Genomic DNA, 121,409 nt, shown 5'->3' with positions numbered 1-121,409 from the left:
AAGGAGGAGCTCTCAGAACGTTCAGACAGAACTACACTGGGAGAAGGAGGAGCTCTCAGAACGTTCAGACAGAACTACACTGGGAGAAGGAGGAGCTCTCAGAACGTTCAGACAGAACTACACTGGGAGAAGGAGGAGCTCTCAGAACGTTCAGACAGAACTGCACTGGACCAACTCAACAGTACAGTAATACGGCTCTGACACCACCCAGTCCCCCCTTTTTATTTATTCTTATCATTAATGCCCATGACATGTATACATGTACATTACTTATGTTAATAGCACAGTTCTTGTTAAGTTCTCTTGGTAGAGATGTTACCTTAAAAGGTAACAGGCTTATCCTGTTTTAGGTCAGTGAGTTGGCTTTTATGAACCAGCTAAATTGTTTATTTGACACTTTGCCAAATTAAATCTCTTCAAATGCAATAGTGTCCAAATTAAAATAGCCAAAAAAAGGGCGCTAAAACATGATGCAATAGATCTTTGGGCTCCACTGGGTAGAGGTGAGGCTAAATGTAAGATCAGAGCCTTTTTGATAGATCTGGAAGAGAGTGTTACTAGGTCAACGGGGGAATGTCCTCCTGGGGCTTATTCAGATTTTTTGGGTGTGTCCGCTGGGGCAGAAGAAGCGTGCTTTGCGCCTTAAAAAGACATTTGAATGTAATGTTTTGTGCACGGATTTCCAAAGAAGGGAGCCTGTCAAGGAGGTTATCTCTAGGGTGGCATGCAGATTATATATTTTTTATTTAACCTTTATTTAACTAGGCAAGTCAGTTAAGAACAAATTCTTATTTTCAATGACGGCCTAGGAACAGTGGGTTAACTGCCTTGTTCAGGGGCAGAATGACAGATTTTTACCTTGTCAGTTCGGGGATTCGATCTGTTACTAGTTACTAGTCCAAAGCTCTAACCACTAGGCTACCCAGCCGAGGAAGTAGGTGAAGTGATTGGTGCACGTCAACTGACGGGTATGGTGGATGGAGTAAGGAAATTGACTTTATCCATACTACTGTTCTTCGATGAAAAGTCTCTCCCTTCTCATGTAAAGTTAGGATTTGTGAAATATCCTGTAAGAGCTTTTGTGCACAAACCCCTCTAGTGTCATAAATGCAAAAAATATTTGGTCACGTGTCAAGTGTATGCAGGCGGGAAGAATATCATATGCCAGCTGAGGTAATGCTACAACTGTAAGTGGCGAACATGCACCTTCATTTCCCGGATTGTCCAGTTAGGGGGAAGGAGACAGAGGTGGCAAGAGTGAGGGATGTCCAGTGTGTCTCCTATCTGGAGGCGGTGAGAAGAGTGGAAGGGGCGAGTGGCGTTGAAGACGCAATGGTAATAGAGCCTGCACCAGTGAATGTTTCTCGGCAACCAAGGGATCCTGATATTTTGCACGTGAAAAAGTTGGTCTTTGTAGCATTTCGTGCCTCGTCATAAACTACGCAGGACATAACAAAGAAGAAATCAGAGAACATTTTAGTCATTGTTAGTGCATACAGAACGCTCTTCTGAGTTTACAGCCGAGACCTTGCAAGAAATCCTATCACAGAATGTTCTGTCCTCACAGGCCACTGAGCCGTTGTCAGGATGTGACTTGAATTGGACTGTGACAGACGGAGTAGGATAGGTTTTTAATGTTTATTTTACAACAATGGAGTTTTTTTCCTTCTTCTATCGTTTACCACTCGTACAGTAGGTGGCGGCATGCACCTAACACTTGTTTGCGGACCGCCATTATACCGTAGAAGAAGAACAACAATAACAATGCCAGTCAAAGCGGAAGTTGCTACCTTGCAAGAGAGTAGCTGAAACGTTCGTGCTTGTAGCCTACTATAAATATATCCTATTTTCAATCTCCAAAATGCAACAGCCACAGGACAACTTTGTTTGAAAGTCATAAAGGATCATTAGCCCAAACTGACGAGATAAAGCTAGCTAGCTACTTCATTTTCCACGTGGAAAAAAAGGAGGACAGGGACTTGCTAGCTACGTTAGCTTGCTAGCTAGCTGGCTTTTCTACAAGGAATTTGGTGAGTTAAATAGCTAGCTTCTGTTCAACAACAGCTGTAGGTGGATTAATATTTTTGTGCACTTAAGAACGACGAATGTTGACAGTCTGGATATGACGATATCGTCAATAATTCCAGTTTAGTGGTTCGTGAACAAACACGGCAGTGTAGGCCCGGTCCTGGCCATTCTGCCGCCCTAGACGAGACACCAACAAAAAAGCCGCCCTCCGCAAAACTAGAATAGTGTAGTCAATGTCTGCGTGGTACCGTTTGTAAAACATACATTTCCATTGTGTTATTAGTCCTGATTCCTGTGACTAATCATTTTGGCTGTTTAAGCTCTGAATATCAGCTACACAATTTTTATCAGTGAGCCTATTTGCAATGAGTGAATCTATTTACACAGCAGGAAATGCTCAACTATTGTATTTTTTTTGCTATGATCAGTTCGTCAAAAACCATTAAGGAATATAAACTTGTAATCACTGATTATCATGATTTAGCCCGCAGGGTGAAACTCCTGGACAGCAGGTGTGGGTAGCCTGATTTTTAGGATGTAGTATTTGTTAAAATGTCATTCACACTGAATAGCTTTTTTTATTGCCTCAGTTTTGTTTAGGCTATTTGATCGGAGATGCGTGCATGCATGATGTAAAAAGTGTCTTTCACGACATTGTCATAGATTATGTAGATTATTTTTTGACGGAACGTTGATGGAACGCCATAGCGGTGCATCTCTCTAACAGCACCCTGGAGAAGCACGGACCAGCTAAATATTTTGCGAAAATAATTAATTAGTTTGTCTGCCACCAGTAAGAATCATAAATGACTCATTATAAATCTTAAAATGTGTCAGTTTCACAACTAAGCCGCATAAAACAGATCTTCGATGTCCCAATACCATGGCAACGGGTTTGAGCTATTATACAAAACAACAATAGATGCATCATTTCGTTCTTTTAAATATAAGTTATGATGTAAAATTCTCTCCAGAAATAATTCTCAGTGTATATATGGGGTTTTGAACAGACAGACCGGTGCAGAGTCTGCCATGCGGACACAGAATCAATAGCGTGTCTCTTTGGTGTTGTCCTTTAGGGCTGGGTGATATGGCTCAATAGCGTGTCTCTTTGGTACTGTCCTTTAGGGCTGGGCAGTATGGCTCAATAGCGTGTCTCTTTGGTACTGTCCTTTAGGGCTGGGTGATATGGCTCAATGGCGTGTCTCTTTGGTACTGTCCTTTAGGGCTGGGTGATATGCCTCAATAGCGTGTCTCTTTGGTACTGTCCTTTAGGGCTGGGTGATATGGCTCAATAGCATGTCTCTTTGGTACTGTCCTTTAGGGTTGGGTGATATGCCTCAATACTCATATCTCCGTTTATGTTCAAATTTATTGGCGATTTACGATTTATCTTGATATTTTGAAATGTTATTCTCCAAATAAGCTTTGTTGTATAATGTTCAAGGTAAAATACACTGCATTTAAAAACGGTCAGCAATCATCTAATCAATCCCGAGCAAGTGAAATTATACCAAGGCTGAATATATGCCTTCCACAACCATAAGACCCACTAATAATTTAATCAAAATAGTTGTACCTGTTTTTTTGTGTGTTTTTTCTGCTATCACTGATCTGCCTTTCAGGTCTGTCTATACAAATACCCTTTTTGTTACAACTTTAGCCTGAACCATGCATAATGCACATTCACTAATAATGTAGCAGGCATTATAGAACATTAACACTGGTCTCATAAACAATCTCTCCAGCACAAAGCCCACATGCTAGTAGTGAGTAGCCAGCTCATATTTATATTTCAAGTTTTGAATCTATTTGCTAGCTAACAAGGCAGAACAGTTGAATTGTTATGAACACAGCCTTTCTGCCTGTCTCCAGCTGTTTGAACAGCATGCTAGCCTGTCCACTTTGTTCACATGTTGAAATCAAGTGGCCTACCTTATCTCTCAGAATGAGAACGATTTGCCAATTCCTTATATAATTGTTTTATTCTTATTGCACTTTCATAAAACACAGACTAAACAGCCAGTATAACAGTCTTTATTTGACTGAAATGCTGCTAGCGGTACGTGGTACTGTAAAGCGCTCGCGACAAAATGAGCATTTTTGCATCTGTTTTAGTAGTGTCTGATCTGCTTGAAATGTGAGGAGTTGTAACATAAACAGGGTTAGAGAGGTCAACTTCTCCTCTATCACAGTAACATAATGTCTCCATGTGTTTCAGTGTCCATATGACCGAGTGTTGGACCAAACAGCGAGTTGAAACTGCTTTGTCAGCGACGAAGAAGTGATCTCTCATCTTTGTTGTTGTGAGTGGTAGGGACTTGGGAGAAAGAGGCCAAGAGAGAGGTTTCACTCTCGACCAAAATAAGCCCAATGTGTTTCTATTTGCTTATTTTGAACCTAAGCTTGTCGCCTGTCTTCACTTTGGGACAACAACTCCTGTTGTTAGGGAGGAGACGTGAGCATTTCGTCATTATATACAGATATCTGATGTAAATGGGGAAAGTGCACACAGCAGAGAAGGATCAAAAAGACAGGATGAGAACAAGAGGACATAAACTTGATTCTGCAATACAGGCATTTGTAATCTTTCGCAAAAACATACATTAGAATAAATAAAATTTAATGTGATATATCGCCCAGCCCTACTGTCCAGTAGGTGTGTAGTTTCTGGAGTCAGGTTCAGGAATAATATCAGGGTGTGGTTGGACCTGCTCACTGTGTTGCTGGGAGACTTGAAGGACCACTGTCAGTCAACAGGAAATATCATTGTGCTCTTGGGTTAAATGTTTATTTTGGGGACGTTTGGTCAGAAATATTGCAGATGGCGGGGTTCAAGTCCCTAGTAAGACACCATGGGAGAATGGAAGGATATATTGCGAGAGGAAATGGTAGAATGATGATTTACTGGGAAAGATGGGTTGATCTGATGCTGTCTGAAGGGTGGAATTAATGAGTGTTGGAAAAATTATATACGCAAGTGTACAGTATAAATGTTTGAGGTCCTCCAATCGGATGTGAGGGTGGGGCTATTGAGATCCTCCAATCAGGGGAGAGGGTAAGGATGGTATTATGGATGTCCTCCAATCAGGGGTGGGGGTGGGATTATTGAGGTCCTCCAATCAGGGGTGAGGGTAAGGCTGGGATTATGGAGGTCCTCCAATCGGGTGTGAGGGTGGGATTATTGAGGTCCTCCAATCAGGGGTGAGGGTAAGGATGGGATTATGGAGGTCCTCCAATCGGGGTTAGGGTAGGAATGGGATTATTGTATGTTTTACATTTAGCTATTTCTGTTTTCTGTTTTTGTTTCATGTTGTGAGCGGTGTGTCTGCTGGACCTGGTATATTCATGCTGTGAGTGGTGTGACTGCTGGTCCTGGTAGATTCATGCTGTGAGCGGTGTGACTGCTGGTCCTGATAGATTCATGCTGTGAGTGGTGTCTTCTGGTCCTGGTAGATTCATGCTGTGAGTGGTGTCTGCTGGTCCTGGTAGATTCATGCTGTGAGTGGTGTCTGCTGGTCCTGGTAGATTCATGCTGTGAGTGGTGTGTCTGCTGGTCCTGGTAGATTCATGCTGTGAGCGGTGTCTTCTGGTCCTGGTAGATTCATGCTGTGAGTGGTGTCTGCTGGTCCTGGTAGATTCATGCTGTGAGTGGTGTGTCTGCTGGTCCTGGTAGATTCATGCTGTGAGCGGTGTCTGCTGGTCCTGGTAGATTCATGCTGTGAGTGGTGTGTCTGCTGGTCCTGGTAGATTCATGCTGTGAGCGGTGTGTCTGCTGGTCCTGGTAGATTCATGCTGTGACCGGTGTCTTCTGGTCCTGGTAGATTCATGCTGTGAGCGGTGTGTCTGCTGGTCCTGGTAGATTCATGCTGTGAGAGGTGTGTCTGCTGGTCCTGGTAGATTCATGCTGTGAGCGGTGTGACTGCTGGTCCTGGTAGATTCATGCTGTGAGCGGTGTGACTGCTGGTCCTGGTAGATTCATGCTGTGAGAGGTGTGTCTGCTGGTCCTGGTAGTTATGGGTGTGCTCACATCCATGCCCGCCTGGGCGTACCAAGTCCCGCCCTTGAAAAATCCCTTTGGGCCTGGGCGGGACCTTGCCGATGTCTCTGGGCGAGTGGGGGCACGAGCACCCACTGACCAGAACACCCTCTGACCAGAACACCCTCTGACCAGAACACCCTCTGACCAGAACACCCTCTGACCCTCTGATGTGTGCAGCCATTTGTATTGTTGTTTTAAAGAAAATAAGAAAATCTATCTACATACAGTATCAGTCAAAAGTTTAGACACACCTACCCATTCCAGGGTTTTTCTTTATTTTGACTATTTTCTACATTATAGAATAATGGTGAAGTCATCAAAACTATGAAATAACACATATGGAATCATGTAGTAACCAGAAAAGTGTTAAACAAATCAATAGTCAAAATAAAGAAAAACCCTTGCATGAGTAGGTGTTTTTAAACTTTTGACTGGTACTGTGTAACAAAAATGGGCACTGCTTATCATGGGGTGACTTCAGCGCTCACTTAAATAGCCCATATGCCACTTGGGTGACAGAAAATGTCATTGTTTTTGGGCAGAATTATGTGAGCTGTTATGTGTTGTTGGAGGTGCGTCTTGTTCAGTTTAGCTCAGAATATACCGCCTTCATCAATTAGCCACACTTGTCGACCGCCTAATCCTGGCTAATGGGGCTGGGACCGACTATTACCCCCAAAAGTTCCCGCCCAACTTTGTCGGTGAACGTTAGTCTGATAATGACCTGTTTTAAAAAGACGATTAGCTCAAATCAACCATACAGTTCAATTTGCATGTCGCCTTTAAACTACGTTCTGAATAGCTGCAAAAATAGAGTTTTGTAATTGATTTGGTTGCGGCCATGTTGAAATGACGTCATTAGTCGAGATCTGAGTTCCCTTCTTTAGATCAGGAGACTGATAGCCCCAAGACGCTAATGTTAAGCAAGACAAACTCATTTGCACGATTTCACTAAATATCATCAATATCATTTTGGTGGGTAAATTAGAGCTTGTTTTGTGAAAACAAATCGTATTTTGTTGGCCTCTGGTACATTTTAAAGCCAGATTATATTTTCAACTTGCAACTATCAGGGAATAACACTGATCACATTTTTTTCACACGTTTTACAGTGTTAATTTCATCAACTGTTGTATGATATGAGATAAAACACAGGAACATTTTTATTCTGCATGGGCCTTTAAAGGATTTCTGTAAGAGTAGAGCAATGTAGGTATGAATTGAACAATCAAAACACATTTCATTTGTCACATGTGGCAATTACAACTGGTGTAGACTTTACTTTAAAAATAAAATGGTAACATGAGGAATAAAATACAATACACAAGAATTGCGCTATATACAGGGAGTACCAGATCGATGTGGAGCTATATACAGGGAGTACCAGATCAATGTGGAGCTATATACAGGGAGTACCAGATCAATGTGGAGCTATATACAGGGAATACCTGTATCAGATCGATGTGGAGCTATATACAGGGAGTACCAGATCAATGTGCAGCTATATACAGGGAGTACCAGTACCAGATTGATGTGGAGCTATATACAGGGAGTACCAGATCAATGTGGAGCTATATACAGGGAGTACCAGATCAATGTGGAGCTATATACAAGGAGTACCAGATCAATGTGGAGCTATATACAGGGAGTACCAGTATCAGATTGATGTGGAGCTATATACAGGGAGTACCAGATCAATGTGAAGCTATATACAGGGAGTACCAGTATCAGATCTATGTGGAGCTATATACAGGGAGTACTAGATCAATGTGGAGCTATATACAGGGAGTACCAGATCAATGTGGAGCTATATACAGGGAATACCTGTATCAGATCGATGTGGAGCTATATACAGGGAGTACCAGATCAATGTGCAGCTATATACAGGGAGTACCAGTACCAGATTGATGTGGAGCTATATACAGGGAGTACCAGATCAATGTGGAGCTATATACAGGGAGTACCAGTATCAGATCGATGTGGAGCTATATACAGGGAGTACCAGTATCGATGTGGAGCTATATACAAGGAGTACCAGATCAATGTGGAGCTATATACAGGGAGTACCAGTATCAGATTGATGTGGAGCTATATACAGGGAGTACCAGATCAATGTGAAGCTATATACAGGGAGTACCAGTATCAGATCTATGTGGAGCTATATACAGGGAGTACCAGATCGATGTGGAGCTATATACAGGGAGTACCAGATCAATGTGGAGCTATATACAGGGAGTACCAGTACCAGACCAATGAGCAGCTACATACAGGGAGTACCAGATCAATGTGGAGCTATATACAGGGAGTACCAGATCAATGTGGAGCTATATACAGGGAGTACCAGATCAATGTGGAGCTATATACAGGGAGAACCAGATCAATGTGGAGCTATATACAGGGAGTACCAGATCAATGTGGAGCTATATACAGGGAGTACCACATCAATGTGGAGCTATATACAGGGAATACCTGTATCAGATCGATGTGGAGCTATATACAGGGAGTACCAGATCAATGTGCAGCTATATACAGGGAGTACCAGTACCAGATTGATGTGGAGCTATATACAGGGAGTACCAGATCAATGTGGAGCTATATACAGGGAGTACCAGTATCAGATCGATGTGGAGCTATATACAGGGAGTACCAGTATCGATGTGGAGCTATATACAAGGAGTACCAGATCAATGTGGAGCTATATACAGGGAGTACCAGTATCAGATTGATGTGGAGCTATATACAGGGAGTACCAGATCAATGTGAAGCTATATACAGGGAGTACCAGTATCAGATCTATGTGGAGCTATATACAGGGAGTACCAGATCGATGTGGAGCTATATACAGGGAGTACCAGATCAATGTGAAGCTATATACAGGGAGTACCAGTACCAGACCAATGAGCAGCTACATACAGGGAGTACCAGATCAATGTGGAGCTATATACAGGGAGTACCAGATCAATGTGGAGCTATATACAGGGAGTACCAGATCAATGTGGAGCTATATACAGGGAGTACCAGATCAATGTGGAGCTATATACAGGGAGAACCAGATCAATGTGGAGCTATATACAGGGAGTACCAGATCAATGTGGAGCTATATACAGGGAGTACCATATCAATGTGGAGCTATATACAGGAAGTAACAGATCAATGTGGAGCTATATACAGGAAGTAACAGATCAATGTGGAGCTATATACAGGAAGTACCAGATCAATGTGGAGCTATATACAGGGAGTACCAGATCAATGTGGAGCTATATACAGGGAGTACCAGTACCAGATCAATGTGGAGCTATATACAGGGAGTACCAGTACCAGATCAATGTGGAGCTCCAGAAGACAGCTGGCGTGTGCTGTGTGGAGGCATCAACTCGTGTACTCTGCTCCAGAAGTTGTGACTCGTGGGATTATGGTGGTGCTTGAATGAACAGCCAATCATATTGCTCAACTACAAATAGCATGACATTTACGTGTGTAGACTTCAATGGTAGACTGCGTCAGAGCAGGAAAATGTTGAACTGGAATGCAAAAATGCGCGGAGAAGTTACTGGCCCTGTTGTGCGAGTGACTGATGAGATCCACTGGCCTGACTGACACGTTTTTTACGGGCCCAGCGTTCATGTCAGGCCCGGCACGCAAAATAAAATGTATGATTGTGCCATAAAACAACAGGCTAAGTGTTAGCAGGTGGTCTACAGTCATTGGGCCGTATCCCCAACGCTATAGACCACGTCTCGTTAATGAATCATTAATCAGAGGTTTTTAAATGTCCAAATTCATCAATATGCTGAAATTAGTTGTGATTTTGTTGAAGACCAAGACATTCCTCTCTACACACACACACACACACACGACACACACACGTCATACACACACACACACACACACACACACACACACACACACGACACACACACGTCATACACACACACACATCACACTTGTTCAGATTACTTGTATTTTGCTAAAATACTACCTTTTTAAAAACTGCTCACGCACCAATATTTACCAAGCCGTCACTCCAGACTGAAATGGATTAGTTTGTTCTACTGTAATAAATAGCGCGCATATTAATCACTCACGTCGAAATCAATGGAAATGGGACAATAGCCGCGGAAACATCTGCCGTTTGTCCTCTTCTAAAAAGACCGACCACAACGAACTTGGAATACTTCCATACCTGTTGATAGATGACAACCTGTAGGAGCCATTTATCAACTAAAGTGTATGGACTTCCTGCTATCTTCTTCTACAGGTCATCTAAAGTGTATGGACTTCCTGCTATCTTCTTCTACAGGTCATCTAAAGTGTATGGACTTCCTGCTATCTTCTTCTACAGGTCATCTAAAGTGTATGGACTTCCTGCTGTCTTCTTCTTCTACAGGTCATCTAAAGTGTATGGACTTCCTGCTGTCTTCTTCTTCTACAGGTCATCTAAAGTGTATGGACTTCCTGCTGTCTTGCCATTGACTGCATTGTCATTGTTCCCACCAGCAGGACAACATGAGTGGAGAGAAGGAAGCATTGCTGGAAGAAATTGAACAGAGTTTACACCCTCTAACGGAGGATCATTTACGATACCTGTGTGAACGCTGTGGAATAGATGGCTCCCAAGTTAAAGGAAAGAACCATCGCTCATTGCGACGTAAAATCATGGAGGAAATGTGGGAAAATGCAGATTCTGTGAAATCGGAGGAGCAGGGAATGTCTTGGTTACTCCGACTGAAAGATGACATCAGAAAGATACAGGAAGAATCTAGTGTGGCACCCATGAGTCCCAGCCAGTCTGATGATGATGATGATGATGATGATGCTACAGACTGCGATGAAGAATGGAACGTGGAGGACAATGATGAAGAGGGAGATTCAGATTCGATGTCATCATGTAGGAACAATGGTGTGTATTAGACTACAATCTGCTTCTGTAACAGTTCATTGATTGGTAAATATTTATTTATTGAGCCATATTTCCTGAACGTAACTATTCAGTGTTGTATAGCAGCTCATCTGTGTTGGATGGGGAAGATACTTCAACACTAGTTCATTGTAACATACTTTGGTACATGTGAGGAACCTTAACTTCATGTCTTTGTTTCACAGGGGACAACCCTAACGGTCGCTCGCTCAGTGGGAGGGTCTTATCATCTGGGAAGACTCCAGGGTTGAAAGTGATCCAGCGACCTTATAGCTGTGATGTATGTGATAAAAGTTTCCCACATTTAGGAGACCTAAAGAGACACCAGAGAATACACACAGGAGAGAAACCATATGGCTGTGATCAATGTGGGAAGAGTTTTCGTCAGCCAGGGCAACTGACTAAACACAAGGTAATACACACTGGAGAGAAATCTTATCACTGTGATCAATGTGGGAAGAGTTTTGCTCGAGCTGATTCCAGGACTGAACACAAGCGAACACACACAGGAAGGAAATCTTATGTCTGTGATCAATGTGGGAAGAGTTTCACTACCTTAGGAGCACTGACTATACACCAGAGAATTCACACAGGAGAGAAACCTTATGTCTGTGCTGTATGTGAGAAGAGTTTCCGTCAGTCCGGACAACTGACTATACACAAGCGAACACACACAGGAGAGAAACCATATAATTGTGATCAATGTGAGAAGAGTTTTGCTGAAGCTGGTTCCCTGACTGAACACAAAAGAACACATACAGGAGAGAAACCATATGTCTGTGATCAATGTGGGAAGAGTTTCACTACCTTAGGAACACTGACTATACACCAGAGAATTCACACAGGAGAGAAACCATATGTCTGTACTGTATGTGGAAAGGGTTTCCGTCAAACGGTACAACTGACAAGGCACAAGAGAACACACACGGGAGAGAAATCTTATAGAAGCTTTGATCAATGAGGGGATTCGATCATCTCGTCTGGGTTGCCTCGGTGCCAAGTGTTTGCATCTGGTGAAAGGTGGATTGCGTTCGTTTTGGAACCAGGAAAGCCCATGGCAAAGTCGGCTCAAAACAAAAGTGACATAGATTTAAGCTCGTGAAGTAATGACTGTGATTCTTTTTTTTTTTCAAAAGCAAGAAGTGATTGCTTTTGATAAAATCATCTTATCTGCCTTCTCAATGAAAACTCATTTGATGTTTTATGGAGAAGATATGTATGTTTCTGATGCACCGTGGTGGCTTGTTGACAACATGACCGAGCGATGCAGATTACTGTTACATTTCAGAAGGGCGCTCCTCCAACGCTTTCGCCTGTTTTACGTCACGGGCCATAGAGGGGGGGGGGGCGCGCGGCTTAGCATGATCCACTCCGCCCACTGACTTTACACAAGCTAACACACACACTGGAGAGAAGCCTTTCCAATGCTCTGTGTGGATAGAGTTACACCAACATAAGGCTTTTTTGAAATCTCAGGAGAGAAACCATACCTCTGTGCTATATGTGGAAACAGTTTTCCGTCAGGCATTACACAACTGACTAGACACATGCTAACACACAGGGGAGAGGGCTGTGATCAATGAGGGAAGAGTTTTGCTCGAGTGGATTACCTGACTGATACTCACAGTTGAAGATGCATCAGCGAACACACACTGGAGAGAGAGACATTACAGTGAGTTTAGTTTATTAGGATCCCCATTTAGCTACAGGATTTTGGATCCCCATTCTTCACGGTTTTGGTACAGTGAAGAAACTCAGTGGTGTGTCTGCTGGGGTATCTACAGTCTATTTGGAAAGTATTCAGACTCCGGGGGAGAAGGACCTTGGTCAGGGCGGTGACCAAGAACACGATGGTCACTCTGACAGAGCTCCACAGTTCCTCTGTGGAGATGGGAGAACCTTCTAGAAGGACAACCATCTCTGCACTACTCCACCAATCAGGCCTTTATGGTAGAGTGTCCAGATGGAAGCCACTCCTCAGTAAAAGGCACATGACAGCCCGCTTAGAGTTTGCCAAAAGGCACCTAAAGGACTCTTAGACCATGAGAAACAAGCATCATGCTGTGGGGATGTTTTTCAGCAGCAGGGACTGGGAGACTAGTCAGGATCGAGGGAAACATGAACGGAGCAAGGTACAGAGAGATCCTTGATAAAAACCTGCTCCGGACCTCAGACTGGGGCGATGGTTCACCTTCCAACAGGACAATGACCCTAAGCACACAGCCAAGACGACGCAGAAGTGGCTTCGGGACAAGTCTCTGAATGTCCTTGAGTGGCCCAGCCAGAGACCGGACTTGAACCCGATCTAACATCTCTGGAGAGACCTGAAAATAGCTGTGCAGTGACGCTCCCCAGCCAACCTGACAGAGCTTGAGAGGATCTGCAGAGAAGAATGGGGGACACTCTCCAAATACAAGTTGGCGTTACACCCAAGAAAACTCAAGGCTGTAATCGCTGCCAAAAGTGCTTCAAAAAAAGTACTGATTAAAGGGTCTGAATAGTTATGTAAATATGTCATTTTTTAAACTTTATTTGTATACATTTGCAACAACAACAAAAAATTAAATTATCAGGTTTTCTTTGTCATTATGGGGTATTGTGTGTAGATTGATGATAAACAATTTAATCAATTTTAGAATAAGGCCGTAACGTAACAACGTGGAATAAATCAAGGGATCAGAATACTTTCTGTTCTGAAGTGTAATTACAAATACATTATACAAGTGGTGTTTTCAACACACAAATATTTCTGAAGACAAGAAGTAGTCCATTTCTCCTCAACTCTCAACCATACAAGACTATCGTCCATGTTGTTGATGTTAGTTATATATGCGTGTAGTTAAAGGGCAAGGCGTGCTGCTTTGTTTTGAGCCAGGTTTGCTGGGTCTTTTCTGCACCTGATCATATGAGCAGACAGTCATCAAGATGGGACAAGACCAGAGTCTGGACAACTAGTACAGTTGATCTTTGTGTCAGAAACACAGAACATATTTTTATAACAGACACACCTCTCTCCATCTTCACAACAACTTAGTCAATATGACTAGACCATGTTAACTTCTCTCCATCTTCACAACAACTTAGTCAATATGACTAGACCATGTTAACTTCTCTCCATCTTCACAACAACTTAGTCAATATGACTAGACCATGTTAACTTCTCCCCATCTTCACAACAACTTAGTCAATATGACTAGACCATGTTAACTTCTCCCCATCTTCACAACAACTTAGTCAATATGACTAGACCATGTTAACTTCTCCCCATCTTCACAACAACTTAGTCAATATGACTAGACCATGTTAACTTCTCTCCATCTTCACAACAACTCAGTCAATATGACTAGACCATGTTAACTTCTCCCCATCTTCACAACAACTTAGTCAATATGACTCGACCATGTGAACTTCTCTCCATCTTCACAACAACTTAGTCAATATGACTAGACCATGTTAACTTCTCTCCATCTTCACAACAACTCAGTCAATATGACTAGACCATGTTAACTTCTCCCCATCTTCACAACAACTTAGTCAATATGACTTGACCATGTTAACTTCTCCCCATCTTCACAACAACTTAGTCAATATGACTAGACCATGATCACTTCAACTTGTTCAATGGATACACACCCTTCACGCAACAACCCCAGTTGAGGTTTAGGTCTAAGAGAGAAAGGTTTGAGCCAAACACAATGCTTTTAGATGTATTTAAGTCAGTTTATTCTGTAAGTCCTTGCTAAGAGTCTCCGTGAGCTCCCTGGCTGTTGGTGCTGATGTGTAGAGTCTGCAGTCGTCAGCAATACATCGTCATTTTAGCTTCTTGTAAGACAAATGGCAAATCATTTGTAAACATAGAGAAGAGTAAGGTGTGTGTTAGTTTGATGGCATGTTGAGGGTTTCACTCTGTGAGGGGTTATATTTACTTTACGACCTACTGTTAGTGCTTTCATCTTAAGATGGCGGAGAGACAGTCACTTTAAAAACGGGTTCATATTGTGGGCTCATATTGTCAATTAAAATAATGTTATAATGTAGAATGTTTTGCCAATGTTATAAGGTACAGTTTTCATGTTGGAATTCAATGTTATAGGTAGGAGTTTTCATGTTGTAATTCAATCGGTAGAGTTCATGTTTTTAATTCAATGTAATTAAAATTTAACGCATATGTGCTCGTAGTTAATACATGCCACTGTATTTTTGCTTTTAATGAGAATAAATACGAAGCTCCTATGAACTTTGGCATTCTTTTTTCCCACTTATTCCCACTTAACTAAAAATGCAACAAGTTTTACCTGAAGTAAGATTAGCAACACGAAACATCATCCACGTAGACACACAATAGTTTCGTATCTCCTATTGGGGAAAGACTAATGAACGGACTGCACAGTCACTATGGGAGCTCTGTCTACAGCGCCCGGTTAAATTGTGCATACAAGCAATTATTTTTTTTAAACTCTGCAAACGGTTAAACTCGTGAGATATAGATGTTTTCTGTAAAGTGGGTAACATAATACTATCATCCTAAATTGAAAATGTTGATTTATTTGTACATATTAGATTATTTTATATTATAAACTATCACTCAAATACAGTGCCTTCTGAGAGTATTCAGACCTCTTGACTTTTTCCACATTTTGTTATGTTACAGCCTTATTCTAAAAATGGATTACATAGTTTTTTTCCTTATATAATTTCCACACAATGCCCCAATAGACAAAGCAAAGCCTGGTTTTTAGACTTTTGCTACTTTCTTTTTTAAACTGAAATATCACATTTACATAAGTACTCAGTACTTTTGTTGAAGCAGCTTTCGCAGCGATGAAATATCACATTTACATAAGTACTCAGTACTTTTGTTGAAGCCGCTTTCGCAGCGATTACAGCATCGAGGCTTGGGTGTGATGCTACAAGCTTAGCACACCTGTATTTGGGGAGTTTCTCCCATTCTTCTCTGCAGAAAGGCAATTCCTTCGACCTCATGGCTTGGTTTTTGCTCTGAAATGCATTGCCAACTGTGGGACCTTATATAGACAGGTGTGTGCCTTTCCAAATCATGTCCAATCAATTGAATTTACCACAGGTGGACTCCAATCGAGTTGTAGAAACATCTCAAGGATGATCAATGGAAACACGATGCATCTGAGCTCAATTCTCATAGCAGAGGGTCTGAATACTTATGTAAATAAGATATTTCTGTTTGCAAAAATGTCTAAAAACCTGTTTTTGCTTTGTCATTATGGGGTATTGTGTGTAGATTGCTGATTTTTTAAATTTTATTTAATCCATTTTAGAATAAGGCTGTAACGTAATAAAATGTGGAAAAAGTCAATAGGTCTGAATACTTTCCGAAGGCACTGTACTTTCCCAACCCTTGTCGGTTTTGATATCTCATGTCAAATTAAACAAGTTAAATACCAAAGCAACTTATTTGTTTCCTCCCCCCATTTCGGGCAGCCTTCCAGAATCTCCATCCGACATTCTAGAATTTAGATGACTGTCTTCAACTAATTCTCTTCTAACCAGTGATGTAAAAGTTATTCTCAGATTCCGTGTGGCTTTTGAGTAGTGCTAGTTTGATTTCAAGGTGATATTGATAGGAGTGATGAACAAAAAAGTGTAGCGTTACACTTATCGTGATGTGGACCCACTTGAATCAAAATGCAACACATTGAAATGCATCCTGCCTGTCTTCTGCAGGTTGTCCTCTAACCAGTGATGTAAAAAAATATCTCCAGTTTCCATGTGGGTAGGGAGGTGACCGAGAACCCAATGACCACTCTGACAGAACTACAGAATTCCTTTGCTGGGATGGGAGAACCTGACAAAAGGACAACAGTCTCTACAGCACCTCAACCAATCTGGGCTTTATGGGAGAATGGCCAGATTGAAGCCACTCCTGAAGATGGAAGCCACTCCTGAGAAAAATGAAAAAGTCACATGACAGAAGGCCTGGAGTTTGCAAAAAGGCACTTGAAAGAAAGACTCAGAGCATAAGTCAAAATATTCTGTGGTCTGATGAGACAAAAATGTAACTCTTCATGTCTGGAGAAAACCAGGCATAGCTCATCACCCATCTAACACCATCCATACCTTGATGCATGGTGGTGGCAGCGTCATGCTATGGGGATGCTTTTCAGTAGCAGGGACTGGAAAACTGGTAAGGATAGAGGGACAATGAATGGAGCCAAATACAGGCAAATCCTTGATGAGAACTTACTTCAGAGTGCAAACGACCTTAGGCTGGGGCGGAGATTTACGCTCCAACAGGACAATGACCCAAGCATACAGCGAAAGCAATGCTGGAATGGCTTCAGAACAAGAATGTAAAAGTCCTTGAGTAGCCCAGCCAAAGCCCAGACTTGCTGTTCACGCTGTGCACCATCTAACTTAACAGAGCTTGAGAAGATATGCAAGGAAGAATGGGAGAAAATCCCCAAATCCAGATGTGCAAAGCTGATACAGACATACGCAGACGACTCAAAGCTGATATACACATACCCAAGACGGCTCAAAGTTGATACACACATACCCAAGACGACTCAAAGCTGATATACACATACCCAGACGACTCAAAGTTGATACACACATACCCAAGACGACTCAAAGCTGATATACACATACCCAAGATGGCTCAAAGCTGATACACACATACACAAGACGACTTAAAGCTTATACACATGTAACAGTATAACTTTAAACCGTCCCCTCGCCCCGACACGGGCGCGAACCAGGGACCCTCTGCACACATCAACAACAGTCGCCCACGAAGCATCGTTACCCATCGCTCCACAAAAGCCGCGGCCCTTGCAGAGCAAGGGGCAACACTACATCTAGGTTTCAGAGCAAGTGACGTAACTGATTGAAACGCTACTAGCGCGTACCCGCTAACTAGCTAGCCATTTCACATCCGTTACACTCACCCCCCTTTCAACCTCCTCCTTTTCCGCAGCAACCAGTGATCCGGGTCAACAGCATCAATGTAACAGTATAACTTTAGTACGTCCCCTCGCCCCGACCCGAGCGCGAACCAGGGACCCTCTGCACACATCAACAACGGTCGCCCACGAAGCATCGTTACCCATCGCTCCACAAAGGCCGCGGCCCTTGCAGAGCAAGGGGCAACACTACATCTAGGTTTCAGAGCAAGTGACGTAACTGATTGAAACGCTACTAGCGCGTACCCGCTAACTAGCTAGCCATTTCACATCCGTTACACTCACATACACAAGATGACTTAAAGCTTATACACACATACCCAAGATGGCTCAAAGCTGATACACACATACCCAAGACGGCTCAAAGCTGATACACACATACCCAAGACGGCTCAAAGCTGATACACACATACCCAAGACGACTCAAAGCTGATATACACATACCCAAGACGACTCAAAGCTGATATACACATACCCAAGACGACTCAAAGCTGATACACACATACCCAAGACGACTCAAAGCTGATACAGACATACCCAAGACGACTCAAAGCTGATCCAGACATACCTGAGACGACTCAAAAGTGATATACACATACCCAAGATGACTCAAAGCTGATCCAGAAATACCCATAACGACTCAAAGCTGATCCAAACATACCCAAGACGACTTAAAGCTTATACACACATACCCAAGACAACTCAAAGCTGATCCAAACATCCCAAGACGACTCAAAGCTGTAATCACCACCAAAGGTGCTTCTACAAAGCATTGACTCTGGGGTGTGAATACATTTGACATTTCCGTATTTAATTTTCAATAAATTAGCTAAAATTGCTAAAAACATGTTTTCACTTTGTCATGATGGGTTATTGTGTGTAGATGGGTGAGACAAAAATATATTTAATCCATTTTTAATTCAGGCTGCAAGACAACTAAATAAGTCAAGGGGTGTGAATACTTTCTGAAGGCACTGTATAAGTGTAGAATAGATAGTGGATTTTCTAAATCGATACTCGATTGCTCTGGCCTGTGTGACTGAACGCAACAACAGCAGTCAAAGCGGAAGTTGCTACCCTGCTAAATATGGAAGCTGAACGAGTCGTGCAGGTACTAGCCTTTAAGCAAGATATCATCTGATTCTCCGAAATACATCAGCCACAGGACAACTTTGTTTGGAAGTCGTAATGGACCAATAGCCTTAACTGAATAGATATAGCTAGCTAGCTACCTCATTTTCCACGTGGAAAAATACTTTAGAAAGCTAGCTGGGATTTTCTACAAGGAATCTGGTGAGTTGGCCAGTTTATGTGCACTTAAGGACGACTAATGTTTGCAGTCTAGCTATTTATGACGACAATGTTACTAATTCGAGTTTTGTGATTTGCAAACAAACAAAGCAGTGCAACTAGTCGTCGGTGCATGTTAGCCTGAAACTGTTCCCTTTAAAAGATGAATAGCTCAAATCAACCATACGGTTGTATTTTCAAGTCAATGCCTTTAAACGACGTTATGAATTCCTGCCAAAATACCAAAGAGTTTTGTAGTTGATTTGGTTGCGTCCATGTTGAATAGACGTCATTAGTCGAGATCTCAGAGTTCCCTAATTTGGCTAAATATAAGCAAGACAAACCCGTTTCGGAGATATCTGGTTATCATCAAAATATATAAATCACGTTTTTGGACTCATTCAGCAGTTTTTACCTGATTAAAAAGTACGTTACCATTGGCAATGAATGTTGAAAGTTGCATTTATATTTATAAAACTTAAGTTGAAAAGGATGCTGTCATTGCTTCCTGTTCACGAGACATTTTGATAAATAGCCAAATGTCATAACACAGTTTTAATGTCACTTCATAACCAATACGCAGGAACAGTTCGTGATATATTGATAACCTAAACATACAATTTGCTATCTAAAAAAATGATAATGATGGCACCGGAGGGGATGGCTTCCGTTTATGGACTACTAACCATTTGTAGTATTTTCTTCCGGCTTGTTCAACACATTTTGTAAATATAGTTTCTGCCACCAGCTCTTATGACCATAAAGTGCTTATAGTTATCAGAACAGCGATTACTCACCTCGAACTGGAGGTGAGTTGTACGCAAAAGGACTTACTGTTCTGCCCGGACCAGGCACAAATCCCCTTCATTCACATGAAGAGGAGACGCCGATACAGGGGCCACAGATCCGGATGTCTTGTGAGAGTCCTTCGGCGAGTGGGTAAACCGCCTCTACCATTCGTCCTATCGGAGAATAAACTGGATGCACTTCGTTCGAGACTATCCTACGAAACGGGACTGTAATATCTTACGCTTCACTGAGTCGTGGCTGAATGACGACATGGATAATATACAGTTGGCTGGATTTTCCCGTGCATCGGCAAGACAGACCAGCTACCTCCGGTAAGACGAGGGGTGGTGAACTGTGTATTTGTCAATAACAGCTGGTGCGCGATCTCTGATTATTAAGGACGTCTCAAGGTTTTACTCGACTGAGATAGAGTACCTCATGATAAGCTGTAGACGACACTGTTTACCAAGAGTTTTCATTTCTATTTTTTTGTAGCTGTCTATTTACCACCACAAACCGATGCTGGCACTAAGACCGCACTCGATGAGCCGTATAAGGCCATAAGCAAACAAAGAAATCCTCATCCAGAATTGGTGCTCCTAGTGGTCAGGGACTTTAATGCAGGGAAACTCAATTCTGTTATACTTAAAACTATAAAGTTCTCCCTTGCCCTCCATTTGGCAAATCTGACCATAATTCTATCCTACTAAAGCAGGAAGTACCAGTGACTCGCTCAATACGGAAGTGGTCAGATGACGCATATGCAAAGCTACAGGACTGTTTTGCTAACACAGATTGGAATATGTTCCGGGATTCACCCGATGGCATTGAGGAGTATACCACATCAGTCACCGGCTTCATCAATAAGTGCATCGTTGACGTCATCCCCATAGTGACCGTACGTACATATCCCAACCAGAAGCCATGGATTACAGGGAACAACCGCATGAGCTAAAGGCTAGAGCTGCTGCTTTAAAGGAGCTGGACACTAACCCAGACACTTACAAGAAATCTCGCTATGCCCTCCGACGAACCATCAAACAGGCAAAGCGTCTATACAGGACTAAGATTTCATCCTACTACACCGGCTCTGACGCTCGTATTACAAAGGGAAGCCCATCTGCGAGCTGCCCAGTGACACGAGCCTACCAGACGAGCTAAATGACTTCTATGTGTGCTTCGAGGCAAGCAACACTGAAGCATGCATGAGAGCACCAGCTGTTCCGGATGACTGTGTGATCACGCTCTCTGTAGCCAATATCAGTAAGACCTTTTAACAGTTCAACATTCACAAGGCCGCAGGGCCAGACGAATTACCAGGTCGTGTACTCGGAGCATGCGCTGACAAACTGGCAAGTGTCTTCACTGACATTTTCAACCTGTCCCTGACCGAGTCTGTACCTCCACGTTTCAAGCAGACCACTATAGTCCTTGTGTCCAAAAACACCAAAGTAACCTGCCTAAATGACTACCAACCCGTAGCACCCACGTCTGTAGCTTTGAAAGGATTGCCCCAACCGATCCACAGATGACGCAATCTCTATTGCACTCCACACTGCCCTTTCACACCTGGACAAAAGAACACCTACAGCTCAGTGTTGAACACCATAGTGCCCTCAAAGCTCATTGCTAAGGACCCTGGGACTAAACACCTCTGCAACTGGATCCTGAACTTCCTGGCGGGCCGCCCACAGGTGGTAAAGGTAAGCAACGACCTATCTGCCACGCTGATGGTAGACCCTCAGGGTTGCGTGCTTAGTCCCCTCCTGTACTCCTTGTGGCCAAGCACGACTCCAACACCATTAAGTTTGCCGACGGCACAACGGTGGTAGGTCTGATCACCGACAACGATGAGACGGCCGATAGGGATGAGGTCAGAGACCTGCATCCGACCGCAATGCGCTACAGAGGTTAGTGCGTACGGCGCAGCACATCCAGGACCTCTGTACCAGGCCGTATCAGAGGAAGGATCTTAAATATTGTCAAAGACTCCAGCCACCTAAATCATAGACTTTTCTCTGCTGCCGCACGGCAAGCGGTACCGGAGTGCCAAGTCTAGGTCCAAAAGGCTCCTTAACAGCTTCTACCCCCCCCCCCCCCCCCCCCCCCCAAGGCATTAGACTGCTGAACAGCTTCTACCCCCAAGCCATAAGACTCCTGAACAGCTTCCACCTCCAAGCCATAAGACTCCTGAACAGCTTCCACCCCCAAGCCATAAGACTCCTGAACAGCTTCCACCCCCAAGCCATAAGACTCCTGAACAGCTTCCACCCCCAAGCCATAAGACTCCTGAACAGCTTCCACCCCCAAGCCATAAGACTCCTGAACAGCTTCTACCCCCAAGCCATCAAGACTCATGAACAGCTTCTACCCCCAAGCCATCAGACTCATGAACAGCTTCTACCCCCAAGCCATAAGACTCCTGAACAGTTCATCAAATGGCTACCAAGACTATTTGCATTAACCCCCTTTTTTGTGCTGCTGCTACTCACTGTTTATCATCTATGCATTAGTCAATTTACTCCTCCCTACATGTACATATTACCTCGACTAACCCGAGCAGACATTGAATATCCCTTTGAGCATGGTGAAGTTATTAATCACACTTTGGATGGTGTACTTGAATGAAACTCTAACCATTTTTTAGAGAGTTGAGCCATTTTTAACCAGGAGCTCTAGAAAGTTGTCATAGTGGCTACGCAGCAGCCTGGGCGTTCGTCCTCCCTACAACATTTTTTATTTTCTTCTTCTGGAGAAGGTGTCTCAAGATGAACGTTTTCACGATTTCACTAATATCATTAAAGTCAATAAATCATCGCAGTTTTTTTTTTTACCTGATTTAAGTAGAATCCTGTTGAAAAAAAACAAGTTGACATTCATACTGTTGCTGCTTCCTGTAATTATAGCAAAGTGTCAAAACACCGGTTTTATAAATGTCCAAATTCATCGTCAATATGCTGAAATGACTCGTGATGTGTTGAAGACCAAGACATGAAAAATGACTCCCTACAAACACTCTTGTGCTCAGATTACTTGTATTTTAGTTACGACACAATGTAACAAAATACAAGTATCTTAACTACTCCCTGAACTCACTACTCTGTGAAACTGGAAACACTTATCTCCCTCACTAGCTTTAAGCACCAGCTGTCAGAGCAGCTCACAGATCACTGCACCTGTACATAGCCCATCTATAATTTAGCCCAAACAACTACCTCTTCCTCTACTGTATTTCTTTTTATTTTGCTCCTTTGCACCCCATTATTTATTACTGACCATCTTACAGATCCTCGACTTCGGCGATGTAATTTACAAAATAGCCTCCAATACCCTACTCAACAAATTGGATGCAGTCTATCACAGTGCCATCCGTTTTGTCACCAAAGCCCCATATACTACCTACCACTGCGACCTTTACGCTCTCGTTGGCTGGCCTTCGCTTCATACTCGTCGCCAAACCCATTATTTCTATTTCTACTTTCCACATTCTACCACTGCAAATCTATCATTCCAGTGTTTTACTTGCTATATTGTATTTACTTCGCCACCATGGCCTTTTTTTTTGCCTTTACCTCCCTTATCTCACCTCATTTGCTCACATTGTATATAGACTTATTTTTTCTACTGTATTATTGACTGTATGTTTGTTTTACTCCATGTGTAACTCTGTGTTGTTGTATGTGTCGAACTGCTTTGCTTTATCTTGGCCAGGTTGCAATTGTAAATGAGAACTTGTTCTCAACTTGCCTACCTGGTTAAATAAAGGTGAAATAAATAAATAAAACTCACGCACCAACATTTACCAAGTGGTCTGAAATGTATTAGCTTTTTCTAATGTAATCTATAGTGCGCACAAATTAATCACTCGCATCAATATTTTATTGAAATCAATGAAACTGGGACAATAGCTGTGGCAGCACCTACCATTTGCTCTCTTCTAAAAGACAAACCAACACAATCTTGGGTATACTACATATATACCTGTTGATAGATGAGAACCTCATACCCAGCCTTATTGTGTTGTGATGTATCATTCTTCTATTACAGGTGTATGGACTTCTTGCTGTCTTCTTCTACTACAGGTCATCTAAAGTGTATGGACTTCCTGCTGTCTTCTTCTACTACAGGGCATCTAAAGTGTATGGACTTCCTGCTGTCTTCTTTTATTACAGGCCATCTAACGTGTATGGACTTCCTGCTGTCTTCTTCTACTACAGGTCATCTAAAGTGTATGGACTTCCTGCTGTCTTCTTCTACTACAGGTCATCTAACGTGTATGGACTTCCTGCTGTCTTCTTCTACTACAGGTCATCTAAAGTGTATGGACTTCCTGCTGTCTTCTTCTACTACAGGTCATCTAAAGTGTATGGACTTCCTGCTGTCTTCTTCTACTACAGGTCATCTAAAGTGTATGGACTTCCTGCTGTCTTCTTCTACTACAGGTCATCTAAAGTGTATGGACTTCCTGCTGTCTTCTTCTACTACAGGTCATCTAAAGTGTATGGACTTCCTGCTGTCTTCTTCTACTACAGGTCATCTAAAGTGTATGGACTTTCTGCTGTCTTGCCATTGACTGCATTGTCATTGTTCCCACCAGCAGGACAACATGAGTGGAGAGAAAGAAACATTGTTGGAAGAAATCAAACAGAGTTTACACCCTCTAACGGAGGATCATTTACTTTACCTGTGTGAACGCTGTGGAATTGATGGCTCCCAAGTTAAAGGAAAGCACCATCGCTCGTTGCGACGTAAAATCATGGAGGAAATGTGGGAAAATGCAGATTCGGTCAAATCGGAGGAGCAGGGAATGTCTTGGTTACTCCGACTGAAAGATGACATCAGAAAGATACAGGAAGAATCTAGTGTGGCACCCATGAGTCCCAGCCAGTCGGATGATGACGAAACGGGTAAGAAGAATGGGGTTGCGGCAGGGGCCCGTGTGGGTCACAGGATGAAAATAGCAATGATAAAAAATAAAAATACATTTTATAAATAGAATTCTGGGATGTAAGAGCGCTGTCAGTGTAAATGACTGAAACCAAATAAAATATGTAGAAAAAAAGAATGGAGACACATATATATATACTTTTGAATAATAGGCTGTAATCTATGAAGAACTTTGAAAGAGAAAAATCTCCCAGACAATCAGGCCGTTTGATAGGGTTCTAATGTTTGAGCATAAGAATACAGCATTAGCCATGTCACAATGGGTAGAATTGTAGCAAATGATCTTAAACTGCAACATGTTCTTTCAGTTCCATGGCAATGTGTGTGTATATGTTTTCACTGCTCAACCCTTATTGGTTGGTTGTGACTCAATACATCTGTATTGGTGGGTCAAGAAGCAACATTCTTTTTGGCTACAATCTGCTTCTGTAACAGTTCATTGATTGGTAAATATTTATTAATTGAGCCATATTTCCTGAACGTAACTATTCAGTGTTGTATAGCAGCTCATCTGTGTTGGATGGGGAAGATACTTCAACACTAGTTCATTGTGAAATACTTTGGTGCATATGAGGAACCTTAACTTCATGTCTTTGTTTCACAGGGGACAACCCTAACGGTCGCTCGCTCAGTGGGAGGGTCTTATCATCGGTGAAGTCTCCAGGGTTGAAAGGGATCCAGCGACCTTACAGCTGTGATGTATGTGAGAAGAGTTTCACTCAATCAGGAAACCTACGAAGACACCAAACAGTACACACAGGAGAGAAACCTTACAGTTGTGATCATTGTGGGAAAATCTTTTCTAGTTCAGGAGCCCTGACTATTCACAAGCGTCTACACACTGGAGAGAAACCTTACAGCTGTGATCAGTGTGGGAAAAGCTTTTCTAGTTCAGGAGCCCTGATTATTCACAAGTGTCTACACACTGGAGAGAAACCTTACAGCTGTGATCAATGTGGGAGGAGCTGCAAAGATGCCACAGCCCTGAATGAACACATGCGTACACACACAGGAGAGAAACCTTTTAGCTGCGATGTTTGTGGAATTCGTTTTTCTCGACAAAGCAACCTGAATGTACACATGCGCAGACACACAGGAGAGAGGCCTTACATCTGTGATCAATGTGGGAAGAGCTTCACTCGGTCAACGGACCTGACCAAACACAGACGCATTCACACCAGCGAGAAACCATACAGCTGTGACCAGTGTGGGAAGAACTTCACTCGGTCAGGAAACCTGGCGAGTCATCAGAAAACCCACACAGTCAGAGAGAAAAACGAGGCCGGCGGCGGGAGAAGTCGGGCAGGTGGAGAGGGAACCCACACAGGAAAGATACAGGAAGAATCTACTGTGGTACCCGTGAGGCCCAGCCAGTCTGATGATGATGCAGGTAAGAAGAATGGTGTGTATTAGTCTACAATCTGCTTCTGTAACAGTTCATTGATTGGTAAATATTTATTAATTGAGCCATATTTGCTAAACGTAACTATTCAGTGTTGTATAGCAGCTCATCTGTGTTGGATGGGGAAGATACTTCAACACTAGTTCATTGTAACATACTTTGGTACATGTGAGGAACCTTAACTTCATGTCTTTGTTTCACAGGGGACAACCCTAACGGTCGCTCACTCAGTGGGAGGGTCTTATCATCTGGGAAGGCTCCAGGGTTGAAAGTGATCCAGCGACCTTATAGCTGTGATGTATGTGAGAAAAGTTTCCCACATTTAGGAGACCTAAAGAGACACCAGAGAATACACACAGGAGAGAAACCATATGGCTGTGATCAATGTGGGAAGAGTTTCTGTACATCAGGACAATGGATTATACACAAGCGAACACACACAGGAGAGAAACCTTATCGCTGTAATCAATGTGGGAAGAGTTTTGCTCGAACTGATTACCTGACCGAACACAAGCTAACACACACTGGAGAGAAGCCTCATAGCTGTGATAAATGTGGAAAGGGCTTCACTCGGCCTAACTGCTTGGCTGCACACAAGCTAACACACACAGGAGAGAAGCCCTACCTCTGCTCAGACTGTGGGAAGAGCTTCTATACACCAGCAAAGTTGAAAGAGCACGAGCGATCACACACAGAAGAGAACCCTTACGGGTGTGGTCTGTGTGGGAAGATCTTTGCTTGTTCAGGTTCCCTGACTAAACACCAGCGTGTACACACAGGAGAGAAGTTTTACAGGTGTGGTCTGTGTGGGAAGAGCTTTGCTTGTTCGGATTCCCTGACTAAACACAAGCGTGTACACACTGGAGAGAAACCTTACAGCTGTGATCAGTGTGGGGAGAGCTTTGCTCGTTTGGGAGCCCTGACTATTCACAAGCGTCTACACACTGGAGAGAAACCTTACAGCTGTGCTCAATGTGGGAAGAGCTGCAAAGATGCCACGGCCCTGAATGAACACATGCGTACACACACAGGAGAGAAACCTTTCCCCTGCTATGTCTGTGGAATGAGTTTTTCTCGACGAAGCACCCTGAAAGTACACATGCGCAGACACACAGGTGAGAAGCCTTACAGCTGTGATCAATGTGGGAAGAGATACGCTCATCCAGGTGATTTGAAAATACACATTAGAGTACACACCGGAGAGAAACCATACAGCTGTGACCAGTGTGGGAAGAGCTTCACTCAGTCAACAAACCTGACTAAGCACAGACGTGTTCACTCTGTAGAGAAACCCTAAAGCTGTGATCTATGTTGTATGAACTTTACTCAGTCAACAAACCTGACTAAGCACAGACGTGTTCACTCTGGAGAGAAACCATACAGCTGTGATCTATGTTGTATGAACTTAGCTTATTTGTATCTTATTTCATGGGCTCATTGTCAATTAAATCATGTAGAATATTTTATCATTGTTATAGTAAGAGTTCATGTTTTTAATTCTATTTAATTCAAATTGAATCCATATGTGAATACATACCACTTTATTTTACTTTTAATAAAATTAAATACAAAGATCCTTTATAAATAGTTATGAACTTTGGCATTCCTTTTTCTTCACTTTGACCCTGCTGGTCATCTATGAACAGTTGAACATCTTGGCCATGTTCTGTTATAATCTCCACCCGGCACAGCCAGAAGAGGGCTGGCCATCCCTCATAGCCTGGTTCCTCTCTAGGTTTCTTCCTAGGTTCTGGCCTTTTCTAGGGAGTTTTTCCTAGCCACTGTGATTCTACATCTTCATTGCTTACTGTTTGGCTTTTAGGCTGGGTTTCTGTACAGCACTTTGAGACATCAGCTGATGTATGAAGGACTTTATAAATACATTTGATTGATTGACTTGACCTGTTCTTCAGAGAACAAGACGAAATGCAGCAAGTTGTTTCCTGAAGTAAGATTACAGCGACACAAAGCATCATGTGTTTAACTAAAGTGTTATATCTCCTATTGGGGAAGTCTAATGAACGGGCTGCTGCACAGTCACTATGGGACTACTTTCTATACTGATCCTATGTAGAATTAAACAAGTTAAATAACAAAAAGCAACTGATTTGGTTTTCCTTCCCTGTTTCAGCAGCCTTCCAGAATCTCCATCCCATGTTTCAAAAATGTAGGTGACTTGTCTTCAGCAAATTCTCTTCTAACCAGTGAAATAAAAAATTATTCTCATAGTCCGTCTGGCCTTTGAATAGTGTTAGTTTGATTTCAACGTGATGTCGATAGGAGTAATTAACAAAAAAGTGTTGTTACACTTATCGCGCTGGCGACCCACTTGAATCAAAATGCAACACTCAAATGTAACTGGCTGTGTTCTACAGGTTTCGCAGTTTTTGAATCCAAAATAGGTGACCAACGTGATTCATGTAGATCCGATGACAAAGGTTTGGGGCTGGTGGGGGCTTTGGATCACTACTGGCTGGGGGCTTTGGATCACTACTGGCTGTACGCTGGGGGATTTGGATCACTACTGGCTGTAAGCTGGGGGATCACTACTGGCTGTACGCTGGGGGATTTGGATCACTACTGGCTGTAAGCTGGGGGCTTTGGATCACTACTGGCTGTAAGCTGGGGGCTTTGGATCACTACTGGCTGTAAGCTGGGGGCTTTGGATCACTACTGGCTGTAAGCTGGGGGCTTTGGATCACTACTGGCTGTACGCTGGGGGCTTTGGACCACTACTGGCTGTAAGCTGGGGGCTTTGGATCACTACTGGCTGTAAGCTGGGGGCTTTGGATCACTACTGGCTGTACGCTGGGGGACCACTACTGGCTGTAAGCTGGGGGCTTTGGATCACTACTGGCTGTAAGCTGGGGGACCACTACTGGCTGTAAGCTGGGGTCTTCCGATCACTACTGGCTGTAAGCTGGGGGCTTTAGATCACTACTGGCTGTAAGCTGGGGGCTTTGGATCACTACTGGCTGTACGCTGGGGGCTTTGGATCACTACTGGCTGTAAGCTGGGGGCTTTGGATCACTACTGGCTGTAAGCTGGGGGCTTTAGACCACTACTGGCTGTAAGCTGGGGGCTTTGGATCACTACTGGCTGTAAGCTGGGGGATTTGGATCACTACTGGCTGTAAACTGGGGGCTTTGGATCACTACTGGCTGTAAGCTGGGGGCTTTGGATCACTACTGGCTGTAAGCTGGGGGCTTTGGATGACTACTGGCTGTAAGCTGGGGGCTTTGGATCACTACTGGCTGTACGCTGGGGGCTTTGGATCACTACTGGCTGTACGCTGGGGGCTTTGGATCACTACTGGCTGTAAGCTGGGGGATCACTACTGGCTGTACGCTGGGGGATTTGGATCACTACTGGCTGTAAGCTGGGGGACCACTACTGGCTGTAAGCTGGGGTCTTCCGATCACTACTGGCTGTAAGCTGGGGGCTTTGGATCACTACTGGCTGTAAGCTGGGGGCTTTGGATCACTACTGGCTGTACGCTGGGGGCTTTGGATCACTACTGGCTGTACGCTGGGGGATTTGGATCACTACTGGCTGTAAGCTGGGGGATCACTACTGGCTGTACGCTGGGGGATTTGGATCACTACTGGCTGTAAGCTGGGGGCTTTGGATCACTACTGGCTGTAAGCTGGGGGCTTTGGATCACTACTGGCTGTAAGCTGGGGGCTTTGGATCACTACTGGCTGTAAGCTGGGGGCTTTGGATCACTACTGGCTGTACGCTGGGGGACCACTACTGGCTGTAAGCTGGGGGCTTTGGATCACTACTGGCTGTAAGCTGGGGGCTTTGGATCACTACTGGCTGTACGCTGGGGGACCACTACTGGCTGTAAGCTGGGGGCTTTGGATCACTACTGGCTGTAAGCTGGGGGACCACTACTGGCTGTAAGCTGGGGTCTTCCGATCACTACTGGCTGTAAGCTGGGGGCTTTAGATCACTACTGGCTGTAAGCTGGGGGCTTTGGATCACTACTGGCTGTACGCTGGGGGCTTTGGATCACTACTGGCTGTAAGCTGGGGGCTTTGGATCACTACTGGCTGTAAGCTGGGGGCTTTAGACCACTACTGGCTGTAAGCTGGGGGCTTTGGATCACTACTGGCTGTAAGCTGGGGGATTTGGATCACTACTGGCTGTAAACTGGGGGCTTTGGATCACTACTGGCTGTAAGCTGGGGGCTTTGGATCACTACTGGCTGTAAGCTGGGGGCTTTGGATGACTACTGGCTGTAAGCTGGGGGCTTTGGATCACTACTGGCTGTACGCTGGGGGCTTTGGATCACTACTGGCTGTACGCTGGGGGCTTTGGATCACTACTGGCTGTAAGCTGGGGGATCACTACTGGCTGTACGCTGGGGGATTTGGATCACTACTGGCTGTAAGCTGGGGGACCACTACTGGCTGTAAGCTGGGGTCTTCCGATCACTACTGGCTGTAAGCTGGGGGCTTTGGATCACTACTGGCTGTAAGCTGGGGGCTTTGGATCACTACTGGCTGTACGCTGGGGGCTTTGGATCACTACTGGCTGTAAGCTGGGGGATTTGGATCACTACTGGCTGTAAGCTGGGGGCTTTGGACCACTACTGGCTGTATGCTGGGGGCTTTGGATCACTACTGGCTGTAAGCTGGGGGCTTTGGATCACTACTGGCTGTACGCTGGGGGATTTGGATCACTACTGGCTGTAAACTGGGGGCTTTGGATCACTACTGGCTGTAAGCTGGGGGCTTTGGATCACTACTGGCTGTAAGCTGGGGGCTTTGGATCACTACTGGCTGTAAGCTGGGGGCTTTGGATCACTACTGGCTGTACGCTGGGGGCTTTGGATCACTACTGGCTGTAAGCTGGGGGCTTTGGATCACTACTGGCTGTAAACTGGGGGCTTTGGATCACTACTGGCTGTACGCTGGGGGATTTGGATCACTACTGGCTGTAAGCTGGGGGCTTTGGATCACTACTGGCTGTAAGCTGGGGGCTTTGGATCACTACTGGCTGTACGCTGGGGGCTTTGGATCACTACTGGCTGTAAACTGGGGGCTTTGGATCACTACTGGCTGTAAGCTGGGGGCTTTGGATCACTACTGGCTGTAAGCTGGGGGCTTTGGATCACTACTGGCTGTAAGCTGGGGGCTTTGGATCACTACTGGCTGTAAGCTGGGGGACCACTACTGGCTGTAAGCTGGGGGATCACTACTGGCTGTAAGCTGGGGGCTTTGGATCACTACTGGCTGTAAACTGGGGGCTTTGGATCACTACTGGCTGTAAGCTGGGGGCTTTGGATCACTACTGGCTGTACGCTGGGGGACCACTACTGGCTGTAAGCTGGGGGCTTTGGATCACTACTGGCTGTAAGCTGGGGGACCACTACTTGGCTGTAAGCTGGGGTCTTCCGATCACTACTGGCTGTAAGCTGGGGGCTTTGGATCACTACTGGCTGTAAGCTGGGGGCTTTGGATCACTACTGGCTGTAAGCTGGGGGATTTGGATCACTACTGGCTGTAAGCTGGGGGCTTTGGATCACTACTGGCTGTAAGCTGGGGGCTTTGGATCACTACTGGCTGTAAGCTGGGGGCTTTGGATCACTACTGGCTGTAAGCTGGGGGCTTTGGATCACTACTGGCTGTAAGCTGGGGGACCACTACTGGCTGTAAACTGGGGGCTTCCGATCACTACTGGCTGTAAGCTGGGGGCTTTGGATCACTACTGGCTGTAAGCTGGGGGCTTTGGATCACTACTGGCTGTAAGCTGGGGGCTTTGGATCACTACTGGCTGTAAGCTGGGGGCTTTGGACCACTACTGGCTGTAAGCTGGGGGATCACTACTGGCTGTAAGCTGGGGGATCACTACTGGCTGTAAGCTGGGGGATCACTACTGGCTGTAAGCTGGGGGATCACTACTGGCTGTAAGCTGGGGGATCACTACTGGCTGTAAACTGGGGGATCACTACTGGCTGTAAACTGGGGGATCACTACTGGCTGTAAGCTGGGGGACCACTACTGGCTGTAAGCAGGGGGCTTTGGATCACCACTGGCTGTAAGCAGGGGGCTTTGGATCACCACTGGCTGTAAGCTGGGGGATCACTACTGGATGTAAGCTTGGGGGATCACTACTGGCTGTAAGCTGGGGGCTCACTACTGGCTGTAAGCTGGGGGCTCACTACTGGCTGTAAGCTGGGGGCTCACTACTGGCTGTAAACTGGGGGATCACTACTGGCTGTAAGCTGGGTGATCACTACTGGCTGTAAGCTTTGGGTTCACTAATGGCTGTAAGCTGGGGGTTCACTACTGGATGTAAGCGGGGGATCACTAATGGCTGTAAGCGAACGAGTGATGCGTGTTTGGAGCAATACTGTCTGTATCCAAGGCTCAGCCAATCATTCACATAACATAATGCAACACACGACTGAAGAGAGAAGAGACAACCAATGTGCTAGTTATAGCATCATCGGCTCTCTGGAAAGACATCGGGAGAGTAGGAAAGGCATCGGGAGAGTAGAAAGGCAGTTTGTCAGTTACAGCAGTGCGTCCCCTGAATGATAACGAAGAGGTACTGTAGGTGAGAAGCCTGACCACGGGGGTGAGAAGGTGATGAAAGCGTACTTCATGAGCTGTAACCAAAAAACAACTGGCATTTGGAAAGTTTTAGGTGAATGAAAAAGACAGAGGTAAAGACCGTTTCAGGTTGGATATTCAACGGATATTCGCCTGTAGTTTTCCTTACATCCACCAACAGCAGTTAGGGACTGTCAACATAGTGACAAATCAAAATGTTCAAATTCCAATAGCTATTTAACCATTTTTTTAACCATTACCATTTTTATATATATATTTTTCTTCTAAAACTCGACTTCAAAACACTCTCCTGCAAACCCGCCTCACCAATTAAAAAAAAAGAAGTATTATTCACCTCAAATCTGAAATCCACAACAAAAGCTAGCCAGAAGCTAGCCAGCTCACTGGTTAACGTTAGTATTCAGCTAACCACGGTTGGCGGTCATCAGCTATCCTTTAGCTCGAAAAGCTATCGCCAGTTTTGTACAACGCGACTCAGACCAGAGCATACGGACCTATTTTTCTCTCCATATCCCCGGATTTCTACCGCAAGCTCTGGACATTTACACCTGGATCTTGCAGCTAGCTAGCTGCTATCCGAGTGACTATTGGCTTACGTCGGTCCTGGAACAAACATCAATTATTCCGGAGCTAGCCAGCTGAAGAGTTCCATCAGCCACTCCTGGGCTACAATCACATATCCGGACCCGTTTTACTGCCGAAACGGAGCCCCACCGGGCCTTCACGACTGGACTACCAACATTATCTGCCCGAGGGAGTTATCCAACTGGCCTCTCCGTCGCGACGTAACCTGAGCGCCCATCTGCGGCCCGCTAATCGTTAGCTGTCTTATCGGCTGCTTTCTGAATAGGTCTATTGGACAATTTTCTTAGGTCACTAAAACTATCTATTTTGCCAATTGGATTGGTCCCCTCTACCACACGGAACCCCACTAATCTACCGACGGAATCGCACGAGGTGGCTAAAAACAGACCTCCATCCTCTGCCAGCTTGCTACCCATGGCCCGGCTAGCTGTCTGAATCGCCATGACCCCAACCAACCTCACTACTCACTGGACCCTTATGATCACTCGGCTAAGCATGCCTCTCCTTAATGTCAATATGCCTTGTCCATTGCTATTCTGGTTAGTGTTTATTGTCTTATTTCACTGTAGAGCCTCTAGCCCTGCTCATTATACCTTATCCAACCTTTCAGTTCTACCACCCACACATGCGATGACATCATCTGGTTTCAATGATGTTTCTGGAGACAATATCTCTCTCATCATCACTCAATGCCTAGGTTTACCTCCACTGTATTCACATCCTACCATACCTTTGTCTGTACATTATACCTTGAAGCTATTTTATTGCCCCCAGAACCTGCTCCTTTTACTCTCTGTTCCAGAAGTCCTAGACGACCAATTCTCATAGCTTTTAGCCGTACCCTTATCCTACTCCTCCTCTGTTCCTCTGGTGATGTAGAGGTGAATCCAGGCCCTGCAGTGCCTAGCTCCACTCCTATTCCCCAGGCGCTCTCTTTTGATGACTTCTGTAACCGTAATAGCCTTGGTTTCATGCATGTTAACATTAGAAGCCTCCTCCCTAAGTTTGTTTTATTCACTGCTTTAGCACACTCTGCCAACCCGGATGTCCTAGCCGTGTCTGAATCCTGGCTTAGGAAGACCACCAAAAACTCTGAAATCTCCATCCCTAACTACAACATTTTCAGACAAGATAGAACGACCAAAGTGGGCGGTGTTGCAATCTCCTGCAGAGTTCTGTCCTACTATCCAGGTCTGTACCCAAACAATTTTAAATTCTACTTTTAAAAATCCACCTCTCTAAAAACAAGTCTCTCACCGCTGCCGCCTGCTATAGACCACCCTCTTCCCCCAGCTGTGCTCTGGACACCATATGTGAACTGATTGCCCCCCATCTACCTTCAGAGCTCGTGCTGCTAGGTGACCTAAACTGGGACATGCTTAACACCCCAGCCATCCTACAATCTAAACTTGATGCCCTCAATCTCACACAAATTATCAATGAACCTACCAGGTACTACCCCAAAGCCGTCAACACGGGCACCATCATAGATATCATCCTAACAAACTTGCCCTCTAAATACACCTCTGCTGTTTTCAACCAAGATCTCAGCGATCACTGCCTCATTGCCTGCATCCGTAATGGGTCAGCGGTCAAACGACCTCCACTCATCACTGTCAAACGCTCCCTGAAACACTTCAGCGACCAGGCCTTTCTAATCGACCTGGCCCGGGTATTCTGGAAGGATATTGACCTCATCCCGTCAGTAGAGGATGCCTGGTTATTTAAATAAAATGCCTTCCTCACCATCTTAAATAAGCATGCCCCATTCAAGAAATGTAGAACCAGGAACAGATATAGCCCTTGGTTCTCTCCAGACCTGACTGCCCTTAACCAACACCAAAACATCCTATGGCGTTCTGTATTATCATCGAACAGCCCCTCTGATATGCAACTTTTCAGGGAAGTTAGAAATCAATATACACAGGCAGTTAGAAAAGCCAAGGCTAGCTTTTTCAAGCAGAAATTTGCTTCCTGCAACACAAACTCAAAAAAGTTCTGGGACACTGTAAAGTCCTTGGAGAATAAGAACACCTCCTCCCAGCTGCCCACTGCACTGAGGATAGGAAACTCTGTCACCACCGATAAATCCACTATAATTGAGAATTTCAATAAGCATTTTTCTACGGCTGGCCATGCTTTCCACCTGGCCACCCCTACCCCGGTCAACAGCACTGCACCCCACACAGCAACTCGCCCAAGCCTTCCCCATTTCTCCTTCTCCCAAATCCAGTCAGCTGATGTTCTGAAAGAGCTGCAAAATCTGGACCCCTACAAATCAGCCGGGCTAGACAATCTGGACCCTTTCTTTCTAAAACTGTCTGCCGAAATTGTTGCAACCCCTATTACTAGCCTGTTCAACCTCTCTTTCATGTCGTCTGAGATTCCCAAAGATTGGAAAGCAGCTGTGGTCATCCCCCTCTTCAAAGGGGGGGACACTCTTGACCCAAACTGCTACAGACCTATATCTATCCTACCCTGCCTTTCTAAGGTCTTCGAAAGCCAAGTCAACAAACAGATTACCGACCATTTCGATTCCCACCGCACCTTCTCCGCTATGCAGTCTGGTTTCAGAGCTGGTCACGGGTGCACCTCAGCCACACTCAAGGTCCTAAACGATATCTTAACCGCCATCAATAAGAAACATTACTGTGCAGCCGTATTCATTGACCTGGCCAAGGCTTTCGACTTTGTCAATCACCACATCCTCATCGGCAGACTTGATAGCCTTGGTTTCTCAAATGATTGCCTCGCCTGGTTCACCAACTACTTCTCTGATAGAGTTCAGTGTGTCAAATCGGAGGGCCTGTTGTCCGGGCCTCTGGCAGTCTCTATGGGGGTGCCACAGGGTTCAATTCTTGGGCCGACTCTCTTCTCTGTATACATCAATGATGTCGCTCTTGCTGCTGGTGAGTCTCTGATCAACCTCTACGCAGACGACACCATTCTGTATACTCCTGCCCTTCTTTGGACACTTAACAACCATCCAGATGAGCTTCAATGCCATACAACTCTCCTTCCGTGGCCTCCAACTGCTCTTAAATACAAGTAAAACTAAATGCATGCTATTCAACCGATCGCTGCCTGCTCCTGCCCGCGTGTCCAGCATCACTACTCTGGACGGTTCTGACTTAGAATATGTGGACAACTACAAATACCTAGGTGTCTGGTTAGACTGATGTGAGTCTGGAAGGAGAGTTTACAAACATCTCCAATCCAAAGATAAATCTAGAATTGGCTTCCTATTTCGCAACAAAGCATCCTTCACTCATGCTGCCAAACATACCCTCGTAAAACTGACCATCTTACCGATCCTCGACTTCGGCGATGTAATTTACAAAATAGCCTCCAATACCCTACTCAACAAATTGGAGGCAGTCTATCACAGTGCCATCCGTTTTGTCACCAAAGCCCCATATACTACCCACCACTGTGACCTGTACGCTCTCGTTGGCTGCCCCTCGCTTCATACTCGTCGCAAAACCCACTGGCTCCAGGTCATCTACAAGACCCTGCTAGGTAAAGTCCCCCCTTATCTCAGCTCACTGGTCACCATAGCAGCACCCACCTGTAGCACGTGCTCCAGCAGGTACAGTGTGGCAAAAAAGTATTTAGTCAGTATCTCAAATGGTTAGTCATGTTGTTAAGTATCTTGCTAGCCAGAGAAATGTTGAGCAAACTTAACAAATATTTGAGTTTATGGTGTGAAAATTAGCTGGCTAATAAAGTCAGACAGCTAGCTAACGTTACAACATCAGATGAGCTAACGTTAGTAACCTAACCAATCCGCTATAGTAACTGGTATAGACTCCTTGCCGTTCCTCAAGTTATAACGCGTTAGTTGATTACTGGACCCTGGCAATCTGTGAAATGTTAACTAGCTAACGAACTAACTATCTGTGAACTGATGTTTTCCCTCTAAAGTATGTAGTTGATTTTCAGAATGAGAGAATTAGAAATTGAGTTAAGTGTTTACTGAGTATAACATACTTTTACAATCGCCAATATTTTAATATAATTTTTAAGACAAATTAGGCTGGCAGGTTCTCTGGCCCAACCTCCAGTACAGTAGGTGGTGATAATACACTATTAACGTTGGATACCAACTTTCAATAAACCCCACTGAAAAATACGTTTACTTATATAAAATATGGTGGATCGAGTTCACTCAGGCTCTGTTTTCCATTGAAAACCATTGGGGGAAAATGATCAGTAATGATCTACTTAACTCATGGACTTTCATTGAACCAGAAAAAAACGGGACTCCCTAAAAACACCCCACTTCAATTTAAGTGACTTCGTAGCAGGTTAGTAAAGCATTTTCATAACCTGCTACATTAATTATCCTAACCTGCTGCGTAAAGTCGTAGCTGTATAGAAGTGGCGTGTTTAAGAGTCCCAAAAAAACAAACAGCGAATGGGATGTCTCGCTTCCTCTTCTGTCTCTGCTCTGTCGATACTCGATTGCTCTAGCCTGTAACTGAACGCAACAAAACCAGACAAAGCGGAAGTTGCTGCCCTGCTATTAAAGATGGTAGCCAGTTAAGAGTCGAGCTAGTAGCTTTCAAGCAAGATATTCATCTCAATATAAAACAATACAGCGCCGTAGCAAAGGACCATTAGTCGCAACTGACGAGATACAGCCTACCTGCCTTTCCACGTGGAAGAAAACGGGGGACAGAGACTTGCTAACTACGTAGTTGGCTTTTCTACAAGGAATCTGGTCAGTTGGCTAGCTTTTGTTCAACAACAGCTTTAGCCGGATTTATGTTTTTGTACCTTCATGAACGAGGAATGTTTACAGTCTAATTATGACGATAATGTTACAAATTCTAGTTTTGTGAGGTTCAAACAAACCCGGCATTGTGAGGATGACACGGAAGTTTATGCACAACTAGTCGTCGGTTAAGGTATATATTTGTAAAACCTTTAACGTTAGCTGGTCTGATATTGCTCCGTTTTAAAAAATATAAATAGCTCAAATGAACCATAACGTTATTTTTTTCTCAATGTCGATACCTTTAAACGACGTTAGGAATTGCTCCAAAAATAATACCGGAGGAAGTTTTGTAGATGATTAGGTTGCGGCCATGTTGATGGCGTCATTAGTCGGCCTGAGTTCAGTTCTCCTGAGTTCAGTCGGGCGAGTGTATGGAAGCGTTTAGCTGCCAAAACTCAATTGGAATTGCAAATGGACAAATGATAAATCAATATAATGTTTGCAATTCCTTTTCCTACCTGGGTATGCATTTCCTAAATTGGTATTTTCATGGTTGAGTATGTATATTGTCTGTCAATTTACAAAATAAATAGCAAAGTGTGTTTAATATTTAAGTTCCATGGTACTATCCAGTACAACACTGATACATTTAAAATGTAAATGCTTAAATGACAAATCATTTGTCATGTTTGCCATTTAATTTCCTTGTTGTGATAGCATGAATTGTGACAAAAAGAAAAATGATTCTCAATTGACAATGCTTTTCCATACTGTGGTTTAAGACTGATCATTAGAATTTTGACGATCAAATTCGATAAATCAATTGCAATGCTTCATTTTGCTATTTTGTTTCCTCATGAAGTGTTATCGTTTTCGATCTGTGCTGATTGTCAAACACTGAAGATGTGTCAGGAAAAGTGCAGTATTATCATAAGGAGACTTATACTTGGAATATGGAGGGGGAAAAGAGAGGCAGGAGGTTTGAGAGGGAGGGTGAGCTTGAGTTGGTTAAAAATGGTGGGGAAAAGGGAGATGGTTTGTTAAAGAAGAATGATAGAAAGTGTAAGCAGAGTGAGCTGAAGACTGGAGGAGAAATGGAAGTGAATGAGGGCGTAGTATCAGAGGTGGTCGGTGTGGTGAAGTTCTCGGAGCACGAGGCTTGCACCGGGGGTCAGGATAACGATGAGTCTGTGATAGTAGGAGTGAAGTTTTTGGAAGAAGTGGACTCTTGCCTTTTGGCTGATCCATTAGTAGTTTCAGGGTGGGTGCAAACAGAGTTGGGTGCTGTGGAATCGGTGAAGGTAACCAAAAGTGGTCTTGTGATAATTGTTGTTTCTGCTGGTGCTCCGCGTTAAATGAATGGGGGCAAGTGAATGTGAATTGTTTTGCGCTCAAGAAAAGGGCGCCATTCGGCCTCCCGAGTGGCGCAGGGGTCGAAGGCATCGCAGTGCTAGCTGCATCACTATAGGTCCTGGTTCGATACCGGGCTCCGGCTGCGACTGGAAGACCCATGAGGCAGCGCACAATTGACGCAGCGTCGTCCGGGTTAGGAGGAGGGTCGTCCGGGTTAGGGGGAGGGTTTGGCCGTCCGTTTGCTTTATCATCAATCGAGATAGGCAACATCAGTAAACATCAATTGATCATGTAATTTCAGATACTTGAGGGTAGCCTCACGACAACTCAATACAAATGGCACATGTTGTTTACATGGCTAGCTAGCTAGCTACATGCCAAATGGATCTGGCTACCCTCACATATCTGAAAATACATGATCCATTGATGGTTACTGATCATGAAAAGCATGCAGTTACTTGCTGTGTAACTCTGATAGAGATACATGTGGAATAATCAGAAATGTGTAGTTCTGACTAGGCGCTTAAAAGAGGTCATGATATTAAAACCAACATTTATTTAACAATCCCCTGAAAATGGCACGTAGTTGTCAAGGGTTTTAGTGGAGCTGGGGGTCCCCTTGCCCCACAGCAGCCAAATGGAACGTTCTGTACCGTATTCTGATGTTTTATTGATAACAAACTATCCTCAATAGGATCTTCTGACTGGGGGAGTGTTTAAGAGGCCTGACGCTTGCTGTAAACATTAACACGCATCTCTTGCTGTAAACATTAACACTACTTGCTGTAAACATTAACACTACTTGCTGTAAACATTAACACTTCATGTTACATCGCTTGTTGACTGAGGGTTCCCACACGGCTGTGTCTTCATGTTACATCGCTTGTTGACTGAGGGTTCCCACACGGCCGTGTCTTCATGTTACATCGCTTGTTGACTGAGGGTTCCCACACGGCCGTGTCTTCATGTTACATCGCTTGTTGACTGAGGGTTCCCACACGGCCGTGTCTTCATGTTACATCGCTTGTTGACTGAGGGTTCCCACATGGCCGTGTCTTCATGTTACATCGCTTGTTGACTGAGGGTTCCCACACGGCCGTGTCTTCGTGTTACATCGCTTGTTGACTGAGGGTTCCCACACGGCCGTGTCTTCGTGTTACATCGCTTGTTGACTGAGGGTTCCCACACGGCCGTGTCTTCGTGTTACATCGCTTGTTGACTGAGGGTTCCCACACGGCCGTGTCTTCATGTTACATCGCTTGTTGACTGAAGACAGACTGAAGACATAGGTGGCCACCTGTGTTAATTAGCTGTCTAACGTGCTCTGAACACCTGTGTTAATTAGCTGTCTAACGTGCTCTGAACACCTGTGTTAATTAGCTGTCTAACGTGCTCTGAACACCTGTGTTAATTAGCTGGGGAGGAAGTGTAGTTCAGCTGGAGGCACATACAGCGTATGGATCTGTGACAAACTGCTACAGGAAGTGTAGCATTTTTTATTTGAAAGATTCTTTCTCGCTGATTAGAAGTAGTTGAATTAGCTGATGAGAAGAGAACACTGGTAAATAATCATATTACACTGTCAATACTGTGTTGTAATGTATCATTCTTCTATTACAGGTGTATGGACTTCCTGCTGTCTTCTTCTACTACAGGTCATCTAAAGTGTATGGACTTCCTGCTGTCTTCTACTACAGGTCATCTAAAGTGTATGGACTTCCTGCTGTCTTCTTCTACTACAAGTCATCTAAAGTGTATGGACTTCCTGCTGTCTTCTACTACAGGTCATCTAAAGTGTATGGACTTCCTGCTGTCTTCTACTACAGGTCATCTAAAGTGTATGGACTTCCTGCTGTCTTCTTCTACTACAAGTCATCTAAAGTGTATGGACTTCCTGCTGTCTTGCCATTTACTGCATTGTTGTTGTTCCCAACAGCAGGACAACATGAGTGGAGAGAAGGAAACTTTGTTGGATGAAATCGAACATAGTTTAAACTGTCTAACCAAGGACAATTTACTTTACCTGTGTGAACGCTGTGGAATAGATGGCTCCCAAGTTAAAGGAAAGAACCATCGCTCGTTGCGCCGTAAAATCTTGGAGGAAATGTGGGTAAATGCAGATTCGGTCAAATCGGAGGAGCAGGGAATGTCTTGGTTACTCCGACTGAAAGATGACATCAGAAAGATACAGGAAGAATCTACTGTGTCACCCATGAGTCACAGCCAGTCTGATGATGATGCTACAGACTGCGATGAAGAATGGGACATGGAAAACAAGGATTGGTTTCTTAGCAGCGGGCTGGAGGCAGCTCCAGAGAACCACACCCCAGAGCAGTGGCAGAGGGGTGTGAGTATTTCCCAGAAAGTCTCAGCAGTATTTCCTTGATTCCTCTCATTCTCTGGACCTCCTGTTATAAATTCATTGGAGGAGAAAGTCAAAGGAGGAAGCTCAGGTAGTCTCCTTAATGCATTTTATATTTGGAGGTCCAGAGAATGAGAGGAATCACGGAAATACTGCTGAGACTTTTGAGGATTCTAAATTCCTTGACCAGTAGGAGAGTGTTTCCTTCCTGATTTTATACTGGCTCTCTTTTTGTGGTTTTCAGGACACGTCTCTCCCACCCGCCTCCCCTCTCCCCGAGTCCCCAGGTCCTGCCTCTCCCGCTAGCACATTACTACTGGGTTTGAAGAGGGTGTCTGTGCGGCTGGTCGACTGCAGGAAAATACTGGGGCTGAGTGGAACTACGAGAGTAGGAGGAGAAGAGAAGGGCTATGGAGATTCAGATTTGATGTCATCAAGTAGGAACAATGGTGTGTATTAGACTACAATCTGCTTCTGTAACAGTTCATTGATGGATCAATATTTATTTATTGAGCCATATTTGCTAAACGTAACTATTCAGTGTTGTATAGCAGCTCATCTGTGTTGGATGGGGAAGATACTTCAACACTAGGTCATTGTGAAATACTTTGGTACATGTGAGGAACCTTAACTTCATGTCTTTGTTTCACAGGGGACAACCCTAACTGTCGCTCGTTCAGTGGGAAGGACTTATCATCTGGGAAGGCTCCAGGGTTGAAAGAGATCCAGCGACCTTATAGCTGTGATGTATGTGAGAAGAGTTTCACTCAATCAGGAAACCTACGACGGCACCAAAGAGTACACACAGGAGAGAGACCATATGTCTGTCCTATATGTGGAAAGAGTTTCCGTATGTCAGGAACACTGACTAGACACAAGAGAACACACACAGGAGAGAAACCATATGGCTGTCCTATATGTGGAAAGCGTTTCCGTACATCAGGACAATTGACTATACACAAGCGAACACACACTGGAGAGAAACCTTATAGCTGCGATCAATGTGGGAAGAGTTTTACTCAAGCTTGTTCCCTGACTGAACACAAGCGAACACACACTGGCGTGATGTTCCACTGCTCAGACTGTGAGAAGAGCTTCCCTACATCAGTGAAGTTGAAACGGCACCAGCAAACGCACACAGGAGAGAAACCTTATCGCTGTGATCAATGTGGGAAGAGTTTTGCGAGAGCTTATTCCCTGACTGAACACAAGCTAACACACACAGGAGAGAAACCATTTGTCTGTGATCAATGTGGGAAGAGATTTACTAACTCAGGAACACTGACTTTACATAAGCCAACACACACTGGAGAGAAACCTCGTAGCTGTGCTATATACAGCTGTAAGCACTGTGAGTGGAGTTTTGCTCATTCAGAAGACCTAGCAAGACACCACCAGAGAAAACACATGTGGGAGGGTATTCATGTCTGTGATCAATGTGGGAAGAGTTTTGCTAGTTCTGGAGACCTGAATATACACAAGCGTATACACACAGGCGAGAAACAATATGTCTGTGATCAGTGTGGAAAGAGTTTTTCTAGTTCGGGAAACCTGAATATACACAAGCGTATACACACAGGCGAGAAACCATATGTCTGTGATCAATGTGGGAAGAGCTTTGCTTCATCGGGATTCCTGACTAAACACAAGCATATACACACCGGAGAGAAATCTTACAGTTGTGAACAGTGTGAGAAGAGATACATTTCCAAAGGAGAGTTGAGAACCCACCAGCTTGTACACCCCAGAGAGAACTCTCTTTTCCTGTGCGATCGATGTGGGAAGAGCTTCACACACATGGGATCCCTGAATGTACACATGCGTAGGCACACAGGAGAGAAACCCTACCGCTGCGATCAATGTGGGAAGAGCTTTATTCAGCCAGTAGAATTGAAAATGCACCAACGAGTGCACACTGGAGAGAAACCCTACAGCTGTGATCTATGCAGGAAGAGATTCGCTCAGTCAGGACTGCTGACTGTACACAAGAGAACACACACTGGAGAGAAACGTTATAAATGTGACATATGTGGGAAGAGATTTGCTCAGTCAGGAAACCTGAAGAGTCATCAGAAAACCCACACAGGCGGAGAGAGAACCCGCACAGGCGGAGAGAGAACCCGCACAGGCGGAGAGAAAATCCCCACAGGTGGAGAGAGAAGTCATTCAGACAGAGGACTGAATCACCTCCACACCTCCATCCTCTCAGGCATCAGTTCTCAGGATCCCTCTGTCGACTCTGGGCAAACATCACAGGATCCCTCTGTCGACTCTGGGCAAACATCACAGGATCCCTCTGTCGACTCTGGGCAAACATCACAGGATCCCTCTGTCGACTCTGGGCAAACATCACAGGATCCCTCTGTAGACTCTGGGTAAACATCACCGGATCCCTCTGTCGACTCTGGGTAAACATCACAGGATCCCTCTGTCGACTCTGGGTAAACATCACAGGATCCCTCTGTAGACTCTGGGTAAAATAGCCCACTTTGTATTCCATATACAGTGTACATTGCATGGAGGCGGCAGAGGACGAAGTGCTGCTGGATATGTATGACACAGTCCCCCTCAAGTAATATTGGTTAGTATTTTGTTACAATACGAATATCCGTAAGTGATTTTAATATGCGTTTGTGCCTGACCATGTCCACCGGGAATGTTTATTGGTGGCTATGTTTTGTTTTAAAGTGGCCATGTTTTAAATTACTAGCCTAGAATATATTGCCTTATGAGACTTTTGTCCATAGAGGGACACCATTATCAAGTTTCCTGCAGATTCGGTCATTCGGTTGCAGAGGAGTAACGTTTTAAGGGTTTTTCACTCAATTCAAAGTGGCAGAAAATCCATCATGGCGGCCCTTATGGTTCTCTGAGGCACATGTGTTCCTTTTTTTTTACCCCTTTTTCTCCCCAATTTTGTGGTATCCAATTGGTAGTCGTTACAGTCTTGTCTCATTGCTGCAACTCCCGTACGGACTCGGGAGAGGCGAAGATCGAGAGCCATGCGTCCTCCGAAACACAACTCAACCTAGCCGCACTGCTTCTTGACACAACGCACATCCAACCTGGAAGCCACACCAATGTGTCGGAGGAAACACAGTACACCTGGCGACCTGGTCAGCGTGCACTGCGCCCGGCCCGCCACAGGAGTCGCTAGTGCGCGATGAGACTGCATCGGCCAAACCCTCCCTAACCCGGACGACGCTGAGCCAATTGTGCATCGCCCCATGGGCCTCCCGGTCACGGCCGGCTGCGGCAGAGCCTGGGCTCGAACCCAGAATCTCTGGTGGCACAGCTAGCTAGACCACTGCACCACCCGGGAGGCCCGCAAATGTGTTCCTTGTGAGTAGAAGGATCTATATCCTGCATTTCATGACTTTAGGTCAAACGGGGTGAAGGGCGCGATCTTTCAAAGTTTGCATTTTCAATCTCTTGTTATAGCGCCACCGTCTGGTCAATCAGTGTGATCTCTAAAGGGCAGGACGCATCATTCACCCAAGTTTTGTCAAAATCGGGCCAGTGGTGTCGGAGATCGTGTGTGACATACCTGAACATGTACAAACGGATCAACATGGTGCTTTCAAGATAACTGGGAACTCTGTTGGGAGGGGAGGGGCAATATATTCCAGATGAGGTCATGACATCGGTGATCTATAATGGCTGAAACATGCAATAGGGGTGTGTTCCTATGCTTAGACGTTGCTGACTACTGACAGCTCTTACAATGCCTGGATAGGTATTTCACCTATCAGCTCTTACAATGCCTGGATAGGTATTTCACCTATCAGCTCTTACAATGCCTGGATAGGTATTTCACCTATCAGCTCTTACAATGCCTGGATAGGTATTTCACCTATCAGCTCTTACAATGCCTGGATAGGTATTTCACCTATCAGCTCTTACAATGCCTGGATAGGTATTTCACCTATCAGCTAACCACATATTGTTATAGCCTGGCGAGGAGAAGCTCTGCAGACCGTGTCCTGAAGTAATTTAGCCGCACTCTGTAGAGTTGCTATTTTCTCAAGTTTTCTCAATGAACTTGACATTCCTGGATTACTCATTATATTAATGAAGTCTGATTCAATCAACAAATACGATGGTCCATTTTTTTTTTTTTTTTTTTTTTTTTTATAAAAGGTTAAGGGTCCAAGACTGTACATATCTGGTGGCTGTGTTGGCAAAATCACTGCATATCCCATCGTGCCATGTAGGGAGAGGCTGCCCGTTGTCACAGTTCCAAGACCAGTCAGTAACGTCCAGCTAAACCCCTACGTCAATGACGCCGGTGGATCTTTAAACTGATCTTAGGTCTGCTTTAAGTTGCAATAAAACACGACGGATGGTTCGAACCAGTCATGACTATTCAACAAAACAATAAATGCTTTTCAACTTTCTTTGAATCTGCCCCAAGTCGTTATATATATTTTTTTTTTATTGTGCATTTTGCTATTTGCCTCATGACTCCTGCATACTTTGTTGACTACAAACTTTCTTTACCCAACTGTGGGACAGGCTGTTTGTTCCCACACTCAGGACTCTGACTCTCTATTGGTTACACAGACTTTTGGCCTCCCATCCTATTCTAATCACCTCTCACCGGCTTTGTATTCATGTTACCTGATGAAATTTCTGTACAATATGATCTTGTTGCCATCTGATGCACATTCAAATGTTATAAATCAACACTGCAGAGCTCTCCCTGTACTATGTGGTGCCTTGATTGTATTACTGTTGATGATATCTGGAAATGTGCATGTACAGCCTGGCCCCTCTACTGTTGCTAGGCCCAATTCTGACTTGTGCTCTGATATCTGCTTCACTGATTTCTGCTCTCGTAAAAGCCTGGGTTTTCTGCACGTTAACACTAGAAGCGTATTACCTACAATGGATCAATTGAAAGTGCAGTTCCACAGCTCCAATCCAGATGTGTTGGTCATTACTGAGATGTGTTTAAAATATATATATATTTAACCTTTATTTAACCAGGTAGGCTAGTTGAGAACAAGTTCTCATTTACAACTACGACCTGGCCAGGATAAAGCAAAGCAGTGCGACACAAACAACAACACGGAGTTACACATGGAATAAACAAACATACTGTCAATAACACAATAGAAAAAAAAGTTGGAGTGTTTTGAATACTGATGTTAACCTTTCTGGTTATAACCTTTTTTGGCACGACAGATCTTCCAACGATAGGGGAGTGGCAATCTTTACCAAGGATCACCTTCAGTGCTCGGTTGTCTCCATCAAGTCTGTCCCCAAACAATTTGATTTGCTGGTTTTAAGCATTAAACTTTCAAATAGCTCTTTGTTGACTGTTGCTGGGTGTTATCATCCTCCATCAGCACCGGCCTGTACCCTACTTGCCCTAAGGTCTCTCCTGGCCCCTTACACTAAGTCTGATTTGTCCTGCTAGTTGACCTAAACTGGGACATGCTTAAACCACCTGACCAAGTCCTAAAGCAATGGGACTCCCTAAATCTTTCTCAGATTATTACCAATCCCACAAGGTATGACTCCAAACACCCAGAAAATGCTACTCTACTCGACGTTGTCCTCACAAATAATCCTGATAGGTATCAGTCTGGTGTTTTCTGTAATGACCTTAGTGATCACTGTTTTACAGCCTGTGTTTGTAATGGCTGCTCAGTGAAACGACCTGTGTTGAGTTGTCATAGACGCTTGCTAAAAAACTTTTAATGAGCAAGCCTTCCTTCATGAACTGGCCTCTGTGAAATGGTATAGAATCAGCTTGATCCCCTCTCTTGAAGACGCTTGGACATTTTTTATATTTTCAGTGGTATTGTTAACAAACATGTCCCCATAAAGAAAATTAGAATTAAAAACCGGTTCAGCCCCTGGTTCGACCGTGATCTTGCAGAGTTACTCCACCTCAGGATTTGACGAAAGGCTCGGCACACGCATACTTCTTAACTGACTTGCCTAGTTAAATTATACAAAACATTTGCATATCCTTGCTTCAGGTCCTAAGCTACAGGCAGTTACATGTGGGTATGTCATTTTAGGGAAGAAAAAAAAAAGGGTCCGATCCTTAAGAGGTTTTAAACCGATGTTTTAAATGAACCTGAATCTAGAAAATGAATGGTGAAGTCGCTTCTGGACACTGTAGACTCCACTCTACAGCAATCTTCCAGTCGATGACATGCACACAACCATTGGTTGACGCATGCAACATTATGATGAACGTCGGGAACCGAATCGCATAGGTGAAAGATATGTTCATTTGGCTCCCTGGTTTGCATACTGCTGCTACTCCTTTAGGAGCTCAGAACAATTATCTGCAGATAATTTACTAAATATTTATATAAAGAGGGTGAATCCTCAATGCAGAAACAAATAGTGGGGAGAGGGCGACAAGCTGATTTTTGTAGTGCTTTAAAAAGAGATCTAATTAGTCCAGGAACATTTTTTATTTGAAGGCGCATTTCATGATCTGACATAATGGTAGCCTACTTTTTTTGCGCTTTACGTTGGAGATAAAAAAATCTTATGGTTCTAGGTTGATTTTTAAGTATTTTGAGAGAAGAGCTGTTTGCGAGCCAAATGAGCCGGCTCTTTTACTTGAACGGAGCCAGTGTTTTAGCAATGTTATATTAATAGTCCATGTTTTAATTCAAATGGATTACATATGATTATAGTAAATACATACCACTTTATAATAAGATCAAATACAAATCTCTTATGAACTTTGGAATTCCTTTTTACTTTACTTTACTAATTCTTAAGTGAACAAATAAAAATGCATCAAGTTTTACCTGAAGTGTAAGATTACAGTTACACGAAGCGTCATCCATGTATTTATTCAAAATAGAATATAAAAACTATGTCGATACTCGATTGCTGTGGCCTGCGTGACTGAACGTAATAACGTCAGTCAAAGCGGAAGTGGCTGCTAAAGATGGTAGCTGACAGAGTCGTGCTACGCATGTAGCCTTCAAGCGATATATTATTCTCTTAATAAACTAAATACAATATCCACAGGTCAACTTTGTTTTGACGTAAAGGATCATTAGCTGAAACTGAAGAGATATGGGTAGCTAGCTATTTATCTTTTCCATGTTTGAAAAAAACGGTGGGCAGACGCTTGGTAGCTACCTAACGTTAGCTGTTTTCTACAAGGTACCTGGTAAGTTGGTAACTTATGTAATACAAGCGGATGTTTTTGTGCACCTATGAACGACCTAGCTGGGTTTTCAGCGTTCATATGACGATACTAATTCCAGTTTTGTGACGCGCAAATAAACACGGCAGTGTGACTGTCACACAAACATTGTTGTTACTAACTAGTCCTTGGTGAACTTAGCTTTACACGTTAGCTAGCCAGATAATGCGCCGTTGCAAAGACGAGTAGGTCAAATCAACCATACAGTTTTATTTTCATGTCGATGCCTTTAAACGACGTTGTGAAATGCCGAAAGCAGTTGATTTGGTTGCGGCAATATTGACCTGACATGGGTGTTGCCAACTATTTTTAAGTAAGATTAGCTAGAGTACCACCGTATGAGTCACAATACACATAAAACCTAGCGGTCAAACAAGGAAGTTTTTCCACCATTCACTTTTCCCATAAGGGATTTTTAGAAACACTTAAAATAAGGGCTTTGTTTCTTGTAGGCGTACCCTGGCGTGACATTTTGATAACCGTGTAACTCTCTTTAGGACAAGATGACTTATCAATATATTCTGCTCTATTTACTCTTAGTTTCAAATAATAATTTGTATCAAAGTAGATATGCAGGACTACAAGTGCCTGCAAGCTAACTTCATGTCATAGCTAGCTGACTCCTGTGCCAACAGGTATTGTGTCAATTTAAAACCTGCACAAGACAGTTCACAGAATTGTCAATTTAAAGAAATTACAATTTATTAATTACTACATTTAGCTAGCATTAGTTAATCCAAATATTATTACTTTTGCCTCAATTCGGCAGGCTCATCCAGATCATCATGGCATTTATAGTTCCTTATGATAGCCACATTTATCGTTACATTTTTAGGGGGTAAATACAGGCGACTATATTGATAAGAGTCACCTTGTCCTAGAGAGATTTACACTTATCAAAACGTCACGTCAGGGTAAGTCTACACAAACACAACCCTTATTTGAAGTGGTTCTAAAATCCCCTGTGGGGAAAATTAGTGGAACCATTTCCCTGTTTGATAACTAGGTTTTCTGGGTATTATGACTCATACTGTGGCACTCATAGTCATAAAACCCGGAAATGGTTTAATATTTTTTTCACCATGAATTTGTGCATCTGGGATTTTAGAACTACTGTGTGTAGTCTTACCCTTGCGTGACCTTTTATAACCTCACAAATCTCTAATGGACAAAGTCACTTTTATCAATGATTAGCATTGCTACTTTTGGAGAGCAAATTGAGGCAAATATTTTGATAAAATTCACCTTGCCCTAAGATAATTACACGGCTATCAAAGCGTCATGCCAAGTTGAGCCTACACCAAACACACAATTACTTTTTATTTTTTATTCACCATATGGAAACTGAATGGCGGAAAAACTATTGGAGCCATTTCTGTGTTTTTATGGTTATTTTAACGTGTCCACTGTGCCGGACTATTGGCTCTTTGATTAGTCGCTAGATGGCGTTTTAACGTTGCCGCGGTGACGTCACAGAACCAATTTGCCTTATTGCAGCACAACTGCGTTCCCCGACGGAGCGTTTTCTACCCAACCCCATTTGTTATTTTCTGCTTCTCCAGCTCTCGTTTGCGGCAGAATTGAGTGGGAGAACTCGCTAAATGCTATCCCAACCATAGAAATCTTCAAAGTCAGCCTGAACTGTAGTTGAATTTGTCGCTAGCACCGTTTACCAATAAAAGTCAACTGGAGGGTTCTGAACACTCCCTAAATATAGCCACATAGTCGTTAAATTTCGCAACAGTAGGCAAATCATTGCGACATGTAATGGAAACGGCAGATATAGGATTTGACATGCGTGATGGAAACTGCAGATATAGGATTTGTCTTTTGCCTAACTTTATTTGTGACAAATGATGATGAATAATTTATGATTGCCGTATACATTTAAAGGTACGTGATGTCATAAGCTCCACTCCACATTTTTAATTGTAACTAATAAAACATTTTCTTTGCAGGATAAGTATTGTCCTGACTTTCAAGAATATCTGAATTGCTTTACCTTGCTTTTTTTCTGATTGGCTGGATGCAAGTTTCACCATCCAATTATTTCAGATCTATGGGAGTGCATTCTATCCATGCTGGCTTTCGCCGGGGCTACCTGAGACATCGAACAGATGGGTGTGAGTAGGGCTGTTACGGTGATCGTATTACCCCCACACCGGTGGTCACGATGCCAGTTAAATTCCACGTGACCGTTTAGTCACAGTAATTAGGCTTCTCCGAGCTCTGATACTGCTGAGGGTCATTTAGTAGCCTACCAAACTTCTGAACTCCCTGGTACTCAGCACTCTATTGTCCCTCTAATCACTCTGACATCAATGCAAATGTGATCGAAAATCTAATCAAACACTTCATGTTGAGCAACATTTCTATAGGCTATGTAATTGCGTGAGAAAACAGTTTTGATGGACTATTAAAAAGAGGAGGATCCCATCAACGTAGCTGGTGAACGGTTCTTGTGGACTAGGAGACTAACGTTAATAATGAAAACATTACATAAACATACAGACTAAGGAAATACTGCTCTCTCTTATAAAGGGGCCTTGGACACTCACTTACCTTGACATGAAGAATCTAAATGTATTAAACAAGTCCCTTCGTTGTGTAGTCGACAAACCTGGAATTTCTTCTTAATTGTCATTTTGCGACGCCATCAAAAAATTCCAACCAAACATCTGGATCTCACAAATAGTGGAAGCCTCTTGTGGCTGATCTAGGATCAGCCTACACCTAGATCTACAGTAGTTGCATTAGGTGATGAGAAGAGAACACTGGTAAATGCCGTAAATAATCATATTACACTGTCAATACTGTGTTGTAATGTATCATTCTTCTATTACAGGTGTATGGACTTCCTGCTGTCGTCTTCTACTACAGGTCATCTAAAGTGTATGGACTTCCTGCTGTCTTCTTCTACTACAGGTCATCTAAAGTGTATGGACTTCCTACTGTCTTCTTCTACTACAGGTCATCTAAAGTGTATGGACTTCCTGCTATCTTCTTCTACTACAGGTCATCTAAAGTGTATGGACTTCCTGCTGTCTTCTTCTTCTACAGGTCATCTAAAGTGTATGGACTTCCTGCTGTCTTCTTCTACTACAGGTCATCTAAAGTGTATGGACTTCCTGCTATCTTCTTCTTCTACTACAAGTCATCTAAAGTGTATGGACTTCCTGCTGTCTTGCCATTGACTGCATTGTTGTTGTTCCCAACAGCAGGACAACATGAGTGGAGAGAGGGAAACATTGTTGGATGAAATCGAACAGAGTTTATTTACTCTAACTAAGGACAATATACTTTACCTGTGTGAACGTTGTGGAATTGATGGCTCCCAAGTTAAAGGAAAGCACCATCGCTCATTGCGACGTAAAATCATGGAGGAAATGTGGGTAAATGCAGATTCAGTCAATTCGGAGGAGCAGGGAATGTCTTGGTTACTCCAACTGAAAGATGACATCAGAAAGATACATGAAGAATCTACTGTGGCACCCATGATTCCCAGCCAGTCTGATGATGACGATGCTACAACCTGCGGCGAGGAATGGGACATGCAGGACAAGGATTGGTTTCCTAGCAACGGGCTGGAGGCGGAGTCATCTCCAGAGAGCCACACCCCAGAGCAGAGGGAGAGTGGTGTGAGTACATCCCAGTCAGAAAGTGTTTCTGGTTCTCAACAGTCTGTCTTGGATTCTTCTTGATTCAGACTCCTTCTATACTGTACATACATTGGAGGAGAATATCTGAGGTTCCTTCTCTTGGACTTTCTCCTCCAATGCTTTTTGAGGAGGCAGAATAGCCCGATTTGAGGAATCAAGGAAAGACTTGAGATTTCAAAATTCAGTTTGTCAAGATCACGTTCAGTGCTAAAATGCCAGCCGAGAAATAGCGCTCAGATTTTTTTTTAAACATACCCAAGAAAAATGTCCGCCTGTGCAACATGAACCTAGTAAGACCAGTTCTGTAGTCTGTGCAGTAGACTTAATACATTATCACAGCATATTGGCTATGTTTGGCCTGCCAATATTGTTCTTCTCAGACCATATTATATTTCAAAACTTGAGCTATGATAAAATAGATCAGTTGATGTATTACTTACAAGGCACAGCTGAGCATAAATTGAAATAATGTGTTTTTTTTTATTTTACTTGACTGATGGTACCGGCATGGTGACCACTTCTTTAAATAAATAGGAGTGCAAGGCTTTATCGTTGGCATGGTGACCACTGCTTTACAAGTAGGAGTGTTTCCCTCCCTGCTTCATCTAGTCTCTATTTCTGTCTCTATTTTTTGGATTTCCAGGACAAGCCTACTTCGCCACCTTCCTCCCTCCAGTCCTTGGGTTGTACCTCTCCCAGGAGTGCCTTATTTCGGGGTCTGAAGAGGGCGTCTGTGTGGCTGGACGACTGCAGGAAAACACCCGGGCTGAGTGGAACTGTGAGAGGAGGAGATGAAGAGGAAGAGGGAGATTTGACTGATCAAAGTAAGTAGAAGGTTTTAGTGGTGTGTTGATGCGTTGATGCGTTAATGTGGTCTGGAGGGTTAAGGGGTGTGTTAATAATGTGGTCTGGAGGGTTAAGGGGTGTGTTGATGCGTTAATAATGTGGTCTGGGGGGGTTAAGGGGTGTGTTGATGCGTTAATAATGTGGTCTGGAGGGTTAAGGGGTGTGTTGATGCGTTAATAATGTGGTCTGGAGGGTTAAGGGGTGTGTTGATGTGTTAATAATGTGGTCTGGAGGGTTAAGGGGTGTGTTGATGTGTTAATAATGTGGTCTGGAGGGTTAAGGGGTGTGTTGGTGTGTTAATAATGTGGTCTGGAGGGTTAAGGGGTGTGTTGGTGTGTTAATAATGTGGTCTGGAGGGTTAAGGGGTGTGTTGATAATGTGGTCTGGAGGGTTAAGGGGTGTGTTGATGTGTTAATAATGTGGTCTGGAGGGTTAAGGGGTGTGTTGATGCGTTAATAATGTGGTCTGGAGGGTTAAGGGGTGTGTTAATAATGTGGTCTGGAGGGTTAAGGGGTGTGTTAATAATGTGGTCTGGAGGGTTAAGGGGTGTGTTGATGTGTTAATAATGTGGCCTGGAGGGTTAAGGGGTGTGTTAATAATGTGGTCTGGAGGGTTAAGGGGTGTGTTAATAATGTGGTCTGGAGGGTTAAGGGGTGTGTTGGTGTGTTAATAATGTGGTCTGGAGGGTTAAGGGGTGTGTTGATAATGTGGTCTGGAGGGTTAAGGGGTGTGTTGATAATGTGGTCTGGAGGGTTAAGGGGTGTGTTGATGTGTTAATAATGTGGTCTGGAGGGTTAAGGGGTGTGTTGATGCGTTAATAATGTGGTCTGGAGGGTTAAGGGGTGTGTTGATGTGTTCTGGAGGGTTAAGGGGTGTGTTGATGTGTTAATAATGTGGTCTGGAGGGTTAAGGGGTGTGTTGATGTGTTAATAATGTGGTCTGGAGGGTTAAGGGGTGTGTTGATGTGGTCTGGAGGGTTAAGGGGTGTGTTGATGTGGTCTGGAGGGTTAAGGGGTGTGTTGATGTGGTCTGGAGGGTTAAGGGGTGTGTTGATGTGGTCTGGAGGGTTAAGGGGTGTGTTAATAATGTGGTCTGGAGGGTTAAGGGGTGTGTTGATGTGTTAATAATGTGGTCTGGAGGGTTAAGGGGTGTGTTGATGTGTTAATAATGTGGTCTGGAGGGTTAAGGGGTGTGTTGATGTGGTCTGGAGGGTTAAGGGGTGTGTTGATGTGGTCTGGAGGGTTAAGGGGTGTGTTGATGTGGTCTGGAGGGTTAAGGGGTGTGTTGATGTGTTAATAATGTGGTCTGGAGGGTTAAGGGGTGTGTTGATGTGGTCTGGAGGGTTAAGGGGTGTGTTAATGTGTTAATAATGTGGCCTGTAGGGTTAAGGGGTGTGTTAATGTGTTAATAATGTGGCCTGGAGGGTTAAGGGGTGTGTTGGTGCGTTAATAATGTGGTCTGTAGGAGGAAGTAATATTGTTTTGACAACACAGCTGTGCGATTCAACTTCTCTAGGACTGATAGTTTATGATGAAGACTTGCACTGTATTCACTGTTTTATAATTGGTTTTGTTTACACAGGAGAGAGATATGACTATCCTGGATCCTCTGGGGCGCCTCAACAACATCCTGATGCTGATGAGGCAGAGAAAAGTTTCTCCAGATCAGAACACCTTGAGAAACATGAATGGAGACCCACAGGGATGAAACATCACCGCTGCTCTGACTGTGGGAAGAGTTGCAAATCTTCATCAGAACTAAAAAAACACCAGAGAATCCATACAGGAGAGAAACCTTATAGCTGTTCCCAGTGTAGGAAGAGTTTTGCTCAGTTACAAGAACTGAAAGTACACCAGAGAACACACACAGGAGAGAAGCCGTATAACTGTGATCAATGTGGAAAGAGTTTTTGTTATTCAAGCCAGTTTAAAGTACACCTGCAGAGACACACAGGCGAGAAGCCTTATAGCTGTTCAGACTGTGGGATAAGCGTTTGTACCTCAAGTCAGCTGTTATTGCACAAGCGAACCCACACAGAAGAGAAGCCTTACAGCTGCTTACTGTGTGAGAAAAGATTTTCGTCAAAATATAGTCTGAAATTACACCAGCGGGTCCACACTGGAGAAACAAATTATGGCTGCGATCAGTGTGAGGAGAGTTTCACCTCGTCGGCAGACCTCAGAACTCACCAGAGAATCCACACTGGAGGGAAACCTCACCTCTGCTCTCAATGCGGGAAGCGATTCCGCCAACAATCGGGCTTGAAAAGCCACGAGAGGATTCACACAGGAGAGAAACCTTTCCAGTGCTCCCACTGTGGGAAGACATTCAGCCACAGGGCCACGTTTAAAGCACACCAGCGGACTCACACTGGAGAGAAGCCTTACCAATGCTCCCAGTGCAGGAGGAGTTTCTCCCAAATGGGCCACCTGAAAGTACACCAACAGACGCATGCTAAAGTGAGGTCTCACCTCTGCCCGCAGTGTGGTAAGGGCTACTACTCTCTAGACATCTACAATGCACACATGAGAACACACAACGGGGAGAAGACTCACCACTGCGCCGACTGTCCCAAGAACTTCCTCACCCTGACTCAGCTCAAAACACACCAGCGGACACACACAGGAGAGAAACCGTACGTCTGCGACCAGTGTGGGAAGAGCTTTGCCGAATCGGGAAGCCTGACTCTACACCAGCGCTCGCACACCGGGGAAAAACCTTACCACTGCTCTGAGTGCGGGAAGAGCTTTGCTCGCTCCGGGGCACTGAAGAAGCACCAGCTTACACACACTGGGGAGAAGCCTTACAGCTGTGGTCAGTGTGGGAAGAGGTTTCCCAGGTCAGATACTCTGGCTACACACATGAGAACACATACAGGAGAGAAGCCCTATAGGTGTGATCCATGTGGTGAGAGGTTCTCCTATCATAGGTGCCTGGTGAAACACATGAAAACACATGTAGGAGATACACCAGCCCTCGAGCGACCAATCACCCGGGGTTGAATGACCTATCCATCAACCAATCACACCAGGCCTAGGGTAAAATGTGAACAGCATGGTAGTAATTGAAAGAAAAAAGTTGAGGACAAAACAGTTCATCTGACACAAGACTGAATCCAAATATTACTGTTGATTTGATATTTTCTGTACTTTAGGCCACATTGATAACATGTTACTGAACAGCCATTGCGTTCCAATTTCAACCTGTATACGGGTATGAGTGTAAAGGGTTAATGGCATATAATAATATTGTTAGTATTATTATTCTATATTGTTATTATTATGGGTTCGTTGCTGAGTGTTGTATTTGTGCTATATTTCTTGAAATGATTTCAGAATGTGTTGACCCTGATTTGTTAGATACTCCCCCGCTCCCAGCATTTACAAGCTGAATTGTTATGTTGTTGACTTGATTATACATTTAGGATGTTTCTAAATATCTGTTTTATACCAGGTTCTGACATGCATCCTTTTGTCCTGATCTTGTCCACATTCTGATTGTGACCACATTTTAAGACGGGTGTAAACAATCAAAGGACACCATTGCGATCGGATCTTCCTGCCTACCCCCGGAGGTATTCAAGCACACATTGTGCTGTTGGATCTGGACAGTGGAACCATTTTTAAAACATCATAATTATTCCGACCTTCTAAAATCATTGACCGGTGTCAGCATTGACTTATAGCATCAATGTGTCAAATAACTCAAGTAGGCAGCATCGATGTGTTTTAAAATATTATTATGAAAGAGTACCTGTCAAATAACTTGCATTCAGGTAGGGGCCAGGAAATCTGGTCAGAATGTGGACACAGTGGACGGATAAGAGACACATTTTAATACCATGTGTAGACGTATGTCTGAAAATGTGGGCACAATCAGAGTTATATTAGAACCAAGTATAAACAAATCTGTGTCGTAGTCCCAAATGCCACCCTGTTCACTAGGACACACACTACTGTTCAAAAGTTTGTGGTCACTTAGAAATGTCCTTGTTTTTGTCCATTTTTAAAATAACATCAAATTGATCAGAAATACACTGTAGACATAGTTAATGTTGTAAATCACTATTGAAGCTGGAAATGGCTGTTACAAAAAAAATGGAATATCTACATAGGCGTACAGAGGCCCATTATCAGCAACCATCACTCCTGTGTTCCAATGGCATGTTGTGTTAGCAAATCCAAGTTTATCGTTTTAAAAGGCTAATTGATCATAAGAAAACCGTTTTGCAATTATGTTAGCACAGCTAAAAACTGTTGTCCTGATTTAAAGAAGCAATAGAACTGGCCTTTAGACTATTTGAGAATCTGGAGCATCAGCATTTATGGGTTTGATTACAGGCTCAAAACGGCCAGAAACAAACTTTCTTCTGAAACTCGTCCGTCTATTCTTGTTCTGAGACATGAAGGCTATTCCATGCGAGAAATTGCCAAGAAACTGAAGATCTCGTACAACACTGTGTACTACTCCCTTCACAGAACAGAGCAAACTGGCTCTAACCAGAATAGAAGCTAACACAACGTGCCATAGAAACACAGGAGTGATGGTTGCTGATAATGGGCCTCTGTACGCCTATGTAGATAATCCATACAAAATTACCTGTTTCCAGCTACAATAGTCATTTACAACATTAACAATGTCTACACTGTATTTCTGATCAATTTGATGTTATTTTAAACAAGGACATTTCTAAGTGACCCCAAACTTTTGAACAGTAGTGTATGTTTATATATAAAGCTGCAGTCGTAGTCCCAAATGGAACCCTATTCACTAGGACATATATATAAAGCTGCAGTCGTAGTCCCAAATGGAACCCTATTCACTAGGACATATATATAAAGCTACAGTCAGTCGTAGTCCCAAATGGAACCCTATTCACTAGGACATATATATAAAGCTACAGTCGTAGTCCCAAATGGAACCCTATTCACTAGGACATATATATAAAGCTACAGTCGTAGTCCCAAATGGAACCCTATTCACTAGGACATATATAAAGCTACAGTTGTAGTCCCAAATGGAAGCCTATTCTCTTGGACATATATAAAGCTACAGTCAGTTGTAGTCCCAAATGGAACCCTATTCACTAGGATGTATATATAAAGCTACAGACAGTTGTAGTCCCAAATGGAACCCTATTCACTAGGACATATATAAAGCTACAGTTGTAGTCCCAAATGGAAGCCTATTCTCTTGGACATATATGTAAATCTACAGTCGTAGTCCCAAATGGAACCCTATTCACTAGGACATATATAAAGCTACAGTTGTAGTCCCAAATGGAAGCCTATTCTCTTGGACATATATAAAGCTACAGTCGTAGTCCCAAATGGAACCCTATTCACTAGGACATATATATATAAAGCTACAGTCATTCGTAGCCCCAAATGGAACCCTATTCACTAGGACATATATATAAAGCTACAGTCAGTCGTAGTCCCAAATGGAACCCTATTCACTAGGATGTATATATAAAGCTACAGACAGTTGTAGTCCCAAATGGAACCCTATTCACTAGGACATATATATTAAGCTACAGTCAGTCGTAGTCCCAAATGGAAGCCTATTCACTAGGACATATATATTAAGCTACAGTTGTAGTCCCAAATGGAAGCCTATTCTCTAGGACATATAGTGCACTACATCTGACCAGAGTCCTATGGGAATAGTATCTTGTCATTTTGGGTTTCATCAAAAGACAAAATTGTCTTTATTACTGTGCCGGTGTACAAGTACAGTTATTCAGTTATCTATTACTCCCAAGTTGTCAATAAAAAAAAGACATTGACTAACAATATGAGTGAAATGTGTTTTTACCGCAATGACAAACTGACAAATCGTTTTGAGATTGGACATCAGCAAGATTATAACCTGTGATCTTACCCTCCCTATCCCAGCGCCAGTCAGAAGGTAGATTAGAACAGAGGTAGATTTGACATGGGATTAGATAAGAATGTTCGATATGGTTGGAAAACAAACGTTGTAACTGGGATTGGAACTGACAAGATGGTTGGTTTCAGCCTGTGTATATTTGGTATTATAATTCTTCAAGTTTTATGGGTAAAACATCCATGCAGTTATGTACAGTGGTGTTTTAAATGATGTACAGTGAATTTTAGAGCAGATGGTGTTACTGTACCAAAGCCTACTGCTGTGTATCATAATGTGATCTTGCAGACATGGATTCAGCTTTGCTCTAACTTCATTAAAGGAGCACCATTCACCTTTGACCTAACTTCATTAAGGAGCACCATTCAGCTGTGATCTAACTTTATTAAAGGAGCACCATTCAGCTGTGATCTAACTTCATTAAGGAGCACCATTCAGCTGTGATCTAACTTCATTAAGGAGCACCATTCAGCTGTGATCTAACTTTATTAATTAATAACTTCTTATGGCTGCAGTCCCGGTAACGGGACCGATATGACAACAGCCAGTCCAAGTGCAGGGCGCCAAATTCAAAACAACAGAAATCTCATAATTAAAATTCCTCAGACATTCATGTGTCTTATATCATTTTAAAAGTAATCTTGTTGTTAATCCCACCAAAGTCTCCGATTTCAAGTAGGCTTTTCAGCGAAAGCACTACAAACGATTATGTTAGGTCACCACAAAACCACAATAATCACAGCCATTTTTTCCAGCTAAAGATAGCTTCACAAAAACCTGAATACAGATAAAATGAATCACTAACCTTCGATTATTTTCATCAGATGACACTCATAGGACTTCATGTTACACAACACATGCATGTTTTGTTTGATTAAATTCATATTTATATAAAAAAAATCTGAGTTTACATTGAGGCGACTAGATTCACTAAATGCAAAAACATCAAGTGACTTTGCATAGCCCATCGTTTCAACAGAAATACTCATCATAAATATAGATGATAATACAAGTTATACATATTGAATTATAGATACCTCTCCTTAATGCAACCGCTATGTCAGATTTCAAAAAAGCTTTACGGAAAAAGAAATGCACGCTATAATCTGAGACGGCGCTCAAAAATAGCATACCACAGCTGCAAAGATGGCGTCACCATAAACACAAAAATACATGATAAATATTCCATTACCTTTGATGATCTACATCAGAAAGCACACCAGGAATCCCAGGTCCACAATAAATGTTTGTTTTGTTTGAAAAAATCCATTATTTATGTCCAAATACCTTCTTTTGTTAGTGCGTCTGGTTTACATATCCAAACGCTAATTCTGGTCAGCGTTATATCGGACAAAAACTTCAAAATGTGATATTACCGGTCGAAGAAACATTTCAAACTAAGTACTGAATCAATCATTAGGATGTTTTTAACATATAGCTTCAATAAAGTTCCAACCGGAGTGTTCTTTGTTCTCTACGTGAGCAATGGAACGTCAGTGGCTCCCATGAAGAAAAGGCATGATCAGGAAATGGCTGCTTGATGGACACCTGACTGATTCTGCTCTCATTCTCTCCCACAACATCATAGAAGTCTCATTGAAATTTCTATTGATGGTTGACATCTAGTGGAACCCCTAGGCAGTGCAACATCATTAATAGCTCAAGTGGATTTCTTTAGGGACTCTGGTGAATACACACAGGCTCAGATTTCTGACTTCCTGTTTTGATTTCAACTCAGGATTTTGCCTGCCAATATGAGTTCTGTTAATCTCACAGACATAATTCAAACAGTTTTAGAAACTTTAGAGTGTTTTCTATCCAATACTAATAATAATATGCAAATATTAGGAACTATGACTGAGGAGCAGGCCGTTTGATATGGGCACCTTTCATCCAAGCTACTCAATACTGCCCCTTTCAGCCATAAGAAGTTTTAAAGGAGCACCATTCAGCGTAATCACGATTAAGGATTATTTAAGATCTACTACACAATGAAGTTATTCATAATGGTCAGAATATGTATTTTGTTCAAATGCTAGTGCAGAATATTTATTATAAAAACATTTTATTTTAAATGTTGTGTGCCGCCAGGAGATGAGTCGTTTCTCATGCTCCTGGTAGGATTGCAGCTGCTTCTTCTTCATAGTATTAATGTGTAGGTTGAAGTCCAAAGTAAACACATTCTGCTCCTACATAAACCTCCTACTTATTTTGATCAGTCAAATCTCCCTCGTCATCTTCTTCTCCTCCTCCTTTCATAGGTCCACTCAGCCCCGTTGTTTTCCTGCAGTCGACCAGCCGCACAGACACCCTCTTCAGACCCAGCAGTCTTTTACTTTGATCAGTCAAATCTCCCTCTTCCTCCTTGTCTCCTCGTCTCGTAGTTCCACTCAGCCCCGTTGTTTTCCTGCAGTCGACCAACCGCACAGACACCCTCTTCAGACCCATCAGTAAGGCGCTACCAGGAGTGGCACGACCCGGGGATTCCGGGAGGGCGGAGGGGTGCGGGCTAGCGTTGTCCTGGAAACCACAGGAGGGGACGAATGTTTAACGATAATTCACATTCCATACAGCCCCCTGGACACTCACCACAGAATTTACTGCATCTCAATGCTTCTATGATGTGCTTCTGCGCATGAGCTTAGGTAGCCAACGTCGCCATGATATCGTCTATAAGCACGATCAGGGATTTCTAGTGGAGAAGCAGTTTCTACATATCTTCATACGAAACGATCTTTGATGATACTGTAGCCAAACAAAAGGTTGGTTGTAATTAGAGTCCTTTTTCGAGCGGCCATTTAGGGGTATTCTACTGGCTGTAGCACTGTGGGACAAAATGGAGCTCTAAAGTGGTCGTGAGTTATACAAAAGTCTATTTGACGTTCGCGTTTCTACTGCGAGATTTGAGTGGAGACAAACAGATTCCGTTCAGTCCGCCGTCCTGATGAGCTCTTCCCAGCTAGCTAGTTTATAGTTGTGGGTAGCAACGTCTGCCAGAATTTGAAACTTGTCTGTTGAAGTTGGGATTTGGGAGCGTGTTCAGAATCATTCCGTTTTTAATCGGAGTAATTGTTAGCATTTATTTATTTTAATAGACGTCAATTCCGTAGTTTTACATTTTCAGTGAAAATCATTAAAATAAATGCACTTCACCCTGGCCTGATATTGGCTACAGTATCTAACTACTTCCCTCCCTCTCCTTACTGCGGTCAGCAGGAGGACACTGTCACACGTGTTGTCGTGCTACCGGCTTGCAACGCAAACTCTCCCGACTGAGCAGTAGACTATCACGGTGATATACAGATGGTTTACTACCAATATTACAAGTTATTTCTCATGTAAGCTGCTATCAAGCACCTCCATTGCGCTACTGATTCACACCGGCTTGCCATTACATTAGCTAATTGGTCATGGTGACACCCAGATGGTTACTACCACAAGCTATTTCTCCCTCACCCATCAAAATAAACATAACATAACTAGCGCCATGCTGCTGCTGTTGTTGTTGCCAGCTAGCGAGCAGAAACTAGCTTGCTGGGAAGCGGGGGAAGGGCTCTTCAGGACGCCAGACTCAACCCGAATCCAATCGTCTCGACGACTTTCAGCTGCACGACATACGTCATTAATTTGGGCCAGCAGGCGTGTCTGTTTAGCCTCTCCCGTTCCCACTAGATGGCCAAGCTGCAAAGTCATTAATTTGGGCCAGCAGGCGTGTCCGTTTAGCCTCTCCCTTTCCCACTAGATGGCCAAGCTGCAAAGTCAAAGGGTAGATCATAGAAATGTATGAAAACAAACATTTGTGTTTTGGTCTTAAAAAGGAGCTACGCATATTTATTTTTTTTGCATTCTAATTTCTGAAAATGTCCATCGTATATCTGCAGTAATAGTGGAATGATTGTGTTTCACAGTATTACTTACCCGCAAGTGTTGTGATTGGCTGTGATATTCGCCTATTAATTTCTCCCACCCATCCTGCATCTGTTGTCAAAATGGGAAAGCTGTTTTGTGTTTGTGTTATATAATGGAAATCGGGTCAAGCGCCCAATGTAGAAAAAGTTATTTTTCCTGGTTGGTAAAATTCAACACTGTTTACTCAATTTCAGTTTTTGCGTGAATACATGCACTGAATAACGTAGGGAATCATTGTACCATCGAAATCGCTGTGAAATATATTTTCAATAACAGATGTTTGAAGCTGGTGGACCAAAACCGAAAGGAAAAGGCTCAAGAGCAAGTCTCCGCCATGTTACAGGGGAAAAGGGAGGAGATTTGTTTTGAATGAAGCCTCGTGCTGTTGTAATTCACCTAACTTCCACATAGGGGGTACATTAGGTGTAGCGCCTTTAATTAAAGGTTAGGGTTAGCAGTGTGGTTAAGGCTTTTTTCTGATTTTAAGAAAATAAATAGTTGACCTAAATGGGGCTTCTGTCTTTGCCACTAGGCCAGATAGTGAGTGAGCATCTGTTCCACATTCCAGGGGTATAAGCTAAATGCCGAGATAACTAGTAAATCGGTCGGATGCATAAAATGGCGATTATTGATAAGATAGCTACCCTAACTATGGGTGATTATTTTGGCACTGCAACTTTTCATTTAAGTAAATCTATCGTCAGAGCAGAACCCACAACAGAATAAACGAGTAACATTGCTAGATAGCAAGCTAGCTAACTCACCTGATCCATGGCTATATTTAGCTATGGCTAGATAGCAAGCTAGCTAACTCACCTGATCCATGGCTATATTTAGCTATGTAGCTACCAGCAAGTCTGTCCGACGTTCCACGTATCAAATAACTACCGTGCGTAGCTAGATCCTTCACGACGTTCAGTTAGTTGTCCTGGGTTTTGTAGTTTGAGCTGTACTTTGTAGTTTGAGAGCTGAGTCCTCCGGTAGAGAAGGTTATACTTTTTTAGCGAGGCAATAACGTCTGCTTTGACACTCTGCCCCCCCGCCAGAGCAGTCGAGTATAGATTTATATAAATAAACCCAACATAGGTCTAATATGACTTCCCTTTCCCCACCCTGGAATACGGCTCATTTTTATTTGTGTAAAAGCTCAGATTTTATCGATCACCGTTTTGTGGAGCTTTTTAGATTAATTTAATAATAAATAATACAGATCATTCTAATAATTAAAAAAATAAAGTTGCAAAAAAATATGTATTGACTCGTCTTCCAGTGTATTGATACATTAGAAACATGTGGACATATTGTTAGAACAGCCCTCAGGCATCATTCAAACAGGAGTAGATGGAAAAACGTCTACCAACCTATCCCTCCCCCCCACACACCCATATATTTACCTATTTAGTTCCACATAATAAAACCCAGTGATAGAGAATTGTAGTTTCTGAAAGTTCAATCAGTAAGGCTGGTCTGAATGCTTTAAAACCTCTTGAGCCTATGGGGGCGCCATTTCGACTTTGTAAAAATGAGTTCCCAAATTAAACTGCCTCGTACTCAATTCTTGCTCGTACAATATGCATATTATTATTACTATTGGATAGAAAACACTCTCTAGTTTCTAAAACCGTTTGAATTATTTCTCTGAGTGAAACAGAACTCATTCTGCAGCACATTTCCTATCAGGGAGTGAGATTTCAAAAATCGAGGTCCCTGTTCTGAGGTCAGTTTATAAGTCCCCATGTAAGCCATCGGGCTACATGCACTGCATACGCCTTCCTCTAGATGTCAGTAAGCGGGGAGAATTTGAATGGAGTCGATTGCGCAATCTGGGGCCCTATATAAGACCGTGGAACGGAAGTACCGTCCTTTTCAACGGTGCGCCTGGCGCACCGTTGGCCTCCTGCAAAGCTTTCACTATGGCTTTCTGCAAAGCTTTCGTTTTAGCAGTTCTGTATCTCCGGTCATGTTTTTATTCGTTATAGTTGTTAAAGACATCATAAGGTAGTTAATTTAAACCGATTTATAGCAGTTTATATCAGTTTATTGCGATTTTCCTGGATTTCTTTGTCATGCGCTTTCACGAGTTGGACACCTCTCCAGTGGGTGGCTAACGTTAGCGGCTATTTCGACAGGACAAGAGGACATCTTTCAACCAAAAGACGATTGTTCTGGAGAAAGGACACCTTGCCCAAGATTCTGATGGAAGCTCAGCAAATAGTAAGCAGTCTGATGCAGTTGATGCTAATATCCAAGAAGCATTCCACCAGCAAAGACTGGTGCCGTTGCTGACGTATGACGTAAAGGTAACGTAAGGGTAATGGCGGACTGAAGGGATTTATGTAGAGCACCTCAAGATAAAACATAATATTCGAAATATCTGCTAAATTAGACTAAAATATTAGCACTACTTAATCTGGTGAGTGATAACCTTCAATCTGGACAATAACACAAAACAAATCCTAAAACTAGAGACATTTATCGACAAATATTACGAAAACAGGCAACAACCAAACATGACGGAGAGTAAGACAGGGGAACCGATTACAAAACGAAAACGTGACTCTTCTACAGACACTGATGATTTAATATTCTCACCACCGGGAATGGTAAAGGTCGAAACCGATCTGTTAAAATCAATAAATGACAAACTGGGTATACTTGAATTAGTTAGTAAGGATATAAAAGAGTTGAAGGCAAGCCTAGAGATGAGTGATGAAAAAGCTGCGACATTGGAGAAGCAAACACACGCGCTAAAAGGGACAGTCAATAAGATTGAAACCGAAATGAATGGAATTAAAAAGGAGAACACCGTTCTGAAGGAAACCTTACTGGACATACAAACTAGATCCATGAGAGAGAATTTGGTACTTACAGGTATCCAAGAAAAAGAAGGAGAAGTTCCTGAATCTATAGTTAGAGAGTTCCTCCTTACAGCGCTTCAGATTCCACGCGAAGTTATCGACAAAATCCAACTTGAACACGTTCACCGCTTCGGACAGAGAGGGCAGAGGTACGAACGCCCAATCGTTGCCAAATTTGCTTCATTTAAAGATAAAATAATGGTTAAAAGCCTGGGTAAAAGACTTGCTGGGACCAAAATTGGCATGAATGATCAGTTTCCGAAGGAAATTGCAGAACGGCGCAAAGTTCTGTATCCAATTTTCAAAGAAAATAGATTAAAAGCGAAACGAGTAGCTCTCGTCGTTGATAAACTATATATTGATAACCAGTTGTTCAGAGACACAAAGACTACTCCATGGTTATTTTAAAAATTACAAAGTTCTCATAGACGAGGGAAATAAACACAATTCAAGCCCGGTTACTGATTGTAACAATACAATAAAAAATATAGCTTTTCTATAAATCTTCACATATAACTAATTGAACACACAAGCACTAATTCAACATAGTGAAGATAAAAACTAAGTAAACAGAAGGCACAGTATGTGTGGATGGTATGGTTTGTGTTTATTTTTTATTTTATTTGTTATGTTTGGAAAGTTGAGTGAGTGAGTAATGAAATGGTTGCATATCCCAGAGCCAATGTATTGCTGTGAGCCGGGTATGAGAGGGCTTTCAATGTTGTTCAGATGATGGATATACTTTTATAATGAATTATACGTCTTATTTATTTATTGTCCTATCATGGAGAACTACATTTTTTATTTATTTTTTTATAAATTATATCTAATTATTTATTATCCTATTTTAATGGTACGGTCCATGGCACTATACCCTAGACACCCACCTGAATGACCCAGATACTAAGGAGAAGTCCCTAACTGTTTTATGTGCCCGCTGTAAGCGGTCTGTATGCAGCTAAAATGAGGTCAGAGACCAAGAGCAGCACTGCCCCCTCAAGATTCTGAGCCTGCTTGGCAGGGTTGGTCCTGCAAAGCCAAAGCCCCATAAAGGGAGAGCATAATATACAAGGAAATTCTCAAAGCTGCTAATGAGAACCTTGCCGACTTTGTACCTAGCCGGTGGGGATTCCGGTGGGGTGCCCCCACCCAGGCAGTGGCAGTGCTGGCAACACTAGCTGCAGTAACCCATGGGGAGGGGGTCACACTCGGACATTCAGAGAGGGGGTATATTATTGTGGCCCTGGCGGCACAAAATCAAAGTCGGACTGCATGGAGATGCGTGGGGACATGGTCATGACGGGTGGCCGTATTGTGGGTGTTTCAGGAATAAGGTGTACATTTGACCTCCATTATCTAGGATATGACAATGGTAAATAAATCTCTCAATTTTTGCTAATTTTTTGTGCGGTCTTGCAGGCCTTCTCATGCAGCTGCAACTGCAAGTGCATTTGTAAATCATGACCCATCTTGAGTTGGGCTCTGGGATGGTGCAATTGTTGAGAAAGTGAGCTTATGGTTGTGTGGGGGTAAGGGCTGAGTGTGTGTGGGTGTATGTGTGTATCCCACAACTGTTGCGAAGGAAGAAGTAAAAGATGTTAGGGACAATAGAGGATGATCCACAGATATATATAATACAAATCGAGGTGAGGGCAATGGAAATGCATATGGTAATTGATCTTCTTCAATTCGGTAAATGGCACTGTATGCTCTTTTCAAAGAATGGATCCCAGTCGGTTCAGGGCTATGGGATACAGGGGGTCGAGGGTGGTCTACCGGGCATTGGGATGACAAGCCATCTCGAGATGAGGCCTTTTAGCGGGTGGAATAGTAGGGACCAATTGGAGGTTTACTTAGTAGAAATGCAAATATCATGGTACAACTATATAGACACTCAATCATTATGTTACTTTTTAATAGTACGTTTACAAAAATATATTCTGATTAAAAGAATGAAAGGTGTGTCTCATTATGGTAAGTGGTGAAATAAGTATAGCCAGTTACAATTGTAATGGCTTAGCAGATAATAAGAAAAGACGATCAGTATTTACCTGGCTAAAAGAGAAGGATTATAATATCTATTGTTTACAGGAAACCCATTCAACAGTTTTAGATGAAGTTTTGTGGAAAAAGAACTGGGGGGGCAAAATATATTTCTCCCATGGGCAAAGAAATTCAAAAGGGGTGATGGTTTTAATTAACAATAATTTTGATCCAAATGTGCAAATTGTCCAAACAGATCCTCAAGGTAGATGGATTATTTTAAATATGTTATTGGACAATAAACAAATATGGCTTGTTAACCTATACGGTCCGAATAATGATGATCCAAGCTTCTTTGAAAATATATATAAGAATTTATCAACTCTACAAGCAACACTAGACTCTATTATTATAGTGGGAGATTTTAATACGGTCTTAAATACCTCTATAGACCGGAAAGGAAATCACACTACAAACTATCACCCTCAGGCACTTAAGGAAATCATGAATGTCATGGATATATTGGAATTAGTGGATATATGGAGACTTAAATACCCTGATTTAGTGAGATATACATGGCGGAGGCTGAATCAAGCTAGTCGTCTTGACTACTTTCTTATACCATTCTCTCTGGCACCAAAAGTTAAAAAAGTGTTGATAGGGGACAGAATGCGGTCGGATCATCACATAATTGGCATATATATTTCTCTTACAGAATTTCCACGTGGGCGAGGATATTGGAAATTTAATCAAAGTCTACTAGATGATAAATTGTTTAGAACTAGGACAGAAGATTTTATAACTGACTTTTTCAGACATAACATAGGTACAGCAGATCCCCTTATTGTATGGGACACTTTTAAGTGTGCCTTTAGAGGCCATGCAATTCAGTACTCATCTATAAAACAAAGGGAATTTAGATCAAAAGAGTCCATATTAACAAAGGAAATTGAAGGACTAACAGTACAGTTAGATAGCAATAAAAACGGTACCATAGAGGCACAGAATAAGTTAGAGGAAAAACAAAAAGAAATGGAGGAACTTATTCAAGAAAGATCCAGTGTAATATATTATAAAAATAAAGCGAACTGGATGGAATATGGGGAAAAATGCACCAAATTCTTTTTCAATCTTCAATATAGAAATGCTACCAAAAAAAATGTATTAAAACTTGTTACAAATGATGGAGTCACGCATGATTCACCAAATGATATTTTGAAAGAGGAAGTAAAGTACTTTAAGAATATGTTTTCGTTTCAGGCTCCTCCATCTCCACTAACTGAAACTAATTGTATGGATTTTTTTCCTATTAATAATGTAAAATTAACATCTGTACAGAAAGACTCATGTGAAGGCCAAATTACAGAGGAGGAACTGCTTGATGCAATTGGGGCCTTTAAGGATGGGAAAACTCCAGGGCTGGATGGCATACCAGTGGAAGTATACAAAACTTTTTTTGATATACTCAAAGGACCATTATTAGCTTGTTTTAACCACTCCTATATAAATGGTAGATTATCAGACACGCAACAAGAAGGTCTGATATCGTTATTACTGAAACAGGACCCAAGTGGTATATATAAAGATCCAGTCCAATTAAAAAATTGGAGACCTCTTACACTTCAGTGTTGTGATGCAAAAATCCTAGCAAAATGCTTGGCGCATAGAATAAAAAAAGTTTTGTCAGATATTATTCATCCTAATCAGACAGGTTTTTTACATGGACGATACATTGGAGATAATATAAGGCAAGTACTGGAAACAATAGAACACTATGAAATATCGGGGACACCAGGTCTGGTTTTCATAGCTGATTTTGAAAAGGCTTTTGATAAAGTACGACTGGAGTTTATATATAAATGCCTAGAATATTTCAATTTTGGGGAATCTCTTATAAAATGGGTTAAAATTATGTATAGTAACCCTAGGTGTAAAATAGTAAATAATGGCTACATCTCAGAAAGTTTTAAACTATCTAGAGGAGTAAAACAAGGTTGTCCACTATCGGCATATCTATTTATTATTGCCATCGAAATGTTAGCTGTTAAAATTAGATCAAACATTAATATTAATGGATTAGAAATCCGTGGCTTAAAAACTAAGGTGTCATTGTACGCTGATGATTCATGTTCTTTTAAAACCACAACTAGAGTCTCTCCACGGCCTCATAGAGGATCTAGATACCTTTGCTATCCTCTCTGGATTAAAACCAAATTATGATAAATGTACCATATTACGTATTGGATCACTAAAAAATACACATTTTATATTGCCATGTAGTTTACCAATTAAATGGTCTGACGGAGATGTGGACATACTCGGTATAAAAATCCCAAAAGAAAGAAATGATCTCACTCCAATAAATTTTTATAGAAAGTTAGCAAAAATAGATAAGATCTTGCTACCATGGAAAGGAAAATACTTGTCTATTTGTGGAAAAATCACCCTGATTAACTCTTTAGTCATATCACAGTTTACCTATTTGCTTATGGTTTTGCCTACACCTAGTGACCTGCTTTTTAAATTATATGAACAAAAAATATTCCATTTTATTTGGAACGGCAAGCCAGATAAAATTAAAAGGGCCTATTTATATAACGAATATGAATTCGGAGGGCAGAAATTATTAAATATTAAAGCATTAGACCTCTCACTAAAGGCATCAGTCATACAAAAGTTATACTTAAATCCAAACTGGTTCTCTAGTAAATTGGTACGAATGTCTCATCCTATGTTCAAGAAGGGCCTTTTTCCCTTTATTCAGATTACACCTGCTCACTTTCGGTTGTTTGAAAAGGAAATAATCTCCAAAATATCCTTATTTTTTAAACAAGCCTTAGAAAGTTGGTTGCAATTTCAGTTTAATCCACCTGAAAGGACGGAACAAATAGTACAACAAATATTGTGGTTAAATTCAAATATAGTAATTGATAAAAAAACTGTATTTATCGAAGAAATGTTTAAAAAAGGTATAATTTTTGTGAATGATATCATAAATAGGACTGGTGGAGTTATGTCACACATGCAGCTAACACAGACATATGGAAATGTCTGCTCTACCCAAAATTACAACCAATTAATTGCAGCATTACCACAAAAATGGAAGAGGCAAGTAGAAGGGGAAAAAAGTAAGGAACTTGTATGTCGGCCCTGTATTAAAGAACATAAATGGTTAAAGAAAAGTGTGATAAATAAAAACATATACCAATTTCATTTAAGGACCAAAAAACTGACAGCTGTGCCATATAAATTGCAAAATAGTTGGGAAGAGATTTTCGATGTACCCATTCCATGGCACATGGTTTATGAATTGATACGCAAAACAACGCCGGATTCAAAACTTCGAATTTTTCAATTTAAATTACTGTACAAAATTCTTGCAACTAATAGAATGTTATATATATGGGGTATACAATCTTCCCAGCTCTGCAGATTCTGTTGTGAGGAGGCAGAGTCATTAGATCATTTATTTTGGTATTGTCCATATGTAGCTCGTTTTTGGTCACAGGTCCAGGAATGGCTGAAGAATTGCAACATTTGCCTAGAACTAACGCTACAGATAGCAATACTGGGGGATTTGAAAAGCCATAGTCAATCAATCAATAATATAATAATTATTTTAGCAAAAATGTTTATTTTTAATTTACAATCTGTAGAAGCTATGAGAATAGGAAGGTTCAAATCTTTTGTGAAGCATCACAGCACAGTTGAAAAATATATGGCAAATAAAAATCCGAAATGGATGATGTTGGAAGATAGATGGGAAGGGTTGAGTGGAACTGAAGGGTGGGACTAATAACAAGATAAACAATGTAGGGCATACGGGATCTGTGAAATGTGTATAGGTGCGGAGCTTTTGTGAAATAGCACAGTTACAAGTGGAAATAAAATTGGATGGACAACAGAAATAGAGGAAGGACTAAGAACAAACAAGAGAGAACTATTATAAAGTAGTCTGTGTCTGTAAAATAGGTATAAGATGTATAAATTGAAGGTAAAAGCAGAAGTGTTTATTAGTTTACTCCAATTGGGGGAGCGGTGGTAGGGTTGCGGGGAATAATAATAAAGGTATATTCTTTAAAAAAGTATGTATGTCTATATAGGTATGTGTATGTATATATGTATATATGTATGCATGCGTGTATGGATATATATATTTACCCAAAAAAATATGGGGGATTGGAAATGATGCAGACAATTACATTGGAAGCAACATTCTTTCCGCAATATTAAGCTGATCCACCCCAAAAAAAATAAAATAAAATAAAATAAAAAAAATAAAATAAATAAAAATAAAAATAGTAAGCAGTCTTTATGCTGTTAATTCGTACTTATGTTGACAAATGTCAAATAATAATTCCGCCATGAATTATGGTGCGGTCTCGCTTTAGCGCACGCTGTATTGCGCAGTAACGTTAATTTTAAAAATCTAACACAGCGATTGCATTAAGAACTAATTTATCTTTCATTTGCTGTCCAATCTGTATTTTTTAGTCAAGTTTATGAATAGTTTTCGATTAGATTAGGTGCCTCTCCAAGATGGCGCCGGACAGATTGCTTGAAGTTTTGGCCACTAATCACATTGTATAACCACGATTTGTGCCGCTAAATATGCACATTTTCGAACAAACTCTATATGCATTGTGTAATATGATGTTATAGGACTGTCATCTGAAGAATTCTGAGAAGGTTAGTGAAAAAATTAATATATTTTGGTTGTTTATACGTTATCGCTATGTTTGGCTTGAATCAATGCTGTTGTGATGTTTGCTGTTGTGGTAAGCTAATATAACGCTATATTGTGTTTTCGCTGTAAAACACTTAGAAAATCTGAAATATTGTCTGGATTCACAAGATCTGTGTCTTTCATTTGCTGTACTTTTTATTATTTTTAAGAAATGTTTTATGATGAGTAATTAGGTAATACACGTTGCTCTCTGTAGTTATTCTAGTCGCTTTGGTGAGAGTTGTGATGGTGGCTGCAATGGTAAACTATGATTTATACCTGAAATATGCACATTTTTCTAACAAAACATATGCTATACAATAAATATGTTATCAGACTGTCATCTGATGAAGTTGTTTCTTGGTTAGTGGCTATTTATATCTTTATTTGGTCGAATTTGTGATAGCTACTGATGGAGTAAAAAAATGGTGGAGTAAGAAAGTGGTGTCTTTTGCTAAAGTGGTTAGCTAATAGATTTACATATTGTGTCTTCCCTGTAAAACATTTTAAAAATCAGAAATGATGGCTGGATTCACAAGATGTGTATCTTTCATCTGGTGTCTTGGACTTGTGATTTAACCTGTTAGGCTGGCTGGCCCGACACCGGTACACTTATGACAACATCCAGCTCAAGTGCAGGGCGCGAAATTCAAAAGATATTTTTTTTAAATATTTAACTTTCACACATTAACAAGTCCAATACAGCATATGAAAGGTACACATCTTGTGAATCAAGCCAACATGTCCGATTTTTAAAATGTTTCACAGGGAAGACAAAATATGTAAATCTATTAGCTAACCACGTTAGCAAAAGACACCACTTTTCTAACTCCATCAGTTTCTTACTCCATCACTAGCTATCACAAATTCGACCAAATAAAGAAATAAATAGCCACTAACCAAGAAAAAACTTCATCAGATGACAGTCTGATAACATATTTATTGTATAGCATATGTTTTGTTCGAAAAATTTGCATATTTCAGGTATAAATCATAGTTTACATTTCAGCTACAATCAGAAATTGCACCGAAAGCAGCCATAATATTTACAGACACCAACGTCAAATACCTAATCACTCATCATAAAACATTTCTGAAAAATACATAGTGTGCAGCAATTGAAAGACAGGCATCTTGTGATTCCAGACAATATTTCCGATTTATTAAATGTTTTACAGCGAAAACAAAATGTAGCGCTATATTAGCGTAGCCACAATAGCCAGAAACACTTGGGCGCCCACGACCAGTTCACATGCACGACAGATATATGAAATAACATCATAAATTGGGTCTTACTTTTGCTGATCTTTCATCAGAATGTTGAACAAGGTGTCCTTTGTCCAGATGAGTCGTTGTTTGGATTCAGAACGGCAAATTTCCCTCTTCATTTAGCATGGGCACTAGCCGAGTGGCACGGATCTCTCCAACGTAAACACAGTCAGAGAACGGAACACGGCAAAACTCCCGAAAAAATTTCAATAATCTGATTAAACTATATTGAAAAAACATACATTACGATGATATGGTCACATGTATCAAATCAAATCCGAGCCGGAGATAGTTGTCGTCCATTACGGCAGCAAAACAGAAGGCAATCCCACTTCCAAGTCGCGCGCTTCAGAGTACCGGAAGTGGACGGTCACGTCAAAGAAATAGCTTTTATTCCACCCCAGACCAAGATAAACACAAAATTTCTTCTCTCACATCATCTTGACACCCAGAGGAAGGCGTATGGAGTGTACGTAGACTCCTACGTGTCATGACCATGTATAGGCAGGAAGTTGAACAGAGCATATATTTCTGACATTCTACTTCCTGGTCAGGGAAAGTGCTGCCAAATGAGTTCTGTTTCACTCAGAGAAATAATTCCAACGGTTTTAGAAACTAGAGAGTGTTTTCTATCCAATAGTAATAATAATATCCATATTGTACGAGCAAGAATTGAGTACGAGGCCGTTTGAAATGGGCACGATTTCACTGGCTACTCAATACTTTCCCTTGCAGCCATATTTAGATGCTAGTATTTACTTGTGACGCTATGCTAGGCTATGCTAGTCAGCTTTTTTACTGATGGGGGTGCTCCCGGATCCGGGTTTGGGAGGAACTAGAAGTTAACCTAATACAGTAACGGTAATCACTACTGTGATTATTATTATTTGACCCTGCTGGTCATTTATGAACATTTGAACATCTTGGCCATGTTCTGTTATAATCTCCACCCGGCACAGCCAGAAGAGAACTGGCCACCCCTCATAGCCTGGTTCCTCTCTAGGTTTCTTCCTAGGTTTTGGCCTTTCTAGGGAGTTTTACCTAGCCACCGTGCTTCTACACCTGAATTGCTTGCTGTTTGGGGTTTTAGGCCGGGTTTCTGTACAGCACTTTGATATATCAGCTGATGTAAGAAGGGCTATATAAATACATTTGATTTGATTTGTTCCATGAAATGGAGTATCAGCCCACTCAGTGACGCCCACAGATTACAGTTATGGAGAGTTTGCAAAATATATCCGCGTCGTAGATCTTATTGTGGAACTTTAACTGTGGTAAATCACCTTCCCTGTCAGTCTATTGTGTGTATTGGACATTCCTATTGACCAACCACCCCGCTTTGATGTTGTTAGAAGGTCTATTTGCCTGATTTTGAGAGAAGCTGGCTAATGCACCACTAACATTGAACCTGGTTGGTAAGCTTTAGCTACCTGCAGATTCAAGCATGGTGTATGGTATTATGAGTTGGGTGTATGGTATTATGAGTTGGGTGTATGGTATTATGAGTTGGGATTATGGTTCAGTGTTTAGCTAGCTAGCTAACTACATGCATAAACAAAAGAATCCACTATGCAAGTAACCATTTCACTGTACCGTTTACACCTTCTGTATCCTGCGCATGTGACAAATAAACATAGATTTAATTTGATATAGTGTGTGTTTACCAGAGATGGTAATGTGAAGAACAACATCATTTGCACCAAAATCAGATTAGGATATAGGCCAAGGACTAGATAAAGGGTATTTTTACTTCTACTTTTTGTTACTACTTTGAACACTTTTAGTCTTGAAATCTTTGGTAGTTTACTACACTACTGTATTCACTCTGTTTAGCACATGGCCTCACATGTGAATCCTTAAAGAGAGACGGGTGGGGCTAAGGCTTAAGAGGGTGTGAACGATGCTGAGTGGGCGGAGACAAAGAAGAGCTCTCTAGTAGGTGTAACAAAACATTCAAGGGCCATTTTCACAAAAGTTTCAACTTTCAAAGCAGAATTACTTTCCCATTGTTCCTCAACTGCAGTGTATGATGTACCATTTTGTAGCTCTGAGTCTTTACTTCTATCCGATGTAAAAAATAATAATAATAATATGCCAATCCCCTGTTGTGATTAACTTCTGGTTTCATGAACAAATTTCTAGGAGCTTTAATAAACTCCTTTGAAAATAAAGGTCTCTATTCAATCAGATCCGCTTTAGCCGACATCTGCATAGCTAACCCTTCCTCTAACCTTAACCTAACCCCCAACTCCTAGAGATAGCTAATGTTAGCACTAGCAACCTAGCCACCTAGCTAACGTTAGCTACAACAAATTGGAATTCGTAACATATCATACGTTTTGCAAATTCATAACATATTGAATGAAATGGATTGAATGATGGACATCCACAAATTAATCCACACCATACGTAACATATCATACTAAATGGAGTGTCTTAGATTTACGTAAAGAATAATACGAAACGTAACACACGGTATCATACTAAATGGAGTGTCTTAGATTTACGTACAGAATAATACTAAACGTAATACACGGTATCATACTAAATGGAGTGTCTTGGATTTACGTAAAGAATAATTCGAAACGCTCCGAGGCCATGTTGTTATTTCTATATAACCTACACTTTCTCATTCTTAACTTCTAAAGCAAGTGGGGCGGTTGTGGCTTTCGTGACAACGGTCGCAAGAGTAGCTGCTCACCGATTTGAGGCTCCAACGCAGTTCCACCAACACATCCGCTATGTGGGTGTCTGCTTTCGTCGGTTAAGACTTGATCTGATTGAATCAAAGTAATAAATAAGAAAAGCAGATGTTGCATAACCTCGCCTAAACAGGTGTTCTACTCCCCTAGCCAGCACCTCTCCTAAACAGGTGTTCTACTCCCCTAGCCAGCACCTCTCCTAAACAGGTGTTCTACTCCCCTAGCCAGCACCTCTCCTAAACAGGTGTTCTACTCCCCTAGCCAGCACCTCTCCTAAACAGGTGTTCTACTCCCCTAGCCAGCACCTCTCCTAAACAGGTGTTCTACTCCCCTAGCCAGCACCTCTCCTAAACAGGTGTTCTACTCCCCTAGCCAGCACCTCTCCTAAACAGGTGTTCTACTCCCCTAGCCAGCACCTCTCCTAAACAGGTGTTCTACTCCCCTAGCCAGCACCTCTCCTAAACAGGTGTTCTACTCCCCTAGCCAGCACCTCTCCTAAACAGGTGTTCTACTCCCCTAGCCAGCACCTCTCCTAAACAGGTGTTCTACTCCCCTAGCCAGCACCTCTCCTAAACAGGTGTTCTGCTCCCCTAGCCAGCACCTCTCCTAAACAGGTGTTCTACTCCCCTAGCCAGCACCTCTCCTAAACAGGTGTTCTACTCCCCTAGCCAGCACCTCTCCTAAACAGGTGTTCTACTCCCCTAGCCAGCACCTCTCCTAAACAGGTGTTCTGCTCCCCTAGCCAGCACCTCTCCTAAACAGGTGTTCTACTCCCCTAGCCAGCACCTCTCACTAAACAGGTGTTCTTACTCCGCTAGCCAGCACCTCTCCTAAACAGGTGTTCTACTCCGCTAGCCAGCACCTCTCCTAAACAGGTGTTCTACTCCCCTAGCCAGCACCTCTCCTAAACAGGTGTTCTACTCTGCTAGCCAGCACCTCTCCTAAACAGGTGTTCTACTCCGCTAGCCAGTACCTCTCCTAAACAGGTGTTATACTCTGCTAGTCACACCTCTCCTAAACAGGTGTTCTACTCTGCTAGCCAGCACCTCTCCTAAACAGGTGTTCTACTCTGCTAGTCACACCTCTCCTAAACAGGTGTTCTACTCTGCTAGCCAGCACCTCTCCTAAACAGGTGTTCTACTCTGCTAGCCAGCATCTCTCCTAAACAGGTGTTCTACTCTGCTAGTCACACCTCTCCTAAACAGGTGTTCTACTCTGCTAGCCAGCACCTCTCCTAAACAGGTGTTCTACTCTGCTAGCCAGCATCTCTCCTAAACAGGTGTTCTATTCTGCTAGCCAGCACTCGCCTTAACAGGTGTGTGTTTCTTTCGCCTCCAGCTGTTATCGCCACAAGACAGTTCAATGGAAATACTCCAAACTTTCTAAATGTCTACAAAAAATGAAAACCTATCTACTGTCATAAAAAAATCATATCAAAATAACCAGACATGTTTTCCCTTACATCTTACAGATAATAATGCCCTCTACCCCGATGTAGACGCTGAATAGGAATACACATTATTAATAAATACTGTTATGAACAGGTAGTGTGTTAATTTTTTGGGGTACTCTATTGTTGTAAACTCGCTCTTTTTCACATCTTTTAATCGAGATGAGACCATACCATTCCTTTCAAGCCACACTGTATGAACAATCTTCCAAGTGGGGGACCCACGATGCAGATGTCAACCATGGAGCACATGCAAACATAACCGGATTATCTGTAGAGGAATGGCGCACACACACACACACACACACACACACGCACACACACACACACAGAGAGAGAGAGCCAAGAGTTTGAAAATAACAATTTAATCACAGAAAGCATACAAATGGAATCTGATGTGCTCTATATGTGCTCTATACTCAAGACATTAATTCATGTCTTGGGATTTGTTTTAAAACATACCAATTCTTTTTTAGTAGGCTTTATCCAATTAGATTTCATATGGCATAACAAAAAGCACACATTTTCTGTAACAAATTTGAGACAAATTTGAACACTGTGTATGTGTTCTCTCATGAATTCTAAGTATGTGTGATGCACTAGATCTCGTTCCACAATGGGAGCAGTGGTAAGGCTTCTCCCCTGTTCTCTTCTCCCCTGTGTTTGTTACCTCATGGTCCTTCAGGTTCCCTAACTGGGTAAATATCTTTCCACACTGGAAACATTGATATTGTTTCTCTCTGGTGTGGATTCTTTCATGTTCTGTCAGTTGCCTTAATTAACAAGGTAAATCTCATTCCACAGTAGGATCAGTGGAAAGGCTACTCTACAGAGTTTGTTAGCGCATGTTCATTTTATTCTACAGTGGGAGAATTTCCAAAAGGCTTCACGCTTGTGTGTACTTTCTCATGCTGTTTCAGTTTGCCTAATTTCTTAAAACTCTTTCCACACTGGGAGCAGTGGTAAGGCTTCTCCCCTGTGTGTGCTCGCTCATGTGTTTTCAGGCTCCCTAGCTGGTTAAAACTCTTTCCACACTGGGAACATTGATAGGGCTTCTCTCCTGAGTGTATTCTCTCATGTGTTTTCAAGTTACATGACATGGTGAAATTCTTTCCGCACTGTGAGCAATGGTAAGGCTTCTCCCCTGTGTGTGTTCTTTCATGGTATTTCAGGTATGCGGACTGGGAAAAACTATTTTGACACTGGGAGCATTGGTAAGGCTTCTCTCCAGTGTGTATTCTCTCATGCCGTTTCAGGCCGTTTAACCGGCTAAATCTCTTCCCACAGTCTGAGCAGTGGTAAGGCTTTTCTCCAGAGTGTAAACCTATATGTCTTTTCAAGGAATCTGATGAGGTAAAACTATTTCCACACTGGGAGCATTGGAATGGTTTTTCTCCTGTGTGTACACTCTTATGCAATTTAAGATGCGATGACCGGATGAATCTCTTTCCACACTGGGAGCATTGGAACGGCTTCTCTCCTGAGTGTATTCTCTCATGTGATTTCAGGGAACCTGACGAGGAAAATCTCTTTCCACACTGGGAGCATTGGAACGGCTTCTCTCCTGAGTGTATTCTCTCATGTGATTTCAGGGAACCTGATGAGGAAAATCTCTTTTCACATTGAAAGCAGTGATGTGGTCTTGCTGATTTGGACATCACTGGTTCTGGTTCCTCGGAGGGACACGTTCCACTTTCAGAGTAAGGGTCTAGTCTCTCTCCTGCCAAAGACAAACAGAGTATTTTTCAGTTTAACAGAGAATTTCCAGAGTGGGCTCTCTGTTACTTTTGAAGTAATGACCATTTTACATGTAGAAATTGACATTATAGGCCATTAACCAATCACAGCCCTCCTTTATGATTGCACATTCAGTAAACCACCAGCAGAGGGAGTTTCCTTTGAATCCATTTTCCCATTCACTGTGTTGGTGGTGCTTTATACAATTGATCGTAACTTCAAAAGTAGCAGAGAGCCTACTCTGTAAATGTACATTTACATCCTTTGGCAGACGCTCTTATCCAGAGCGACTCACAGTTCATCTTAAGATCTCTCGGTGAGACAACCACATGTCAGTGACAGGAAGTAAATGTTTTCCTCAATAAAGACGTTCTCAGCAAAGTTAGCGCTAGTAGGAAAAGGCAAGTTGGGGGGAGGAGAGGATAAGACTGACTGAGATGTCTTATTTAAAGCTGCAATATGTCACTTTTTGGGTGATCCTGGGGGGGGTGAACACGACCAAATTCACATAGAAATGCACATTATAGATCTGTCATTCTCATTGAAAACAAGTCTTTACATCCTTAGAGATTGAAAGTGTTAGGTTCAAACTCTTGTGTATGTCAAATGTAATTATTTAGTGGACTGTAAAAATGTGTACTCCTAACCTCTGACCTAACCAATTCAGTGACCTTCTGGTTAGTGTACACCCTGTACTGAACTCTGCTGTTATGTTATGTTCTGTACTGCACTCCACTGTACTGCACTCTGCTGTTCTGTTCTGTACTGCACTCTGCTGTTCTGTTCTGTACTGCACTCCACTGTTATGTTCTGTACTGCACTCCACTGTTATGTACTGCACTCCACTGTTATGTACTGCACTCCACTGTTATGTACTGCACTCCACTGTTCTGTACTGCACTCTACTGTTCTGTACTGCACTCTACTGTTCTGTACTGCACTCTACTGTTCTGTACTGCACTCTACTGTTCTGTACTGCACTCTACTGTTCTGTACTGCACTCTACTGTTCTGTACTGCACTCTACTGTTCTGTACTGTACTGCACTCTGCTGTTCTGTTCTGTACTGCACTCTGCTGTTCTGTTCTGTACTGCACTCTACTGTTCTGTACTGTACTGCACTCTGCTGTTCTGTTCTGTACTGCACTCTGCTGTTCTGTTCTGTACTGCACTCTACTGTTCTGTACTGCACTCTACTGTTCTGTACTGCACTCTACTGTTCTGTACTGCACTCTACTGTTCTGTACTGCACTCTACTGTTCTGTACTGCACTCTACTGTTCTGTACTGCACTCTACTGTTCTGTTCTGTACTGCACTCTACTGTTCTGTTCTGTACTGCACTCTACTGTTCTGTTCTGTACTGCACTCTACTGTTCTGTTCTGTACTGCACTCTACTGTTCTGTACTGCACTCTACTGTTCTGTACTGCACTCTACTGTTCTGTACTGCACTCTACTGTTCTGTACTGCACTCTACTGTTCTGTACTGCACTCTACTGTTCTGTACTGCACTCTACTGTTCTGTACTGCACTCTACTGTTCTGTACTGCACTCTACTGTTCTGTACTGCACTCTACTGTTCTGTACTGCACTCTACTGTTCTGTACTGCACTCTACTGTTCTGTACTGCACTCCACTGTTCTGTTCTGTACTGCACTCTACTGTTCTGTTCTGCACTCTACTGTTCTGTTCTGTACTGCACTGCACTGTTATGTTCTGTACTGCACTGCACTGTTATGTTCTGTACTGCACTCTGCTGTTCTGTTCTGTACTGCACTCTACTGTTATGTTCTGTACTGCACTCTACTGTTATGTTCTGTACTGCACTCTGCTGTTCTGTTCTGTACTGCACTCTGCTGTTCTGTTCTGTGCTGCACTCTACTGTTATGTTCTGTGCTGCACTCTACTGTTATGTTCTGTGCTGCACTCTACTGTTATGTTCTGTGCTGCACTCTACTGTTATGTTCTGTGCTGCACTCTACTGTTATGTTCTGTGCTGCACTCTACTGTTATGTTCTGTTATGTTCTGTACTGCACTCTACTGTTATGTTCTGTACTGCACTCTACTGTTCTGTACTGCACTCTACTGTTCTGTACTGCACTCTACTGTTCTGTACTGCACTCTACTGTTCTGTACTGCACTCTACTGTTCTGTACTGCACTCTACTGTTCTGTACTGCACTCTACTGTTCTGTACTGCACTCTACTGTTCTGTTCTGTACTGCACTCTGCTGTTCTGTTCTGTACTGCACTCTACTGTTATGTTCTGTACTGCACTCTACTGTTCTGTACTGCACTCCACTGTTCTGTACTGCACTCCACTGTTATGTACTGCACTCCACTGTTATGTACTGCACTCCACTGTTCTGTACTGCACTCTACTGTTCTGTACTGCACTCTACTGTTCTGTACTGCACTCTACTGTTCTGTACTGCACTCTACTGTTCTGTACTGCACTCTACTGTTCTGTACTGCACTCTACTGTTCTGTACTGCACTCTACTGTTCTGTACTGCACTCTACTGTTCTGTACTGCACTCTACTGTTCTGTACTGCACTCTACTGTTCTGTACTGCACTCTACTGTTATGTTATGTTCTGTACTGCACTCTACTGTTCTGTTCTGTACTGCACTCTACTGTTATGTTCTGTTCTCTACTGTTATGTTCTCTACTGTTCTGTTCTGTTCTCTACTCTACTGTTCTGTTCTCTACTGATCTGTTCTCTACTGTTCTGTTCTCTACTGTTCTGTTCTCTACTCTACTGTTCTGTTCTCTACTGTTCTGTTCTGTTCTCTACTGGTCTGTTCTCTACTGGTCTGTTCTCTACTGGTCTGTTCTCTACTCTACTGTTCTCTACTGTTCTGTTCTCTACTCTACTGATCTGTTCTCTACTCTACTGTTCTCTACTCTACTGTTCTGTTCTCTACTGTTCTGTTCTCTACTGTTCTGTTCTCTACTGTTCTGTTCTGTTCTCTACTCTACTCTACTCTTCTGTTCTCTACTCTACTCTTCTGTTCTCTACTCTACTCTTCTGTTCTCTACTCTACTCTTCTGTTCTCTACTCTACTCTTCTGTTCTCTACTCTACTCTTCTGTTCTCTACTCTACTCTTCTGTTCTCTACTCTACTCTTCTGTTCTCTACTCTACTCTTCTGTTCTCTACTCTACTCTTCTGTTCTCTACTCTACTCTTCTGTTCTCTACTGTTCTGTTCTCTACTGTTCTGTTCTCTACTGTTCTGTTCTCTACTCTACTGTTCTGTTCTCTACTCTACTGTTCTGTTCTCTACTCTACTGTTCTGTTCTCTACTGTTCTGTTCTGTTCTCTACTCTACTGTTCTGTTCTCTACTGGTCTGTTCTGTTCTCTACTGGTCTGTTCTGTTCTCTACTCTACTGTTCTGTTCTCTACTCTACTCTTCTGTTCTCTACTCTACTCTTCTGTTCTCTACTCTACTCTTCTGTTCTCTACTCTACTCTTCTGTTCTCTACTCTACTCTTCTGTTCTCTACTCTACTCTTCTGTTCTCTACTCTACTGTTCTGTTCTCTACTGTTCTGTTCTGTTCTCTACTGTTCTGTTCTCTACTGTTCTGTTCTCTACTGTTCTGTTCTCTACTCTACTGTTCTGTTCTCTACTCTACTGTTCTGTTCTCTACTCTACTGTTCTGTTCTCTACTCTACTGTTCTGTTCTCTACTCTACTGTTCTGTTCTCTACTCTACTGTTCTGTTCTCTACTGTTCTGTTCTGTTCTCTACTCTTCTGTTCTGTTCTCTACTGTTCTGTTCTCTACTGTTCTGTTCTCTACTGTTCTGTTCTCTACTCTACTGTTCTGTTCTCTACTGTTCTGTTCTGTTCTCTACTCTACTGTTCTGTTCTCTACTGGTCTGTTCTGTTCTCTACTGGTCTGTTCTGTTCTCTACTCTACTGTTCTGTTCTCTACTCTACTGTTCTGTTCTCTACTCTACTGTTCTGTTCTCTACTCTACTGTTCTGTTCTCTACTCTACTGTTCTGTTCTCTACTCTACTGTTCTGTTCTCTACTCTACTGTTCTGTTCTCTACTGTTCTGTTCTCTACTGTTCTGTTCTCTACTGTTCTGTTCTCTACTCTACTGTTCTGTTCTCTACTCTACTGTTCTGTTCTCTACTCTACTGTTCTGTTCTCTACTGTTCTGTTCTCTACTGATCTGTTCTCTACTGATCTGTTCTCTACTCTACTGTTCTCTACTCTACTGTTCTGTTCTCTACTCTACTGTTCTGTTCTCTACTCTACTGTTCTCTACTCTACAGATCTGTTCTCTACTCTACTGATCTGTTCTCTACTGTTCTGTTCTCTACTGATCTGTTCTCTACTGTTCTGTTCTCTACTCTACTGTTCTGTTCTCTACTCTACTGTTCTGTTCTCTACTCTACTCTACTGATCTGTTCTCTACTGGTATGTTCTGTTCTCTACTGTTCTGTTCTCTACTCTACTGTTCTGTTCTCTACTGGTCTGTTCTGTTCTCTACTCTACTGATCTGTTCTCTACTGATCTGTTCTCTACTCTACTGTTCTGTTCTCTACTCTACTGATCTGTTCTCTACTGATCTGTTCTCTACTCTACTGTTCTGTTCTCTACTGTTCTGTTCTCTACTCTACTGTTCTCTACTCTACTGTTCTCTACTCTACTGTTCTCTACTCTACTGTTCTCTACTCTACTGTTCTCTACTCTACTGTTCTCTACTCTACTGTTCTCTACTCTACTCTACTGTTTTGTACAGAACTGTGCTGTCCTTTGATGTCCAAACTTCAGATTTGGTCCGGACCAACCAAATTTTGTCTTGTTTGGGGGCAGAGCTCATTAAAATAATAGCCAGTGTATAGAACAATACCCGAATATGCAAAGTAGGATAGTGCATATTTCTACCTTTGTGTACCTATTCAGGATGCATCACCACGAAGAGAGAACCCACTTCACTTACTGTACTTCAATAACCAAAACAGATGTTTTTCAAAGTCAGTGTATCATGTCATAGATGACACCTCATTCTTTCTGCAGACTTCGTTGATTCTTAATTCGGAGTGAATATTTAACAGAGTTTTTTTGGAATGCACACAAACTAAGGGAGATGGAACCAACATTCTGTAACCAAACTTTGCATCTGCACAATTCCGCCAGTAAAAGTTTTTTTTTGTGTCAAATGTTAAAAGTAGTGATTGTGCATAGAGTGGAAAGGTTTGTTCAGCTTTGAAATAAATGTATTTTTTTTGTTTGGCATACATTTAAAGTAAGAAATCTGAGTCTCGCGATTCCATACCTATAACAATTCCCACTACAGAACAAATTATTGAAAGTGTAGAACTTCCGTAGAATGCTCATTTAAAGGGGCAATCTGCAGTTGCTACATCCACTTTTTTGGACTTCTACATTAATTATATGTACCCATTGGTTCTTGAAAATATAAGTTATTAATACCTCATAAGTTAGTTCAACTGTCATACCCCATCAGAACCTACTACTACTACTATACAATCAAAACAAGGTTAAAACTATAATTTTAGATGATCAGTCTTTGCATCCATAGTTCTGTCTATGAATTTGAGAGTGGTTACAGTTCATCAGCCCCATCCCTCAGAGTTTTACAGAAACAGGGGCGGGAATCTCGCTTTGATATTGTTTCAACTGCAGATTTCCCCTTCAAAACCACTCATTTGGATCAACAACTGCAGCGCTTGTGCCCATGTTTTTAAGATAGTACTCACTGGTGTTAATCAGATCTCCAGTCTGCTCTTCTTCCTCCTCCAATGTGACAGTAATCTCCCCCTCCTCTTCTTTCACTGTGACAGTCATCGCCTCTTCCTCCCCTTTCACTCCGAAAACGTCATCCTCTTCTTCCTCTTCCTTCACAGTAACATCCTCCTCTTTCACTCTGAAAGCTTCTTCTTCTTTCAATGTAACAGCTTCATCTTTTTTAACTGCGACAGCCTCCTCCTCTTTCACGAGAGCTTCTTTCTCTGTCCAGCAGACCTGCTCTTCTTTAGCAAGGGACAAGCTCATGGTCGAATATGTTAGCTAGCTAGTTAGCATTAGCGAATAGCCCACTAACGTTACTAGGCTAAGTTAATAAGTAATCTTACCGACAACGTAAATATGAAATTTTGTGAAGTATAGTAAATAAGCAGTTAGTGTGTTTAAAACACGGAGGTTAATATACACAAAAAAATGGTCAATGAGCACCAATGTTTCGGTGTTATGTTGGCTAGCTAGCTGTGAAGATGGCTGAATCAGTAGCAGTGTTGTAGCTGTTGTTGAAGAAGCGTCCCGCACCGTCCATTAGATTATACGTCACGCAAGAGGCACCAGCTGAAAGACTCAATTGCCATCTGCCGGCTCATGTGGGTAACGCAATTTAACAAAAATAATATTCTTGCAATTAATTAAACACTAGGCAGGTTTTCATTTACCCAGGATAATTCGAGGAAAGAACATCATTGCGACCTGTGTAACAGAACCGGCAGGGGAAATCTTCAAAAGATACCATTTTAGTCTCAGTTAAGCAGGGCTGGAATTGTCTTTTGTATAACTTTCTTTATTGCAACAAAAAAAGTGATGGATGATGGAAAATGTGCAGTTGGGGCTGTAACACAGGGTTATAAACTGTATGTTGCATCTAGTATAACATCCAGCTCAGAGTTACACCCAGCCTTCGGCTCAGAGTTACACCCAGCCTTCGGCTCAGAGTTACACCCAGCCTTCGGCTCAGAGTTACACCCAGCCTTCGGCTCAGAGTTACACCCAGCCTTCGGCTCAGAGTTACACCCAGCATCCGGCTCAGAGTTACACCCAGCATCCGGCTCAGAGTTACACCCAGCCTTCGGCTCGGAGTTACACCCAGCCTTCGGCTCGGAGTTACACCCAGCCTTCGGCTCGGAGTTACACCCAGCCTTCGGCTCGGAGTTACACCCAGCCTTCGGCTCAGAGTTACACCCAGCCTTCGGCTCAGAGTTACACCCAGCCTTCGGCTCAGAGTTACACCCAGCCTTCGGCTCAGAGTTACACCCAGCCTTCGGCTCAGAGTTACACCCAGCCTTCGGCTCAGAGTTACACCCAGCCTTCGGCTCAGAGTTACACCCAGCCTTCGGCTCGGAGTTACACCCAGCCTTCGGCTCAGAGTTACACCCAGCATCCGGCTCAGAGTTACACCCAGCCTCCGGCTCAGAGTTACACCCAGCCTCCGGCTCAGAGTTACACCCAGCCTCCGGCTCAGAGTTACACCCAGCCTCCGGCTTAGAGTTACGCCCAGCATTCGGCTCAGTTACATCCAGCTCAGAGTTACACCCAGTCTTCGGCTCAGAGTTACATCCAGCTCAGAGTTACACCCAGCCTTCGGCTCAGAGTTACACCCAGCATCCGGCTCAGAGTTACATCCAGCATCCGGCTCAGAGTTACACCCAGCCTTCGGCTCAGAGTTACACCCAGCCTTCGGCTCAGAGTTACACCCAGCCTTCGGCTCAGAGTTACACCCAGCATCCGGCTCAGAGTTACACCCAGCATCCGGCTCAGAGTTACACCCAGCCTTCGGCTCAGAGTTACAGTGCTTTCAGAAAGTATTTATACCCCTTGACTAATTCCACATTTTGTTGTGTTAAAAGCCTGAATTCAACATGGATTAAATAAATACAAATTCTCATTGATCTAAACACAATACCCCATAATGACAAAGTGATGTGATATGTTTGCAAATTTATTGAAAATGCAATATAGAAATATCTAATTTACATAAGTATTCACACCACTGATTCAATGCATGCTAGAATCACCTTTGGCAGTGATTACAGCTGTGAGTCTTTCTGGATACGTCTCTAAGAGCTTTGCACACCAGGATTGAACAATATTTGCACATTATTATTCCATAAAATTCTTCAAGCTCTGTCAAGTTGCTTGTTGGCTTTGTGTTTTAGGTTATATACTTTGGGTGGTGTATCCATACACCCAGTCACTACAAAGATACCTTCCTAATTCAGTTGTCAGAGAAGCAGGAAACTGCTCAGGGATTTCACCATGAAGCCAATGGTGACTTTAAGACAGTTACAGAGTTTAATGGCTGTGATAGGAGAAAACTGAGGATGGATCAACAACATTGAAGTTACTCCACAATACTAACCTGACAGAGTGAAAAGAAGGAAGCTTGTACAGAATACAAATATTAATCAAAAAGTTTGCAAAAAGGCACTAAAGTAAAACTGCAAAAAATGTGGCAACGAAATGTACTTTATGTCCTGAATACAAAGTGTTTGGGGAAATGAACAAAACACATCCCCAAGTACCATTCTTCATATTGTCAAGCATGGTGGTGGCTGCATCATATTATGGGCATGCTTGTCATCGGCAATAAATATGTAGTTTTTTTCAAATTAAAATAAACGTAAATATAAAAAAATATGTGTTCACTTTGTCATTATGATGTGTGGTGTGTAGATGGGTGAAACAAAAATCTATTGAATTCAGGCTGTAGCAAAACAAAATGTGGAACAAGTCAAGGGGTTTGAATACTGTCTGAAGGCACTGTAATAATAAGGATGCATTTGATCCAACAACGTCTTGTTGTTGGTTCCCACTCTTTGTAGCTGTAACAATACAGCACAGAACATCATACAGTATTCAAGTGTAGAACTTCAGTAGAATGCCCCTTTGACCTTTTAACCTTCTGACCCTTAAACCCTTTTCTAAACCGGCTGGTAAATCATGTGTTAACAGTGGATTTACAAATGGATATGACAAAAAATCTTAACTTGAACTTGATTGATCGACTCCCCCAGCCCTCCTGCAGCAATTTACATCATTTGTATATCCTTCATTAATTTTTTTATTTTTACTTTTATTTAACTAGTCAAGTCAGAACCTGTTTAGGCCAGGGGTGCCGCTAGCGGCACTCCTCCCACATTCCATTGAAAAGGCAGAGCGGCAAATTCAAAAAAAAAATTCTTTGAAATATTTAACTTTCACACATTAACAAGTCCAATACAGCATTTGAAAGATAAACATCTTGTGAATCCAGCCAACATGTCCGATTTTTTAAATGTATTACAGCAAAAACACCACGTATATTTATGTTAGCTCACCACCAAATACAAAAGAGGACAGACATTTTTCACAGCACCGGTAGCATGCAGGTAGCATGCACAAAGCCAACCTAACTAACCTAGAACCAACCTAACTAACCTAGAAACAACTCCCTCAGATGACAGTCCTATAACATGTTACACAATAAATCTATGTTTTGTTCAAAAAATGTGCATATTTGAGCTATAAATCAGTTTTACATTACTGCTACCATCATAGCTACCATCATAGTTACAGTCAGAAATAGCACGGGAGCAGCCAGAGTAAATAGACACCAACGTCAACTACCTAACTACACATCATAAAACATTTCAGAAAAATATATGGTGGATAGCAAATGAAAGACAAAGATCTTGTGAATATAGCTAATATTTCCGATTTTCTAAGTGTTTTACAGCGAAAACACAATATATCGTTATATTAGCTTACTACATTAGCTAGCACACAGCATCATTGATTCTAGTCGAACGGTAGCATAGCACAGTTCGACAGATATATGAAAAAGCATCCCAAATTGGGTCCTTATCTTTGTTGATCTTCCATCAGAATGTTCTCCAAGGGGTCCTTTGTTCAGAAACGTCTTTATTTCGATCCAGAACGAACGATTTCCCTCTTGAATTAGCAAGCACACTGGCAGTGCGACGCTAACCTCTCCATCTTGACAAAATTCTTGCGTCGCATCACGTCTAAAGTCCAGAATAAATTTCAATAATATAATTAAAATATATTGAAAAAACATACTTTAGGATGCTATTGTGACATGTATCGAATAAAATCGAAGCCAGAGATCATATTCATCAATAACGAACGTTTTCCAGGAGGCGATACCAGGTCCAAATTCGCGCCTCCCAAAAAAAAAAAAATGGCGGTCCTCTCAATCAAAGAGGTTGCATTCAACCCCTGAACGAGATAATCACCTCATTTCTTCTCTCACTTCCGCATGACACCCAGGGGAAGGCGTATGGCGTGTTTCTACAGTCATAAGTGACAAGCCCTTTTATAGACAAGCCTTTGAAGAGAGACCTCGATATTGGAAATCTCACTTCCGGATAGGAAATGTCCTGTAAAAATAGTTCTGTTTCACTTAGAGAAATAATTAGAACTGTTTTAGAAACTAGAGAGTGTTTTCTATCCAATATTAATAATAATATGCATATTGTACGAGCAAGAATTGAGTAGGAGGCCGTTTTAAATTTTGAACGATTTTCCCCAAAAGTGTAAACTCCACCCCTAATCCTAAAGAGGTTTTAAGAACAAATTCTTATTTACATTGACGGCCTTCTTTTGGGTTTCTGCAGTTCAGTGTTGTGGCAGTAAATCAGTCACCAAATATATGAGATGAAAGGTATGTTACGTGCAGGACTATGTAAATAAATAGTTCAAATGTTTAAATAAATATCATGCTCCATGGTGTCAAATAATCACTATTCAGATTAAAAGTAATCTATCAAGTAAACCCTATAATTATAATAAAAAAACTGCCCTTCATCATCTATTTTCTCAACCTGTAGTCTGAACATGTGGGAAACATGGTGGAAGAAGCTAGATGATTTGACATTTAAAGAGGCATTCCAAAGGATTGGAAACTACCTCGTTATTTTTTTCAACCACCTGTTTTGGACTCAACGTGTCACTGTATGGCTCATAGACCTACATGCATTATAACCCACCTGCAGTCCTCTCCCAGCCGAGAAAGACACAGAATCCTTACATTTTTTACCTGCCACCAGGTACCCTATCGTTTATGTCATTTACTGAGTGTGCGGATTGCTTGGCGACATGCGCTTACCATTAGTCAAATGAGACACTCGTGTTTGTTTGAGTCAGACGTTTAGTATTTTGAGAATTACTTTCACCAAACAACCCAGTCTCGTAACGTTGGCTGTTCATTAATGTGAAGACTGTTATATTATCAAATCAATTCTCTATGTTTGATTAAACTAATCACGGAATAGAAATTAACTAGGAAATCGGGGCACCACGGGAAAATGTTGTTTAAAGAGTTACAATTTCCCAAATTGAACTCTTCAGATATTTTCATATCTTATCGATTAGTCACTTATTTATGTATTATTACCTCAGTCATATTAAAAATTTCACAAAACCCTTGGATATCTGCATGAACCCTAGCATAAATTATGAATCAGCGATATTCAAATTGGCATAATAATTTATTTACTAACTAACTAATCACACATAATTACATAAACACACACAGGATATGTTATTCATTGGTTACTCACATGATACACTGAAAAGTCCCCAGGGGACTAAACCGATATGACGGCTTGGTAGACAAAGGAAAGGGGTGGGGACAGATAAAGACTGGGAAAAACAAAGTGGACCCATGTACATACAGTTGATAACCACGCCCATGGAAATGCTAACCCTTTTTGCACATGAACAGCCGCTCATTCGAAAAAATAAATTGCAATTTACATATTTACAAGTGTATAGCTTTGTTGTCACTCTCTGTGATCGCCGGTCCGTCTGCTGGATAGTCGACAGAAAGTCTCTGGTTTGTCCACCAGAGATCAAAGTCTTTTGTAGTTGTAGCTTGTTATAATGGATATGTCAGGCGTACCAATGGTTGTTCGATAGTGAAATGTTCTCCAGAATGGATCTTTCAGAGTACCATTCATCGTTCGATCAGTCACGTTTACCAGACTAAAGTACTCAAACAGCTGCAGAGTTTTGTAGAGATTTTCTTCTTAACCATTTGTAACGTAGGGACGTCCTCTGGTCTGTATTTAAATTGCCAACCATGTCACTACCGCTCCATGCTCTATGGTCTCAATGGTTGATTATTCAGGTCACAGCTAAAACCATTTCACACACCGGCAGCAACCCGGGGATGTTTTTGTCGAATGTAAATTTTGTCCGAAGTGGGGTTTATACTGGAGTAGAGAAGGGGCGTTCCATGACGCCAATGTAAATGTCTGTGCTCACGGGGGGGCGTGGCCACTGCCTGATCAAAAGTTACTATGAAAAACAATTCTCATTTAGACCACTAAAATCAAATTATCTTTTCAAAAGTATTCTTATGCTTAATCATTTATTTTTTACAACATTCAGATGCAAAACCCATAGTTGAGAAGTGTATACAAACAAACATACAGTAATGTGGGTCTCCTGTCTTTCATGAGGTCACCAAATGAAACAAATTCGACATTCCTTGATTTCCCACCGACCATTCGAATCGTCATAAAACTGTGGAGAGAGAGAGCGAGAGGGGGGGTTATGATCCCCCCCCAAGGGCACGTCATGACACCATGACGTCATGACAGCATGATTTCCTTTGTTTGATCAAAATGATCCAGAAGAATAAGACCCAACGTTGCCATGATAACCCCGATAGCAGGGCATCACTGCCTGGTATGGCAAGTGCTCGGCCTCCGACCGCAAGGCACTACATAGAGTAGTGCGTATGGCCCAGTATATCACTGGGGCGCAGCTTCCTGCCATCCAGGACCTCTATACCAGGCGGTGTCAGAGGAAGGCCCAAAAATTGTCAAAGACTCCAGGCACCCTAGTCATAGACTGTTCTCTCTGCTAGCTAACTTAACTACCTAGCCAGCTTAACTAGCTAGCTTAACTACCTAGCCAGCTAGCTAGTTTAATTACCTAGCCAACTACCTAGCTAAACTGCCTGTGTTTATGTGAAATCTCTCTTTTCACACTGGGAGCAGATGTAAGGCAACTCCCCAGTGTGTGGTCCATGGTCTTTCAGGTTCCCTAACTAGGTAAATATCTTTCCACACTGGGAGCAGTGGAAAAGCTATTTTCCTGTGTGTGTCATCTCATGTGTTTTCAGTCTCCTTAACCTGGTAAAACCCTTTCCACAATGAGAGCATTGAAATTGATTTTCTCCTGTGTGTATTCTTGTGTGCTCTTTCAGATGTGATGACTGAATAAATCTCTTTCCACACTGGGAACATTGGAAAGGCCTCTCTACAGAGTGTGTTCTCTCATGTTTTTTCAGGTCCCCTGGTGAGAAGAATGTATTTTCACACTGGGAGCATTGATATGGTTTCTCTTCAGTGTGTGTTCTTTCATGCACTTTTAGATACCCTGATCGTCCGAAACCTTTCCCACAATGAGAGCATTGATAAGGCTTCTCCTCCCCTGTATGTATTCTCTCATGCTTTTTCAGGCCCCTTAACGTAACAAACCCCTTTCCACACTGGGAGCAGGTGTGAGGCTTTTCTTCTGTGTGTGTCCACTGATGTGTTTTTAAAGTCCATAACTGAGTAAAACTCTTTCCACACAGGGAGCAGTGGAAAGGCTTCTCTCCTTTGTGTATTCTCTTATGTTTGATCAGGCCCCCTAACTGAGTAAAACTCTTTCCACACAAGGAGCAGTGGAAAGGCTTCTCTCCTGTATGTGTCCTCTCATGAGTTTTCAGGTTCCCTATCCAGGTAAAATTCTTTCCACAATGGGAACACTGGAATGGCTTTTCTCCAGAGTGTATTCTTTCATGTTCTTTCTGGCTCCCTAACTGGGCAAAACTCTTTCCACAATAGGAGCAGAGGAAGGGCTTTTCTCCTGTGTGCATTCTTTTATGCATTTTCAGGTGCCATGTTTGGGTAAAACTCTTTCCACAATCGGAGCAGTCGTGAGGCTTCTCTCCTGTGTGCCTTCTCTCATGCATGTTCAAGTGCCATAAACGGGTAAAACTCTTTCCACACTGAGAGCAGTGGAAAGGCTTTTCTCCTGTGTGTGTCCTTTCATGTCTTTTCAGGCTATATAACCTGGTAAAACTCTGTCCACAATGGGAGCAGTGGAAGGGCTTTTCTCCTGTGTGTGTCTTCTCATGTCTTTTCACGTGTAATAACCGGGTAAAACTCATTCCACACTGGGAGCAGTGGTGTCGTCTCGCTGATGTCTCTGGCTCTGGTTCCTCTGAGTCTGGTCTTTCTCCTGCCAAAGACAAACCCAGAGTGTTTATTTAAATAGAGACCTCAATTAAACCTCCATATAATACAACTGTCTTGCTATGAAGTTTAATCTAAATCATATCCCTCAATAACCTGGGGCCAGTAAAAAAAATATGATTTAAAAAAAACAAAATTATGTCGAGTTCCAACTCGAATCTCGCCGTCATGGAATGTCATGTTTTTAGGCTGAGCAGAGCTCTATAATAATAGATAATGTCATGGTTACAGGCTGAGCAGAGCTCTATAATAATAGAGGACTACAGTATTTAAATCAATGTCATAGGCTGCATTTGATCCATTGATAATAATGTTTTGTTGGTGGCCCCACTCTTTGATGGTAAACATCTTACATTGTGGCTTTAAAGGGATATTGTGAGATTCTGGCAACTAGCGTTAGTGCAATGACTGGAAGTCATATCCTGGTTAGAATTGGCTACTGAAACTACCTCTAACTTCCTTCACATCACCCGCTGAGACATATAAATGGTATCCACGAGTTCATCTGACTCTGGGGAAAGTAGATAAAAATGGATCCCTTTAACAATTCCTATACTGGACAAAAAATATGAATAGGAACACTTGTTTTTTATGAAGCTGAACATGACAGAATGCAACGTTTTTGTAAAATCATATATTTATTATTATACTTCTCAAAAGGCAACGAATTGGTGGTATGGCCCAGTAGGCAATGTAAACCAACCATAGCCCTCCATTTACTTGTATCATTAAACATCTTGCAAATCACCAGCAGAAGGTGAACTTTTTGAATCCATTTTCACATTCATTCTGTTGGTAAAGCTTACAAATTGAATCATAACTGTAAAAGTAGCAGAGATCCCACTCTGTAACCTTGATATGCCCGTACAGTATATTATGTTCAACAATATATATTTTTTAAATGTGCTAAATCAAACCTGTTATATTTTCAGTGTGTATTTCTATTTTTCAATATTCATAAATAACACTACACATATTCTAGTAAAGCTTCATATTACCATTGCTTTTCTTTGTATAACCTACAGATTAAACATTATGGAGTCTTAAAGGAGGCCTAGGTAAGGCCAAAATCTCACAAATATTGTAACTTCAAGTAATTATTTCTCAATTATGCTTTAAGATACAAATTCCAAATATATGTCAACAATGCTTCCTCCAAAGAACTCTTCTATGGATTAAATGTTGTGAAAAATACAGAGTAGTTCAGGTCTCAAAAAAGCCACTCTGGAAATTAAATGTAATGTACCAGAAGAGTATATTCTTTAAAAACAATATGTCTATTATTTAACAAAATCAAAAAGGGTACTTCTGAGCCTACTAAAATGTTGAATAAATGAATGTGAAAAAATTCATTGCATTTCTGAATCTAGACATACTACATATTTTAGGGCCCATTATAAGGAGAATAATGACACCAAGATGTTGTCTGTATCATGTCTGGTTTACAGATCCCAGGTCTGACAGTATAATGACAAGATGTTGTCTGTATCATGTCTGGTTTACAGATCCCAGGTCTGACAGTATAATGACAACAAGATGTTGTCTGTATCATGTCTGGTTTACAGATCCCAGGTCTGACAGTATAATGACACCAAGATGTTGTCTGTATCATGTCTGGTTTACAGATCCCAGGTCTGACAGTATAATGACAATAAGATGTTGTCTGTATCATGTCTGGTTTACAGATCCCAGGTCTGACAGTATAATGACACCAAGATGTTGTCTGTATCATGTCTGGTTTACAGATCCCAGGTCTGACAGTATAATGACAATAAGATGTTGTCTGTATCATGTCTGGTTTACAGATCCAAGGTCTGACAGTATAATGACACCAACATGTTGTCTGTATCATGTCTGGTTTACAGATCCCAGGTCTGACAGTATAATGACAATAAGATGTTGTCTGTATCATGTCTGGTTTACAGATCCCAGGTCTGACAGTATAATGACACCAAGATGTTGTCTGTATCATGTCTGGTTTACAGATCCCAGGTCTGACAGTATAATGACACCAACATGTTGTCTGTATCATGTCTGGTTTACAGATCCCAGGTCTGACAGTATAATGACATCAAGATGTTGTCTGTATCATGTCTGGTTTACAGATCCCAGGTCTGACAGTATAATGACACCAAGATGTTGTCTGTATCATGTCTGGTTTACAGATCCCAGGTCTGACAGTATAATGACACCAACATGTTGTCTGTATCATGTCTGGTTTACAGATCCCAGGTCTGACAGTATAATGACACCAAGATGTTGTCTGTATCATGTCTGGTTTACAGATCCCAGGTCTGACAGTATAATGACACCAAGATGTTGTCTGTATCATGTCTGGTTTACAGATCCCAGGTCTGACAGTATAATGACAACAACATGTTGTCTGTATCATGTCTGGTTTACAGATCCCAGGTCTGACAGTATAATGACAATAAGATGTTGTCTGTATCATGTCTGGTTTACAGATCCCAGGTCTGACAGTATAATGACACCAACATGTTGTCTGTATCATGTCTGGTTTACAGATCCCAGGTCTGACAGTATAATGACAACATGTTGTCTGTATCATGTCTGGTTTACAGATCCCAGGTCTGACAGTATAATGACACCAAGATGTTGTCTGTATCATGTCTGGTTTACAGATCCCAGGTCTGACAGTATAATGACAACATGTTGTCTGTATCATGTCTGGTTTACAGATCCCAGGTCTGACAGTATAATGACACCAACATGTTGTCTGTATCATGTCTGATTTACAGATCCCAGGTCTGACAGTATAATGACACCAACATGTTGTCTGTATCATGTCTGGTTTACGGATCATAGGGTCTCACAGGAGGGGTTGGGGTTAATTTGGAATTTCTGAATATTAATTCAATTCAACCCATGAATTGAAATTTGAATTGGCTACACCCCACAATAAGCAGAATTTGAATTGAACGAAGTAGAATGTCATTCAAACCAATTCAAAGAAATTCAGACATGAAACATTTTGCCACTTTTTACTACAAGGAACACAGACATCCTTTCAAATATTAGCTGGGTTAGAACTCAAAACATGTCCAACAGGGTTTTGTTTGTATTTTTGCTATGAGATGTTAAGTTGCCCCCTGTTATAGGCTTTGGGGTTTTGTTATACATTATACTACTTTGGGGTTTTGTTTGTATTTTTGCTGAGATGTTAGGTTGCCCCCTGTTATAGGCTTGGCTCGACTTCATTTTTCGAGGTTGATTCTGTTTGATTGATTGGAATCCCTCCTTGTTGGTCAGGATGTGTTGCACCTGTTGTCTCGCTAGTCAGTCGTTAGATTCACCTGTTGTCTCGCTAGTCAGTCGTTAGATTCACCTGTTGTCTCGCTAGTCAGTGTTAGATTCACCTGTTGTCTCGCTAGTCAGTGTTAGATTCACCTGTTGTCTCGCTAGTCAGTGTTAGATTCACCTGTTGTCTCGCTAGTCAGTGTTAGATTCACCTGTTGTCTCGCTAGTCAGTCGTTAGATTCACCTGTTGTCTCGCTAGTCAGTCGTTAGATTCACCTGTTGTCTCGCTAGTCAGTGTTAGATTCACCTGTTGTCTCGCTAGTCAGTGTTAGATTCACCTGTTGTCTCGCTAGTCAGTGTTAGATTCACCTGTTGTCTCGCTAGTCAGTGTTAGATTCACCTGTTGTCTCGCTAGTCAGTGTTAGATTCACCTGTTGTCTCGCTAGTCAGTGTTAGATTCACCTGTTGTCTCGCTAGTCAGTCGTTAGATTCACCTGTGCTGACACAGCTGATATTTAAGAGCGGCTGGCCCAGCGCTCCAGTTGGCGTGAGAGATGTTGGAAGTGCTTTACCGCGGTTGAGCTCCTCCTCTTTGAGTGTGATCAAAACAAAGCCTTTCCCCTTGTGTTCACCCCTGTGGTTTGATCCACTAGTGTTTACCTCCATATTATACGTTGTGTTCTCCCCTGTGGTTTGATCCACTAGTGTTTACCTCCATATTATAAGTTGTGTTCTCCCCTGTGGTTTACTCCACTAGTATTTACCTCCATATTATAAGTTGTGTTCTCCCCTGTGGTTTGATCCACTAGTATTTACCTCCATATTATAAGTTGTGTTCTCCCCTGTGGTTTACTCCACTAGTATTTACCTCCATATTATAAGTTGTGTTCTCCCCTGTGGTTTACTCCACTAGTATTTACCTCCATATTATAAGTTGTGTTCTCCCCTGTGGTTTACTCCACTAGTGTTTACCTCCATATAATACGTTGTGTTCTCCCCTGTGGTTTGCTCCACTAGTGTTTACCTCCATATTATACGTTGGTGTTGGTTTTTAGTTTGGTTTGCCTTTTCTGGGACAAATTTAGTGGGCACTTATGGTGGGTGTCTATTAGGACCCTGATTCTTGTTGCTTTTTCAACTTCCAGCTGACACTCCCATGAGTGTCTTTGAGAACCCCTCCTAAAAGCCCACCTGTTTCCTACTGGTTGTCCAGGGCTGATTAGTTCCCCCTTTCTGTTGAGTGGTGATATTTTTTTCCCTCTCCTTCGAAGAAGATTGTAGTCTAATCGAGTGGGGCGCGGGACTTTAAAGGAACTCAGTCCGGCTTTAAAATGTACTCTTGAAAGTTGTAATAGTAAAATACACAAAGTGCAATATAGAAATTGGGTCCTGCACCATCAGTTCCTCTTGTCATGTCAGTCATTACTTACCTTAGAAAGCTATTTATAATTAGTCAGAAATGTCCAGATCAACTAGCCCATGTCAGCTAACATATTTTTATATCGTTTTTTTTTGCCCCATATATTATTGTAATTTTCTAATCATTTGAATGCACATTAGACATGGCAAAATGTATAGAATTGCAAGAAAATGTTACTTAAAACGGCTACATTTTCTTTGCACCCCATGACAACATGTGTAGTTTGAAACCTGCAAAATTCTCTACACCAAACGAGAGGGGTGTGAACAGTTTGTGTCAAGAACATTGCTTGTGCCCATAGAAAGACATGGTGTGTGTGCGCAGGGAGGGGGCGCGGGATGTCCCCCCCCAGTGAAAAAGTTTGGGAACCCCTGGTCTAATCCACACACACCGTTGTTCTTACTTGATGACATTGAATCTGAATCTCCCTCTTCTCCTTCTCTCACAGTTCCACTCAGCCCTGGAGTTTTCCTGCAGTTCACCAGCCGCACAGACACCCTCTTCAGACCCCACATTAAGGCACTACCGGGAGAGGCACAACCTGGGGACTCGGGGAGAGGGGAGGGGAGAGATGGGTCCTGAAAACCACAAAAATAAAGACAATCAATTTAGGGTGGGAAAAACTCTCCTACCTGACAAGGAATTTAAAATTCTCAAATTTAAAATTCTCTCATTCTCTGGACCTCCTGCTATAAATGCACTGGAGGAGAATCCTTGAATCCTCTCATTCTCTGGACCTCCTGCTATAAATGCATTGGAGAAGAATCCTTGAATCCACTCATTCTCTGGACCTCCTGCTATAAATGCACTGGAAAAGAATCCTTGAATCCTCTCAGTCTCTGGACCTCCTGCTATAAATGCATTGGAGGAGAATCATTGAATCCTCTCATTCTCTGGACCTCCTGCTGTAAATGCATTGGAGGAGAAAGTCCAAGAGGAGGAACCTCTATTTACCAAGTACATTTACATACAGTGAGCTCCAACAGTATTGGGACAGTGACACATGCTGTTGTTTTTTTGTCTTTGTAGTCCAGCACTTCGGATTTGAAATTATACAATGACTATGAGGTTAAAGTGCAGACTGTCATGTCTAATTTGAGGGTATTTTCATCCATATTGGGTGAATCGTTTAGAAATTACACAACTTTTTGTACAATGTCCCCCTGATTTTAGGGGACCAAAAGTATTGGGACAAGTTCACTTTTATGTGTATTAAAGTAGTAAAAATGGTCGTATTTTGTCCCATATTCATAGCACACAATGATTACATCAAGCGTATGACTCTACAAACGTGTTGGATGCATTTTCTGTTTTGTTTTGGTAGTGTTTCAGATACTTTTGTGCCAAATATAATGGTAAATAGTGTATTGTATCATTTTGGAGTCACTTCTATTGTAAATAAGAATATAATATGTTTCTAAACACTTCTACATTAATGTGGATGCCACCATGATTACGGATAATCCTGAATGAATGGTGAATAATGACGAGTGAGAAAGTTACAGAAGCTACAAAAATATCAACCAAAAGGCACATAGTTAGTCTTCATGAATTTATACTATAAGCCTATATCCTATACTCACACCACCCTCCCTCTGCGCTGGCTTGTACTTCTCTGGAGCCGACTCCGCCTCCAGTCTGTTGCTAGGAAACCAATCGTTGTCCTTCATGTCCCGTTCTCCGTTGCAGTGAATGGCGTCGACATCACCACCACCAAGCTGTCTGGGACTCATGGGTGCCACGCTAGATTCTTCCTGTATTTGTCTGATGTCCTCTTTCAATGTAGAGCTCTGGGAGGGCCAGAAAAGAGCATATTGCCTTGTTTTGGGCTCTGTAGAGGGAAGAGTTTGACTATCGGTAAAAAACAGAGGGTGTAGCTTGCTCTCGACCGTCATATGATTTCAGACATATCACTCACTCATCATCCTAGGATCTTCTGTCGGAGAGCAATTGACGAGCGAACTCTGAATACAAACTACACTCAAATTGAGGTCACCAGAATGCCTATTTAAAACCACATATTGGTTCAACAACTGCATAGTTTGTGCCCCTGTTTTTAAGACAGTACTCACTTGTGTTAATCGGATCTTCAGTCTCCTCCTCTTTCACTCCAAACGGTTGCTCCTCTTCTTCCAATGTGATAGCATCCTCTTCCTTTTTCATTCTGAAAGGTTCTACCTCCTCTTTCACTGTGACAGCCTCGATCCCCTCTTCCTTTTTCACAACAAACGGTATTTCCTCTTCTTTCACTTGAACATCCTGTTCTTCTTTCAGCGTGATAGCCTCCATTTTATATTTTTTCATTCTGAATGCTTCTTCCTCTCCTTTCACTGTAATATCATCATATTCCTCTTTTACGACAACGTTCAGCCTAAGAGCTTCTTTCTCCATCCAGCAGACCTCTTCCATAGCAGGGGGGGAGTAACTTTGTGAGTTCGTGGTCGGGGATGTTAGCTAGCTAGCATTATCGACTACCCTGGTGCTAGGCTCCGTAGCAAATTTAGCAAGCGAATTAAGTTTAAATCAACTAGTACATACGTTAACAGAGCTGTGTTTAAAACACTGGGATTCGTGTAGTTACACAATTATTCAGAACTTCAATGTTTCGAATTCATGTTGGCTAGCATGCTACCGAGGTGGTTGAATCAGTAGCTCTGTTGTTGTTGAAGAAACATCCGGTGCCGTCCACAGGCTTATACGTCACGCAAGAAGCGCCACCTAAAATACTCACATCGCCATCTGTTGACTGGAGTGCGTAACACAGTTTAGAATAAATATTCACTGCATTATTTATTCTGGCAAACAATGTCTGAATGACATAACAAATAATTCCAAATAAGCAAATATGTTTCCTCTTTTGTTACAGCCAATACATTCCTCTAAGTCCTGGATATGAATATGTGCATACTGAATACATACTGAATATATACTGAATATATACTGAATACATATTGAATATATTCTGAATACATACTGAATATATACTGAATATATACTGAATAAATATATACTGAATAAAGTGTACCGTGAAATGCTTACTTACAAGCCCTTAACCAATAGTGCAGTTCAAGAAGATTTAAGAAAATATTTACCAAATAAACTAAAGTAAAAAATTATAAAATAGTAACACAATAAAATAACAGTAACGAGGCTATATACAGGGGGTCAATGTGCGAGGGTACAGGTTAGTTGAGGTAATTTGTACATGTAGGTAGGGGTGAAGTGAGTATGCATAGATAATCAACAGTGAGTAGCAGCAGTGTACAAAACAAATGGAGGGGGTCAATGTAAATAGTCCGGTGGCCATTTGAGTAATTGTTCAGCAGTCTTATGGCTTGGGGGTAGAAGCTGTTAAGGAGCCTTTTGAGCCTAGACTTGGCACTCCGGTACCACTTGCCATGTGGTGGCAGGAAGCTCAGCCTCAGTGATGTACTGGGCCATACGCACTACCCTCTGTATTTCATTTTTTATTTAACTAAGCAAGTCAGTTAAGAGCAAATTCTTATTTACAATGACGGCCTACCGGGGAACAGTAGGTTAACGGCCTACCGGGGAACAGTGGGTTAACTGCCTTGTTCAGGGGCAGAACAGCAGATTTTTACCTTGTCAGCTCGGGGATTCGATCTAACAAGCTTTCGTTTACTGGCCCAACGCTCTAACCACTAGGCTACCTACCGCCTGCGATTGAGATTGTGTCATCTGTGGATCTGTTGGGGCGATATGAGAATTGGAGTGGGTTTAGGGTATCCAGGAGGATGCTGCTGATGTGAGCCATGACCAGCCTTTCAAAGCACTTCATGGTTACCGACGTGAGTGCTACGGGTGCTGAGTAGTTGCCATACCGCTCCACTACAGCCCCGTCAATGTTAATGCAGGCCTGTTTGGCCCACCTTTTCCTGTAGTCCACAATTAACTCCTTTGTCTTGCTCACATTGAGGGAGAGGTTGGTGTCCATCATTGCCGGTGATCAGGCCTACCACTGTTGTTTCGTCAGCAAACTTAATGATGGTGTTGGAGTCGTATTTGGCCACTCAGTCATGCATGAACAGGGAGTACAGGAGGGGACTAAGTACACACCGCTGAGGGGCCCCAGTGTTGAGGATCAGCGTGGCAGACGTGTTGTCGCCTACCCTCACCACCTGGGGGCAGCCCGTCAGGAAGTCCAGGATACAGTTGCAGAGGGAGGTGTTTAGTCCCAGGGTCCTTAGCTTTGTGATGAGCTTCATGGGCACTATGGTGTTGAACACTGAGTTGTAGTCAATGAACAGCATTCTCAATAGGTGTTTCTTTAGTCCAGGTGGGAAAGGGCAGTGTGGAGTGCGATTGAGATTGCGTCATCTGTGGATCTGTTGGGGCGATATGCGAATTGGAGTGGGTTTAGGGTATCCAGGAGGATGCTGTTGATGTGAGCCATGACTAGCCTTTCAAAGCACTTCATGGTTACCGACGTGAGTGCTACGGGGCGGTAATAATTTAGGCTGGTTACCTTCGCTTCCTTGGGCACAGAGACTATGAATATATACTGTTAGAATAGGAATTGAATAGGAATTGTTTTCTCTCTGTTATTTGTTCACATCTAGATGTGAACATACTGGGTCCATACTTGTGAACATTAGACAAATGGTAATTCTCCATCTCAAAATCTGCATCAGCCAATTAAAATCCTCAACGTAGTTACACATGATGTTGCTGTTCTGAAGCTGTTCCAGAAGCTGTTTTTGGTCATAGGTAATGATGGCGGAGACATTATGTACAAAACAAGTAAAGATCAGCGTAAAAAACCCACAAAAAAGTAGCAGAATTAGTCAGGAGACCGTAAAATGGCCTCTATCCACTGCAGCACCACCTTTTCATAAAAACCTGAAAAGATGTCTGGAAAGATTTAGAATGGGCCCTCAGATCCTCCAAAAGTTGTACAGCTGCTCCATTAAGAGCATCTTGACTGGCTGCATCATCACTTGGTATGGCAACTGCTTGGCATCCGACCGCAAGACAATACAGAGGGTGGTGAGGACTGCCCAGTACATCATGTTCCCTGCCATCCAGGACCTCTATACCAGGTCGTGTCAGAGGAAGGCCCGGGAAATTGTCAAAGACCCCACCCACCCAAGCCATAGACTGTTCACTCTCCTACCGCACAGCAAGCGGTTCTGCTACTCTGTTTATTATCTATCCTGCCTAGTCAATTTTACCCCCACCTACATATACATATTACCTCAATTACCTCGTACCCCTGCACATTGGTACTGGTACTAACTGTATATAGCCTCATTACTACCTGGTACCCTTGCACATTGACTCAATACTGGTACTCCTTGTATATAGCCTCATTACTACCTGGTACCCCTGCACATTGACTCAGTAGTCCTTGTATATAGCCTCATTACTACCTGGTGCCCCTGCACGTTGACTCAGTACTGGTACTCCTTGTATATAGCCTCATTACTACCTGGTGCCCCTGCACATTGACTCAGTACTGGTACTCCTTGTATATAGCCTCATTACTACCTGGTACCCCTGCACATTGACTCAGTACTGGTACTCCTTGTATATAGCCTCATTACTACCTGGTACCCCTGCACATTGACTCAGTACTGGTACTCCTTGTATATAGCCTCATTACTACCTATAGGCTCATTACTGTTATTTTTTGTGTTATTATTTTCTATTTGCAAATGTTCTTACTTTTTAACTCTGCATTGTTGGGAAAGGGCTCGTCAGTAACCATTTCATGGTAAAGACCTGTTGTATTCGGTGCATGTGTCAGATACAATTTGATTTGATGTTTACATAGTTGGACGTGATCGAACACTTTTTCATGAAAGCATCCTGGGGCACAAGTTAAGGTCAGTGACATCATGAACTCGACCAAGTACCAGGATCATTTAGCCAAAAACCTGGTTGCCATCTGCCAGTAAGCTGAAACTTAGCCACAAGTATACTGAACAAAAATATAAACGCATCACGCAACAATTTCAAAGATCTCACTGAGTTACAGTTCATATAAGGAAATCAGTCAATTTAAATAAATAAATAAAGCCCTAGTCTATGGATTTCGCATGACTGGGAAACAGATAACTTTTAAAAAATGAGCCTCACAATGGGCCTCAGGATCTCGTCACGGTATCTCTGTGGGTGCAGCAATGGCTGGGCCTGGGAGGGCATAGGCCCACCCACTTGGCAGCCAGGCCCACCCACTGGGGAGCCAGGCCCAGCCATTCAGAAGGAGTTTTTCCCCACAAAAGGGCTTTATTACAGACAGAAATACTCCTCAGCACCCCCCACCCTCAGACGATCCCACAGGTGAAGAAGCCGGATGTGGAGTACCTGGGCTGGCGTGGTTACACGTAGTCTGCAGTTGTGAGGCCGGTTGGACGTACTGCCGAATGCTGTAAAACAACGTTGGAGGCAGCTTATAGTAGAGAAATTAACATTCAATTCTGGCAACAACTCTGGTGGGCATTCCTGCAGTCAGTGTGCCATTTTCACGCTACCTGTGTTGTGTGACAAAACTGCAGATTTTAAAGTGTCCTTTTATTGTACCCAGCACTTGGTGCACCTGCGTAATGATCATGCTGTTTAATAATCAGCTTCTTGAAATGCTACACCTGTCAGGTGGATGGATTATCTTGGCAAAGGAGAAATGCTCACTAACAGGGATATAAACAAATTTGTGCACACAATTTGAGAGAAATAAGATTTTTGTGCATATGGAACATTTCTGGGATTTATTATTTCAGCTCATGAAACATGGGACCAACACTTTACATGTTGCATTTATATTTTGATTCAGTGTAAACATTTTTCAATGGCAATCTCAGTCTCTGGACAGGAACCTCATTGAAAACCTGTGGTTTGAATTGAAGAAGGCAGTCCTTAAGCTCAGACTGAAGCATATCAAGGATCTGGAAAGATTCTGTATGGAGGAATGGTCTAAGATCCCTCCCAGTGTGTTCTAGAACTCATTAAACATCTGGTAGGATTCTGTATGGAGGAATGGTCTAAGATCCCTCCCAGTGTGTTCTAAAACTCATAAAACATCTGGTAGGATTCTGTATGGAGGAATGGTCTAAGATCCCTCCCAGTGTGTTCTAGAACTCATAAAACATCTGGTAGGATTCTGTATGGAGGAATGGTTTAAGATCCCTCCCAGTGTGTTCTAGAACTCATTAAACATCTGGTAGGATTCTGTATGGAGGAATGGTCTAAGATCCCTCCCAGTGTGTGTCAGGTTTTGGCCAGGACTGTTCAGGTTTTGGTCACTAGATGTCCCCATTGCACCTTTTTTGAACCTTTTGTTTTTTCCTTGCTCTAATTATTGTTTGCACCTGTGTGTCGTTCCCTTGTTGGTATTTAAACCCTGTGTGTTCCTCAGTTTTTTGCTCAGTGTTTGTATGTTAGCACCCAGCCCCAGCCATGCTGTTAACATTTTCTCTTGTTGGATTTTCCAGAGGTTCTCTGGTTTTGTTCTTGTGTATTTTGGATTAGTCTTTTGAGGTTTGTTTTTTCCCTTGCTGTTCTTACCACTTTGTGGATTTTCTTTGTATTTTGGAAGATATCTATTTTTGTCTCTTGGCTTTTCTTTTGACGTTGTGGATTTATATTTTTGCCGGAAGATCTTTCCTTTGATTAAACCACCGTCTCTAGTACTGCTGTGTCTGCCTCATCTTCTGGGTTCTGCCGATTATTAGTGACTGTTTCTCACACCGGGTCCTGACAGTGTGTTCTAGAACTCATTAAACATCTGGTAGGATTCTGTATGGAGGAATGGTCTAAGATCCCTCCCAGTGTGTTCTAGAACTCATAAAACATCTGGTAGGATTCTGTATGGAGGAATGGTCTAAGATCCCTCCCAGTGTGTTCTAGAACTCATTAAACATCTGGTAGGATTCTGTATGGAGGAATGGTCTAAGATCCCTCCCAGTGTGTTCTAGAACTCATTAAACATCTGGTAGGATTCTGTATGGAGGAATGGTCTAAGATCCCTCCCAGTGTGTTCTAGAACTCATAAAACATCTGGTAGGATTCTGTATGGAGGAATGGTCTTAGAACCAATGTGAACTCAAGTCATAAAACCTTTCAGAAAAAACGCTCTGTGCTGTTATCCTCGCAAGTGGAGGGTGCTGGATTATTGAAAACAAGGGGTACCAATAATTACTTAATTACTTGTTAAACAACTTGTTGTGCATGTCATCAGAAGGGGCCACCATCGCAATGTAAAACAATGGCCCAAATGCAAACAATGGAGCAAATAGCTTGATTATCTGTAGAGGAATGACACAGGAAGATAAACAAAGAAATAACATGCACACACAAACACAGATTGGCTAAAGTTTGAAACATATAATTTAATCACAGGTTGTTTCTATGGAAACTGACATACTCTATATTCAAACTGACATGTGACATTTCTGTAAAAAAACAAAAAAAACAATAAAAACCACTTTGTACAATTCGATTTCAGGTGACATGAACCAAAACACATTCCCAATCAAATACAAAGTGCATATAAAAAGTCTACACCCCCTTCTACTTTCCCCACAGTTTGTTGTCAGGGCCTCAGAGTTTCATGCATTTAAATAAGGACTCTGAGATAGGTCTCTACCAACTTTAAACGTGTAGATTTGGCAATATAGTTCCTTGGGCTAGTGTTGATGGACAGCAATCTTCAAGTCATGCCACACATTGTTTATTGTATTTAGGTCGGTGCTCTGACTGGGCCACTCAAGGACATTTACCTTTTTATTCCTGAGCCACTCCACTGTATCTTTGACTGTGTGCTTCGGCTAGTTGTCATGCTGAAAGATGAACATCCCGTTTTCAGCTTTCTTGCAGAGGTCAGCAGGTTTTGCTCAATGACTTTTCTGTACATTTCTGCTCCCTTCTATCCCCATAACATGATGCTGCCACCACCATGCTTCACAGTAGGGATGGTGTTCTTTCGGTGATATTGCCGTGTTGTGTTTGCGCCAAATGTAAAATATTGCAATTAGGACAAAAAGTTTAATTTGGCAACAGTTTATTTTTTTTGCCTACTTCAAAACGGGATTCAAGGTGGGCTTTCTTGAGTAATGGCTTCCTTTTTGCCACCCTACCATACATGCCAGATTTGTGGAGTGCTTTGGATATTGTTGTCACATGCACACTTTGACCAGTCTTGGCCATAGAAGCCTGTAGCTCTTTCAAAGTTTCCATTGGCATCCTGGCATCCTCTCTGATCAGTCTCCTACTTACTCAGTCTTTTCCAAAGCTCCTTGGTACTCATTGTTGAGTATTTGCTTTGCAATTCACTACCCAGGAGAGGGATCCTAGAGGAACTGCTGAATTTATCCTGAAATCATGTGAATCACGACAGTTTAACACAAGGTGATCGATTACACCTGAGCTAATTTACGATCGCTATTACAAGGTGGACACAGATCCGACCAAGCTACTTCAACTTAAATGTTTTTATTGATTTTCCCCCAAAAAATATAAAATATATTTTTCCCTTGGAAGTTGCGGGGTAGGATGTGTAGATCAATGGAGAAAAAAAGTATTTGAATACATTTGAATTCCAAATCAAAACAAATCCAACTTTATTTGTCACATGCGCCGAATACAACAGGTGTAGTAGACCTTACAGTGAAATGCTTACTTAAGAGCCCCTAACCGACAGTGCAGTTTCAAAAAATACGGATAAGAATAATAGATAAAAGTAACATGTAATTAAAGAGAATTCCAGGCTATAAGGCAACAAAAGGTGAATCATTTGAAAGGCGTTGCAGACTCTCTATAGGTACGATACGTATAAGACAATGGACTCTGTGTTTTCTGTTGGACTAACGGGGCTACATTCATTCTATATGCTATTTTCTCCATTGTTTATATTTGTGTTGGTGGCTCACTGACATTTGTGTCTTACAGAGTGTGACTTTAAGGGAAAACTATGTTCACATCTTACAGAGTATGACTTTAAGGGAAAACTATGTTCACATCTTACAGAGTGTGACTTTAAGGGAAAACTATGTTCACATCTTACAGAGTATGACTTTAAGGGAAAACTATGTTCACATCTTACAGTGTGTGACTTTAAGGGAATACTATGTTCAGAGATTATGGGGGGGCAACTCCATATGCCCCTTTAAAGCCACACTCTATTAGATACAAATGTCAGAGTGAGCCACCAAAGCAAATATCAACAATGGAGAAAATAGCATATATCACTTGATTATGTGTAGTGCTGGAGGAATGACACACACAGATATAAACACACCAAGAAAGAAAACACAGCCAGAGTTTGAAAATGATCATTTAAATCACAGAGCATCTACATTCAAACATACAAACTCTACTTTCAAACTGACATACTCCATATTCAGTTCATGTGTTTAAATAAAAAACTTAAAAATGTATTTTGGAATGCGCTTTATACAATTTTATTTCATGTGGAATAAACAAAAGCACAATTTCTCAGTCAAAAATATGAGACAAGTGTGGGAGCAGTATGTGTGTTCTCTCATGAACTTTAAGTCCATTTGATGTGTTATATTCCTTTCCACACTGTGAGCAGTGGTAAGGCTTCTCCCCTGTGTGTGTTACCTCATGGTCTTTCAGGTGCCCTAACTGGGTAAATATCTTCCCACACTGGGAGCATTCATAACGTTTCTCTCCACTGTGGATTCTTTCATGCTTTTTCAGTTGCTGAAACAAGGTAAATTTAATTCCACAGTGGGAGCAGTGAAATGTCTTCTCCCGTGTATGTCTTTTCTCATGCCTTTTCAAGTACTGTAAATTCCTAAAACTCTTTTCACAATGTGAACAGCAGAAAATCTTTTCTACGGAATGTGTTTGCTCATGGTTTTTCAGGGACCCTGATGTGGAAAAACTCTTTCCACACTGGGAGCAGGGGTAAGGCTTCTCTCCTGTATGTGTCCTCTCATGTGATTTCAGGTCCCATAACCGGGGGAAACTCTTTTCACACTGGGAGCATTGGTGGGGCTTCTCTCCTGTATGTTTTCTTACATGATCTTTCAGGGTCCCTAAAGAGGTAAATCTATTTCCACATTGAGTGCAGTGGTAAGGCTTCTCTCCTGTGTGTATTCTTTCGTGTGATTTCAGGCTTCCTAACCTAGAAAAACTCTTTCCACACTGGGAGCAGTGGTGTCGTCTTGCTGGTTTAGACGTCTCTGGGTCTGGTTCCCCTGAAGGACTCTTCCCGCTGTCAGAATGAAAGTCTAGTCTCTCTCCTGCCAAAGACAGACAGTATTTAGTAAACAGGGAGACCTGGGCCCATATTCACAGAGCGTCTCATAGTAGGAATGCTGATCTGTCCATACAATCTCATTCATTATTATATAAAAGTCAATACTGATGCTAGTTCAGCACGCTTTGTGGATACGAGCCCTGAATAAAACATCCACATTATCAAACTGTCTTCTCTGAGGTTTAATCCAGACTAAATCCCTCAATAACCTGAGGTAATAAAAAACAACAACATTTAATCCAGAATAATCAAATGAGCAATATATGATCCTGTATGGTCTTAATTCTGTCCACTGAAAAGGCAAGATTTCAACCAAATGTCATGAAATCAGATATGAGTTGGTTGTAATTAAAGGATATATGATGCGGTATCATAGATATTTTAAATCAGATCAGTCTGTCTTACCTCATAGCTAAAATATGAAGGACCTAATAACACCATAGATATTTTAAATCAGATCAGTCTGTCTTACCTCATAGCTAAAATATGAAGGACCTAATAACACCATAGATATTTTAAATCAGATCAGTCTGTCTTACCTCATAGCTAAAATATGAAGGACCTAATAACACCATAGATATTTTAAATCAGATCAGTCTGTCTTACCTTATAGCTAAAATATGATGGACCTAACAACACCATAGATATTTTAAATCAGATCAGTCTGTCTTACCTTATAGCTAAAATATGATGGACCTAACAACACCATAGATATTTTAAAAACAAACGACGCAGAATTTCAATCCTGTTTGTAAGATTTCAAATAGGATCAAAATCAAATATTTTGTCTTGATCAATGACCAAGATATGTCTGTCTCATGGTAGAGTGGGGTATGACTGGCAGAAAGGGTCAACTTTGATCTGATTCTAGACATATCACTCTCATCGTCCTATGACCTTCATTGAAGAGGTATTGATGAGCGAACTCCAAATATCAAACCGATATCTAATGCAGGGGGTCTCCAGCAGGTCATAGGTCGACAAACAATAACGAAAGTAAATGCAGTTTTTCATGTGTTCCACCGCAAACAGTCATAAACAAATCTCACAAGTACCTACAAAGCATTGCATGGGCTTGCTCCTACCTATCTTTCCGAGTTGGTCCTGCCGTACATACCTACACGTACGCTACAGTCACAAGACGCAGGCCTCCTTACTGTCCCTAGAATTTCTAAGCAAACAGCTGGAGGCAGGGCTTTCTCCTATAGAGCTCCATTTTTATGGAATGGTCTGCCTACCCATGTGAGAGACGCAGACTCGGTCTCAACTTTTAAGTCTTTATTGAAGACTCATCTCTTCAGTAGGTCCTATGATTGAGTGTAGTCTGGCCCAGGAGTGTGAAGGTGAACGGAAAGGCACTGGAGCAACGAACCGCCCTTGCTGTCTCTGCCTGGCCGGTTCCCCTCTCTCCACTGGGATTCTCTGCCTCTAACCCTATTACAGGGGCTGAGTCACTGGCTTACTGGTGCTCTTACATGCCGTTCCTAGGAGGGGTGCATCACTTGAGTGGGTTGAGTCACTGATGTGATCTTCCTGTCTGGGTTGGCGCCCCCCCTTGGGTTGTGCCGTGACGGAGATCTTTGTGGGTTATACTCAGCCTTGTCTCAGGATGGTAAGTTGGTGGTTGAAGATATCCCTCTAGTGGTGTGGGGGCAGTGCTTTGGCAAAGTGGGTGGGGTTATATCCTTCCTGTTTGGCCCTGTCTGGGGGTATCCTCGGATGGGGCCACAGTGTCTCCCGACCCCTCCTGTCTCAGCCTCCAGTATTTATGCTGCAGTAGTTTGTGTCGGGGGCTAGGGTCAGTCTGTTAAATCTGGAGTATTTCTCCTGTCTTATCTGGTGTCCTGTGTGAATTTAAGTATGCTCTCTCTAATTCTCTTTCTCGGAGGACCTGAGCCCTAGGACCATGCCTCAGGACTACCTGGCCTGATGACTCCTTGCTGTCCCCAGTCCACCTGGCCATGCTGCTGCTCCAGTTTCAACTGTTCTGCCTGCGGCTATGGAACCCTGACCTGTTCACCGGACGTGCTACCTGTCCCAGACCTGCTGTTTTCAACTCTCTAGAGACAGCAGGAGCGGTAGAGATCCTCTGAATGATCGGCTATGAAAAGCCAACTGACATTTACTCCTGAGGTGCTGACCTGTTGTACCCTCGACAACCACTGTGATTATTATTATTTGACCATGCTGGTCATCTAGGAACATTTGAACATCTTGGCCATGTTCTCTTATAATCTCCACCCGGCACAGCCAGAAGAGGACTGGCCACCCCTCATAGCCTGGTTCCTCTCTAGGTTTCTTCCTAGGTTTTGGCCTTTCTAGGGATTTTTTCCTAGCCACCGTGCTTCTACACCTGCATTGCTTACTGTTTGGGGTTTTAGGCTGGGTTTCTGTACAGCACTTTGTGACATCAGCTGATGTAAGAAGGGCTTTATAAATACATTTGATTGATTGATTGGTTGGTGACCCAACTGAGGTTTGTGACTACTATGATTTCTTGAAGTAGCAGAAACAGCAAGCTCCCAGCTACTATCTAAGCAACACAACATTGACATTATCCCCACCCCTGATTAGACACTATTGGCTTAAAAAAAGCCAAACCTTACACAATATCTGCCAATTCATCTCCAGAAATATTGCCCCCGTCTGTCTGTGTGGTGCGTGTGTTTGTCTATCACTTTGTCTGAAGCCAGTTGATGTCATAACCGTCTTGTGGGTTGATGGAAATACTTTTCCCAAAATCGTATAAATTAAATGTTAACTGCAAAGTAGGCTTACCTGGCAGAAGTATATCCCGAGGAAGTGTAACTTGCCTACCTGGTTAAAAAAAGGTGGGGGGATTATTATTATTTTTTATACATTATTTGTTATTTGCATAACTTTGTCATGAAATGAGCAGCAGCAGTACAGAACCATCGCTAGACCGGCTCATTAGATGGAACATTCCTCACTCGCTCGACAGGCAATTAAAGGGCCAGATGAACAATTAAAGGGGATGTCAGTTTTTTTCCAGACCTAAAAAAAGTATTATAATGTGATTTAACCATTGACATATTCTCAGAACATCCAGTTTCATTGTTTCTCTATAAAACAATTTTGAATGAAAAAACAAAATCTAAAACCAGAAAAGTAAAACAGAGAAAACATAATTTGAGAAAGTAATAAACAAAATCATAGATTTTATAGGGCCCCCCATAGAGTTGTTAATTAACCATTATTTTACCAGGTATATTGACAGAAAACATAGTGCACTACAATCTCTTGTACACTAAGGACCTGGGGAAGAGTTGACAACATAGTGCACTACTTTCTCTTGTACACTATGTTGCCAACTCTTCCCCAGGTCCTTAGTGTACAAGAGAAAGTAGTGTACTAAAGACACGGGAAGAGTTTCAGTTTCCCCAGTGTTTTTACCCACACACCACTCCTGGACAGGAGAATGGAAGTTTCCCCAGTGATTTTACCCACGCACTGCTCCTGGACAGGAGAATGGAAGTTTCCCCAGTGATTTTACCCACGCACTGCTCCTGGACAGGAGAAGGGCAGCTTCCCCAGTGTTTTTACCCACACACCGCTCCTGGACAGGAGAATGGAAGTTTCCCCAGTGATTTTACCCACGCACTGCTCCTGGACAGGAGAAGGGCAGCTTCCCCAGTGGTTTTACCCACGTGAGAAGAAGAATGTGCCTAATTGAAAGCTAGAAAAAAATTAAGACTGTACTCACTGGTGTTAATCAGATCTCCAGTCTCGTCTTCTTCCTCCTCCAATGTGACAGTAATCTCCCCCTCTTCCTTCATTTCAAAAAGATGCTCCTCTTCTTTCAATGTGACAGTCACCACATCCTCCTCTTTCACTACTAACACGGTATCCTCCTCTTTCTGTTCATCCCCCTCCTCTTTCACTCTGAAAGCTTCTTCCTCTTCTTTCACTGTAACATCCTCTTCTTCTTTCAATGTTGAAGCGTCCTCTTCCTTCACTGTAACATCCTGTTCTTCTTTCACTGTGATAGCTTCCTCCACGTCCTCTTCTTTTACAGTAAATTCTTCTTCTTTCACGTAAATGTTCAGCCCTGGAGTTTCTTTCTCCGTCGAACAGACCTCATTTTCTTTAGCAGGGGGAGAGTAGCTTAGTGAGCTCATGGTCGGGAACGTGAACTAGCTAGCTAGCTATTTAGCATTAGCGACTAGCCTAATGCTGAGCTAACTTAACAAGCCAGATAGCTGACAACGTAAATATGAGCTTAAATGGATTAACTAGTACATACATATACAGTGTGTTTAAAACACTGTGATTAATATACACAAAATTAGTCCAAAGAGCTTCAATGTGTCATGTTTGCTAGCGAGTTACCGAGATGTTTGTTGAAGAAACCCCCCGTCCCGTCCCGTCCACTAGAGTTTCCGTCACTCGAAAAACATCACCTGAAAGACTCCCATCGCCGTCTGCTGACTGGAGTTGGAAACGCAGTTTAATAAACAAAAATAATTCTGGCAAACAACGTCAAAACAAATAATTGTAAAAATAACCAGACGTGTTTTCTCTTAGTTCTTACAGATAATAATTTGCTCTAGGCAGACGTAGAATCTGAATCGTATGGTTGCTAGTGGAGCGCGGGTCAGCTGATTGTTCACCCGCAATTGATAATAACTAATCCGCAACCGCCCGACTCCATGTGAAAAAGTGTTAAATCTGAGGCACGTACACGACTCTAACCCGCTAATATTAGGAAATACGCCGTAGACTACAGTCAGATAAAAAAAACATTTTACAGAGAGTGCATGAATTTTTTGTTGTTGCCTGATCGAGATGTTTCTGCTTATAATTCTCGACATTTTCGGACGCTATTTGTTAGGCTAGTCAACTTGTCTATAATTAGATACATCAATTAAAATACAATCACATACACATATTTAGCAGATGTTTGTGTTCCTAGCTCCAACAGTATAGTTGTATCTAACAATTCACACATCTAAAAGTAAAATAATAGAATTAAGAAATATATAAATATTAGGAAGAGCAATGTCAGAGTGGCATTGACTAAATACAGTAGAATAGAATATGGTACATACATATGAGATGAGTAAAGCAGCATGTAAACATTATTAGAAGTGACTCGTGTTCCATTATTGAAGTGGCCAGTGATTCCATGTCTATGTATATAGGGAAGCAGCTTCTAAGGGTTTGAGTAGCCAGGTGGTAGCTGGCAAGTGACGGCTGTTTAACAGTCTGATGGCCTTGAGATAGAAGCTGTTTTTCAGTCTCTCAGTCCAGCTTTGATGCACCTGTACTGACCTCTCCTTCTGGATGATAGCAGGGTGAACAGGCCGTGGCTCGGGTGATTGATGTCCTTGATGATCTTTTTGTCCTTCCTGTGACATCGGGTGCTGTAGGTGTCCTGGAGGGCAGGTAGTGTGCCTCCCGGTGATGCGTTGGGAAGACTGTACCACCCTCTGGAGAGCCCTGCGGTTGCGGGCGGTGCCGTTGCCGTACCAGGTGGTGATGCAGCCCGACAGAATGCTCTCAATTGTGTATCTGTAATAGTTTCTGAGGGTCTTAGTGCCCAAGACACATTATTTCAGCCTCCTGAGGTTGAAGAGGTGCTGTTGCGCCGCCTTCACCACACTGTATGTCAGGGTGGACCATTTCAGATTGTCAGTGATGTGTACGCTGAGGAACTTGAAGCTTTCCACCTTCTTTACTGCAGTCCCGTCGATGTGGATAGGGGGATACTCCCTCTGCTGTTTCCTGAAGTCCATGATCAGCTCCTTCGTTTTGTTGACGTTGAGGGAGAGGTTATTTTCCTGACACCACACTCCGAGGGCCCTCACCTCCTCCCTGTAGGCTGTCTCAACATTGTTGGTAACCAAGCCAACAATGTTTAGTAAACAACAATGTTTACTGTTGTGTCACCTGCAAACTTGATGATTGAGTTGGAGGCGTGCGTGGCCACGCAGTCATGGGTGAACAGGGAGTACAGGAGGGGGCTGAGCATGCACCCTTGTGAGTCCCCTGTGTTGAGGATCAGCGAAGTGGAGATGCTGTTTCCTACCTTCACCACCTGGGGGCGGCCCGTCAAGAAGTCCAGGACCCAGTTGCACAGGGCGGGGTTCAGACCCAGGGCCCCGAGCTTAATGATGAGCTTGGAGGGTACTATGGTGTTGAAGGCTGAGCTGTAGTCAGTGAACAGCATTCTTACATAGGTATTCCTCTTGTCCAGATGGGATAGTGCAGTGTGCAGTCCCATGGCGATTGCATCATCTGTGGACCTATTGGGTCCGTAAGCAAATTGAAGTGGGTCTAAGGTGTCAGGTTAGGTAGAGGTGGTATGATCCTTAACTAGCCTCCCAAAGCACTTCATGATGACATGATTGTCATTTAGTTCAGTTACCTTTGCTTTCTTGGGTACAGGAACAATGCTGGACATCTTGAAGCAAGTGGGGACAGCAGACTGGGATAGGGAGAGATTGAATATGTCCGTAAACACTCCAGCCAGCTGGTCTGCGTATGCTTTGAGGACGCGGGTGCCGTCTGGGCTGGCAGCCTTGCGAGGGTTAACAGCTTAAATGTCTTATTCACGTCTGCCACGGAGGACGAGAGCCCACAGTCCTTGGGAGCGGGCTGCGTCGGTGGCACAGTGTTATCCTCAAAACGGCTTCTATTCTGTCAGTATATGTTGCCTTAGAAGACTAAATGAACCCGTGCTCACTAGAATAATGTCATACATCGATAGAGTGAATGCTGAAATCTAGTTGTAATCGGTAAAATTCTCTCTGTCATCTCTGCTTCTTTCACGGATCAAAGACGTTTAGGGACTTGGGAGAAAATGCAACAAAACATTTTATTTAAAATCGGGAAAGACTTTCTGTGCAACATTTCCAAATGTCATCAGTTTGACGCGTTGTAAGGAAATTGAAAGCTGTGAAAACAACCCAAAATGTTTCTGATAAGATTACAGTTCGGCTAGGATGGATATTTTATGTGCTTGAAATACTAATCAGCTTTGATCATGTTGATAAAAGACAGCACCTCTACCGGTGGTATCTAACTGCTCATTCGCATTCTCTCAAGATGCTGAAAGAAATACATCATATTTCTCCACTCTTGTTCCCGATTAAGAATTTTGCCTACATTTGGTGTATAATTTTCCTGCACGACATGCTTAATTCTGCAGGAGGTAATATTAAGGCTGTGTGAGAGGTTATAGACCTACAGTCTATAATTTAACACATCTGAACAGAAGGCGACAGTTCCCTTGATGTGCCGTAGCCCTATTTGAAGCCCCCATCTTGTGACTGTTGAATTTGTGTATTACCTCACAATCACCACACTGCTTTCATCCTCTTTTATCACTTCACACAGCCTGGTCTCATAGACTAAACGTTACATAATTAATGTAAATCTGAGACTATCAAATTTGGTCTTAAAACACGAATGTCTAGAAACCCAAAGGTTGCGAGTTCGAATATCATCATGGACTACTTTAGAAGTAACATAGTCAACGTACATCCGACTCATCAAATTATTTATTTATTTAACTAGGCAACTCAGTTAAGAACAAATTCTTATTTTCAATGACAGCCTAGGAACAGTGGCCTTGTTCAGGGGCAGAACAACAGATTTGTACCTTGTCAGCTCAGGGATTCGAACTTGCAACCTTTCAGTTACTTAGCCCAACGCTCTAACCACTAGGCTACCCTGCCGCCCCTTTGAATGAAGAGATACAACAGTCCAGCTTGAGTGTTTTTTTTTGCAAGTCATTACATTTTCAGCTTGATGTCTGCTACACAAATTAACTCAATGAAATGCAACAAAATTCAAGAGTTTTCATGGTTAAAAATCAAGAAATGCACAAGGGTAGAATCAAGAAATGCATTTTATTCATCTGGAAAAGTATTTACATTTTGAAATACCAATATCCAAATCATATAATGAACATCTAAGTGTTTATACATGAACACAATCAATCAAAACTCATAATTAAAATCATGTCTTGAGAAGAAAAAACAACAAATGTAGGCATATTTTTGAGTAAGCTTTCATACATACAAACCAAAAGACACAAATTATTAGTAAAAATATCAAATATACAGTTGAAGTCGGAAGTTTACATACAACTTAAACAAATACATTAAACTCAGTTTTTCCCAATTCCTGACATTTAATCCTAGTAAAAATTTCCTGTCTTAGGTCAGTTAGGATCACCACTTTATTGTGAGAATGTGAAATGTCAGAATAATAGTAGAGAGAATGTTTTATTTCAGCTTTTATTTCTTTCATCACATTCCCAGTGCGTCAGAAGTTTACATACACTCAATTAGTATTTGGTAGCATTTCCTTTAAATTGTTTAACTTGGGTCAAACGTTTCGGGTAGCCTTCCACAAGTGTCCCACAATAAGTTTGGCAAATTTTGGCCCATTTCTCCTGACAGAGCTTGTGTAACTGAGTCAGGTTTGTAGGCCTCCTTGCTCGAACATGCTTGTTCAGTTCTGCCCACAAATTTTCTGTAGGATTGAGGTCAGGGCTTTGTGATGGCCCGTCCAATATCTTGACTTTGTTGTCCTTAAGCCATTTTGGCACAACTTTGGAAGTATGCTTGGGGTCATTGTCCATTCGGAAGACCCATTTGCGACCAAGCTTTAACTTCCTGACTGATGTCTTGAGATGTTGCTTTAATATATCCACATAATTTTCTTCCCTCATGATGCCATCTATTTTGTGCAGTGCACCAGTCCCTCCTGCAGCAAAGCACCCACACAGCATGATGCTGCCACCCCCGTGCTTCACGGTTGGGATGGTGTTCTTCAGTTTGCAAGCCTCCCCCCTTTTCCTCCAAACATAACATTGGTCATTCTGGCCAAACAGTTCTATTTTTGTTTCATCAGACCAGAGGACGTTTCTCCCAAAATTACGATCTTTGTCCCCATGTGCAGTTGCAAACCGTAGTCTGGCTTTTTTATGGCGGTTTTGGAGCAGTGGCTTCTTCCTTGCTGAGCGGCCATTCAGGTTATGTCGATATAGGACTCGTTTTACTGTGGATATAGATACTTTTGTAACTGTTCCCTCCAGCATCTTCCCAAGGTCCTTTGCTGTTGTTCTGGGATTGATTTGCACTTTTCACACCAAAGTACATTCATCTCTAGGAGACAGAACGCATTTCCTTCCTGAGTGGTATGATGGCTGCGTGGTCCCATGGTGTTTATACTTGCGTACTATTGTTTTTGCAGATGAATGTGGTACCTTCAGGCGTTTGGAAATTGCTCCCAAGGATGACTCAGACTTGTGGAGGTCTACAATGTTTTTCTGAGGTCTTGCCTGATTTCTTTTGATTTTCCCATGATGTCAAGCAAAGAGACACTGAGTTTGAAGGTAGGCCTTGAAATACATCCATAGGTACACCTCCAATTGACTCAAATGATGTCAACTAGCCTATCAGAAGCTTCTAAAGCCATGACAACATTTTCTGGAATTTTCCAAGCTGTTTAAAGGCACAGTCAACTTAGTGTATGTAAACTTCTGACCCACTGGAATTGTGATACAGTGAATTATAAGTGAAAGAATCTGTCTATAAACAATTGTTGAAAAAATTACTTGTGTCACGCACAAAGTAGATGCCCTAACCGACTTGCCAAAACTATAGTTTGTTAACAAGAAGTTTGTGGAGTGGTTGAAAAACGAGTTTTAATGATTCCAACCTAAGTGTATGTAAACTTCTGACTTTAACTATATACAGTAACAGTCAAAAATGTGGACACACCTACTCATTCAAGGGTTTTTCTTTATTTTTACTATTTTCTACATTGTAGAATAATAGTAAAGACATCAAAACTATGAAATAACACATATGGAATGATGTAGTAACCAAAAAACTGTTAAACAAATCAAAATATGTTTTAGATTTGAGATTCTTCAAAGTAGCCACCCTTTGCCTTGATGACAGATTTGCACACTCTTGGCATTCTCTCAACCAGCTTTTCCCCTCATCAATCTACACACACCAAAAAAAATATTACATTTACAAAAGTATTCAGACCCTTTACTTTGTTGAAGTACCATTGGCAGCGATTACAATCTCGAGTCTTCTTGGGTGTGACGCTACAAGTTTGGCACACCTGTATTTGGGGAGTTTCTCCTATTCTTCACTGCAGATCCTTTCAAGCTCTGCCAGTAAAAATAAAGAAAATCCTTGAATGAGTAGGTGTGTCCAAACTTTTGACTGGTACTGTATGTCAAAACACAGCCTCTCTATTCTCTCATGTGATTGCAGGTCCTCTTACTGGGAAAATGTCTTTCCACAATGAGAACATTGGAAAGGCTTCTATCCTGTGTGTGTTCCTTCATGCCTTTTCAGGTTCACTAACTGGGTAAAACTCTTTCCACATTGGGAGCATTGGAAAGGCTTCTCTCCTGTGTGTGTCATCTCATGCTTTTTCAGTGTCCCTAAATAGGTAAAACTCTTTCCACACAGGGAGCAGTGGAAAGGCTTCTCTCCTGTGTGTATTCTCTCATGCATTTTCAAGTTCCCTAAGCAGGCAAAACCTTTTCCACACTGGGAGCATTGGAAAGGCTTATCTCCTGTGTGTGTCCGCTCATGTGATTTCAGGTCCCCTTGCTGGGTAAAGCTCTTTCCACAGTCTAAGCAGTGGTAGGGCTTCTCCCCTGTGTGTGTTCTCAAATGCCTATTCAGGTTCCCTAACCGGGTAAAACTCTTTCCACACTGAGAGCATTGGAAAGGCCTCTCTGCTAAGTGTGTTCTCTCATGTGATTTAAGGACCTCTGATGAGTAAAAGAAAAAATTGCACTGGGAGCATTGATATGGCATCTCTCCAGTGTGTTTTCTTGCATGCACTTTAAGATGGTCTGAGTGTCTAAAACCCTTTCCACACTGGGAGCAGTAGAAAGGGTTCTCTCCTGTGTGTGTTTTCTTATGTTCTTTCAGGTGCCCTAACCTGATAAATCTCTTTCCACACTGGGAGCAGTCGTGTGGTCTTACTGGTTTGGATGTCTTTGGGGCTGCTTCTTCTGAAGGACTCTTCCCGCTGTGAGAGTCTGGTCTCTCTTCTGTCAAAGACAAACATAGTATTTGGTTAAAATGAGACCTGAATGAAACCTCCACACAATAAAATGGTCTATGAGGTTTAATCTAGACTAGATCCCTCAATAAAAGAGCAGAGCGCGTCATCACAGAGTGGCTGTAGTGCTTTGCAAATACAAACACTATTACATTTAAGGTGGGTTTCACCAACATGGGTTAACTCTTAAACTGGGTTAAATCAAGGTTTA

The 121,409-nt window shown here is 42.2% G+C and overlaps 7 protein-coding genes and 1 pseudogene across 8 annotated transcripts; 4 read left to right on the top strand and 4 right to left on the bottom strand.

The window, feature by feature from the left end:
* Positions 1–1,794: 1,794 nt before the first annotated feature.
* On the top strand, positions 1,795–12,854 carry LOC120035962 (zinc finger protein 239-like). 2 transcript variants are annotated; one of them, XM_038982449.1, is made up of 3 exons: positions 1,795–2,030; positions 10,571–10,970; positions 11,174–12,854. In XM_038982449.1, the coding sequence occupies exons 2-3, from the start codon at positions 10,577–10,579 to the stop codon at positions 11,947–11,949; spliced, it is 1,170 nt and encodes a 389-aa protein (XP_038838377.1). In that variant the 5' UTR covers positions 1,795–2,030; positions 10,571–10,576; the 3' UTR covers positions 11,950–12,854. The 2 variants fall into 2 exon arrangements, with proteins under 2 accessions (XP_038838377.1, XP_038838376.1); XM_038982448.1 differs by having other exon boundaries at positions 10,568–10,970.
* An 11,907-nt stretch (positions 12,855–24,761) lies between these two features.
* On the top strand, positions 24,762–27,791 carry LOC120035975 (zinc finger protein 883-like). The gene is made up of 4 exons (XM_038982463.1): positions 24,762–24,912; positions 25,557–25,651; positions 26,084–26,342; positions 26,558–27,791. The coding sequence occupies exons 1-4, from the start codon at positions 24,762–24,764 to the stop codon at positions 27,649–27,651; spliced, it is 1,599 nt and encodes a 532-aa protein (XP_038838391.1). The 3' UTR covers positions 27,652–27,791.
* A 10,281-nt stretch (positions 27,792–38,072) lies between these two features.
* Positions 38,073–44,892, top strand: LOC120035974 (zinc finger protein 708-like). The gene is made up of 4 exons (XM_038982462.1): positions 38,073–38,246; positions 41,217–41,943; positions 42,203–42,395; positions 42,611–44,892. Exons 2-4 carry the CDS (start codon positions 41,221–41,223, stop codon positions 44,335–44,337), a joined length of 2,643 nt encoding a protein of 880 aa, XP_038838390.1. The 5' UTR covers positions 38,073–38,246; positions 41,217–41,220; the 3' UTR covers positions 44,338–44,892.
* Positions 44,893–48,871: 3,979 nt separating this feature from the next.
* Positions 48,872–57,654, top strand: LOC120035959 (zinc finger protein 883-like). Its single transcript, XM_038982444.1, has 4 exons — positions 48,872–49,111; positions 52,366–52,785; positions 53,450–53,630; positions 55,234–57,654. The coding sequence occupies exons 2-4, from the start codon at positions 52,375–52,377 to the stop codon at positions 56,652–56,654; spliced, it is 2,013 nt and encodes a 670-aa protein (XP_038838372.1). The 5' UTR covers positions 48,872–49,111; positions 52,366–52,374; the 3' UTR covers positions 56,655–57,654.
* A 21,187-nt stretch (positions 57,655–78,841) lies between these two features.
* On the bottom strand, positions 78,842–85,954 carry LOC120035967 (zinc finger protein 239-like). The gene is made up of 2 exons (XM_038982456.1): positions 85,911–85,954; positions 78,842–80,158 (listed from the first exon to the last, which is right to left on the bottom strand). The coding sequence occupies exon 2, from the start codon at positions 80,094–80,096 to the stop codon at positions 79,293–79,295; it is 804 nt and encodes a 267-aa protein (XP_038838384.1). The 5' UTR covers positions 80,097–80,158; positions 85,911–85,954; the 3' UTR covers positions 78,842–79,292.
* A 6,771-nt stretch (positions 85,955–92,725) lies between these two features.
* On the bottom strand, positions 92,726–98,129 carry LOC120035973 (zinc finger protein 135-like). Its single transcript, XM_038982461.1, has 2 exons — positions 97,958–98,129; positions 92,726–94,191 (listed from the first exon to the last, which is right to left on the bottom strand). The coding sequence occupies exons 1-2, from the start codon at positions 98,127–98,129 to the stop codon at positions 93,050–93,052; spliced, it is 1,314 nt and encodes a 437-aa protein (XP_038838389.1). The 3' UTR covers positions 92,726–93,049.
* A 996-nt stretch (positions 98,130–99,125) lies between these two features.
* LOC120035972 lies at positions 99,126–101,527 on the bottom strand. The gene is made up of 3 exons (XM_038982459.1): positions 100,956–101,527; positions 100,467–100,714; positions 99,126–99,461 (listed from the first exon to the last, which is right to left on the bottom strand). The coding sequence occupies exons 1-3, from the start codon at positions 101,290–101,292 to the stop codon at positions 99,126–99,128; spliced, it is 921 nt and encodes a 306-aa protein (XP_038838387.1). The 5' UTR covers positions 101,293–101,527.
* Positions 101,528–108,926: 7,399 nt separating this feature from the next.
* LOC120035971 lies at positions 108,927–121,204 on the bottom strand (annotated as a pseudogene).
* Positions 121,205–121,409: the final 205 nt, after the last annotated feature.

The sequence above is a fragment of the Salvelinus namaycush genome, unplaced genomic scaffold (assembly GCF_016432855.1).
Source record: "Salvelinus namaycush isolate Seneca unplaced genomic scaffold, SaNama_1.0 Scaffold117, whole genome shotgun sequence".
Taxonomy (NCBI): domain Eukaryota; kingdom Metazoa; phylum Chordata; class Actinopteri; order Salmoniformes; family Salmonidae; genus Salvelinus; species Salvelinus namaycush.
The sequence above is the reverse complement of the archived record's forward strand: the minus strand, read 5'-3'. Positions and strand labels throughout refer to the sequence as shown.

Bases quoted from the DNA above. Each gene is read 5' to 3' on its own strand.
- LOC120035962 (XM_038982449.1), top strand. From the start codon at position 10,577: ATGAGTGGAGAGAAGGAAGCATTGCTGGAAGAAATTGAACAGAGTTTA. The intron at 10,971-11,173 runs GTGTGTATTAGA...TTTGTTTCACAG, and splicing joins GTCATCATGTAGGAACAATG to GGGACAACCCTAACGGTCGC.
- LOC120035975 (XM_038982463.1), top strand. From the start codon at position 24,762: ATGGAGGAAATGTGGGAAAATGCAGATTCGGTCAAATCGGAGGAGCAG. The intron at 25,652-26,083 runs GTATGTGAGAAG...CAATGTGGGAAG, and splicing joins AGCGACCTTACAGCTGTGAT to AGCTTCACTCGGTCAACGGA. The intron at 26,343-26,557 runs GTAAGAAGAATG...TTTGTTTCACAG, and splicing joins CCAGTCTGATGATGATGCAG to GGGACAACCCTAACGGTCGC.
- LOC120035974 (XM_038982462.1), top strand. From the start codon at position 41,221: ATGGACTTCCTGCTGTCTTCTTCTACTACAGGTCATCTAAAGTGTATG. The intron at 41,944-42,202 runs GTGAGTATTTCC...TGTGGTTTTCAG, and splicing joins CAGAGCAGTGGCAGAGGGGT to GACACGTCTCTCCCACCCGC. The intron at 42,396-42,610 runs GTAGGAACAATG...TTTGTTTCACAG, and splicing joins TTCAGATTTGATGTCATCAA to GGGACAACCCTAACTGTCGC.
- LOC120035959 (XM_038982444.1), top strand. From the start codon at position 52,375: ATGAGTGGAGAGAGGGAAACATTGTTGGATGAAATCGAACAGAGTTTA. The intron at 52,786-53,449 runs GTGAGTACATCC...TTGGATTTCCAG, and splicing joins CAGAGCAGAGGGAGAGTGGT to GACAAGCCTACTTCGCCACC. The intron at 53,631-55,233 runs GTAAGTAGAAGG...TTGTTTACACAG, and splicing joins GGGAGATTTGACTGATCAAA to GAGAGAGATATGACTATCCT.
- LOC120035967 (XM_038982456.1), bottom strand. From the start codon at position 80,096: ATGTCCAAATCAGCAAGACCACATCACTGCTTTCAATGTGAAAAGAGA.
- LOC120035973 (XM_038982461.1), bottom strand. From the start codon at position 98,129: ATGGAGGTAAACACTAGTGGATCAAACCACAGGGGTGAACACAAGGGG. The intron at 94,192-97,957 runs GTGAATCTAACG...TGTCTTTGGCAG, and splicing joins TATCAGCTGTGTCAGCACAG to GAGAAAGACCAGACTCAGAG.
- LOC120035972 (XM_038982459.1), bottom strand. From the start codon at position 101,292: ATGGAAGAGGTCTGCTGGATGGAGAAAGAAGCTCTTAGGCTGAACGTT. The intron at 100,715-100,955 runs GTGAGTACTGTC...TTCCCTCTACAG, and splicing joins TGAAGATCCGATTAACACAA to AGCCCAAAACAAGGCAATAT. The intron at 99,462-100,466 runs GTGAGTATAGGA...TGTGGTTTTCAG, and splicing joins CAGCGCAGAGGGAGGGTGGT to GACCCATCTCTCCCCTCCCC.